This window comes from Balaenoptera musculus, chromosome 8 (assembly GCF_009873245.2).
Source record: "Balaenoptera musculus isolate JJ_BM4_2016_0621 chromosome 8, mBalMus1.pri.v3, whole genome shotgun sequence".
Classification (NCBI taxonomy): domain Eukaryota; kingdom Metazoa; phylum Chordata; class Mammalia; order Artiodactyla; family Balaenopteridae; genus Balaenoptera; species Balaenoptera musculus.
This window is the reverse complement of record NC_045792.1, coordinates 14,355,970-14,498,353: the sequence shown is the minus strand read 5'-3', so window position 1 is coordinate 14,498,353 and position 142,384 is coordinate 14,355,970. Positions and strand designations below refer to the sequence as shown.

Here is a 142,384-nt window from a genome sequence, read left to right as displayed (position 1 = left end):
GAAACAATATCCCAAAACTTAACAGCTGAGAATATCCAGAACTAATTAAAGGCAAGAATCCACAGATACAGTATATGCCACCATAGTGTATACCCATACAACCAAGGTGGAAACATTAAAGTAAATCTTCACCTAGGCATATTATAGTGAGTCTTCATAACACCAAAGATGAAAAGAAACACTTTAAAGCAGCTAGAGAGAAAACCCAGACCACTTACAATACCACAAATGTACCACTATCAGACTAACAGCAGATTTCCCCACAGCATAAAAAAGATAGAAGACAGTGGAATTGTATCTTCAGTGTGCCAAGAGGTAACAGTCAACCAAGAATTGTGAATACTACAAAACTATCTTTCAAGACAAAGAAAGGTATTTTTAGGAAAACAAAAACTGAGAGTTTATTACCAACAATGTTCCTTCTCTAAAGGAACATTTAAAGTATATACTTTAGGGAGAGGGAAAAAGATGCTAAAAAGAAAAACTGAGATGCAAGAAGGAATAGTAAAGAATGCAATTGGTAAAAATGTAGATAAATCTAAACAAATTTTGTCAACATAAAATAACAATAACATCTATTTTGTGGGTTAATTTTTAAAAGTCTAATCAAAATACAGAATAACAATAGTGTGTAAGTCAGGAGAGGCTAGTTGGAGTTAAAATACTCTGAAGTTCTTAACTTTTCTCAAGAGGGGGTTTTAAATACTGATTAAAGTTATGATACATAAAGTGTATGTATTATATTCTGTTGGGCTGCATCCTGCAGGCCTACAAGGCCTGTACTTGCCCTGTTTTAAGACCAAAGAAAGAGCCCAGAGTCAGTGACAGAGACATTAATGGTTTCATGGATGGGGGAGCTAACATGTCTGAAGCAAAGTTCTGGAGCAACACCCCACTGTGTGCAGCAGATGGCAGGCAGGACATGGCAGCAGGCTTTGCCCCCGGGGGGAGGGGAAATGGCCAGTTATAGGGGGAATTGAGGTCAGATTGGCACATTAGTTACCAGGGAAACCACCAGAGGGGCACAACCCGCACCACCCCTTTGGATAAGAACAATTACTAGCTGGGGTCTGGGGCAAGTATGTAGGAAGGTCAGTCATGTGAGCAGGGTATAAGTGAAGCAGGCACTGGTCGGGCAGGGGATGTATAGAGAGCAAGAGAACAGCCATCTTGAGTGGCTTGACCATACATATTCTAAATGGTCAAAAGAGTAACCACCAAAAGAATGGAAATAAAGTTTTTAACTTCAAAACAATCAAAACAAGAAATAGATTAAGGAAAAATAAACAAAATATCAAACAATCTCAAAAGAAGGAGGAGGAGAGCTAAAAGGAAGGAAAGCATAGAAAATGGAACAAATAAAATATACAAAATAGGATGCTAAAAACAAACATATCAATAATTACAATAAATGTTAAAGTCACCAACTGATACATAAAGATAGGCAAAATGGATAAAAATATAAAATCAAGCTACATGTTATTTATAAAAGACACACCCAAAATGTTAAGTTACAGATCATTAAAACCAAAAAGATGAAAAAAGACATAGAAAGCAAGCACATAACCAAATTTAAGCTGGGGAAGCTATATAGTATTTTTTTAAATAGGGATTTAGGACAAAAAGAAAAAACTATTTTTAGGATAAAGAGAGTCACTACATAGTCATAAAAGCTTCAATTTTCACCAGGAAGGTATAGTAAGTTAAAACTTGTAAACAATAAGAAAAAAGAAATGAAAAAAAACAACAACGCAATCCCTTTGTCACCACAGGAGTTACCTATCACACCAAGTCTTTATTCTGAAATAATATTTAAAGAGAAAAAAATTAAGCATTATTCTGCTTTGCCGTAGAAATCTACTTCCAGGTAACAAGATGGCTCAAGGTGGTGAGGGAAAGCTCTCTTTACAGAAAAATATAGCTAATTGATATAGATGAATGATAGAAAATCATTTTTTTGCATCTTCTAATGAAATAATTCACTCAAGCAAGGATCAATGGATGCTAAAACCATTAAGTGAAAGGTTGATGGATAACAGGATATTTGCATAATGCCCAAGTATCACCCTCGTGGATTCCTTGCTAATCTCAAGAGGAAAACTTAACTTTAAAATCAAGGGATCAGGCTGTCATCACCTACGCACTACGCTGGAATAACCAGATATTATGTGCCTACCAACGTGAAGATGAAGTACACCTCATGTTGCATCACTTAAAGGCAACTTATCAAACATGCTTAACCCAAAAGTTTACATCTAATTTCCAGTTTATAGGAAATATAAGAATTAGAGGAATAAGCTAAATGACACCATTTGGAAGCTAACAGACGAAACCAGAAGGTGGGACATTCTAAAGACTTAAGAGGGTAACAACCACATACAGGGTGTGGACCTTGATTGGATCCTGACTTGAACCAATTAGCAGAAAAAGACATTTGAGCTAAGGGCTAACTGGGGAAATACGATTTGGGTATTGGATGACAACAAGGAAATGTGAATTTCATTATAATACTATACTTAAGAAAAAATATCCTTAATTTTTAGAGATGCATGCAGAAGTATTTGGGGTAAAATAACACAAGTTATAGTTCAGGGGAAAAAAAACAGTTGAAGCTAAGATAGCAAAATGTCAAGAAGTACAAAATCTAGGTGATGGATATTTATTATTTTTCTACTTTTCTGTATATCTGAATTTTTTCTCAGTAAATAGGTTTTTTAAACTTATATAAACACAGTTTTAAAATAGCCTCAAAAACTGCTAGAACTACAAGGAGATATTGGTAAATCCACCATCATAGAGCAAACTTTTAGCACACTTCTCTCCATGATTGTTAGGGCAAACAGGTAAAATATTAGTATAGACAATTAAACAACATACTTCATATGCTTGATTAATAGACATGTGTAGAAACTTGCACACAATACTTAGAAAATAAGCATCCTTCTCAAGCACATTTATAAAAAAAATTAACTACATACTAGTCCATAAGTAAGTCTCAACCCATTTCAAAAGCAGTATGGATACACCCAGTTTTGTGCTCCCATCAATTTCTGATCAGCCTTGCCTGCATTCCCCATCCACTCACCCCCAGGATACAGTCCCTGGCCTGGCTTCCTGCACTGGGTGGCCCCAGTACTGGCCCCTTTCATTCCCCTGGTTCCAAAGTTCTGGTAACTGCCACCACCTCTTCTCCTAACACCACATCGGTCTCCATCTCCCCTGGGGCCAGGGCTGGGCTTTGGCTTGGCTGGTCTTCATTGTACCCACCAGCACCCAGAGCCAGCAGACTGTACCCACAAGGCTCTGCTTCCCCAGGGCTCCCTGAAAAGACTAACAAAACATGGAAATTATTGTCTTTGGGATAAATGTTGAATAATGGGAAACAGGAGACAGGAAGGAATCAGCAGATAAATTATTCTACCTTCTTCCCCAAAATGAAATTATTCAGAGAAGCCCTAGTTCCCCAGAGACAGTCCCTGTGATTCAGCAAACAGCTGCGTTTTGCTGAGCCAGCTGTGGTCAGCTCTGTATCACATCACCTTTCTCTCTTTCCCTGCCTCTCAGCCCTTTCCCCCTAACGCCTGCTTCCCTGGGATTGAACCCCATAATAAAGCGTTAAGATTAAGTTTAACTTAGACAACTTAAGTTTTCTAAGAAACCTGGTCTAAGACTATCAAACCGATTAAGCTCTCTGACTGCAATGCTATTAAGTTATGAGACAACAGCAAACAATAATTTTTTAAATGTAAAATGCATATGTGATGTTAACAGCACTTCTAAATAATTCATAGGTCAAAGCAGAAATTATAAGGAAAAAATTACTTAAAATAGAAGGATAATGAAAAATATATAATATATATGCACACAGACACATATACATACACATAGAATGTTTTAGGGTGACATTCAGCAGCTAACCTGAAAGTGCCTGTGATTTTACGACCTGGATTTTTTTTTTTTTTTGGCTGTGTTGGGTCTCCGTTTCTGTGCGAGGGCTTTCTCTAGTTGTGGCAAGCGGGGGCCACTCTTCATCGCGTGCGCGGGCCTCTCACTGTCGCGGCCTCTCTTGTTGCGGAGCACAGGCTCCAGACGCGCAGGCTCAATAGTTGTGGCTCACGGGCCCAGTTGCTCCGCGGCATGTGGGATCTTCCCAGACCAGGGCTCGAACCCGTGTCCCCTGCATTGGCAGGCAGATTCTCAACCACTGCGCCGCCAGGGAAGCCCCTACGACCTGGATTTGTGCGGAGATGGGCCGACCTTGGCACTCGACACTCAGAGTACAGGTGGTTCCACAGAAAGGGGGCGGAGGGATCAAAAGAGAACCAGGAAGTTGTAACGTGACTAACACGGAGACTCTCACAGCTGACCCTCACCATCTCCGGAAGGGAGGGCGTGGTGAGGGGGTTGGTGGGAGAAAAGACCCGCCTCCTTCCCACAAGGAAGGAAGGGAACTGAATCCCAGAAAGATGAGCCTGACGCAGGAGTACTGGTCTGGTGCTCCCAGATCCAGTCCAGAGCTGTCTCCACGAGAAGGTCCCCACCTAAAAGCAAGCCATTACAGGGACCACGATGGAGCGCTGAGTGCGAACGTGGGCCGGGAACTGGGAGAGGCACCCGGAGGCGGGTGAGACGCAGCCCAGCCCGGTAGCGTGGTGGGGGAGCTCAGGGGAGAATTTAAGGATGGAGTGGGAAGCGCTGTAATACAGGTGTGTGCAAATGCCAGGGACAGTGACGTCTGAAATAGAGCTGGAGACCAAATAGGCTGTACGCATTACAGGAGGCGAGCGTAGCTAGAGGGAACAGCAATTACAAAGGAAGGGACAGGAAGAAGCCCTGCGTTCAGAGAACAGAGTGAGAGAGAAGGACAGAATGGGAAGTTGAAAGGAGAGACGTGTGATGACGTTGTAGTGAGGAGAAAAGAATCTGGGCTTTAGAGGCCAGCACACCTTGACTCAAAACTGTGTGTGTGTGTGTTTATTACGAATGTATTACATAGTTATAAAAATTCCAACAACACTGAAGAGTTAAAGAGTTAAACAGACATAGAGAACAGATTTGCCGTTGCCAAGGTGGGGCGGAGGGGTGGAGGAGGAGGGATGGAGTGGGAGGTTTGGGATTAGCAGACGCAAAGTATTATAAATAGAATGGATAAACAACAAAGTCCTACTGTATAGCACAGGGAACTATATTCAGTACCCTGTGATAGGGACTTCCCTGGTGGTCCAGTGGGCAAGACTCTGTGCTACCGATGCAGGGGGCCCGGGTTTGATCCCTGGTGGGGGAACTAGATCCCGCATGCATGTCGCAACTAAGAGTCCACATGCCGCAACTAAGAAGTCTGCATGCCGCAACTAAAGATCCCACATGCCACAGCTAAGACCTGGTGCAGCCAAAATACGTAAATAAAAAAATTTTTTTTAATCCTGTGATAAACCATAATGGAAAAGAATATAAAAAAGAGTGCATGTTTATGTATAACTGAATCACTTTGCTGTACAGCAGAAATTAACATAACATTGTAAATCAACTATACTTCATTAAAAAAATAAATAAAAAAATTTTTTAAATAAATAATGGGGCTTCCCTGGTGGCACAGTGGTTAAGAATCCGCCTGCCAATGCAGGGGACACGGGTTCGAGCCCTGGTCTGTGAAGATCCCACATGCCGTGGAGTAACTAAGCCCATGCGCCACGACTACTGAGCCTGAGCTCTAGAGCCCGCGAGCCACAACTACTGAAGCCCGTGCGCCTAGAGCCCGTGCTCCACAACAAGAGATGCCACCGCAATGAGAAGCCTGCGCACTGCAACGAAGAATAGCCCCTGCTCGCCACAACTAGAGAAAGCCCGCACATAGCAACGAAGACCCAACGCAGCCATAAATAAATAAATAACGAGTTAAAGTTTCATCTTCAATTTCCAGCCCAATCCCCAATCCCCCTCATCAGAGGCAACCACTGATCTCAGTTGGATGTGTATCTTTCCAGACTCTCTTCTATACAAATACTTAATACCTCTGTGTCTCCATTTCCTCATCTGTAAAATGGGACTAATAATAATGGCTCTTCCCTCATAGGGTTGCTGTGAGGGTTAAATTGTTACCAACCTGGGTCCTTGGAAATTGGTAAGAGGCCATATGAGGAATTCAGGAAGGCTTTATTGGGGCTCATGCTGCAGCACAAGGGAGCAAAAACAAGTAACAGGTGGCCCTGCTCACTGCCGGGGGGTGGGGAGGGGTGGCAAGCTGGTTCCTTAAATGGGGTGAGCGTGGGGGGAGATTTGTGGGTTGGGCCAGAGGGGGGCTTAGGTGGTCTGCCCACACTGTGTAGTACCCTGCTTTTGCTCCTGGCACCTTGGAAGTGGCATTTGGTTTGTGGCCTTTTTGTATCTTATCGTTCATACTTTGCCCCAACTGCACATGCATGCAGTTATTTTTAGTCCCATACAGTTTCTTTGTATTCTGTTGCTCAAGGACCCCATTGTCCAGGTGCAAGCACCCCAGTAAAGAGTCCTAGGCCCGAGGACCCAGCCTGTCTCAAAATGACTTAGTACACACATGCAAAGTACTAAGAGACAGGCCTAGTCCAGCAAGCACTCAGTATATGTTAGTGATTATCATTATTATTATTACTACTTACGAACATCCATAAATGGTTGACTACTTGTTTGTTTTTCAAATTTTACTGGATTTAAATTCTGCTACTTAATAGTTACATGTCTGTGGGAAATTTTTTTAGCTTCTCGATGCTTTGGTTTTATCATTGGTGAAAGGGGGTTTTATACCTGCCTTCCAGGAGTGTAACAAGATGTGACTATGTTGTAGGAAGGTGACTAGCAACTCGGGAACCAGATCAGTACTTGCCTTAGTCATGATTACACAGGGCTGGGGTCTCCCTCGCATCCTCCCACAGGCCTCCACACTCACTGCTTAAGGCCCTTTGACACCCAAAAGAAGAGGAGATCAAGGGCAGGACAAACCCTGGCATTTCTCACCCTCCTGCAGACAGTGCCCAGGGAAAGGATGGGGTTTGGACTAGGACTCAAACTTGCACAGAAATCACCTGGGAAATGTGTCTCAGTGCAAATTCTGATTCAGTAGCTTGGAGGTAGAGCCTGAAATTCTGCATTTCTAACAAGCTCCCTGGCGATGCTTATGCTGCTTGTCTGCAGACCACATTTTAGTATCCAGGGCCCACAACTCCTGTCCTTCCTGTGGTCCAACTGAAAGGCATCTACAGATGCATTGCCTGGCGAAGTCAGGGACCCAGACAGCTGACCTCACAGTCCGTTCTGAACCCCATGGGGCTGCCCTGCCTCTGGGTACTCCCCGGCCTCTGAGGATCCCATTCCTTCAAGGAAAGAAGGGAAAGTCTAGATTTTCCCCAGAGAATAGACACAGCCTCTGCTCCCATGGAGTTTACATCCTAGTTAGAGAAGATATACAATAAACAAGTAAACAAATATATGTCTGCGCTTTGAAAAAAATAAAGCAGGATAAGGAGACAGTGTCTGAGCTGTGGAAGATGTTATTTTAGGTAAGATAGCCAGGGGAGTCTTCTCTGAGGAGATGGCATTTCAGCAGAGACCTGATTGAAATAGGAGAATGATGGGGAGTTCCCTGGCGGTCCAGTGGTTAGGACTCGGCGATCTCACTACTGGGGCCCCAGGTTCGATCCCTGGTCGGGTAACTAGGATCCTGCAAGCCAGCGCGTGGCCAGAAAAAAAGAAATAGGACAATGAAACCTGTGGATATCTGGGGGAAGAGCATTCTAGTGCAGGAACAGCATGTGCAAAGGTCCTGAGACAGGAGGAGGCCAGTGTTTGAGGAACAGCAAGAACAATGATGCTAGCACGGGATGAGTCAGCAGGAGAGTGTTAGGAAAAGAAGATATCAAAGAGGCAACAGGGATCAGAACAGTAAGGCCTTCTAGGCCATTGTGAGGAATGAGTAAGACAAATTGGGAGGTTCTGAGGAAAAGAGTGACATCATCTAATTTTTTTGTCATTTTTTAAGATGTCATTTACAGAAAGTAAACTTCACCATTTTTAGTGTAGAGTTCTGCCAATTTTGACAAATGTGTGCAAGCACGCAACCATAGCTCTGTCACCCCCCAAAAGTCTCCCTTGCCCTTTGTGGCCTTCCCCACACCCACCTATAGCCACTGGCAACCACTGATCTGTTTTCTGTCCCTATGGATTTGCTTCTTCCAGGCTGTCATTTAAATGGAACTATAGAGTAGGTGCCCTCTTAAGTCTGAATTGTTTCACTTAGCGTAATGCACTTGAGATTCATTCATCCAAAAGTATATGGAACTTTTGATTACTGAGGAGTATTCCACTGTATGGATGTGACAGTTTGTTCATCCATTCACCAGGTGAAGGACATTCAGACTGTTTCTTGTTTATGGCAATGACAAAATAAAATCTCTATAAACATCTTTGTACAGGTTTTTGTGTGATCATAAGCTTTCATGCATTTCTTCTGACAAGAGATGGAGTGGAAGGAAATGGATTTACTCTCCTAACTGAAACAACTAAAAATCTGGGGGAAAAAATACACAGAATGGTTTTCAGACATAAGACATCAGGCAGCACAGGACAGTGATCCCCGAGAGAGGAGAAACAAACGAAGTGAGCCCTACAACTGCCGAGCACAGGGAGGGGGGCTCAGGCAGCGGCTAGCAACCTCCTGAAATCCAGAAGATGAAGGTGGGAGCCGGGGGGGGCCAAAGCAGATGGGGCTCACCTTGCCAAGTCCTGGAGAAGAGAGAACTTTCCAGAGGGAAAGTTCCAGAGAGCTGTAGATGGCGCCCTCAGGTCTTTGGCATCTGACCAACCCATGTGTGTGAGGAAGCCACCTAAGGCCGAGGATGAACCACCAGAAAGGACTGGTTAGAACAATCCCTGGAGCTCTTAACAGGGCCAGGAAGAGGATCATGGCCACCAACTAGAGTGGAAAACTTCATGATTCCTGGCAGATAAGGAAGGAGGTTCAAAGGATATCACCTCAGTAGTGGGTGAGATCGGCCCTAGATTAAAGACTGCCTTGTGTCAGCTCCAGCAAGCGTTTCCCCTAATCCTTTCTGCTTGTTCTCTCCCTGGCCTCAGGTAGTTTCCTCACACACCCAACTATCAATACTCAGCTGAAGACTCAGGAAAACCCACAAATTCTAACCCACTTAGTTTTCCCAGATTCTCAGCTCCCCTCATCAACTCAGGGACAATGCTGGACTTAGCCTGGGTCCCCCTCCCGACACTGTGGCCCGGAAGTTCTCTCCAGGCAGTAAACTGGGCCAATAGAAGGGCTCATTTGTTTCTCCCTCTCGGGAACCTTCGTCCTCCACTCCCTTTTGTCCTATGATGAAAACCACCATATCATATATCTTCCCCAGTTTTTTAGTTGTTTGAAGTAGAAGGGTAAATGGTCCCTAAGACTCCGTCTTAGCTGGAAACAGAGATGACATCATCTAATTTTGTTTTAAAAGGATCGCTCTGGAGACTAGACTAAGGGCAAGGGCAACAGTAGGAAGACCAGGCGAGAGCCATCGGTGGCCTGTCCGTGACTGCAGGGATGACAGTGGTGAAAGGTCACGGAGTTCAGGATGTATTTTGAACACATGCGATGCGATTTACTGGTAAAATGGATTCAGGTGTGAGAGAAACTAAGGCGTCATGGTAGAGTCTACTGTTTGGGGCCCGAATGACTGGGTGAATCAGGAAGACTGGGAGGGGCAGTTTCGAGGTTGGAATGAGGCGAGATCAGGAATTTGGTTTTGCACAGTTAATATGATCCTGTCTGCCAGGAAGTCATTTCTCAACACACACCCCTCCCTTCCCAGGTCTGCCCCACTCCGCTGACAGCCTCTCCTTACCAGGAACACGAGGGTGTGCTCGGCAAGGCCACACCTGGGCTCGCCTTCCATCCCACTGGCGATGCATCCACGGGGCCTTGCCTTGGGCATCCCTTTCTAAGTATGGAGATGCTTGTGGAAGCTTTACCTGGCTTGGAAACTACTTACATTTATGGCCAGCACTTTGTAGTTTTTAAAGTATTTCACACCTACAGTCTCCTTCAATCCTCACAAGAATACCAGTGGTAGGTGTAAACATCCCCATTTGCAGGTTACGGAACCAAGGCTCAGAGAGGTGAGGTGGTGCCCAAGGCGATTACTGGTAAATGATAGAGTGAGAACTTGAACCCAGATCCCTGGATTCTAAATCCAGGATTGTTCTTCTCCATACTTGCACTCCGGCAGTGGAAGGGGACCCTCCATCTTACCTGTTAGCACGCTGGGGGCTTTGCTTAAGCCCTGGGCTGTGAGAGCACACCCTCCCTCCCTCCCTCCCACCATGTGTGCTGCTCCTGTTACAGTGTGTACAGGTACAAATAGAATGCGGGGAAGGGACTGGCCAGATGCCTGGGGCCCTGGATTGGGAGGGTCCAGAGCCGTCTCCGGCTTCAATCTCAAGTCTGCTCTGCGAATGACGTGACCCGGTAACTTAGTAGGAACCAGAGACCATGAGGCAAAGTCTCTCAATCTCTTGCCTCACCCCCACACCACCCCTCCACCGTCCCACGCACCAGTTTACCAGCCTTTATTTCCACCTGACCTCCTTTCCCTGTCATGGTGGCAGAGGGTTGACCCCCTGTCTAAAGCCAGTCATCCCATCTGGCCTCTGGGTCCCATCCCCTCAGGTCTACCCAAAAGGACTCTTGCTGCCTATCAGCTAAGGCAGGCTTTCCCTCTCCACCACCTCTTCCCCACTGGCATTTAACCCTGCTTTTATTTCTTCCATCTTAAGAAAACCATCCATCCTCCTTCCTACCTGGGCCAATGCCTTTTCTGTCCTTCAAAGCCAAGTTACCTGAAATTATAACCTCATGTGCCAGTGCCTCCCACTGACTCTTCCACACCCTGGAATCACGCTCCTGCCTCTGCCACCTGGCCCTCCCCTTCCACTGTGCTGGGCTCACTGGGGTCACCAATGACCTTCATAAGGACTGATCCTTAACTTAGCGATGGCCACTCTGTTCTTAACATTCCTTGCTACCTTGACCTCAAAGACATCACTTGGCCTTGCCCTCATTGCACCCATATGGCCTCCCCTTCCTTCAACCAGCCGCTGAGTGTCAGAGCCCAAGATTCCCTAGATGAGCCCACTTTCCCCATGGTCTGAACAGACCATTTACTCCTAAGTTCTAGACTCTGATTTACAACTGTCTACTATTCTGCTATCCTGGGGGCACACTCACCACTTCCATAAATGCACATTACGCCCAATACGCTGTTCCCCTCCACTCCCTTTCAGGGCAAACTTACCTCTAAGTACCCGCTCATCTGCAGGAGGAGCTTAGAAGCCATCCTTGGCACCATCTTCTCCTAGCCCCCTAAAATCAAGCTCTGTATATTCTACTCCCCTGATTATCACAACCCTCGCACTGTTCTCCATCCCTTTTCTGCCTCCATCTCTTGCCTGGGCAACCAAATCAGAAGCACAACGCTCACTGTCTCCTGTCTTGCCCTCTCAAACTCAGTCCTGTCTCTCCCCCGCTAAAATCTTCCAGTGGCTCCCCATGGCCTACAAAATACAATGCGAACCTTCTGGCATGGCCTGGAAGCCCCGCAGGATCGGGGCCTTTCTTACGCTGCCTGCTGCCCTGCTCCCCCGTCTCCGGTTCCCACCACACCATCGGGGCTGCAGCCGCAGCTGAACCTCCTGCAGCTACCTGAACCCCTGTCATCTCACCGGCTGCTCTGTGTTCCCCAAAACACATTTTGCTTTCTCCTGGGCACCCAGCAACTACATTTCCCAGCCTCCCTGTGGAGGAGCATGTGGGCAGAATGATGTGGTCCTCTTCCAGGCCTGGCCCGTAAACCTTCCAACACACCATCTTCATTCTCACCTTTCTCATCCACCACCTGCATGGAAAAGGCTCCAAGGACCCAGAGGAGAGCAGAGCCACAAAGTAAGATGCAACGCCTCCAAGTGAGATGTGGAAAGCAGCCTGGACAGGAGAGTCACAAGTGAGAAGCAAACTTGTATCGTGTTAAAAGTTTTCTATTTCAATCACAGGAGACTATAAGTTCCCTGAGCGTATGGTCAATATTTAGCCCATTTTAGTAATACCAGCATCTAACAGAGCATCTAGTTCAGAAGAGTCCATCTGGTCTCTGTGCCTGCTACCAGCTCAAATTAAGAACACTTAATTTATGTGTATTTTTGTCCTAGTTGAGTCAGTATGGCCTTAACAGGGTGACCGTATGTCCAGGTTTGCCCAGGACAGTCCCAGTTCCTAATTTGGTTTTGACACAATTGTTTATCTATCCATTATGATGACAGTTGAATGGGGAGAGGAAGTAGGGATGAAACAGCAATGATGGGAACCTATCATTGGGACTGATCCTTACATGGAGAACTGGGACTTGGGACTGATCCTTACATGGAGAACAGCATGTTCAATGAACAGCATTCCAAGAGTGTTATAAACTCAGACATGGACCAGGAAACTTCAATATCCAACAGGTCTATAGCTGATGAGAAGGTGGCAGGAGGTCCCAGGCCACAAGCAGTACCTGAAGACAGGTGAGTGGTGGCGTGGGGATCCAGGTGATGAGTCCATTCAGGGTGAGAGCACAGAGCAGGTACTTTAGCTGAGGGCTCGGAAAAGAGTGCTGTCAGGGACATCAGCTGAAACTGAGGACCTCACAGACTTCTGCATTGCTGGGGCCCTTGACTGAGGAAGAAGAGTCTTTTAACAAGATCTTTGAGGACTTAGTGTTTGAAACCCTTTGAGATGCAGTCTTAGGTGAATCCATTGAAAAGAAGGATATGGTATGGTGAGAAAGTGTGGTATGATAAAATCCATGAATATAAGCACACACTCACACACACACACGCATATAGTCCCAATTCCTTCCCAGCTTGGCCTTGTGCCCAGCAGCTGGAAAGAAGGCATGAATGCTTGGTTAATCTATGTTCAAATGATTTAAGATGGACAATACGAAATGTGCATGGGTAGAGTCATTCCCAGGATATAAGCCTAAACTTCCTCCCTCCTCCACCCCCCCCAGATAGCTTGTCCCCTAAAACAGCAAGCTGGAGGGACCAGCCAAGCAGGGCTCAGTGTGCCCACATACGCCAGTCAGTAAATTGTTTCGTGCTTTTCCTCTTTAAGGTTTACCATGTACATTTGAAACAGATTTCACCTGGGTATAAATGTTAACCTGGGGTGGAAGGGCCTGGGGAAGGGAGTGTGATGATATTTAGTGGTACCAGAATCATTGCCAAGGTCATCAGTACAGGGAGGGCCCTGGCAACGATTCCAGTATTAGAGGGCCATCTTTGCAGCTTCTCCAGAGAAGAAGTACTATTAGCACTAATACGACCTGAATGCCCGTGGATATGCCAGACATCCTTAGACTTTTTACATCTGTTATCTCACCAAGGCAGGGAACGTTTCAGACACAAGGAGACTGAGGCTTGCCTGGCAAGTAATAACACTGGGCCCCAACTTCCAGTCAGCCAAAAATAGAAACCCCAAACCGTTTCTATTAAACATAATTTTTATTTCATCCAAGGCAAAGCTAGATAAAACTCTACAATGCAAAACATGTTGTCAAGGCAAGACAGTCTGATCACATTCATTCTGTGCTTGAACACAAGTCAGTGCTGGGTGTGTGCACATCTGCGCCTCCCAGGAGGCACCTGCAGATCGGAGGCCCCCCGAGGCCCGTTTGTGCTGCATTGTTTTGATCTATGGTCACATAGGAAATTGACTATGAGTATCGTTGTCATCCAAGGCAGAGGAATAAACCATGCATAAGATAGTCAAAAGCACTGTGTATCAGGTGGGAGGGTAAGGACTCCCACCTGGGACAAAGTAAAGTGAAGCAAGCTGTAGGATTTTCCCCAGAGAAGTGCCCCCTCCTGGCACTCCCTCCCCCCAGCACTCTGATGGCAGCTGTCTGTGACAATGAGATGGAGTCATGGCCTTACGGAGCCCAGGAGCATGGCTGATCTCCCCCTCTGTCTCTTATCCTTTCTCAGCCTCCGGGTGCCCCAGCGGATATAGCTCTGGCCAGGGAAGATGGCTCCTGAAACGTGCAGAACCTCCCCCATCTCAGGCACACTCAGCCTTTACACACACCTCCATACACCCCGACGTCCATGCATGGCCCACCCACCCCAGAGTCACGCATTTCCACGCACGCACGCCGCCCAGGCACACCCTCAGCTGCCCCCATCTCAGGAGCTCGCTCTCACACCCCTCCCTGAGCTCTACCGGCCCCTCTCCCCGACCTCTCCAGCACCCCAGGTTCATTCTGGCTGCCTTCTACCCAATTCCTGCACCGGGAGAATCGCAAGGCCTGGAATGCTCAGGTCCCACTGCGGGGTCAAGGACGGCGAGCTGGGAAACACTTCGTCTATGGTCTCCTGACCTTACCGTCAGCACAGCTGCGCGTGTCCAGGGCTCCCAAGTTCAACTTTGTGAATGGCTCTCTCTAGCCCACAGGCCCTGAAAACACCCTCACCAGCCCCTGGAGACCTGCACTTGCTGAGGGTCTGCCTGGGAAGATGGCTTTGCCCATACATCTTCTACGGCAAATTCATGCCAGTGTTTCTCCATGGGTATAATCCCGGCCTTGGCGCAAGACGGTGTTTGTTGTGGGGACTAAGTTTAGCATTCTTAGCCATCACCTTCACTAAATGCCAGTAGAGCCCTCAGGCACTGGGGCAGCCCAAAGTGTCCCCGCTGCAGTCCCAATCACCTCTACTGAAAACCACCAAACAAAAGCCATGGGCAGGAAACTTTAAGCATCAGAGCCAGGGTTCTAACATTACAAAGACTAAAATAATTCCAAGGGGGAGGGGTGGGAAGAGAGAGACAGAAAAGAGAGAGGATGTGTGTACGTGTGCATGTGCGTGTGTGTGTGTGTGTGTGTGAGAACTATGGGGATGGGACACACAGATGAGGACAGGACAGACTTGGAACAATCCCTCCAATTATGATACCTGGACTCCTAGATCCCTTTCCAAGCCAAAAAAGATTTTTTCAACCAAAACTTGCCAAGCCTCACAACAGTCCTGTGAGGTAGGTATTATTACACCCATTTTATAGATAGGGAAAGATGAGCCCAGAGAATGTGCATGACCCGCCTATGATGCTCTTCCTCTCCCCGCCCCTCTGTACGCCTTGGCTTCCTCTCAAAGGAGTAAGAGGAGCCCAAGACACTCTGCCCGTCCAAATGCTAACGCTGGGAAAGGAGAAGAAAGCAGTTTTGCGTGAAGGCAGCCTACGAAGTTTCCCAAATGACCGGTGGCTCTTGTCTGTCTGATCCCAAAGCCAGGAAAATCTGAACCTGAGCCCAGGATGGGTGGAGGAGCCCGCAAGGGACAGAGGCAGATCTCAGTGGGACCCTGCAAGCCCCTCAGGCTGGGCGAGGGTCACAGGCCACAGCCATGGCTGCCCTGCAGGCACTCCTGTTCCTCCTCTCCCAACCTGCACCCTTGGGGACGCTCGCTGCTGCTTTTTGGCAGGGAGAGTCCTCAGGCAGTCCCCATACACTTTGGAAAAGGGGGCTACTCCCTTCTCATCCCTCCCAGGGCCCCAGAGGACAGAGTGTCAGAAATTCAACAAGAGAGCGAGGGGGTGGGAGCAGATAGCAGATTCCTCCATGATCACAGCCCCGGCCCCCCCTCACTTCCCCAACCCCACAGGGACAATACCACGACATGGCCTGTAAGGGGCCCACGGGAGCACTTGGCAGACGCCTCCAAGACTCAGTCGCTGGCCAGTGGGCTATTAACGACACAACTCCAGCTCCCTGGTCCCCGGCCTGACCTTGGGTGAGGGCAGCGGGACCCCTCACCAGGGCCCACCAGAGCTGGCTGTTCCATAGGGGCTGAAGCGGGGAGGGACCGCATGAGCCAGGACTCAGGAGCTAAGGCACAGACTAGCCCCACACGCAAGGCGTGTGCAAACCAGTGCGTGGAAAAGCAAAGGAAAACCGTGGGCACTCTCTCCCTGCACCTCCCCAACCCCGGGGTGAGAGCGGGGCACAGCTGAGCAGGAAGCAACCAGAAAACCCAAGGGCCCTCTCATCCAAAGCAACAGAGTCCCCGAGGTGAAGGCAAGCCTTGACGCAGGGATGGAGATGAACACCCCTGGGCAGGGAGAAGCTGGAGGAACCCAGGGGCAACTCCTCAAGCAAGATGGCGCCACCTGCTGCTTCAGGGGAAGAGGAGCAGGGCGGAGCTGGCTGGGAGTTCCCAGCAGCGGCCATGGTCCCGCCATGCCGAGGAGAAGGGGCAGCCGGCGTTGGCAGGGCTGGGGTGAGCATTCCGTGGCCAAGAGGCCCACCTCTGCAGCCCTGATCCCCCAAGGAGAAATACTAGGAAAGGTGTAGGTGGCGCCCCAGTGCTCTGGGAAGGCCTGAGGGATCCCTGCATGAGCCCTCAGGGCCCAGAGATCAGAGGAGCAGACTAGGTGGGCTAGGACCCCCCAAAGACCAAGGTGGCAGCCCGGGAGGGTTCAGAGACTCTGAGCAGCATGGGGTCTGGGGGTGGGGGGAGAACCAAGACAGGCAGGCAGGCACCCAGGGGTGGGGGGAAAGGGGAGTTCCTCTCTAGAGGGACATGGGGCAACAGGAATCCATCAAAGCCTCTCACTGTAGGACGCCTCCAGCAGCCTCCCACCCTCGGATCCTGTACAGAGTCCTCTGGCCACTCCCACCGTATAAGGGTTAGCCCTCCACACTCAGGGTCCAGCTACTGGGGCAGCCCTCACCGACCCCCCAAGTCTCTCACAAAGAGACATCAGGAGGAAAACCAAGGCGTTCCCTGTCCAGGGTGGGGACACTGAAGGAGACCATCTAACCAGGTGTCAGGGGACGGGCTCTCCACACCGCTCCAGCCCCTCCTTTCCTTTCCTGAACCTTCCACAGGGCCCCTCCCCTGGCCAGCCCTTGTCCCTGGGGAGCCCTGGCGGGGGAGGGGGTGGGGCAGGCTGGACAGGACCCCAGTTTCTCCCCGCCCGGAAAGACTACAGTTTGAGCCAAGCAGCAGATGTCTCAGGCACGTGGGTTCACGGACACGGCTCAGGCATCAGTTTCATCATTAGAAAGCGAGGCTCCCGGCAGCTGCTTGGCCCCGAGCAGGGCTCACACTTTTGTTGGTGCTTTCTCTTCCGCCTTGGAGCCAGGTAACCCATTCTCTGTATTATCGTTCCCTGACGAACTCACGAGGCACTCCTTCCTGAGAGGAGAGAGGAGAGATGGGGGTGCTGGTGAGAGGAGGAACCCAAGTGATGGGTAAATTGTGGAGGAGGAGCCATGGTGCCCTGGGCCAGCGCTGGACCCTCTCCCTGGCCTTCTGTAGAGCTATGGTAGCCAGAGGCCAGGTTGCCTAACCTCTCTGCCTCCATATCCTCACCTATAGAATGGGTATAACGATGGCCCCTTCTTCATGGCGTTGCTGGGAGGAGTCAGTGAGCCCTTGGAACAGTGCCTGACCCACAGGAAGGTCTCAGTAAGGCTACCATCACCAAGTCACCTCAACGTGGCAGAAGGCAAGGGTACCAGGCGCTGTTCCTAGGGGTCAGTGCTGAGGGGCAATTGTCCGGCTGTGCCAACCCAGGGGAAGGGTACAGGCCAGCGGGCAGTGTGCCAAGGGCAAAGTGCTCCTCACTCAGGGCCCCGCAGGCCCTTCCTCCTGAAGCTCACTGTGACCAGAGGTAGAAGAACGAGACGGAAGGGGCACAGCAGGAGTGAGCAGGGGGTGGTGGGACAGGGCAGAAGGCAGTAGGAAGGAGGGATGGTTGATGGAAGACACCCCCCAGGAGCAACACCACCCTGGCCACTCTGTGCTGGACATGCTCCAGTTTGAGTATAACGCCCCCCAACAGCAGTGCCCAGGCTGCACAGGGCTCTCCAGGGAAGACCTGACTGCTACATCACTCCCACCTTTCAGCTCATGAAAACCTCCAAGTCTTTTCCACCGCTGTTGTCGCTAAACTACATCTTAGCCTCACCCTGGGCTTCTATACCTGGGTTTGAGGCCTTCAGGAAAGACTTAACATTTTGTCCTCATCAATTTCATCTTGCAGGATTTAGTCCATAGCTCCAGCCTCTTAAGATCCTCCTAGATCCAGAAAAGGGAACCCTCCTACACTGCTGGTGGGAATGTAAATTGGTGCAGTCATTATGGAAAACAGTACGTAGGTTTAGTTTTTTTAAACTAAAAATAGAGTTGCCATATCATCCAGCAATCCTACTCCTGGGCATATATCTGGAGAAAACTCTAGTTCAAAAAGATACATGCACCCCAATGTTCATAGCAGCACTGTTTACAATAGCCAAGACATGGAAGCAACCTAAATGTCCATCCACAGATGAATGGATAAAGAAGATGTGGTACATGTATACAATGGAATATTACTCAGCCATAAAAAAGAATGAAATAATGCCATTTGCAGCAACATGGATGGACCTAGAGATTATCATACTAAGTGAAGTAAGTCAGAAAGAGAAAGACAAATACCATAGGATATCACTTATATGTGGAATCTAAAATATGATACAAATGAACTTATTTACAAAACAGAAACAGACTCACAGGCATAGAAAAAAAAAACTTACGGTTACCAAAGGGGGAGAGATAAATTAGGAGTTTGAGATTAGCAGATACAAACTACTATATATAAAATAGATAAACCGCAAGGTCCTACTGTATAGCACAGGGAACTACATTCAATATCTTGTGATAAACCATAATAGAAAAGAATCTGAAAAAGAATATATATGTATGTATGTATAACCGAATCACTTTGCTATACACCAGAAACTAACACAACATTGTAAATCAACTATACTTCAATCGAAAAAAAAAAAAAACAAGATCCTCCTAGATCTCAATTTTGTTCTCCATCCAATATAGTTGCTAGGTTTCTTATATCAGTCCTAGTGTAGTTCAAGTCTTAATAATAACAATGAACAAACAGAGCCCTGTGACATACCACTAAAGACCTCTATTCAGATGGGTCTATCTATCATCTATCTATCTATCTATCTCTATACCTAAGGTATAGTCAACCTGGCCAATTCCTATCCACCTAACCATCCATATTTCTTTACTAAGACCCTACTGGCCACCAGGCACCGTGTCAGGCTAGAAGGGTGTCCAACTGACATGGTGCCTGCTCTCCAAAAACTTGCAGTCTTCCAGGGGACATGCTATTAAACAAGTAACTGCAATACAATGTGGTAAATGATAGGATGGGGGGCATAGCAGGGAGGGACTCAACCCAGGAAGGCCCCTTCTAGGGTCAGGGAAGGCTCTTTGGAAGTGTCCTTTAAGCTGAGACCAAGAAAGATGAGCAGGAAAAGAGGGAGGAGACACTCCAGGCAGAGGGAACTGCACCCACATGTGAAAGCCCAGAACTGATCATGAGATGCTGCCCCACACCTCCCTTCTTCTTGGGAAGAAGCCACATCTCTGCTGTTATGCAGGCTTTCCTCGCTGCTCAGAGAACCTCCTCGGGCTTCCCCGTGGCCTGTCTCCCACCTCCCCACCCAGTCCCTGTGCCCACCAAGGCCAGACCCTTTCTTCCGGGTCCTCTGATGGAGCCAAACCCTGCAAGCCCTTCCCAGCTCCCCTGCAGTCAGAGGAAAGCCAGTCTCAGCCTGGACTCCCAGGTCCTCAATGGTCTGTCCCAACCCCCCTCGCAGGTTTTTCCTCCCCTTCCTCCCTATCACACCCCCCCACCCACTCTCTCAACAACAACAATAAATGCCTTGTTCTCCAGAACATGCTCGTTTCCCAGACTCTCTGTCTTTGCTCTCAGTGTTCCCCACCCGGAACACCCTTCTCTTCACCCTCCCCAGGGCTTAAATCATATCCATCTTGCAAGGCTGACCACAAATGTCTCTTTGGCCAGAAATCCTTCCCTAGTATTCCACCCTCTACTGAACCCCTGCGGCATTCTCTCACACCTCTACACCGGCCCTAATCCCTCTGTCTCATGTTACAATGATTTGTGTACATGTCTTCTTTACTTAAGGGCAGAATCTCATTCCTTCCAGAATTTCCTGCAGCACCTGGCACAGTACCTTGCACACAGCACCTCAAAAAGAGCCACCGAATGAAAGAACGACTGACTGAACTCTAGATCCACCCCATGAATCAGTAGGGTATGGTGGCAATGGTTGAAGCTTCAAAGCAAACAAGTCAGGATTCAAATCCCAACTCTATCACTTATTAGCCTTAGGCAAGTCACTAAACCATGCTGAACCTCACTTTGCTCAACTTCAAAATAAAACTGTACATATTTTATTAAAAAAATGCCTGGTGGAGTACCTAATACATGGTAGGCATGCGATGAATGACAGGAAGTATTACTACCTATAGCGTTCTCCTGATCCAGCTGTGTGCTAACAAGAAAATGTTAGCCTGTCTTGTTTTTGATGAACTTGTGGTGGCTCCCAAGGATCACTGTTTTCTTTTCTAAGTGCTTTTAAACCATATGTTGAATAACGTGTTCTCCAAATTTGCTCGCCATCAATAGTAAGACTGATTGTTAAAAACAGAATTTGGTCCAGCTCCATGCTCCTGGCCCCTCTCAAGATCTCCAAAACCCTCCCAGCCTCTGGCCACGATACAGGCAGACAACCCAAGAGTTCATCATCTCAACCAGTGCCTCCCTGCTCCCCCTCCCCCTCTGCCGTTCTCTAAAGTCCCTCCCTGCCTTCAGCTGCCTTCCCTTCTTACCAGTGGAATTTCTGCCCTTTCAAGCCTAATTCCTTCTTCTCAACAGAGCAGAATGAAGCCAACACCAACAGAGCATCTCCCCCTTCTCTCTTCCTCTCCTTGTTACTCTCACCCTCTCTGCTCCAATGGCAGGCCTGCCTCATCTCATCTTTCTTGCCAAGAACACAACTTTCACATGCCTTTTGCCTGCTCTGGTTTTGCAACATTCAATTTTGGAGCCTGCCTGTTCTGGCAATTCTGGGCCTGGGTCGCACTCTTTGTACCTCCCCATCTTTCCTCCCCTTCCTCTTACAGATATCTGATTTATACCTGAATTTATCCTAGGGCTTCCTAGGCGGCCATATCAGCCTTTTCAGACTGTTTTTATCTCCCTCATTAGGATTTTCAGAATTTCACAATAAGATACTCCCATCACCCTAGAAGGATCTTCCCATTTTAGAAATTCTGTACATGGAATCTTATATTTTCCCTGATCTGAAAAAAAAAAAAAAAAAGGCATCTTAAAGCCTTTGGTAGGACTTTAGATTGAGGTGGTACAAATAGAGAGAGGTTAACGGGATGGGCAGGAAGACAGGGGAATGAGGAAGAGCAAGTGGGTTGTATTTATGTTCTCAGTGAAGTCAGTATATTCAACAAACACCTACTGGGAGGATGGGGAAAAGGAAGTGAGATTAGGAATGGGGCTGGAAGATGGGAGGAGGGTGGCAGGGATAGGAAAGAGAGTGGGAGACTTAGAAAGAGAGGATGGGATTAGGAGACAGACGGAAGGATGAAGGCAGATAGGGGTAGATGACGGTGGATGAGAAGATGCTGGGAACACCCATAATATGAGAGTGGGTGGTGGGCTGGTGGGAGGACAGGAGTCAACTCACTTCTTCTCCTGAGTCTTCTTGATAATGAAGGCGATGAACTTCTTAACCAGCAGGATGAAGATGAGGAGCCCAATGACCCCGCCCACAACGGCCAGGATGATGAGTGTCACTGTGTTGTCCACTTCTTCCACTTCATGGCCAGAGCAGGGAGAGAAGGGGTGTGGAAAAGGGGAGCAGGAGTCACCTGGAGCACCATGGCAGCCCAACAGCTCCAGAGCCTCCAACCTGGGCATCTGGGACACGCCCACCTCAGACAGGAAGCAGGAGAAGCTAGAATATGGCATCCATCAGGCTAAGGCATAACAGGAAGACGGCCCTCTCCCCTGACACTCTGCACATATGCCCTCCCTCAGACACCCACACAAGTTCTGGAATAACTCAGACTCAGGGACCACAGCACCCAGGTTTGACTTGACCCTCAAACATGAGACTTTCATTGCCTCTTTCTAGGTCTCCTTTGCCCATGCAGAAAAAATTGAGAATCTCCCTGTGACATCTCTTATGTGATCAGAAGACACTGGAGCCAGGTAGTCTGGACTTCCATGGTCACTTACTAGGTGGTAACCTAGAACTGGTCACTTAACTCTTCTAGCCTCAGTTCCCTCAACTGAAAACTGAACCCCTGACTTCCCAAACCTTCTCCACCCACGGTCTCCCCCATCTCTGCTGAGAAAACTCCATCCTTCTAATTGCTCAGGCCCAAATCCTTGGAGTCATCCTTGACTCCTCACTTTTTTCCAAACCCCCGTATCCAATCCACCTGAGAATCCTAATGGCCCTAACTTCATAAATTCCAGAATCATGAGCATCTCCTCTGTAGAAATTCCACACCATCTAGGGAGCAGTGGACCCCCAGGCACACAAGAAACACAGCACGATCAGGATCCTTAAGCAGGTTTCCTTCCTTTTTCTCTGCCTCTGCACCTCCCTAGCCTTCCAGGCTCCCCCCTCGAAGATGCCCACCCAGCCTAACTCCTCCAGCCCTTTCCCTAAACACCTCCAGTGTCTGGGATCATGTGACACCCTCATCACATGCATCCTCGTTGTCTGTTTCACCTGTGTCGGACTGAAACCCCACCAACTGGGACTTAAGCTCCAGAGGGAGAGATCATTCTTATCAAGCTGTTACCTGTGCCTCTACATGCTTTGCCCCTGTTTCAATTATGTGTTTAACTGTCTTCTGTCCTACCCTGACCTGTCAATTCCTCGAGAAAGAACACTGTGTATCATTCATAGCACTTTTTGGTTTGATGCCTGGCATCCAATCGGCTGTCGCTAACAGAATACACAAGAGTAGTAATAATCAGCACATACGGAGAACTTTACAAAACGCTTCCATGTAGCTTCTGTAACTCTCACAACAATCCTAAGCGAATGCAGATTTTACAGATGAGGAAAACAAGGCTCAGAAGGCCTAAGTGTATATCACAAGCTATTCAGGGGCAGAATAAGTATTCAAGCTAAGTTATTCAAGCTTCCAGATGTAACTCCAGTAGCTCTTGAAAGCATAAAGCGAAAGAAAACACCAACGTGGTGCATTTCATCATTACACTGAATTGGGTACCCACCCCCACCCCCGTCCTTCCAACTTTACTGCCCTTGTCCCAGCCCTTACTGCATACGTTTATCAACAACTTGGAGGAAGATGGTGGCCTGGTGCTGAAGATAATTCTCCTTGGGGTTCTTCACGTGGCAGGTGTATTTGCCTGTGTCGCTGAACTCCAGGTTCCTCAACAGAATGGAAATATTGTTCACTTTCTCCTTCACAGAGCCCTCCAGAGTGATGCGGCCATCATCTTTCAACTTCACCTTGGGGTCTGACTTCTCATTCTTCACAATCCCATCTATGAGCTGTGGGCGGAAGAGGGGAGCAAGGAGGTGGCCAAGAAAGAATCAAGGTCCTTTCTAGAGTCATGACATCACTCCAGCCCACTCCTTGGGTATCTCCCTGCCCAGGTCCAGGAAGAGCCCTCCCCCGGTGGTTTCCTTCCAGTATCGATAGCTCTGCCTGTCTAACCTGGATTTTACTGGCTTCAGGCTAAACCCACTTTCTGTTATTAAGGTCTCCCTAGAATGTAGCATGCTTTTACTGTTCTCTTCATAAAAGCCTTTTAAGTAACGAATCCTGCAAATACCACACTCGTTTCCCTCTGTCACTCCCCCCAGCCTCTGCTGATGCCACATCCCATCTGCCTGAATTCTGACCCTCCATCAGGACGTGGATCAATCCCACAGCACTGTGCATCGGTACCCTCTGAGTTCAGGATACATCCAGAGTTAGTCTCTTGTGACTTCTGATCCCCTACTAGATTGCAGAGTGAGTACTCAATAAACACCTGCTGACTGCTCCATCCCCACCCGTGGCCACAGCCCTGGCCCCTTCTCTTCTCCAGCTTGCCCTCCCATCCTTCCAAGGCCTGTTCCCCGGCCCTCCTCCGATTTGGACTCTTCTCATTCCCCCTCTCCAAGTCTTCCAAAGGTCTTGTCTCTCCTGTTTTTTACATTAAAGTATTAATTTTTGCACAAGCGAACCAAGTTTCAGGTATTTCTTCAGACCAGACAGAAGACTCTAGCCAAGAATTCCAACAGACCCCAAATTCTGGCAACACAATCTAAGCATCCTTCCCACTTAGATCCTTCTAGACAGGCTCTGAAAAGAATACTGGGAGAAAAGGTGACAAAAGGTCCTGGGGACCATCACCGTGGGGTCAGTCCAGAAATGACCAGAGCCTGGGATGGAAGGCAGGGGTGAGGCGACAAGGAAGGGAGGAGGATCTGAGCTGTCCTGTCCCTTCCCCGCCTACTTACAATCTTGAATGTATCACTGCTGTTGTAGGACCACCAGAAGCGCAGGTTCTGGAAGCCAAAGCAGCTGGTGAAGGTGCAGGGCAGCAGGATCTCCGTGCCGTTGACAGCGTAGATGGTAGTGGCCTTTCCCACAGATACCTCCAGCGACAGGGACACAGGGAGCAGGAAGAGACCTGTGTGAGGGGCACCACCTCCCTTAAAACCCCATCGGAACCTCCAGGCTGGAGCCCTGGAAGGGACCTCCCGGATAGGGTGGAGTGGCTTGGTCAGGCAGGGAGGTCTTTATCACCCTTGGTGTCAATATCAGGAAGATGGTTCTGTTTACTTCAACGTACGCTGCCTGGGCCACCGCCGTGATTCCTTCTCCCGCTTGGCCTGAGCTGGATGGACTTCCGAGCCAGTTAGCAGCCCTTGTGGCATTCTAAGTGACCACCAGGAGTCACCCCAACCCAGGAAAACCAGGCCCCTGCCTCTGTGCCGCGAGTCCGCGCCCCCTAACCTGCGGATGCGGTCCCTGCATCGCCCGCAAGTGCAGGACCCGCGCCTCCCGTTCGCGCTGCGAATTTCCCCGAGGGCTGTGCGCGGCACCCCGTTACGTTTTCGGGATGGAGGTGGGGGTATTGGGAGGCTGAGGGGGTCCCGTGAGGTGAAGAAGAGGAAAACGGCCATCGCGGTCCCTGGACACGGCCCAGCAGCCACTCATCACCGACCCTGGCGGCTCCCACCGGCCCCAAGGGGCGGAGAGGCAGAGGGGCGCCTCCCGCTGGACCTTGCTGAACCACCGCGCGGGACCCCGAGAGGAGAAGGGAGACAGGGCGGACCGAGATGGCATCCGGCGGGGGGGCGGGGGGGGGGACGTGCAACAGAGCACGTCTGGGCATCGGTCGGCAGCAGCGAGAACCGAGCGGGTAAAGCAATAACGCAGAGAAAGTGAGGGCGGAAGACACTGTGTGGAGGTCGACTGCGGGCAACCGGGTGCACGCAAGCGGGGTGCCTGGAGAGGGCGCTGCACGCTCCGTCCCCTCCTGACCCGAAGTGGCCCATCCTCCCCCCAACTCTCCGCAGCCCCACTGCGGCCTCTTGTCCTGGGAACATCCCCCCGAGCCCCACACCCCCGCCCCTGCTTCTTTCCCACACCCTCGCATCAATACCACCCCTGCCACTTGAGCAGGTGGCAATCGTGAATTTCCACTCGTGGCCTCCAGGCCCTGCCTCATGAGTTCTTGTAAGGGAACCTGGTCCTCCTGTCCTACAAAGTCCTTGAGGATAGTCCACCGTACCTCAAGGTCATGGGGAAGAGGAGTGTCGGAATTATAGAGTAGCTCTCCTTGCCCCTAGCTGAAACTGGCACCCAGGGTCACCCTGGGTGAGGACTCAGAGGGAGTCCTTCTCAGGTTTCCAGTGACCCTGAGAATAATGACCTTTCCCTGGGCCGGGATACTTGCTAAGGCTCTATGTGAGTAATCTCATATCACCCTCACCTCACACCTGTAAGGTGGTCTTATTAATCACATTTTACAGGTGGGAAAAATGAGGCTCAGAAGAGCAAAATGCCTTGTGCCTTGGCCAAAGTCAAAAAACTTCTAGAGGCAGTTGAAATCTGAACTGGGGTCTGACCCCAGGGCTAGTGGGCAGTTGAGAGCATCCATCTGGCTGAACCAACTCCTACGCCAAAGTTTCCCCGGCATCTCTCCCCAGACTGTAATTTCTCTCAACTACTTGGACCTCCAGCCTAGGGCTCCCAGAGTGTAAGAGCTAAAGGATCCAGACTGATCCATGTTACAGACACTCGTTGCCACTGCCTGATTTTAGAGACAGGACAACCAAGACCCCAAAATGGGAGGAAACTTGTCTGAACTGACTGGGTTTAGTGGCTGAGCCACTTGAGAACCCTTCTCGGGCCAGGTCAGCTCCCAGCTCGAAAGGCAATTCCCAGAACTGCTCTGGTTCCCAAGACAGCCAGGGTCAGTCTTTGTTTTAAAGGCCACCAACCTTGCTCTTTCTGCCATCCTCACTCTCAGGGAAGGACCTCTTTTGTCAAACTTAATTCCCTCATGCTACATCATAAACCAGCTTCCTCTTGTTTTGCCCACATGAGATAACGATGCCTGGTGCCACCTGGGCAATGCTTTTTAAATAGGGGAGGGGGAGTTCCCCCGGCGGTGGGGAGCTAAGATCACACATGCTGCGCGAAGCCAAATAAATAAATAAATAAGAGGAGCTCCAAGGAGAGCTGGCAGCCCAACTCTGCCCTCAGGGCCCCCCTCAGCTTCTTCACGTCCACTTCACTTCTGAAGGCAAAATGGACTGCTCGTACCACGAAGCTCAGAAATAACACCCCGTGCCCAGGATCCCGTGCCCAGGATCCCCTGCCACTGTCAACTGCTGATATTTACTCAGCAATTACTATGTGCCAGGCACATTTAACCTTCACATCCATGCTATGAGTGGTGTACTGTAATACCTCCCTATTACAGACATGGCGACTGAGCATAGAGAGTTTAGGTGACTTACCTAAGGTCAAAAAGAGACATTTCTAGCATCCCAAAGCCCCAAAGCAAGAAAGTCCTTCCTTACATCCTAAAACAGCAGGGTTTGCCCACCTGCTGGGTTCCAATTAGTGCTGAGAGGTCATTTCAATTAGCCTTCATTCTTTGATCAGCTCCTCTGTGCCAGGAATTGTTCTAGAGCAGTGGCTTTCAAATTCACAGAGCGTCAGAATCACCTGGAGGGCAATTACAGCTAGCTCTGCCGGCCCCACCCCGGGAGTTTCTGATCTAGCACGTAGAATGGAGCCTGGAAATGTGCATTTCTAAGAAGGCCCCAGGGAATGCTGTGGTCAGGGATGACACTTTGAGAAGCGCTGTGCAAGAGGATTTCTACCTGTTAACTCCAAGTTTTATTAGAATGCCAAAAGGTAGGTATCATTTTTCTCATTTTACAGGCAATGAAACTGAGGCTCAGAGAGGTTAAGTCACTTGCCCAGGGCCACATAATAAATGGTGAATCTGAATTGAGCACCTATTATAAAATAGGACAGGCATTTTACATGCACTGTCCCATTTAATCCTCATAATCATCCTATGAGGTAGTTAGTTATTATTTTTATCCCCAACATACAAAATGAAGAAAGAGGCTGAGAGAGATTAACCTGCTCAAGGCCACACAACTGGTGAGTGGAATAAGCAGTGTACAGACGGCACTCTGCTGTCCCCCCCTTTGTGACGGTGCCTCTCCAAGAGAACAGTGCTGTCAGGGCCAAGCTCTCCTTAGCACTCTTGGTTTTCTTTTTATCTCTCCCCTCCCCCAACCCCCTGCCCCAGAGGTCTAGGGACGGGAGCCAGACATGAGATTCTGCCCTCCAGCCTAGAAGATGGCCTTCTGATCGGAGACCCCAGCTTTGCTTCTCACCCCCTACCGCCCCCACAAACCAAGGAACAGAGTGCAGAGCCGTGACAAGGAAGCTCTCGGGAGAAGGCAGCTTCCTGATGGCCACAGTGCTCCCTCGGGGCCTGAGCACGTGCTCCAAGGATCACCACACCGCCAGCCTCCAGTGCTTGGGATCCTGGGGAAGGTGGCGGGGAATGCGAGTCAGGGGCCAAATCCCTCTCCCCAGCCTCAGCCAGAATGGGCTATCCAAGAGCACCAAAGATACACATCAAAAGTGAAATTATTTGACTGCTTTAAATAGAAGCAAAAAAAAAAAAAAAAAAAGTCCAGAACGGAGGAGAAAAGTATTTCTTTAAGGTCTGTCTGATGACAGTGCACATTTCTGCCTGATTAGTGTGTGCCTATGTGGATGACTTAACTCTAACACACTCGGGACTCCCCGACTCCCAGAGTGAAGCATTGCCATTTCCATCGTAGCCTGGAGGGGACAAAGGAAAGGCAGAGACGTTTCCACGGAGAAGTTCAGAGCCCTGCCCGAGTTAAGGCATCAGAGAGGCTGAGCAAGCCTGGCTTCTCCACAGCACGCCCTCCCAGCAGGCAAAAGTCCTGCCGGCTGTGTCTGGGAGACTCGTGCACAGGAAAGCCCAGGGGCTTGCCTCTTGTACCTTCTCCCCTGTGAGCCTGCGCTGGCGGGACAGGAGGGAGCAGGGGCAGGTATAAATCCACTAGAGGACCCCGAGAGGTACTTCAGCAGGATGACCGAGCCAGGGTGGATGGGTCAGCAGACACAAGGCAGGCCCCACTCTGCCTGCTGACCTTGAGAAAGTCAGAGGTGCCATAGCCCCAAACCAGGGATGGCTGTCTTTCCTACCTTCTGAGCTTGGTATAAAGCTAAAACATGAGCTTATAAAACACAAGAAGGGCTTCAGTGAGTCCATCCTCTGGCCTGGGCACTCTGCAGGTAGAGAAGGATAGTGTTTAAAGGGAGGGAGAGAGACAGAGCTGGCCCCCATCACAGGTCTAGATGTAATCAAGGCACCCCAACTTAATGACCAGTGTCAGTCAACAATATCTCCAGGCCATTCACACGCTGTTTTATACTTTCACCTTGTATTACTTCTTGGAGGTAATTATTTCCATGTGGTTATTTCCTTAGATAAAGAAGGACTTCCTTTGCTTTGTCCCAAACTAAACTCTTTAGAATTTCTTGTGTATTTTTCAGATTGAGGGCCTCTCTCTGGCATCGTGGGATTGATGAACAGGTCCTCCTACTCATGATCTTGTGGAATTCAATCCTAAGCCCCTAAGCCTTGCCTTTGCTCACTGAAAGACCCTAACCATTGAGCCACTCTCAGAGCAGCCATTTTCTTTGCTATTTACTGATCGGCCCCCTCCTATATCATCTGGGTGCTGCAGTTTTGTCTAAGGATTGACTCAGGCCTCCCATTTAAAGTAAAAATGTATTTGGTACATGCAAATGTTACCATTAAATACACCAGCAGGGATCTCAGGGCTACCATCAGACCTTCCAAGGCAAATGCCAAGGCGGAAACATTCTGCCACCTTTTCCCACATCCGGGGACAGTGACACCCACCTTGGGGTGGGGGCAGGAAAGAGGGGCAGCGTGGTGCCCTCTCTAAGTTTAGCTCCCAGGGCTCTCCTGGCAGGGCAGGCGGAATCACAGCTGACTTTAATAAGGAAGCTGATACACTCTGGACCCCGGGGGAGTCAGCCAGGCTCAAAGTTAGAGCTGGGAGGCAGAAAGTGGGCCGAGGTCAGCAGGATAAGACCCCTCCTGGGGTGCAGGCCCTGAGGGCCGTGGGGTGGGGGGTGGGGCAAGGCTGAGCCAGGAAGGCCCCTGGACCCAGAGACAGAGGAAAGATTTCAGCTCTCTCTCCCTAGGCAAGCTGCCTCCTTCCAGCCCACACCCAGGGGCTTTGCCGGGATAGAAACATGCCCCTGAGACAACACTGGATGCTCAACAAAACCAGCTTTGCAAACAAGTCCAAGCAGAGTGCCCACCCCTCCTCTTGCAGGCCACGGAACGAGTGCGTTGGTTCAGCCAGCCCGTGGCTTATGCAGAGAGCCCTACACCCACAGCAACAGGGCAAAGTGGGAGGATCTGTACCTGGGGTCTACCTAGCATGCTGGTCCCACCAGCCACGGCAGGCATTAGGGCTTGGGAGACCCCACAGGCCTGCATCTCCAGAAGAAGAACAAATCCCCGGTTCCAGATTCAAACCTGGGGTCTTTCTCCATTTCCCCCCTTTCCCATCCTCTTCTCCATGAACTCCTTACTTACCCTTTCCTTTTCCTTCCTCTGAGTGGGACTCAGCACCCTCTCCTTAACTGCCTTCTCATTAAACAAGCCCTTAATAAATACATACCAAGGGAAAGAGGGTGGGGCAACACAGCACCCTCACAAGTGATAATTACACAGAGATCACAGTAATTAAGCAAATCAGGGAACAGGAAGGGGTGGGTAGGACACATACATTACCAGTTACATGCTTAGGAAGGGACTGGCACCCATTTTATCCTCAACTTTGCAGTTGAGGATAAAATGGCCATGGCCACAGTGGGAACTCGGGCTGATCAGGGACGGGGTGAAGGGCAGCTAGTGTAGAGTGGCACTGTGCCCAGCCCATGAAGAGGAGCCTCAATCCTCACAGAGGCCCACTTCCTAGGGTCACTGTGAAACCAGCATATCTGTGCCTAAGGTACAAGAGAGAACACCAGTGGCTTCTATCCAGCTGTGAGGATGTAATAAAATCAGTGGCTCCTGAGTGCAAGACATACTCTATCCCCCCCCTCCTCCACCAGGTGCCAACGTGACAGGTCTGCACACAGTTTACATTTGCAGAAGCAGCAGTGACCGCCCTTAAAGACTTCTGTCTCCCTGTTTTCAGCCCAAATGCCTACATGGTGTGCCTGACCCGATGAGGGGGCAGCTGCCAAAAGCCAAATCTGACAAATATAAACAGGAAGCGGTGCGGGTGCCGGAGATGGAGTCGGCTTACATTGAAATCCAGCTATGATTTATGAGGCGATTACATTCTGGACTAATAAATATCATCCCCCAATCTGTTGGAGTTTGACTCTCAAAACTATCGTGTGCATATTAATAGATAATAATCTGTTCCTTCTGTGTCCTCTGGATGTGCCCCCTCCATCTTCATACTCATCCCAAAAATGAAGAGCCAGGAGCAGGTTAAACAGGTTCCCCCCTCATGGAATCTTTACCTAAGAAGAGAGGTAAGATCCTTCCTAAAAGGGGACTTGGGGAATTCCCTGGTGGTCCAGTGGTTACCACTCCACGCTTTCTCTGCCGAGGGCGCGGGTTCAATCCCTGGCCGGGGAAATAGGATCCCGCAAGCAGGCGGCGCGGCCATAAATAAATAAATAAATAGGGGCTTGAACTGTCCTCCAAGTCCCTCCAACCCCATCCAGTCTGCAGGGAAGGCAATGGGCACTGGAGGAAGTAGAGAGCAGAGGAGTCAAACAGAAAAAGGACCAGGAGGAAGGGGAGCTCCCCCACCCCCAACTGGTGCACGCTACTGCCTGGGCAACAAGCATCCAAGTTGCAAACGGCTCTGGGCAGAGGTAGAAACCAGCATCCCAACAATCACACGTTGGGATGCAAACCCACCTGGCATCCCTTACGCCCAAGGCAGACACCCTCCCCCAGCACGCTTAAACCTCCGAACTCTGGGCCCCAAGATTCAGCTTTAGAAGCCCGGGGCTGAAGGCACCACAGACAGCAAAGAACTAATCTCGGGGCTGGCTGGCCGGATGGGGCAGGGGACGGCGCACGGTCCCCAGGGAGCTCAGCAGTCCGAGCCCCGCGTCCGGCAAGAAGCGGTAGCCGCGATGCTCATTCCGGGCCGCACTCCAAAGCCCACCCCGTCCAAGGCGCTGCTCTTCTAAGTGTCTCCTCCTCTGGGGGAAGGTGGGGGAAGGGTGGGGGGAAGAGGCAGAAGAAACCAAGCCAGGGCTGCCTTACCCAAAAGCCCAGTGCCCAGCCATCTCGCCCGGGCTGCGCCTCGGTGCCCAGCCCCGGGCATCGTGCTGTTCTCCGCGGAGCGCACCAGGGGCGCGGGGACAGGGTACCCAGGTCACAGCCGCGCTCGCAGCCCTCGGTCTGCAGTCGGCCCCGAGGCTGCCGGGGAGCTCTGCGCCGCCGGCCGGGGCTCGGGAAAGTTGGCGCGGAAAGGGCGAGGAGGGGGAGGGAGGGAGAGGAGGAGCCGGCTGCGGGAGCAAGGGGAGGAGAAGGAGGAGCCCGAGGAGGAGGACGGAGAGCAGGAGGACCTCCGAGCTAGTGCAGAGGCGAGCGGCGCTGCTCCTCTGCTCTGGAAGCGCTCCAGCCGCAGGAGGGGCGGTGGCCGCCGCGGAGCCCGGGGCCTCCCCGCCTCGTGGTCCCCGAGCCCCGGGAGCCTGCCGCACCGTCCCCCCTCCACCGCCACCACCACCCCTGCCTCCTCTCCGGCTCGGGCTGGGCGGCTGCGGCTTCGCACTGCAGGGCCGCCCTCAGCCGCGCGCATCACCCCGTGCGCTGAGCTGCCAATTAGGAGGATAGTTTGGGGAGGAGTAGAGATGGAGCTTTTCGGGTGTTGGAAGGCTGTGATGTTCTGCTTTGGGGAACACGAGTAGGGGAGCGGCTCCCTCTCCCGGGGCCGCGAAGGGACCGCTCGGATGCCCGCAGCCAACACTGCAGCAGCCGGCGGGCGTGTGCGGGCTTGCCCGCCGCGGCCGCCGACCCGCGTGTGTGCAGCCTCGCGGAGCCCCGCTGTGCAGGGTCCCGGGAACCCGGCTTCCAACCGTAAACTGCCCCCGCCACCGCCCACCATCCTCTCCCATGGCTTCATGGACTCCTCGAAAATCATGATGCTCCTGGTTACGGAATCGGCCAGACACCGCCGATTGGGTCCAAGCCCCGCTTCACCCTCCGGCGGCGCCCCTGCTTCTCATTTTTCCCACCTAGGCCACCCCCTCAGACCCTCCCCTTTTACCCCCCTCCAAGGGTGTCCTGAGTCCTTCAGAATCCTGGAAGACTCCCTTGGCCTCGCCTCCCTTTTGGGGTGGGGGTCGAGGAGCCCAGGGCAGACCTCTGGGCTTGGGGGTCACAGCCAGGTCCGAGGGCTTTTTCCCAGACCCTCTTGAGTTACAAGTGAGTAGTGCTATTTGGGGTGGTTTGGTAACTCATGTCTGATATCCTCCTCAGCAGCCCCTTCCCAACCATCCCAGCCCCCTCCCGCCACCACAGGTCCTGGCTGAGGTCCTGACCCTCCAACCTTTGCCTGTCTGGAGGCTGGTTCAGACCTGGAAACCTGCTCCCACTTCATGGCCTGACCTCTGCTACTGCCCCCGCACCGCCCACCTTCTTAACCTGGGGTCCCTGGTGGGCTTCAGAGATCACGGACCCCTTGAGGTTGTACTGGAAATGCTGAACGTCTCTCTCTTTTTCCAGGAGAGAGGCTTGCTCAGTATAGCTGTGAGAGTGGTATAGGGGCTCTGGAGTTAGGCACTGGGGAATCAAGTCCCAGCTCCAGCATTTATTGTCGTATGACCTTGAGCAAGTTATGCAATCTTCTGCAGAAGCTTCATCTGTGATACGGTGAAAGTGACGATATTCACCTCATGCAATTGTTAAGAGCGATGCCACCCTTAGACCTGGGCAAAGGGGCCTCAGCCCTGGGCTCCCGAGTTTGGAGGGCCTCACTCTGGCCCTCCTCTGGCCCTACGCCTCCTCACTGGAAAAGTGGTTCCTGGGACAGAAGGGAGGGTAGTCTATACACCTCCCCTTCTAGACCATGCTCCGAACATCCGGGACCCTGGAATTCCCTGTTCACATGACCCGATTCCGAGCAGGCCTCTTCCCCGGGTCAACCCTCTCAGGAGCTGCCCATGCCGGATGTGCACCCACAGGCCAAGGGAGTGGTCAAAGGGCAGCTGTTTACAGAGGGTGGGAAGTGGATGGCACTTGACATGCAGGTGGAAGGTTCCCAGGCATGCATGAGAGCCCCTGTCCCAGCAAGACCAGGGAAGAGTGGGCCAGGGAATGGCTTTTGGGCTTGGCCTTAAAATGAAGACTGAGGAAAATTCATCAAAGGTGGAGGATAATAGATGAGTTTTAACACTCTGTTATCTTGATTCATAACTTATATTTAGACATATATGTAATTATCATTTGTGCAGTTGCCCCGGGCCTCACAAACATCAGATGTGGACCTATGAAGACTGGATGAGATACTATCACACGTAAAAGTGCTAACAGAGTTCTAGGCATAGGGTCAGCCCACAGTACATTTTAGCTCTTGTTATCCTCAAAGAGGTCTGTGGCCCTAAAAAGCCTAAGATTCTTCCTGTCTCCAAGTTTGCACGTTTACCCCCTCCTTCTCCAGGAGGTCCCAGACACTAGATCCACAGGGCCAGACATCCACACTGCCTACTTTATTTTTACAGCAGGGGTCATGTTTCTCAGAGCCGGAGGTTGATTTGAGACAGGAGGTGAGCCAAAAGGAAGGAAAGTGACCCCTGCCCAGAGAAAGGGGAAGGGAGGGGACAGCACTCTCTGGATATCTTTAGACCCTGGTGACACGAAAAGGTGCCAGCTTCCTCCGTGCCCTCCATCTTCTCAGCTGCCTTGCTGCTCTCACCAATTCTTAGAGCCAGAAGGGTCCTTAGGAAACCCACACGCCTCCCAAATGAAGAAACAGGCCCAGAGAGGTAGAATGTGTGGCCCAAGGTCACAGAGAAAGTGATTCTTAAAGTCAGAATTAGAACTTCCCCCATTATTTGATTCCCTCCCTCCACACCCCCAGCTTTCCTCTAAAGAACATCAGGAGGGCTCCACAGCTGGGCAGAAAAAGTGCTTGAAAGATGCATTAGCGGCTAGAGGAATTCTACATTTAGAGAGCACTTTCCTCAAAAATTCTCAAAACCCTTGTCCATCGATCAGAAGGACGGGCACTTTGGCTCTTTCTCCTCCTCCTGCTGGAGGTCCCTAGAGGGCAGGATGGTGGTTTGGACACAGCCCCCCGCTGTGGCCAGCAGGCTGGATTCGTGGTGGTGGGGTCCTGTACACTCAGGTCTTGGGCAGCCTGGCTCAGAAATACCTTGAAGAGCAAGTTTTCAGGGATGCAGAGAGGGACTGGACCCTGAGCCAAGGAGCTGCCAGGAAGCTGTTCTCAGGTGGGAGGAGATAGGGCCTAGCTTTAAGGGGAAAGGAGATTTTTCCAGGGGGATGGGTGTGCGGGGGAGGGCTCAGGTTCTTTGAAGCAGTTAGTCCAACAGTCCTCTCTGAGACCAGGCAAGCCTCTCGGTTCCTGCCCTCCGCCTCCACCCCGGCCCTCAGGGGAGCAGGATGGGAGCTAGGAAGGAGCGCAGGTATGAGGTTCAGTGTGTGGTGGGGAAGTGGCACTGGCAGAAATGGGGGCAGAGCTCCAGCTCCCAGCCTCCGGGAGATGCTTTTACCCAGGAAGGTACTCAACCCTGGGGGCGGTCCCACCTTCCACCTCCACCGGGGGCGGGTAGATGGAGGATTCCATCCCCTGTCAATTCTCGGAAAGCTAGGCAAGACCCCGGCAGGGGAGGAAGGGAGAGCTCCGGTGAGGTCTCCAGAGCTATTCTGAGAGGAGTTCCTTCTAAGTAATAAGATCCTGGCAGGGAACCTCCTCCTCCTCTGGCTCCCCTATTGCCCTTGCCCTTGCCTGCCTTTCCGCCTCCCCCATAAGCCCTCGCGGCTCCTGTCGGGGCATTGCAGGTAATGGAGCTGGCCGACCACCGCGCTGACCCGGCTCAGAGAGGCGAGAAGAGGGGGCTCTGCAGGGATTCCCCCACCTCCCAGCCCCTCTCCCTCTGACCTCAGATCACTCAGATCGACACCAGGAGCTTATAACCCAGTTATAAACAGGGCCCCAACCTCAGGGCACTGGAACTGCAGGAGCCGAGATGCTCTGCATACAGTAACTTAAAGTTGAATGCTCCCAAATCCTTCTGCCTCTGGGGTTGGGGTTGGGTGGATGCTACCTGGCCAGGCGTTTGGGAGCCTCCTTCTAATGCACCTGTTCCCCGCCCATCCCGACTCACCGTTCCTGCCCTCCAGCTCGGTGCTCACTTGCCTCAGCCACAGTCTCAGCAGCCACTGAAGTCTGGCAGGTGCTGAGGGGGTTAACAGGGCAGCATGCACCCAACCAACCCGCAGGCACGTGGCTCAGCAGCCCAGCAAGGAACCAGTACTGGCCACCTTGCCCGCTGCTCCCCAGCCCACCTCGCATGCGCCTTGGAGTAGCGATGAACTCTTCCTGAACCCTCCTCGCCCATCTCCACTTTCCCTGAGGGCTCTGGGCGCAGGCAGGTAGGCAGTCACCTCCTCCACCCCTCCCTTCCTCTTTTTCTGTTTTCTGCCAGGTTCTTTCCAAACATCCTTTCAGGCAAAAGGGGGTGGGGAGCCCCAGACAGATGAGCTCATTGGGAGGAGGAGGGCAGAGGGAGGAGGGAGCTAAAACGTTCTGACCAGGGAGATGCTCACTGGACAGTCCCAAGCTGGAGAGGGGCATGTGCCCCCTTCCAGGAGCAGGCGTCTGCTTCCCTCACTGCAGCTCAGAGATGGGGTGAGTCCTGGGCATCCATTTATTCTGGGCCACTTTGGGGTAGGGCGTGAAGCCCCATGGCAGGGTCTCAGACACCCTACCCAGCACCCCAGAGCTGTGTTTACCTCTGTGTTTCATGGATTACCATGCCCCACTGCTTGTCCATCATGGGAGGATGGGGGCTCAGGAGGGCTGGGGGTCGGAGGCATTGGGAAGGTTTGTCATTCATTGTAGGGGGACTGCCTAGTCAGCTGAATGGCTAGATGTCCTCCTGGAACCGTAGACCTGGTCCTGCCGCTGAACTGGGCACTGGGACAGACTGACCAAACCAGAAGCAGTAAAATGGTGCAGAGCGCCAGGCAGGGCTCCCCGAGTGTTCTGGTCCCATCCGCTGTGAACATTTTAGTGTGAGAGCAGTGGATCTTGCAAAGTGAGAGGAGAGGGAGGATGTGGAGTAGAAGAGGAGATATGGCAGGGGCAGAAGGTCAGGAGAGATGACCAAGAGGAAGGGAGGAAGCGTGGGAGCAGGGGAGAGTCTGCCTGGAATGAAGGGGAACCTGGGGAAGCTGGAGTGAGACACAGGCCGAGGAGGAGGGGTAGGGATGGAGACAACTGGTCAGCAGGTGAAGAAGAGGTTTTATAGGTTTTCAGAAACCAGGAGAGGAGAGGGTGGCCAGCGGGAGGCCAGAGCTGTTTGCACAGAGCTGTGGGGTCAGAGGCCAGGCCAGGCAGGAGGTGGATGTTAGAGACCCACTGGGAAACCTTTGCCTCTGCTTCCAAACACTTTTGCCCATCTCTGGCTGTCCACGGTCATTTTGAGATTGGCTCCCAGTCACCCTTCCCCCACCCACTCCTAGGTCTCTGGGCCGCAAGAGGCCAGTCCACTGCCCTTTCCCATTCACTGCCTGATGTGACTGATGGCTTTGGCATCACTCCACCCTGGGTTTGAATTCTCTGCTATTTTCTAACAGTGTCACCTTGAGTGTACACATAACTTAGTATAACAGGTCTCCTCATCTGTAAAAAGTGAGAAAAGAATGCATATTTGGGGAGTTGTCCTGAGTACTGTCAGCTGATACACATTGAATACTGAGCTCAGGGCCAGGCAGAGTAGCTACTCAGTAAATGGTGGTCATCCTGATTAGTCTAGCCGACTGTCACTCACCCTGCCACCACCCCGACCCCACCCTCCAAACCCTTTAAGGCTGGATATGAGCCCGCCCATCCCACAGCCCTTCCCAAGAGAAGGGAAGAGCCCACAGGGTGTGAGCGTGCTATGGGGCAAGGATGGGAAGGCTGAAGACTTTGACAAAGCTGGGAGGGTGAAGGGAGGAGAAGGCTGAAAAGATTGTCACCATTTTCTACGGTCTTGATTGAAGGACAGGGGAAGCTTTGCCCCAGCTGGAGGGCCAAAGATACAAGTTAGACTTGGCCTGATCTTTGGAAAGAAGTTCCTGAGGGTTCCTAACTCCAAATTTCCACCCTCTTCTGGCCTATTTCTCACTGTGAATAGGGGCTCCCCACCACGATTGCTAAGTCGGGTAAAGATGAATAGGGCAAGCAGGTAGAAGAGTGCAGAGGCAGCCTGGGGTAGAGCGTGACTGAGTAACAAGGCAGAGGGACAGGAGTTTGCCCATTCATGTGTTCTGTTTATCTTCAGGCAAGCAAGAGTTAATCCTACTTCTATCATTTGAATCCTAAAATGAGGGCTGCAGAGGGCCATTGTCAGTAAATTTAGACAGCATCTAAAAGTATGCCCTGACATATGAATCTTCTCGACAACACCCCCAAGCTATGCTTGAATACCTTCCGGGATGGGGAGCTCATTACCTCAGAGAATCTCAACCCTCTGCACAGCTCTGACTTCCATTGGATCAATATCTGCCTCTGTCCGCCAGCCCTAATATTTCACTCTGGGGCAGAATGGGTCAAGACGAATCCCTCTCCTTGTGGCCACAGCCCCACCCGCTGTATTAGCCATCAGCTGTGACACACACTTCCCCTCCAGGAGGAACACACCCCCTTCTTTTGCCCATTTGCCCACAGGAGGGTCTCAGTCTGTTGAGGCAAACAGTTCTAGTCCTTATGCCACCTGTTTACAGGGAATTTGTCGCAGTTGAGAAGCAGAGGCAGCTGCAGTTGGGATAAAAGTGACTTGGCCAAGGCTGTAAGGGACAGCCCCTCTCATGGACTCCAAAGTAGCCAAGCTGAGCACCCAGTGTCCACTTGCCCCCCCTTCCCAGCACCTTGTGGACTCTCAAAGTCATTATTGCCAGAGAAAAGGAGAAGCTGCTTTATAGGCTACCTACTCCCAACTCATCTACTCCCACCACCTCCCTCCCACTGTCTTTCTCCCTTTTCCAGACAGAGGCCTCCTCAGCCCTGCAGAGGAGTGGGGTCCTAGGCTAATCTGTTTTAGGACCAAATTTATGGGCCATGTCATGATGCCAGGATATAGTTCTAAGATGAGCTTCCTTCCCCATGGCCCTCTGGACTCTCAACATCTGGGTGGCCGGAGCCTGTCCTAAAAGGTGGTTGGCGCCCTGCACATCAGCATGGTAGCAGGCAGCCAGGAGTGATTAGAACCTGGCAGGCTTCAGGGTCAATTTGACCACGGCCATCCGAGAAGAGTGCCTGCAGAGTCCTGCCAGCATGGACCTTCTGAGCCCCTGAAGTGCCAAAGGAGGAGGGCAGGAGACCTCAGTGGGGACCCACGCTCCTGTGCACCCAGCTGCCCAACCCATATCCCACCAGGCACTGTCCCAGCTTCCTCTCACCTGAAGTTTTTTAGACACAACACCTGCAAGATGGGAGGGGGACAAGTGGCCTAAGACGGACCATATACAAACCAGCATGAGGAAAGGCACTCTACTGAGGTGTGGAATGGGACTTGGAATGGCGACTAAAACCAAGCTCTGTCATTAGCCTACTGTGTGACTTTGGGAGAATTTCTTTCCCTCTCTGAACCTCAGCTTTCAAAACTGTGCCCTTACAAGAAGCATGGGGGCCTCTTTTTGTTCAACTCAAGCCCACTGGGGAGGGGCAGGCAGGAGCCTGGGCTGGTGTGGGCTTCTGTGCCGAGCTATGCCGAGCGCTAGGCTCAGACTGGGTGTGGACTGTGGGAGGAACAGGCGGCCTGGATCCAGCCGGGAGATCCTGGATTGTCCTTGACTCATCATGTGGCCTTAAGCAAATCACTTCCCCGATCTGGTCCTCAGTTTCCCCTTCAGGATAATCAGGAGACTTGGCCAAGTAGTCTCCGGGATCCCTCCCGTCTCTGATGTTGTAAAGATCTACTCTTCCCCCTCCCCCGCTCCTTTTGGGCCTCAAAACCTGTCCTAGGGACTCTGAGAGGCTTCGCGTACAGACTACTATTCGGGGCAGCCGGCCATGGGCAGGCCGATGGCTGTGCCTGAGCCCTGCAGGGGCTCCGGCGGGAAGCAAAAGAGCGGTGGGAATGGAGAGGCACCAGCACCTCAGGTGGGGGACACAGGAAGCCGGTGAGCAATTCTGAGTTGCAGCGTGGGAGCTAGCCCTTCCCGCACACGGCAGCTCCTTCCTCAACCAGAACTACCTCACCAGGCCCCAAGCAGGCTGGGCCCCAAAACATCAGTTTAGGGGAGACACCTGAGCCAAACCCAGTCCTCCCAGAAGCCAGGCCCAGCTCCCAAGTATCCTCCAAGTGTTCTGGGGGAAAAGCCTTGGACTGAGTTAGATGCTGTGTCCACCCGGAAGGAACCAGTCAGAATCCCCAGCACCTGAGTCCACATCCCCTGCCTCAGTTTCCTATCTGTTAAGTAGGGAAGCATCCTCTCTGACATTCCATCCTTGGAAGGACTCAGGGGCTCCAAGGGCAGACATCCTTTTAAACCAAGGTACCTTTGGTTCTGTCAAATACCAGCCACCTCTGTTCAACGCTGCCACCTTCTATCTGGCTTCTTTCTCGGGTAGCAGCTGCCGGCATTAGGACTACGCATGTTAGGCTACTCCTAGAATATTCTAAAATGCATCTGACCACTAAACCACTGGCGAAGGTCTCTGGGTTACCAGGGAGCAGGCAGAAATGACAAAGAAACCATGAGAAAAGTAGAAACCAAGCACTTCAGCATTTCCTTGCATTCAGAAAGCTGAGGATTTTCTTATAGGGTGAGCCTCCTAGGCAAGGGTGTGTGGGTGTGTGTGTAAGAAAGAGAAAAATGCAAAGAGATGCAAAAACAGAAGGCAAGAGAGAAAAAGACTGGGCTGTCTGGGAGAGCAGAGCCCCTGGGCCAGGTGGTTGCCTTTGGTCCTGAATTGAGGGCCGGCCAATTCAGCAGCACGTAACTAGGATAGAGCAGTTCACAGATGCGACATGAGCGACCTGATTCTTCCCTGCAGCCACCCTCATCCGTGAAGTTGCATGAGGGCAGACTCTGCACCAGCTGTCAGCTATTTCTCTTGAGCCCAGAGCAGATGAAACAGATGTCTGCCTAGTCAGACACAGCTTAGAAACAGGGGGCAGGAAGGATGGCCCATCCAACCACGGAAAGAATAGACAACATCGGCATGACGGTTAGCCTTGGGGGCATAAAGGGTTGTCATCTTCCAGAAATAACCAAGAGCCCTCCAAGAAGTGGGTGTTTAGCCCCAGGGTGCTTTCAAGGTGGATGGAGTCCGCCAGGATTCTGGGAAGGCAATGAGGGAAAAAGAGGAAACATCTAACAAGAGGGGAGCAGAACGATCTCATCCTTGAAGGGGACCCAGCAGTGTCAATGGCATCACCAGGAAAGGAACAACAGGACTCCCTGTGACAATCCTGGCACCGCCTCAACTTGCCCCACTCTGCACCCCTGAAAAAAGTCACACTCAAGGGATGTTCAGGGGAGACCATCTGTTTATTGCAGCCAATAAATCCAAGCAATGAGACAAACTGCAACAGAAACTGTCTGCTCCCCAAAGCAGACACATCACAGCAGTTGGGTCACAGAGGACCATTTCAGTTTCTCTCCCCACCACCTCTTCCATTACCACATAGCACATAAATCCTAGAAAGTGCATAAGTAGTTGTGTTTTCCCCTCCAAGTGCACAAAGAGCAACAAGAACATTCCATAATTTGCCTTTGGTGAATCAACTCAAAACACTGAGAAATGATTGTTTCCCCCTCAACGTAACTTTCGGGGTGGATGTAGTGAGATGTTTTATATTTGTATATATAATATATCTCTACCTATATATAGACTATGTACAAACGCATCAGCAAGCTTCAATAAAGGAAGACATCAGCAAGAGGCACAGCAAGAGACACAGGCTGTCTATCCTTAAGACGTGTGTAGGAAGAAAAATTTCTCCATTCATCACCCGTTCTAATTGCACCAAGCCATTCCTATGGCCTGGGACTGTCTTTTGGACCTGGCCAGTATTTTCAATTGTCCATCTGCTTAACCTGACCTTGCAAATACTTACCAGCCCAACCTCACCAAGGAGACTCACAGGGAGAAATGTGGATCCAGCTTTTCCTTTTTATAAATTGGGAATAACTGTGATTAGTCCAGAGCTAGGGGGCAGATAGCTATTTCCAAAGCCAGTTCCAAGGCACCTCAAGGCATTTCAGTCCTGAAAAAATGTGCTTTGTTCTTATAAGCTAAATCCCATGGGTTGGCCAGCCCATCTCTCTTTACAGGGGCCCTTAATTAGGAGAAAGGGACAGATAGGGGGTTCCAAGAGAACAGGAGAGGCAGAGGCAGTTGAGAAAACCAGCAGACTGAACCCAGCAGAGCGCAGTGATGGGAACATGCAGCCAGAAGTAGGGCTTGAGCCCCACGGTGCAGGAAGAGGTATACACTAGAAAGCAGGGTGCTGTGGAAACATCTCACCAGTCTCCCACCTCTACTCACAGAAGCCCCATTTTGTTCCCAGCCTCATTGCCCTGGGGGAGGCAGCTCTATGAGGCCTCTGGAAGAGACTCTAAGAGGCTCGGGCAGAAAGTGCATATGAGGATGGGTACCTGAGACAAAGGTGGCTCCTGGCCCATCCCCATCTGCTTGGGCGCCTGAGGCCCCTGGAGAGGCGTTGCTCTCCCTAGGACCCTCTAGGTCAGGGCAGAGAAAGGAAGGAACCCAGAAGTCTTGGGCTTCTTTATAGAGAGTCAGGACTTCTTGGAATAAACCTAGGGAATCTTGCAAACAATTTCCCTAAATGTTATGAGTCCTGGAAAAAGAAAAGTTCCCAGCATCCACACAGATCCTCACTCATCCTGGAAGAGGAGAGCACTTAAGAAGTTGCCAAAAAGTGAAATCTGCAAGCTGCAGACATGTTATTACAACCACTCTTGGTCTCAGCTGGAACGAGGGTGCCCACTACCCATCTCTCCCCTCTCAGCTGGTTGGCTCCAAGGATGGGCAATGTCCACTCACCCCAGGCATCCTGGGGGCTTAGCCCACCCCCATTGGCAGTGTGTTGATTGGCAGTTAGGTACTGATGAGTTAGAATTTCCAGGTGAGCTGGACTCCTCCCACCCAGGAGCTCTCAGGCTGGTTGCCCACCCTCCACTCTGTGCCCACTCTTTCTGGCCTCTCACCCTCTTCCCTATTGTATCTTCCCTCTTTCCTTCCTTTCCTCCCTTCCCAGGGCCCAGATTCTGGAATCTCTTCCTTTTTCTCCTACTCCAGCCCTGGAAGCAGTGGCTGCAGAGGTGGAATTAGATGCACCAAAAAAAAATTCATCTTGGTCCCCACAGTGCTGATCTAGCAGTTCCCAGCTCTGTTATGGCTTTGTGTGCATCCCCAGTACCTGGCCCAGTGCCTGGCACATAGGAGATGCTCAATAAATGGATGTTGAATTGAAGGGAATTAAACTGAATCGCCCGTATGCTATTGCTCTCTCCCCAGAAAGGCCATGTGCTGGGCAGAGGCAGAGAGGGGTCCCAGAAGCTGTCAGAGTCCCATCTCTACCCCCTTTCCCCAGACTCCTGCCCTGGGCTCTGACCCCCTGAGCCCGGGGAAGGGCCTGAGCTCTGAGAAAGGCTGGGAAGTGCTGCAGAGGGTCAGCCTGGGGTGGGCGTGGGGCATTCCAGCAGCTCTGCCCTCCCACTCCCATCACTCCATCCCTGCCTCAGTCACAGCCTGGAGGGGCTGGGCTCCGGGGAGGTGAGCAGGGCTGGAGGAGCTCACCTCCCTCTCCTCATCTCCTTCATCTCTCTGTCTGCAGAGGCCCCTCCCACCAGGCAAAGTGTGGCTCTGTTCATCCAAACTGGAGACTGAGGAACCAGAGGAGAAGCAGGCCCCTCGGTTGTGAGTTTGAACCTCAGTCTCCCGGTCTGTAGTATGGGTGACTTGGCTAGCTGATCTCTGAGGATCTTCCAAGGCAGTGTCTCTCTGTCTCTCTCCCGCTCCTGAGGCTTGAGCAATTCCCTCTTCATGTGAGTAAAATGGCAGTGAAAGTTGGCTCCCCACAAATGCTACTTTCCTCCCCCCCAGAGAGAGCTGTCGGGGCAGGGGAGGGTGTGACATGGCTCCAGATGTGACATGGCCACAGGATCTCAGAGGCTACAAGGCTCCCCTCATGCTTCCCTCAGGGCCAGAAGCCAGATGAAACCCTGCTGAGGGTAACGGGGAAAGTCTGAACAGAAGCCCCAGCGAGGCCCCCGCTCTGCACACCTACTCCTCCGACGTGGCTCCCTCCCCCTCCCTCCTTACCTCCGCACCTCAGCTGCTCCTGGCCCAGGTGATGGTGGCCACCCTGGGGGAGAAGGCAGTCAACCTTGAACTCCATTTTACAACGGAGCCCCCAGCCCCTCGTCCCTCAGCTAACTTTGCAATTGTCTCCTGTTAGTGGGTAACTGCGGTGAAAAATGACCACCACCTGGAGAAACACGGCTCCCCGCCCCCCATGGCCTAGCTCAGCAGCCCTTTGGTACTTTTCTTGCCAAAAATCCCAAGGGCTTTGCAAGCCAACAGAAACCCAGAGGCTTCTGTGGTAGCAGCTATCGAAGGAGAAAGGTGAGAGCAGAGCTCCCTGGGCCAAGGCTTGTCTCCAGCTGCCTCCAGCTTCCTTCCCTTCAAGGCCCAGGGAACGCACGGTCATCCTTTCAACACACCCCCAAGTTATAGGAACCCATCACCACCCCCATGACAAGGCTGCCCAGGGCCAGGAGCAGCGCGGGGAGCAGAGGCATGCCACGCCCCAGGCCTTCTAGAGACAGCCAGCAGAGCCCCGTCCCACCTGCAGGTCCCCTCTGAAGCCGCCACCAGACCAGTCCACGCACTGGGCAGGCTGGACAGCTGGCCTCCTCCTCCTCCACTGCCCACCCTCCCCCTCTCTCTCTATGCCCCTCCCACAGGCCTCCTGCCTCTTCTCAGAGGCTGGCAGTTTTGGGCCCGCTTCTCCCTCCCCCCAGGGCCCACACATCCCAGACGCCAGGGCAGGTTTCTCGAATCAAAGAGAGGTGAGTCTCTCTTGGTGCAGGGTGGCAGATACGAAGGGAGGGGTTCAGGAGGTCCCAGGTCAGCCCTGGGGTCCTGGTTCCAGAGAAGCACACCAAGAGAGGGCAGGCGGGGGCACACTGTGCAGGGCAGAGAGTGGGAGGGAGACAGGACGCAAGGGAGGGGCTGCAGGGCCGGCCGCCCGCCCATTACTTGGTGCCATCATCCGCGTTGCCCTCTCCATCCGTCTTGCCCTCCTCCTCCGTCTTCAGGTCATCCGTGCTCAGTTTCTGCTCTTTTTTCCTCCTCACACACTTTACTACCATCAGCACCAAGATGACCACAGCCAGAAAGCCCCCGACGGAGGCGCCCACGATCACAGCCACAGTGGAATCCCGCTCAGGGGGCTCTGGAGAAGGAGAGGAAACAGACCCGCTGAGCCCTAGGGCTGGAAAAGGGAGCCTCGTCCACTGGCCCCTGCTCCCTGCAGTAGGTGTGGGGTGGTCCTGACTTTACTCTCCACTGTGGAAAGCACTCTAGTCAAAGCCAGAAATCAACACAGGCCATGGACCTCTAAGCGCCCCACCCACCCCATAATCCCAGGGCACCTAAAAGCCCCAGGGGAGGGCAATATAATGCAGTATCCAAGAGGATGGACTTTGAGGTCAAATGGACCCAATTTGAGTCCTGATTGTACTATTTATTAATTGTGTGACCTTAGGTACCTTACATAGCCTCAGTTTCCTCATCTGTAAAATGGGAATAATCATAGTACCTCCCTCATAGGGTTGTATGAGGATGAAGTGAGCTATTGCATCTGGAGAGTTTAGCCCTAGCTATAACTGAGACATAGCAAGTGTCCAATAAATGAAAGCTGCTCTTGGGATTCTTAGGATCGTGATCATGCTGGATAGCATCATCAGGACTCTCTGAGACATAGTCCTCAAGGACTGGAAGGAGTAAAACAGATGCCTTCCACCCAGCACATGCTGTTGCTCCCACCCCTCAGGAGGGCACAGCCTCTCCCAAGGAGCCCCAGCTAGTCCTGCTGGAGAGTAGCTGGGTGGGAACGGGCAGGGCCCCCCAGCAGCCCCTCACCTTCCATGAGGACTTGCAGATAGATCTTGCCGTGGCCGCGGTGGCGGTCGGGTGGGTTCATGATGTAGCAGTTGTAGGTGCCCTCATCCTCCAGCTGCACGTTTCTCAGTGTGACTGACACGTCATACTTGCTGGGGTTCCCTGAGAACTCCACGCGGTCTCGGAACCGCTCCAGCTTCAGGTTAATGATCTTCATGCGGAACTGGAGAAACTGGGGGGGCAGGAGGCGAGGGACAGGATAGGGGGCTGGATGAGCAAGGAGCTACAAGGACAGCAGGATGCCCCTCCTCCCATGCCCCCTTTCACCTGGAAGAGAGGCAGTCACCTCTAGATCTCTGCCACCCTCCCAGGGCCACCCAGGCACGACAGCACACCTCTGCCAATGCCCTCAGGAGCAGATAGCCCACCAGGGTATGCTAGGGTCCTGGTACAGTGCAGGGGCAGGTGGTGGGAAAGGGGAGCTTCACGCTGTGGGGCTCCTGCCTCCCCCACACCTGCCTCCATCTGAGAACTCACCATCTCCTCGGAGCAGTTACTACACTCCTGGTAAGTCCAGTTCAGGGAGAACTGTTTGTGGTTCACGGTGTAGCAGGAGTTGAAGGTGCAGGACAGGCGGGCATCAGAGCCATTGAGGACGTTGAGGGTGGTAGGTACTGTGACTTCCATGCTCCTCCCTGGTGGCACTGTGGACAAAGCCACAAGCTGGTGAGGATTCTGGCAGACAAGGCCAGGGAGGGGGCAAAAGCCTCTGCACCTGGTGGGGAGCGGAGCAGAGCTAGGACAGCAGGCTGGGTCCCTTATGGCTGAAATTAGGGGGCAGGGTGGAGTGGGGTGGGCAAAGCTCCTAAGCGGTAACTGATGTGGCCCTTGGGGTGGAGAGAGACCACATCGTCTGTCAAGCCAGGGACAGACAGATGGCCTCAAGCCTTCCCTCCACCTGGCTGTCCTGCCACAGGACATGTCCTGTGTGTCATGGCCACCTGATGGCTTGGACAAGGGGCTGCACAGTGCTGGCCTCAGTTTCCCCTTCTTCCCACCACTTTCAACCATCTCGGCTGAGCCAAAGCCCTTCCAGCTGAAGCTGCAGTGTCCCCTGGGGGCAGGCAGCCTTGAGGACAGATGCAGATTCAGAAGGCCTCGCTCTCTATACCGCAGGGCAGAGTCAAGCCGTATGCCCAGTCCGCCCGGCCCAGCCCCCTTCTCTTCCTCAGGCTCCTGGCAGGGACAGAAGATGAGCTACGGGAAGGAAGAGATGCCCCAGAAGAATAGGCACAATTCGAAGGGATCAACTGATGGGTCTACAAGGACAGGAGTCCCTTTTGGAAATGCCAGGCCTGGACACACCACGGCAAGGAGCTGACACAGGCTGCAGGGACAGCAGGGTGCAGAATCCTCTGGGGAGCACTGGACCTGGTCCAGGAGCCCTGGGTGTGTGGCCTGAGAAGGCCCAGCCCACTCTGACATTCCAAGCAGGGCAGAGGCTAGGGTGAGGGGAGTGAGCCAAAGCCCTCCCAGCTGAAGCTGCAGTGCCCATCCCACACCCCGCCCACAGAGGGGCAGAAAGCCTTGGGCACGAGATTTAAGGGGGTGCCCACCCTCAGGGTCGTGCAAACACCTCCTTAAATTTTGCACCCTGGGCACTGCACTCACCTCACCCTAGCCCTGGGCTGAATTCTAAACTTCTCTGCCAATATGGTCAAAGCCTCATCCCAAGAGATGAATATTCTTTATAAAGGAGAAGCAATAATGCTCAGTATCAATCATTCACTCATTTACCAAATATTTATAAATCACCTCCTGTGCCCCAGGCACTCAGTCTAGGCCCCAGGGATTATTGCTATGATGGAGGCAGGCAGAGGTACTGTAACATGGAGCTTATATTCTAGGGAGGGGGACAGACATTAACAGGGAAAAGAAATGATGTAACTTTAGGTATTGATTCACAGGCAAGGGCTGTAAAAAATAAAGCAAGGTGCAGGGTGTGTTTGACATCGGGTGCTCAGGGAAAGCTGCTCCGAGCGGTGCCCTGTAGGTGGCCCCCCCACTAAAGTGAAGGAGTGAGCCATTTGAAATTTTGAAGGAATCCAAGGCAGCAGAACATCAAGAGGAAAGTTCCAGCGGTTGGAATGAGCATCACACATCGGAACACAATCAGCAGAGTGATCAAGGGGGCAACTGGAGAGAGCTGAGGCCCCAGCGTTAGGCCAGGACCAGGACACTATTCTTCTGAGTGAAAGAAGCCACTAGGGGGCGGCAGGGGGGCAGCTAGGAGGCACGGAGACCCCATTAGACGTGGTTCAATCCCAGCTCTGCCTTCTATCGGCTGGGAGAACATGGGCAAGTTCCTCCATCTTCTGAGCCTCAGGCCCGTCCTCTGTAAAACATAGCTGATGATACCTACCTCCTGGGGTTATGGTAATAATTAAATAAGATAAAATATGTAAAGCAAAGGGTAGGGGAATTCCCTGGCGGTCCAGTGGTTAGGACTCGACACTTCCACTGCGGTGGCCCAGGGTTCAGTCCCTGATCGGGGAACTAAGATCCCGCAAGCTTCAAGGCACAGCCAAGAAAAAAAAAATACAAAATAAAAATAAGGCAAAGGGTAGCCTAAATTGTCCTCAGGTTCCGCCCCCTAAGCAGGAAGGGCTTCTGGGGCAGTCTCCCGGCAGGGGCACCTTGGAGCCTGACCCCTCAGGGCAACCCCTTGGAATTCCCCCGGATTGCACAGGGCTCGCGTTTTGCAAAAGATTTCGTTGTGCAAAGCTGCCCGGCCCCACCCCAGGGGCAGCAGCACTGCAGCCTGGAAGCAGGGATAGCGAAGTCCTTCCACTCAGCTCATCCCTTGGGATGAGTGGCCAGGGCCAGTAGGCAGGACTTAAGAACAGGAGATACTCTGAACTGCTGGCCAGGGAGGTCAGGACCCAGCCCTAGACAGAGGGACAAGCACACGGCCCCACCTGCAAGGCCAGGCTTCCAGGTGTGCTCAAGTGCTCAGCAGGGAAATAGGAACTGGAGAGGCTGAGCGGCACCCCCAGGGGAACAAAGCCCAGTTCCTATCTCCTCACTCTCACAGCGTTATGAAAGCACTGAGCACAGCGCCAGGCTAGGAGGAGGTGTGCTGAAAATGCCATCTCCGCCCCCGCTCTGCAGAGGCGGAGGTATCTTCAGGGAAGGAGCCCGGCAGGGCCGTGTCCTGAGCTTACCTCACATCCCAGGAACACCTTGCTTCCCTAGCACCTTCCCTGGGAAGGTTCGGCGACCTTCCCAGGGCACCTGAGCAAAAGGAGCCTCCAAGTGGCATTAGGAAGTAAGTCCCACACATCTGGCTGACCCACCCCTGCCTCTGTCCCGCCCCAGGCCACAACATCACTCCAGAGACAGAACTTGAACCCTACCAGGAGCTCCCTCCATCTTGAAGGAGCTAGCACGCTGCTGTGCGGGAGGGCAGGGCCCTGGGGAGTGAGGGGCCTTTTCTGGCCAGCAGGAGGGGGGCACACTGAGACGTGCAATCCGGGTCCTTCCCCGCATCCCTATGGCGCGGCCTGCAGGAGGCACCAGGCGGACACGTGTGCCCTCTAGCGGTCAGAGAGGTCAACCGTCAAGTCCCAACTGCAGAGAGAGGAACAGGAGCCACCAAAGCAGGGGGAACCTCGGGAATTGTAGATCCAGCTCCATCATCGTACCAACGAGGAAAGTGAGGCCTGAGAGAGACACACAGCAGGTAGGGACAAGCCGGGTCCCGAATCACGGTTCCTGGCTCCCAGTACGGCGCCCACTTCCGCCTGAGGTCTCCCAGGGTCCCAGCTCAGGGCAAGGGCCTTAGGCCTTTCACCAATCCAGGTCCTCATTAAAGATGAGGAAATCATCATGCAACGAGGACAGAGTTGTGAGCAAAATCCTGGGCTCCTGATGAACTCTGCTGCTTCAGGAAATTAGCCGAATCCACAGCTAGGGCCACAAAAGGGCTTCATAGTAACAACAAGGTGCTTACTGTGTGCCAGGCGCTGTTTACATACCCTACAGATATCACCTCATTTAATACAACAACCCTATTATCACCTCCACTTTCCAGGTGAGGAAATGGAGCACAAAGAAGTTAAATGAATAGCCCAGGTTCACAGCTGGTAAGTGACAAAGCTAGATTGGAACCCAGGCTGCCAGGCTGCCAGGCTCTAGACAGCAGCTTGAGGGGTGGAGGCTGGGTGAGGGGGTGATTTTTGTTCCAAGGGGTCGCAGGACTCAGTCCTCCTGCTGTCTACATGGCAGGTCCGGCCCCCATGTCAGCCCCTAGCCAGTCAGGCTGGCCAGAGGGGAATGGTCTTCTTTAAAGGAACCTCCATACAAGGGGGGCTCACAGTCTTCCTGGTTGTCCCATTTGGGACCAGGTCTGGAGCCTGAGTCTCTGATCTCCAACTCACAGAAAGGAAATGATTCAACAAGGGTACCGTAAGGATGTGGCTTTTGAGCTCAGTTCCAAAACTTTACCGGTGCCCAGGCCCCCTCACTCTCTCTAAGGCGTATCTGGGCACCTCAGGCCCCATGTCATATACTTTTCTAACTGGCCCGTCTTGCAGAGATCACAAAAATTTGCTCATCTCCTGTCAAACACTATTTCCTACAGAGACTAGAAGTTAATTCTCTTCACGCCTCTTTCCAACCCTACAGCAACCTATGAGGTAGGTTAATTTTCTTCTTGGTTAAAAAAAAAAAAACAGAGTTTGTCTAAGCAGAGAAATTAGTCCCCAACCTTCTGGAGCACACTGTGTCCCAGGGCAGCCCCTGCCTCCCAGGTGACTGTGACACGCAGCCCAACTCCTGGGCTGCCTTACCATTCAGACCCACCGCCTCAGGTCTCCCTCCCAGGCCAGGCCACCCCCATGCAGCCAGGAGAGCACCTGTCCTTGTCACCCCTCACCCCCAATCGCCATTGGCTCCCTGCTGCTTTCAGGATCTCGTCCAGGCTCCTGGGCTTCTGAGCCCTTTGCCATCTGGGACCATCCAGCACCCCAGCCTCATTTCCTGTCCTGCTCCCAACCCTTAACGCTTCCTCCACTCCAGTGACCCTGGAGTTCTTACTTTTCTGAAAACGCCGCCTTCTCCCACTCCTCCATGCCTTTGCAAGTGTTTTTGCTGCAGGTTGGGAAGCTCATTCACCCTGCTGCCCCTGAGCCCTCTTGCTTACCCCGCAGATCCCAGCTAACAAGGCATCGCCCCCGTGGCAGCTTCTCCAGTGCCCGTGCCCTCTCCCCAGACCGGGAGGTTTCTGTCACTTCCAGACCGGGAGGCAGAATGGCATAGTGGCCAAAACCAGCGCTCTAGCACCGTGGTCTGATCTTACGAAAGATGGTTCACCTCCCAGCACCTCAGTTTCCTCATCTGTAAAATGGGAGACAACAATAGGCCCTACCTCCTGGGGCTGTTGTGAGGATTGAATACTAAAACATAAAGCTCACAGCAGTGCCTGGCACATGGTCAGCCCCCACCAAAGGTTAGCTGCTAACATGGGATGCTGCATTACTATTTTTTGTTTATGTTCCCTAGTCCCTCGGGAGACTCTGGGGAGCTGATTCTTATTTATCTTGGCATCCCTGGACCCAGAACAGCATGTGACACACAGTGGGCACTCGATAAAAGTCTATAGAGGGAAGGGAAGGCGTTTTCCCCTGTGTGTCCGTGGGCAGTGGGCCTGAGTGGGGACCAGACTCCACTTTCTAAGCCTCGCCTAACATAACCCAGACTTTGGTAACCAGGCCAGTGACCGTGGAGCCAAGAGTTTTGAGAAAAACTCTAAGGAAAACCAATCATTTGGATTGCTTCTAACTGAAAACTAGTCTCATGTGCTTCTGTCGTGTGTACAGCAGGTTGGCCAGCTGTCCCCTGTCCCTTTGTCAGCTCTGTAGTCATCCTCACAAACCCAGGCCCTGTCTCAGCCCCCTCCCTTGTCACTTGTGACATCCATCCATCTTGGGGACTGATGCTGCTACAACCACCAAGGTTCCATTGTCCACTTGAGCCCTCGGCCTTGGAGTACCAGGGCATGCCTCATCACAGCACCAATCAAGTTCAAGTTCAAGGTCCCTACTCCTGCACCCTCCCCCCATCCAGGTTTGCAGAGGCTTTAGCTTCCTCCCACCACTGCCTCACAGCCCCCATGCCCTAGATTCCATCTTCCTCTAAGCAACACCCTTGTCCTGGTCCCCGAGCCCCCTTGCTTTCTTCACTTAGATAAGGCTCTCCCTCCTGCAGGAAGCTCTCCCTAACTCCCCAAAGAGGTTGTCTGTCCTCCATCCTCATTTCCTTGCACACTGGTCACTCACCCAACTCCCCTCTTTTTGCCTCTACTTAAGATTCTTTGATCCAAATTATTGTTACTATAGCAGCATCATTTCTTAAATATTGGGGGCAGTAGAATTCAGTGGTTAAGAATGGAGTGAAGCAAAAATAAACTCAAAATGGATTAAAGACCTAAATGTAAAGCCAGACACTATAAAACTCTTAGAGCAAAACATAGGCAGAACACTCTATGACATAAATCACAGCAAGATCCTTTTTGACCCACCTCCTAGAGAAATGGAAATAAAAACAAAAATAAACAAATGGGACCTAATGAAACTTCAAAGCTTTTGCACAGCAAAGGAAAACATAAACAAGAAGAAAAGACAACCCTCAGAGTGGGAGAAAATATTTGCAAATGAAGCAACTGACAAAGGATTATCTCCAAAATATACAAGCAGCTCATGCAGCTCAATAGCAAAAAAACAAACAACCCAATCCAAAAATGGGCAGAAGACCTAAATAGACATTTCTCCAAAGAAGATATACAGATTGCCAACAAACACATGAAAGAATGCTCAACATCACTAATCATTAGAGAAATGCAAATCAAAGCTACAATGAGGTATCACCTCACACCAGTCAGAATGGCCATCACCAAAAAATCTGCAAATAATAAATGCTGGAGAGGGTGTGGAGAAAAGAGAACTCTCTTGCACTGTTGGTGGGAATGTAAATTGATACAGCCACTATGGAGAACAGTATGGAGGTTCCTTAAAAAACTAAAAATAGAACTACCATACGACCCAGCAATCCCATTACTGGGCATATACCCTGAGAAAACCATAATTCAAAAAGAGTCATGTACCACAATGTTCATTGTAGCTCTATTTACAATAGCCAGGACATGGAAGCAACCTAAGGGTCCATCGACAGATGAATGGATAAAGAAGATGTGGCACATATATACAATGGAATATTACTCAGCCATAAAAAGAAAAGAAATAGTTATTTGTAGTGAGGTGGATGGACCTAGAGTTTGTCTTACAGAGTGAAGTAAGTCAGAAAGAGAAAATCAAATACCGTATGCTAACACATATATATGGAATCTAAAAAAAAAAAAAAAAATGGTTCTGAAGAACCTAGGGCCAGGACAGGAATAAAGATGCAGACATAGGGAATGGACTTGAGGACACGGAGCAGGGGAAGGGTAAGCTGGGACAAAGTGAGAGAGTGGCATGGACATATATACACTACCAAATGTACAATAGATAGCTAGTGGGAAGCAGCCACATGGAACAGGGAGGTCAGCTCGGTGCTTTGTGACCACCTAGAGGGGTGGGATAGGGAGGATGAGAGGGAGAAGCAAGAGGGAGGGGATATGGGGATATATGTATATGTATAGCTGATTCACTTTGTAATACAGCAGAAACTAACACAGCATTGTAAAGCAATTATACTCCAATAAAGATGTTAAAAAAAAAAAAAGAATGGGGTGAAGTCAGACAACCAGGGGTTCAAATCTCAGCTCCCCTTAAACTACTGTGACCTTATTGGGCAAGTTACTTAACGTCTCTGTGCCTGTTTCCTCATCTGTAACTTGAGGATCATAACGTATCTGCCCCATACGGTTACCAATTGCCGTGAGGACTAAACAAGATACACAGCGCGTGGGCACGTGAAAAGAGTTCATAAAGGCTAGCTATTATTGAGCACTTGCTATGTGCCAGACTCACAAAAAACCCAGACAGTAGGTATTCTCCAGTTCACCCAGGAAAGAACTGAAGCTCAGAGGGGAGTAACTTGCCGATAGTATGAAGTAAATGACAAAGGTGGCTTTAAACCCAGATCGAGTCCAAGGCTCATGCTGTCTCTACTGCCTGTGCTTCCCTAATGCTCCTGCTCTGTTGTTAATATGTTCAGTAACTCAGCAAAGCTCATAGGCCTTATCGTGTTAGCTGTCAGGGGCCCTGGGCTGTCTCTAGCACTCCTGCCCAATATCCAGCACAGCATGCCAGAGAAGGAGAGAAAAAGAGGGAGAGAAGGAGTGAGAGAGAGACTTTGGGATGGGGAGTATTCCCACTGACAGCCGTTGGACTGGATTCTCAATTGCTATGCCAGCAATAAGTAAGTTTAAGAGCAAGAAGGAAACTACCTATAAAGCAGGCTTGCAAGTGACTCCCTAGCCCACCTACCCACCAGGAAGTCCATGAGTGGCCATGTATGAAATTAGCATTTGGATCTCTTGACAGTCTGCAAGGTGGAGCTGGACAGTTCAGAGACATGATCCAAAGGGCCACAACCACACTCATGTGTTCCTTTTCTTTCTTTTTTTTTTTTCTGATCCCTTCACCTGACCCCTCCTCCACTCCATCTGGCCCAAGCCAGAGAGCTTCTCCATCAGTGCCTGCTTCAGCCGTTCTCTTCCCAATGCAGAGATCATTCCTCAAGCCTGCTTCCCACCTACGCCTCCACACACTGCAACAAATCGGTGGTACAGATTTCCAGGAAGCCAGACCCAGACTCAACTTTCTGCCCCCATACTCCCCCATACACTCTTTTCTGATATCCTAAATCCACCAGATTCCAAAGATCAACGTTCACAGAAGAAGCCCCTTAAGGGAGCATTAAGTCCCAGGAGATTTGTAGCAGCTAAAAGAAAAAATCCATGAAGAGGCTCTGCACATCAGCCTACCCTCCGCCCCCAGCCCCCCCACATACGTCCATTTCAGGGAAATCCAAAGAAAAATCACCTCCCTTGACAACTGACACCTCTAAGGAACACTCAGATCCCCTGACCCAACATTTCTGCGACCAAGCCGTCCCAGCGTTATGCAGTCCCCAGCCACGTCTCCCCCCATCCCCGTGCCTCCCTTCCCAAGGACAACGCCGAAGGGAGGCTCAAGCGATGTCTTCTTTCCTGCCCCCGGCCCCCATCCTCCTCCTGTTGCGGCTGCACTTCTGGACCCTCAGGAGCATGCAGATGTGCAGTCTAACTTACCCAAAGAGAAAAAGAGACTGAGCCCCGTGAGACTGAAGGCAGGGCGAGGTAGCCAGGCATCTTTGTGCATTTTCAGAGACTGAGATGTTAGTCGGGTGGGATAGGGGAGAGGGTGATTTGAGGGGCCGAGGGCTACAGGGGAGGAATGGTTAGATGCTAAAAGAAAAATGCACGGATGTACTTCAAAGACACATACAACATTAAGGAAGCTTTATTTCCATCTCTCTAATATGGCCGGCTTGTATGTTGCTGCTAAAAAGAGAGAGGGAGTGTGGAAGGGAGAGAGAGAAAAGTGGATGGAGTAAATTTTGTGGTTGGTGGATTTCGAAAAGCAGGTGGGAGGGCATAAAAAATCTGTCTGCAAAGAGCAAAGTTCCTCGGAAATTTTTACCCTCCAAAACCAGTACTAAAACGTGGCCTGCCTTTCTTCTTCACTTGGTTGATTGTTGGAGTTGGAAAGTTGTTTGAGGAACCCATTTATTTCAAAGCTGCTGTGAGGGGTGAATTCTTTTTGTCATTTAAAAACACCCAAAAAAGGAGATGCTAATTTTTGTTTCGTTTGAAAAGGGTTCAGGGAAGTGAGTTGGGAGACTTTCAGGAAGTAAGAACTTCCTCATTTTTCTAGCATTTCCACTGAAAACAGAACAGCAGGTTGGTGTAAAAATACCTAAGAGCTCTTAAAATCATTTGTAACATGAACTTTTGGGGAATCCTGATTCAATCAAATCAACAGTAAAAAGACATTGTTGAGATAATTGGGAAGAAAATAAATATGGACTGGGTGTTAGATTATATTAATGAATAATTCTTGATTGGGGGGGGCGTTAAAAATTTTTTGTGGTTGGGACTTCCCTGGCCATCCAGTGGTTAAGACTCCGTGCTTCCACTGAGGGGGGCGCGAGTTCGATCCCTGGTCGGGGAACTATTATCCCGCATGCCCCATGGTATGGCCAAAAAAAAAAAAAAAAAAAATTTGTGGTTATGTTCTTTAACATCTTTATCTATTATACACACTGGAGTGCTTATAGGTGAAATGATACGATGGTTGAAATTTGCTTTAAAATATTCCAAGAAAAATAGTGGGGGGGAGGTAGGTGACACAAGACCAGATGTTGAAACTAGTTGTTTCAACAGATGTTGAAAAAGGGAGAAAACAATAGGCTAGTATCACAAGTAGGAGAACTTGGGGTGGAGTACCCACGTGGCCCTAAGCAGATAAGGTGACCCCCACTCCTCTGGGGAGACATTTGAGGAGAACACAGGTTCTCACGCAGCCACTACACACGCTTGCGATGGGCCACTGATGCACCAAGGAGAGAGCCACCCACATCTTAGAGCATTAACTCTGTGCCAAGTCTTTAAAAGTCTGTACTTAATTGTAAGCCTGGAAGAGGTGATTTCTTCTCTTTTTCTTTTTAATTGCAATGAGGAAACAGAGGCCGACAGGACCTAACCCACTCAAGTTACCTAGGATAGTTAAGGGCAGGGCAGAGTCAGAGCCAGGACTCAAGCTGAGGTCTGTGTGAGACACTGGCTATGTCCAGTATTCCACATCGCCTGTTGCCAAGGGGAGGAGACACGACACCTTCCCTTGGGTTGTTTAGAGACACAGGGAAGAGAAGACTGGACTAGACGAAGCAAGGGCCTCTGCGTGTGTGTGTGTGTGTGTGTGTGTGTGTGTGTATAAAAGAAGGTGCTAAGAGGCAGGGCATGGAGGAACCAAATGAGAGGCCAGCACAGTGCTTGGTTCAAAGCAGACACTCAATAAACAGGTGCTGCATAGCTGCACGGGGACACCCTGAATGAATGAATGAATGAATGAATGAATTTGGAGAGGAGTGGGACATCGTCCACATCATCGTGAAGGCAGTAAAATCTAGCTGAGGCCGCTGAAGCTGTCCTAGGCTGGAGAGGAGTGGAGTGGGCCAAATTTGGGTGGCAGTTGCTAAAGGCAGAAAGGCGGAGAGAAGGCATCTGTGCTCCTCCACACCAGAGGTGGTTGTCCATGCCTGGATCTTGCGCAGACTCCGTCGCCAAAGTTCCTCTGTCGCTCCACCAGAGTCTGGCTGCAGCTGGCTCATGCATTCACAGAGCTCACAGCCCAAGGGAAGGAAAATCAGAGGAGAAGAGATGGGGCAGCCTAGGGAGAAAAGTTTCGTCCGGTGGCCACAACCCTCAGGCCCCAGGCCTCCTCCGCTGTCAGCAGTGGCCTGGCTCACAGGTGTGCCTGGAGAGATAGATTGGCAGCAGCCCGTGCCCTGGCTCCCGCACAGCCCCTCGGCCAGGTCTGCAGCACCATGTCAGCCCGAGAGTTTTGGTTTGACATAGCCGGCCTCCTCCTTTTTCTTAATGCAGCTGAGCATGCCTGTGAGGCCCAGGGAAGCTGATTACCGGGCTCACTTGGTCTCACACTGGATCCAGACGCTTCTATTTTGGGGACATCTGAGACAAGAAGGGGATCCAGAAGTTCCTTTGCCTCTATCCAGAATTTGGCTAAGAGAAACCAAGTATATGACTCTATAGCCTTTGTCCAACTCAGCCCTCCAGGACCAAGGGTCAGAAGGCACCAGATCAGGGGAGAGACACGCTGGCAGGGTGAGTCGGGAGGAGAGCTACCCCAGAACCTCCCCTCAACTCACGTGGGCCTCCAGATGCCCATCTGCTCCCAAAGAATACGCTTTCCCCAGGAGCCAATAAAAGCCTGGGAAGCAGAAACTTGAAGAGGTATTTTGCAGAATGAAGACACCACTGTTGAAGACTGGCCATTTGGGAAATGAAGCCCTATTTCTACCCAGTGCCATTTATAGGTGAAGATTTTATTAGACAACACTCAATTACCTACCCCGCTGGGGAAGACTGTTACAAATAACCTAAAGGAAGGTAGTTTCCTTTTGCCTTTGGAATTCGTGGTTGAAGCTACAAAGAGCCTCCCTAGGTACCACTGCCTTACTGGACCAGCATCACCTGGGATCTCCTTAGAAATGTACAGTCACAGGCCCCACCTCAGACCCAAAGCATCAGAATCTGCATTTTTAACAAGATCTTTAGGTGTTTCTTGAGCACAGTAAAGTTTGAGAAGTAACACCTTCAGCTAATATTAAAAGGTTTGCATCCCAGGAGCAAGGGGCAATGCAGAGGCCAGGTTTGAGGGGTTGCGGAGAAGGCACTGGCAAGCAGGAACAAACTTAAGGTTAAATGGGCAGAGCAACCGGCAGCCTGCTCAGGGATAACAATCTCACTCACCTCTCTTCTCTGCCCGGGCCCTTCCCAAGCCATTCCACACCAGGCAAGCTTTCTCTTACCCCACATAGGACTTCGCATCATGGTGTCTCTGCCTTTGCAGTTTCCTCTTCTAGGAACGCCCTTCCTCCCTCGTCTGCTCAGCCAGCTCCTCGTCCTTCTTCAAAAATCTGCTACAAAGTAACCCCTTCTTTGGCCTACCTACATACCTCTCCTCTCTCTGCTGCTGTGACCCTGGGTCCATTCACTCATTTACCAGTTCCCTCAGTCAACAAACTCAAATATCTATTTAATGTCCCCTATGTGCCAGACACTAGGCTAAAAGCCAGAGACCCAGAAACGAGGGATATACAGCTCACCCTTTGAGAGCTTACCTTCTAACTAGGGAGACAAATGTATCAACTCCCATCTACAGTACACCTGGGTTGCCTGAGTCAGGGAGTATTGTCATTTTTTGTTTATACATCTTATCTCCCCAACTAGACTATAGCTGCTTTTTTTTAATATATATAAATTTATATATTTATTTATTTATTTTTGGCTGTGTTTGGTCTTCGTTTCTGTGCGAGGCCTTTCTCTAGTTGTGGCGAGCGGGGGCCACTCTTCATCGCGGTGCGCGTGCCTCTCACTGTCGCGGCCTCTCTTGTTGCGGAGCACAGGCTCCAGACGTGCAGGCTCAGTAGTTGTGGCTCACGGGCCCAGTTGCTCCGCGGCATGTGGGATCCTCCCAGACCAGGGCTCGAACCCGTGTCCCCTGCATTGGCAGGCGGATTCTCAACCACTGCGCCACCAGGGAGGCCCAAGACTGTAGCTTCTTAAAGACAGGGGTTGTGTCTTATTCTTTTTTTTTTTTTTAATTATTTATTTTATTTTATTTATTTATTTATGGCTGTGCTGGGTCTTCGTTTCTGTGCGAGGGCTTTCTCTCTAGTTGCGGCAAGTGGGGGCCACTCTTCATCGCGGTGCGCGGGCCTCTCACTGTCGCGGCCTCTCTTGTTGCGGAGCACAGGCTCCAGACGCTCAGGCTCAGTAATTGTGGCTCACGGGCCTAGTTGCTCCGCGGCATGTGGGATCCTCCCAGACCAGGGCTCGAACCCGTGTCCCCTGCATTGGCAGACGGATTCTCAACCACTGCGCCACCAGGGAAGCCTGTGTCTTATTCTTTTTAGTTTGTGCTGGGCCACTACTGGTCCCTGAGCAGATGAAAATGAATGAATGAATGAATGTCTATTTTACATCTGGGGAAAGAGCAGAAACTCCATCGGCCTGACCTTCCACAGCCAAAGTGTGGTAGAACCAGGACTGGGAGCCAGATCGAGCCACTCCACACCCTAGGAATTCCATTCAACAAGGGATTGTTCCACATGGGGTCAGATGCTGCAAAGCTCACAGAAAAGACCTAAACAGGATCTCTAAGAGTTTAAGATCTCTCACAGAAAATAAAGCCTCACACCCATGAAACAATTAGAGAACATCAGAAGATAAAATCTGGTAAGTGTAGAGACATCTAGGAAGATGTGAGAAATAGGAGATCACCCAGGTGAGACTCGAGCAGGGCCTTGAAGGAATATTGATTTGGGCAGGCAAGAAGGAAAAGGGAATTCCAGGCAGGGGAACACCAAGAGCAAAGGCTCAGAAGCACAAAAGACAAAGGTATATGGAGCAGAGGGTTCCTGTCATGGAAAAAAAAAAAATGAGAGATGTGGATGGGTAGACAAGATGGCACCCAATCTCAGAAGGCCATGAACATATGATGTGGAGTTCAGACAAGGGCTTTGAAAGTTCTGGGACAAGTAAATCACTATTGCTCTCACCATCTATGAAATAAGAAGGGGTTTAGCTTTCTGTGAAAACTCCAAGTTCCCTTATTTTTTGATAAAGAAGGGGTGTTTCGAAAGTTGGGCTTTATAGAAGTGGTAATGGATCGCCTGATCTCCCTTGAGGAAGACCAAACCACATTTGCAAACCAGCTGGCCAGGACAGAAGGTCAGGAGTCTTGAGAAACTTTGTTTATTCTTAGTGAGAAGATAACTGGTCTGTGTTGGGATAAAACTTGCAACCTAAGGTTCTTTGGGTCTAAGCAACTGAGCCAAATCAGTGGCAGTGTGACCCCTTCCACACACACACGCACACACACAGAGCTAGTGTTTTATAAAAGAAAATTGCCAGTATAGACATGCAAGCATATGGACTAGCCAAAAGGAGAAAGAGTGGGGCGGCAAAGAGAAACAAAAGACCAAAGGGCTGCTGGACGGCTGCAGCCTTTAATAGGAGACACATCTTCTGCAGGTCCGCAGTGGACAAACAGGCTGAACTGTTTTCAATTCCAATAGCCAAACTGTGACGGTGCCAGATTATCCATTATTCTTGGGTGGCCCCACCCCCTCTACCCTTATGCTGCTTTCTGTTGGCAAAAGCCTGCTTGCTTCTGGAAGCCTTTGAATATGGGAGCATCTGGTGTCCTAGACACTTAAAATACTACAAATTTGAGTAACAAAACTGCTTGGATCTACCAGGAGATCCAGTTTGCTCCATCTCCAGCAGGTTTCATACCCGTCAGAATGTCACCCCTTGGAGCTATGCAAAGCCCTTCCCTGAGCTCAGCTTCCTAACTCTTTCTTTGAATGGGAAGAGGAGCTTAGGTATTTAGGGTTGCAAGGGCTTCCTGCCCATAGAAATAAAAATTAATGGGAGATGGGGACAGAATCATCAGAAGACAAATCCACTGGGGGAAACACACTGGAAGAGGCTGGAGGGCCCAGACCAGGCTCTAGCCCCTAACTGACCTCATTTAGTCCCCACAATATATTTTATATCTGGGAAATAGCCTCAAAGAATTGACATAAACTTTGCAATATTGAAGAGCGAGCAAGAGGCAGAGCCAAGATTTAAACCAGGCCTATTTGACCTTGAAGCCATTCCCTACGCCATATGCCTTCATGGCCCTGGATTTAGTAGACGGCCACCCCTAGGCGAAGGGCATGAGGGAGCAAGCAGTTCTTTTCCATGGTCCCCTGCAGGGCTATTTTGGTTTGGGGCAAAATTATATTTGACAGCTGTGGACTTGCACTCTCAACTTTGACTCCATGCCTGTGTATAAGAGGAAGATTTGTGGAGAGGTAAGCTTGTGGGAGAGAGGTGGGCTTCCTCTTCCTCCTCCTTAGAATGGAAGTCGAACCTTGGATGAATCAAATTCAGATTTGATGTGGGCAAGTCAAACTCTGGAGAGGCATGCCCACACTTCCCGGGGGAACGCACCCTCTGCAGGAAGGAACGTATGGAGAAGCTGCCCAGCCCACCCTCCAGCTCTTATCCCAAGTATCCCCTTCCACCCAGAACAACAGATGTACAATCACCATCCATCCATCTCACTAGGTATCCTGAAGGTCGTCATCCTATGAAAACAATAATTGAGGAAATGGAAAAGGACCCCTTAGCCCAGGAGAGCATGTTACCTTATAGCCCAGAAATGAAACCACTTCCTCCCCATGAACTCTTAGTATATGAAAGACTCCTCCTCCCCCCTCTCCTTATCATGTCAACACGTGTCCCCTCTCTGGTATGTCTTGGACAGGATATTGCCTTCAATCCACATACTGTAAATTATTGACATACTCCTTATTGAGAGCTGACAGGTGAGAAGGAAACATTTAATGACTCTTAGCCATGGCTGAACAACAAGAGGCTTCAGGCCTCCAAGTGGAGACCTGAGAGCCGTTGGTAAAAGAGAAAGTGAAGGATGAGTGTGGTATAGAGGGTTCTTGATATTTGCAGAGTTCAGGAAACCCTTCAAAAATGTAGCTCCACTTACAGCTGCATGGAAAAGAATGAAATGAGAACACTCTCTAATACCATACACAAAAATCAACTCAAAATGGATTAGAGGCCTAAATGTAAGGCCAGACACTATCAAACTCTCAGAGGAAAACATAGGCAGAACACTCTATGACATAAATCACAGCAAGATCCTTTTTGACCCACCTCCTAGAGAAATGGAAATAAAAACAAAACTAAACAAATGGGACCTAATGAAACTTAAAAGCTTTTGCACAGCAAAGGAAACCATAAACAAGACGAAAAGACAACCCTCAGAAAGGGAGAAAATGTTTGCAAATGAAGCAACTGACAAAGGATTAATCTCCAAAATTTACAAGCAGCTCACACAGCTCAATAGCAAAAAACCAAACAATCCATTCCAAAAATGGGCAGAAGACCTAAATAGACATTTCTCCACAGAAGATATACGGATGACCAACAAACACATGAAAGAATGCTCAACATCACTAATCATTAGGGAAATGCAAATCAAAACTACAATGAGGTATCACCTCACACCCGTCAGAATGGCCATCATCAAAAAATCTGCAAACAATAAATGCTGGAGAGGGTGTGAGAAAAGGGAACTCTCTTGCACTGTTGGTGGGAATGTAAATTGATACAGCCATTATGGAGAACAGTATGGAGGTTCCTTAAAAAACTAAAAATAGAACTACCATATGACCCAGCATTCCCACTATTGGGCATATACCCTGAGAAAACCATAATTCAAAAAGAGTCACGTACCACAATGTTCATTGCAGCTCTATTTACAATAGCCAGGACATGGAAACAACCTAAGTGTCCATCGACAGATGAATGGATAAAGAAGATGTGGCACATATATGCAATGGAATATTACTCAGCCATACAAAGAAACGAAATTGAGTTATTTGTAGTGAGGTGGATGGACATAGAGTCTGTCATACAGAGTGAAGTAAGTCAGAAAGAGAAAATCAAATACCGTATGCTAACTCATATATATGGAATCTAAAAAAAAAAAAAAAAAAATGGTCAAGAAGAACCTAGGGGCAGGACAGGAATAAAGATGCAGACATAGAGAATGGACTTGAGGACACGGGGAGGGGGAAGGGTAAGCTGGGACAAAGTGAGAGAGTGGCATGGACATATATACACTACCAAATGTAAAACTGATAGCTAGTGGGAAGCAGCCGCATAGCACAGGGACATCAGCTTGGTGCTTTGTGACCACCTAGAGGGGTGGGATAGGGAGGGTGGGAGGGAGGGAGATGCAAGAGGGAAGAGATATGGGAATATATGTATATGTATAGCTGATCCACTTTGTTATACAGCAGAAACTAACACACCACTGTAAAGCAATTATACTCCAATAAAGATGTTAAAAAAAACCCTAAATTTAGAAACCCCATTATAAAAAATAAATAAATAAATAAACAAACAACCTCAAAATGGATTAAAGACCTAAAGCTAAGGCCTGACACTATAAATCCCTTAGAGGAAAACACAGGCAGAACACCCTTTGACATAAATCGCAGCAAGATCTTTTTTGACCCACCTCCTAGGGTAATGAAAATAAAAACAAAAATAAACAAATGGGACCTAATGAAACTTAAAAGCTTTTGCACAGCAAAGGAAACCATAAACAAGACGAAAAGACAACCCTCAGAAAGGGAGAAAATATTTTCAAATGAATCAACTGGACAAGGGATTAATCTCCAAAATATAACAGCTCATGCAGCTCAATATCGAAAAAACAAACAACCTAATAAAAAAATGGGCAGAAGACCTAAATAGACATTGTTCCAAAGAAGACATACAGATGGGCAACAAACACGTGAAAAGATGCTCAACATCACTAATTATTAGAGAAATGCAAATCAAAACTACAATGAGGTATCACCTCACACCGGTCAGAATGGCCATCATCAAAGAATCTGCAAACAATAAATGCTGGAGAGGGTGTGGAGAAAAGGGAACCCTCTTACACTGTTGGTGGGAATATAAATTGATACAGCCACTATGGAGAACAGTATGGAGGTTCCTTAAAAAACTAAAAATAGAACTACCATATGACCCAACAATCCCACTCCTGGGCATATATCCAGAGAAAACCATAATTCAAAAAGATACGTGCACCCCAATGTTAATTGCAGCACTATTTACAATAGCCAGGACGTGGAAACAACCTAAATGTCCATCACCAGAGGAATGGATAAAGAAGATGTGGTACATATATACAATGGAATACTACTCAGACATAAAATGGAACGAAACTGGGTCACTTGTAGAGACGTGTATGGACCTAGAGACTGTCATACAGGGTGAAGTAAGTCAGAAAGAGAAAAACAAATATTATGTATTAATGCATGTATGTGGAGTCTAGAAAAATGGTATAGATGAACTTATTTGCAAAGCAGAAATAGAGATACACATGTAGAGAATAAACGTATGGATACCAAGGCGGGAAATGAGGGTGGGATGGATTGGGAGAGTGGGATTGACATATATACACTACTATGTGTAAAATAGATAACTAATGAGAACAGAATGTATAGCACAGGGAGCTCTACTCAATGCTCTGTGGTGACCTAAATGGGAAGGAAATCCAGGGAAGAGGGGATATACGTATACATGTGGCTTATTCACTTTGCTGTACAGCAGAAACTAACACAACATTGTAAAGCAACTATACTCCAATTCTAAAACATGTAGCTCACTTAAGAATGGATCAGAAATCAGAGACCCACATAAGACCTGCTCTTTATCCAGGCCCTAAATGGCTAAGAGGGAAAAGTGGGATGCAGAGAAGGAGGAAGTCCCTGTGGGAATAAAGACGAGGAGATCCGAGCTGGGCCCAGACTAGAAATAAGAGTTCAGAACCAAAGGATTTTAAAAACTAACCTTATTAAATCTTACAATAGTAACCCAAAGGTAAGGGAGCCTCACATTTCAGACCAAGAGTTAAATCAGTGGCTGTCCTCTTTGGCGACACATGAGTGTCACTTTTGAAAAAGGCAAGTGCCCCAGCTCCACCCATGAAGTCCAAACCAGAACAACTCTGGTGGAGCCCAGCAAAGAACCACCAGCCACTCTGATACCCAGCCAGAATCAAGAAGCACTGCGTTAAATCAAAGAGCTGTATTCATACCCCACTTCCAACCCCATTCACCTCCTCAAAACTTTCCCAGGCCTCAAACCAGTCCCCAGTGTGTAAGTCACAGCAGGGCTTTCCTCCAGTCACTTCAATTGTTTCAGGAGTTCCACACCATAGGTTCCTCACCAGGACTCCACTTGCCCCTCAGCCAGGGTAGAAACACAGGATGATTTCCACACACTGCATTTATTTAGGGATAATTGGCCAAAGAAATCATTTGGGTTGGTTTTTATCTCTGTGATTCTTCCCTGTAACCATCCACAAAGAGCACCACCCAAGCAGAGGGTCTGACCTGATGGGATGCTTGAGGCCACTGTGGCAGCTCAGTCAGGGTCCCCAGGGCCAGTGTCCCACTCCAGAGGGACCAAGTCCATGCTCCCCCTAATCAGGGCCTGTTCCTCCAGAGCTGTCCCATCTCTCTGCCAAGCTTCAAGCCCTCCATCTTCAGCCCTTTGCCTAAGCAATGAGGCCAGAGGAGGACTGGGAGGGCAGGGGGTCTGACATAACTGGTATATGGACTCAGGACACAAGGAAAAGAGAGTCTCTACCACGGCCAAGGGCAAAGGGAACTCCCCCTTCTTTTCAAAAGGCTTGCTCTCTTCTTGGCATTCCCCCATCTGACTTTTTGTCAGATGGGCTAGTTGGTGCTGACCTCAGAGAAGGCCAAACTGGGTGCTGTGGGGAGAGAGAAACAAAGCACATTTGTCAGAAGCATTTCAATCATAATAGTTACCATTTATTGAGCTCTTTCCATCTGTCTGGCCCATTCTGAATTTCACATGCACTGTCTCATTTGACCCTCACCACCCAAGAGATAGGTTTTATTATTCCCATTAAGGATTAGGAAACTGAGGTTCAGAGAAGCTAAATTACCTGCCTAAGACTGAGCTAGCTTCTAAGTCAGGGTAAAGATTTGGACCCTGGTGTGTCCAACTCCAAAGCTTGTGATCTTAACCATTGTGCTATACAGCCTCAGAAAGGGGACACGGCGTGGTGCCCCCTTCATTTAAGTAAATTTAATCAAGAAGCAAAGGTTCTTTATTACCCTGCTCTCTTTCAGATAACACCTCCCTACCTGAGGTCTCAAACAAGTGGTACGCAGGCCAGAATTCACCCACGGGCTTGTTTAATTTGGTACATAGTGCTTTAAAATAATTTGACAACCCCTGAAGGGCTTTGAGTTTGTGGCCTTGGCCTCGCATCACACTCGCTTTATTGAAACCGTTTCAAGGGGACAGGGGTGCCGTTTTCTGCAAAGTTTAAATCACAAGCACCTGGCAGTGAACATGGGGAAGCTGGCTTTGAAGCTGGCTTTCCCTCCTCCATCATCTCTGCCCCACAGACTATCTGCAAACAGTACCACCCAGGCGGCTGACACACTCAGCAGCAGCCACTGTGCAGCTGTATCAGCAGGTCTCTAAGGTGAGGTTCTGGCAGTCACTGTAGCATCACATGGCAATAACAGGAGAAGGATGGGGGGGGAGCGGAATGACTATATTCAACTTCAGAGGGGAGCTTATGTTTCCCTTGGTGGAGCCAGGCCAGGGCTCTGATCTCACACTCCCCTGGCAGAACCTTTCTCTGCTGTAATCATCTGGAAGTCATGTGTCCTTAGCGCTGGTGTGACAGGAACAAACACAAGCCATCATCCTATAAACAGAGGAGGCCAGCCTTCCTGAACCCAGCAGAACACTGCTCCCTCCATGGCTGGGGTGCCTATCATTCGTCTACAAATAGCATCATATCCCTCGCCAGCTCAGTCCTTTTGTCCTTACCCCTACTCACTACACAGCCAGTGTCTTTTCTAGGTGCTGGACTTCCCTGGAGAGTTGAGCAAAGAGAAAGTAGGAATCAGACTCTGTATTATTACATGAAATTCAGCATGCAGCCTTGCTGGCAATTAGATTATGTCAAGGTATAATAAGTCACAGAATTTAAAAATCTAAGAGTTGGAAGGGACATTTTGAAAGGAAGGAAAACAATCCCTTGTGACACGATCCCATGCTTGTGCAAGGATCTTACAGCCCCCTCTTTACTATGCTGTGTTAAACCAGTATTGTACTGATGAGGCAGAGATCTTGCCTACCTTCATGAAGGCACTTCCTTTTACCTCTAAGATCAATCCTCTCCAGCCCTAGAGATACTCATAATACTCGAAATTGGGTATAAGGACAAGTTTGATATTACTTTTCTATCCAGCAGAGCTTCAGCTTCTCACCCTTTCCTACTACCTAGAAAAATCTCTGCCCTCAGCAGAGTGGCCTCCCCAGGGGACCTAGCAATGTGCATTCCCCATGAGTTTGCCATATCCTTCCCAGCTCCTTTTCCTGCCTCCAGATACCTGGCTTGGCTGGACCCAGAATATTTCTCACCATGGTCATGTAGGTGGCCTCTGACTTCCCACTTGGTTCTTCTTCATCAATCACCTCTTGCATGGTTATTGAGGAGTAGATATGTTTCTAGAGGGGAGAAAATCATGTAAATATCCCTAAAACTCAACAAGTCTTACATGCCAGAGAAAAGGCTATCTACCACTCTTCAAGGGGACAGGGGTTCTCCAGGGCATCAACCACCAAAATCAGTAGGTCAGAGGGTTACTAAGAGCTAGAGAATTATCATAGGTCACGATAATCCAGTCCTCAGACTTCCTGGAAATTAAGAAAATTAGCTCATCAGCAAAGAACACTATCTTAAGAACAAATTCTTTGGTTCAAAAGTCAAACATCTGGGACTTCACTGGCAGTCCAGTGGTTAAGACTCCACGCTTCTGGGCTTCCCTGGTGGCGCAGTGGTTGAGAATCTGCCTGCCAATGCAGGGGACACAGGTTCGAGCCCTGGTCTGGGAAGACCCCACATGCCGGGGAGCAACTGGGCCCGTGAGCCACGACTACTGAGCCTGCGCGTCTGGAGCCTGTGCTCCGCAACAAGAGAGGCCCGCGCACCGCGATGAAGAGTGACCCCTGCTTGCCGCAACTAGAGAAAGCCCTCGCACAGAAATGAAGACCCAACACAGCTAAAATAAATAAATAAATTTATTTAAAAAAAAAAAAAAAAAAAGACTCCACGCTTCTAATGCAGGGGGCATGGGTTTGCTCCCTGGTCAGGGAACTAAGATCCCACGTGCTGCATGGCGTGGCCAAAAAAAAAAAAAAAATCAAACATCTTTGTTTGGATGGGCATTGAGGTAGCAGCAGAAAATTCTTATCTTGCCAAATTATTTGTACTTTGTGATTATTTCCTCCTAATTAGAGTCATGGCAAGACGGCATTCATCAGCAGCTAATTGTCATCGTCTCTTCCAGAGGGTTTATATGCCAGGAACAGCCCTCACTGAACTTCACATCTGTGAGGTCAGAGGTACTTTGTGATTCCCATTCCTGTCACTATTTGGAGAAGTGATAGCATCCATTGACAAAGTCTTGGACTTCTGGAGTCCCCTGCACTATGTTGTGAGAAAATCCTACTCTTGGGTCACAAACAGCCCAAAAGATGGAAAGGCAAATATTATAAGAGGAGTTTTTCAAAGGAAAGAAAGAGAGAGAGAGAGAGAGGGAGGGAGGGAGGGAAGAAGGAAGGAAGGGGGAAAGAAAGGAGAGAGGGAGGGGGAAGAAGGGAAGGAGGAGGGAAGAAAAGAAAGAACAAAAGGGGAAAAAAAGAGTTCAAGGAAACTAATCCATTTCTCAGTCCCTAGTAGCAATTATTTATCACAAACTAATATGGTAGAAAAATTTCTTGATCCTCTCTTTCCAAAGGTCCCCGAATATTTAATCTGAACAACTAACTCCTTCACTTAACTCTGGAATGGATCATAATCATCCTTTATATTGATACAGTGCCTCATAGATTACAAAGCACTTGCCTATCATCATATTATTTGAACCTTACAACGGGGCAAATATGTTTGTCCTTAAACTCATTTTACTGATGAGAAAACTGAGGCTCAGGGAGGTGGCAGAGCTGGGCTTGAACTGGGACTTTCCCAGGGCCCTCCAAGGATGTACTGGGCTGCTGGACTGGCCCTGTCCGCCCCACGCCACTCACTCTCCCAGGGACTCATTGCAGTGATGGAGATTTCCTGAGCCGCTGCTCTGCGCCAGGCAGTGGATGCGCCGAGACATAACGAGGACTGAGACACAGTTCACAGGGGAATGATAATGACACCACCTGGATCCTGGAGCAGTCTCCACCTTGCCCTCACTGAGCACAGCAGCAAAATGGCAGAGTTCTTCTCTTACCTCTGGATTTGCCTTCTTTGTGTTCTCCAGGCTTTTGACCAAGGTCGTGGAAGTTACTGTACTGCAAAGGCATGAAAAGCATGTGCAATTACCCAGCCAGCACCGTATATTCAAGGGTGACAACATGAGACCACACAGAGTTTTATGAAGAGAGAGACCCCAGGTTAGGAACTACTCCCAGACACCTACAGCCCACGCTACCCAGCTCCGCTTGAAATCTGAGAGATGCATCTCTTTCACGGAGAGCAGAAAGGCATCTGGAGATAGTTTAGGCTGAACGACAGCTTCAACCTCTCTATTGTCACCCTAACAATTTTCTGTCCATAACAATTTTAAGTGAATTAATAGAGAGGGGCCATGGGATTCGATTTTATCATTCCCAAGGACTAGGGAGATGGAGCTGAACCAGCAGGGAGCAGTAGAAGCTCAGCGAGACACCACTTCAAAGGCTCCCGGCTTCTTTCTTCCAGGGAGGAGGCCAAGCAGAATTATTCCCTCAGACACCCAGGGCTGGGAGCTCTGGCCCCTCCTCTGCCCTTGGCCTTTGATCGCTTGACAATCTGCCTTCTGCATTTGTCACTAAATAGGCTTCCTTTTTTTCCTATTTTGGCCTAAGGTGGAGCTAAAAAAGAAAAATAACAACAACAACAACCAGGGTTAAAGCTAGAAAGGAATGTATATTTTTTTGTCTGAGAGTAGAAATATTTTAATCGCATTTTCTGATTATAAAGTTGTATGCTCTGATTGTAAAATAACTCAAATAATACAGAAATGTAGACAGTCTGAAGTTGAATTCCAGTAAACCCCCTACCCTCCTAGGACCCACCTTTTTTTTTATCCCAAATAGCACTATTAATATTTTAGAATTATCCTTCCAAACCTCTCTCAATGCAAGTGTAAGTATACTCACACAAAATATATTTAGTATATATGCTGCTGAAGAGAGAATTACATAATATGCTTTTTTATTAAAATGAGATCATACTATATATTGTATAATACTACTCCTCGGACATCTTTCTGCATGATTACATACAGAGCCATGTGGTATTTCATTGAATGGAATACCGATTCATTGAATCATTACCTTTCTGACAGGCACTGAGAATGATTTCAGTTTTTAATTGTAATCTTTGCTACAGCAACCATGTTTATGCACAAGTCTCAGCACATCCGTCTGACTATTTCTTTAGAATAAACTAGTAGACAGACATGGGGGTGCTGCTTTTCACTTTGAGGGAAACTGAGGCCCAGAGCGGGGAAGTGAGCTGACAGGGGAGCCAGGTTGTCTAACTCTCAGTTCAGTGCTGTCCACATGCCCAAAGCAAAGACCTTCAAGTTCAAAACCAAGTCAGAGAGCCCCTGGGGAGTCAAGTGCAAACCTAGCAGGCAGCAGCAGTTTCTGTACAATACACGTCCCATGCGGAAAGGAGTCCCAAAAGTCAGCACTACTCAGTCTTAATGGGGGTTCTTGCCCATTGACACTATTTCAAAAAGAGAGTCAATTTGCCCTAGCAACATAGTTCATCAATAGTTGGATAAACGGAAGGATATGAACCTGCGAACAGCCAGTGAAACACTAGTGCCTGTGCCAGAGCATCGGTGTATTTCTGAGGTACTGGGAGAATTTCAAGCCTTTAAAAACGCATTTCAACAATAAATAATTTAGGACCTGAGGCCATTCATTCAAAAGTAGCTTCTCATAATTAAAATGTGGTCCTTTAGATAAAGCCACTGACAACCTTCAAAATCTGAGCTTCTCTACGAAGTGTATACATACTGTGGATAATTCAAAAATCGTTTCTCTCAGGCATTGAATAACACCATTATGGCTCTGGCATAAGATTTATACTCTTAATTGTGCTCTACTTGGACCAACATCTGTAAGTCTTTGTAACCTTTGTAAAATGAGGATGGTGTGGGAATGTGCAAGGCCTTTCAGGATAACAGTGAGCAAAGGGGGTGGGGTCGCTATACGATGACGTCTAATGTGGTAACCACAGATGATTCTGGTTTAAAACACCCCCTTCTGTGAAAATGGCACGCTTAGAGCCTTATCACTCTCTTCCACTTCAGGCTAGAGGCATCTCCAGCCCCCCAGCCCAAGAGATGGGAGCAGCCCTGTACCTCTTATTCCCATAGGTCCTCTTCACAATCAATATCAGAACAGGAAGCAGTAGGATAGTGGCACAGATGATCCCCACAATGATCACCAGCTGATTACCGCCCAGGATCTCAGGTCTGAGGGTTACTGGGGTCACCAATGCTTGGGAAAAGGAGAAAAGTAATGACAGGGCCTCAGTATTCCAGAAAAGAGCTGGGATCCTCACCAGTTCTAGACCAAGTAGCAACAGCCACGTCAGAAGTGGGAGGAGAAGGTCAGACTCCACTCCATGTTGAAACACTAGGACTCCAGCTGTCCCCATTAGATTGAGGACCAAAGTCCGCTGACCCTCCCCTTGCTTACCCTTAAAATGTAGATTAAGGTCGGTGGGAAAAGAGAATATCACCTCACCTACAGTAGAGTTTCCTTTCACATTAATAATTCTATCTTAAAATGTGGTTTACCAAATGACAGAAATAACAGACGTGTTAGAGCCTGCTCTAGGCTACAACACTCAACCCCATAGTCATGATACAAAGTAAAGCACTTCCACCCTTATGGCACCCTTCACTCATCTCCTCAGTTCACTCTGAACATACACATCAAACACCTCCTGGGTGCCAGATATCACTAGGCACAGTAGATACAAAGACAAATAGTGCATGGTCCCTGCCTTCAAGGAGAGAAACGATGTAAACAGAAAACCACAGACTGCTTATAGATGCTTTGAGAGCAGTCCATATAGAGTACAGAGCAGCATAGAGAAAAGGGTACCCAATTCTATGGGGAGCAGAACCTGAGAATTTGTCAGCAAACGTTTTAAAGTTTAAGCTGAGTCTTAAAGGAAACATCAAGGTATTTTTGGCAAACAATATGGGGAAGGATGATAGGGACCTTATACCAAAGGTCTGGAGCTCTTAGGTGCTTTTAGGTGACAGGATGGTGTTTTTAGAAACTAGCAAGAGTTCCATGGGTCTGGTTCAAAGGTTGTGTTTGTCAGGTGTGGTGGGGAATGAGGCTGGATAAATAATAGGATCTAAGTCATGAAGGACCTTGATTATCTCAATGAGGAGTTTGGCTTTTTTTCCCTAGGCAATGGAGAAGACATTGAGAGATTATAAGCAGTTGAGATTTGTGACTGAGAAAGACGGCACTCAGAGCTGCATGAAGAATGAGGGGTAGTGACTGAGAATGAAAGCAGAGACTTTTTAGAGGCCTACAGTCCAAGACAGAGATGCGACAGCCAGAATAAGGTGGTGGTGACAGATGGGAAAGAAGGCAGATCCAGTCAGTAGTAGACAGCCATAAAAAGGAACAAAACTGAATTATCTGTAATGAGGTGGATGGACCTAGAGTCTGTCATACAGAGTGAAGTAAGTCAGAAGGAGAAAAGCAAATATGGGTTGCTAATGCACATATATGGAATCTAAAAAAAACGGTATGATGAACCTAGCAGCAGGGCAGAAATAAAGACGCAGACGTAGGGAACAGATTTGAAGACACAGCAGAGGAAGGGGAAGCTGGGATGAAGTGAGGGAGTAGCATCGACATATATACACTACCAAATGTAAAATGGATGGCTAGTGGGAAGCAGCTGCATAGCACAGGGAGATCAGCTCGGTGCTTTGTGACCACCTAGAGGGGTGGGATAGGGAGGGTGGGAGGGAGGGAGATGCAAGAGGGAGGGTATATGCGGATATATGTATACACATAGCTGATTCAAGTTGTTGTACAGCAGAAACTAACACAACATTGTAAAGCAATTATACTCCAATAAAGATTTTTTTTTTTTAAGTCAGTAGTAGAAATGACAGGACCTGTTGATTTTAGATTGGGGGTCATGGGAAAGGGAAGAATCAAGTACAACTCCCAGGCATCCAGTTGGATAACTGTGTAGATGGTGGTGGCATTAACTGAGGTTGAAGAGATGGGCTGGGGAGAGGTGAGAGGGGTAGGTTTGGATATGTTGTATTTGAGTATTTGTGGAATATTTGGGTGGAGCTCATATAATACATAGACATATAGATAGATAGATAGATAGATAGATAGATAGATAGATAGATAGATAGATAGATAGATAGATAGATAGATAGATAGATAAATAGATAGATAGATAAATAGATAGATAGATAGATGATAGATAGGCAGACAGATAAAGTTGTATCTAACATAGAATATATTGAATGTATATACAACATGGTGTTCAATACTACTGAGGTAGAGAAGGTCGAGGATGTGCCATTAGAGTACCATCGGTGATCTACGCTAGAGTAGAGGTAGAAGCAGAAGCCTGAATGCAGTGTGCTATCAGTTAATGGGAGATGAGACAGGAGACACCATGTCCAGCCCTTTAGCAAGCTCTCTGGCTGTGTAAAGAAAGAAATACATAATGTATTGTGGGGAAGGTTGCACAACTCGGAATATATTAAAACCATCAAGGTGTACACTTTAAACGGGTAAATTGTAAGGTATGTGAGTTGTATCTCAATAAAGCTGTTTCAAGAAAAATAAAGATATAGGATGAGAGCTAAAGGAGACAAGGACACAGGTAAGAGGAAGAGTGGAGTGTATGTTTGTGCTGAGTGGTAGAAGCCCTTGGAAAGTACAAGCTTAAAGAGCCATGTTGTGAGGATGTTGAGAAGGAAGAGAGAGCACCACCTGAGCACAGGGGCTCAGATAAGCCCTGGGTGGAAGGGAGCTCAGGATGGCAGGGCAGGGATGAGGATGGGAGCAGATGTAGGTCCGTTTGTGGGTGGGGAGGGCTCCAAATTTGAATGAGCTCCCGCTAATGGCTTCTATTTTCTCTGTGAAGTGGAGCTAAGACTTCTGAGAATGAAGAAAGCCATCTGTCTTGCTTCCCTCTCCAGCTGGGATTCTTTGCTATTGGCAAGAAGGTGCCTCCATAGACTTAAGTCTCTGGCCAGAGGTACTGGGTGTGTTGCACCCTCACCTCTATCCCTGCCCCCAACCAACCACAGCCAACCCCTGGGGCCCTAGCAAAAGGCAAAGTCCACAGGCCACATCCTGACTGCTAACTGGGTTATGGTTTAACTTTAACTCCTCACTTATCAACCTCTATCAGTCAACACAATTGAGTCTTTACTCTCCTACTCACCAGTGGCCTTAATACACAGTGTTTCGCCAGACTACAGAATCTTTGATCAGAAAACCCCTCTATTTTTGGTTCTGGCCCCTTCCTGTTTTCTCTCTGTTCTTTGCTGTCTCTCACCAGCTCGGGATCATCTTCCTCTCCACTACAGAGCATAGAGCATCTCCCTTGAAGTCAAGTCAAAACAACTCCAATCCATCTCTGAGCTCCTGTACATTTAACTTAGTATATTACACTAATGATGAGTGAGGTCTGGCAGAGGGGTGGTGTTCACTCAATATTAGCTTTTTTTTCCCTTGACCTACCAGCAGGGAAGAACTAGGGTGAGGCAAGTAAGGTGCATAGGGCACCAAATTTAAGGACGTATCACTCTCAAGGTCATGCAAGTACAGGGTACAAGTGCTTGATAAGTGCTGGGCTTATCAGGGTCAGGCAAGTACAGCACCTGAGAGTGATGCCTCCTTAAATTTTGCGCCCTAGAAGCCTCTCTAGCCTCACCCTAGTCCTGGCCCTGCCTACCAGCTATGAGGTCCCTCCTCCCTCTCCAGCCAAATGTTAGATACTTCGAGGCTCTTTCAGGATCACGTGCAGCACAGTGGTTTTCCTGACTGTCAGGTTCCCCAGGTGGATACTGCAGGTGTAGCTTCCTCCATCAGACTCCTTCACTCTGTGGAGCATAATGGAGCCATCGTTGCGGGAAGTGTCCCCCACCAGGTTTACACGGTTCTGGAAGCGGCCCCAGTTCTGAGGGTATCCCATGGGTGCCTTGAGTTTGGGGTAATAGCGCAACACAATCTCCTCCTAGAAGGGAAAGGCAAAACGTATGAGATTGAAGGACTGGGGTAGAGGGGCGCCGGGAAGGTTGAGAGGGGAGCTCTCAGGACTCACAGGCTCTGTGTGTGGAAACAGTAAAGGTACTATCAGAAGGTATTAGTAACACAAATCCATGGACACACGTGTCTGCGGGCACATAGTTGTGCAGGACGCCACCAAACCACAAACAACTCTTCCATCTCAAGAGAGGGATGAGGAAAGTGGGAATGAGGGACTTTCAGTTTTTTGCACTTCTCCAGTAAAAAAAGTAAAAGTACACCTTTACTTTTTATGACATATCCAGTTGGATTTCCAATAGGCACCTGAAACATGTCTAAAACTGAACTCCAAAATTCTCCCCCAAACCAGTTCCTTCTTATCCATCCCATTTTGGTAAATGGCAACGTCTTCTTCCTTAAGCTCTGGTTAAGAATCTTGGAGTCATCCTTAACTCCACTATTTCTTGAACAACTCACATCTAATCCCACAACAAATCCTCTACCCTCGAAATACATCCCAAATCTAGCCACTTCTCACCTCTTCCACAGTCTGGTCCAAGCCACCATCTCTAACCTGGATTCCTACAAGAGCTTCTCAACTTGTATCCCTCTATACTCCCCACTACAGCCTATTCTCAGCAGATGAACCTTTAGAAATATAAGTTAAATCATATGACTCCTCTGCTCAAAACCCTCTAATAGCCCTCCATTTCTCCTAAAAGTACAAAGTCCTCCATGAGCTGCCCCACCCCCATCTCCTCTCTGATTTCATCTTCTACTGGCTTTTTCCTCACCTACTTGGGTCACTTCACTCCAACCACACCAGTCTCCTTGCTGCTCCTTGAGTACTGGCCTCAGGGCCTTTGCACTTGCTGCTCCCGTTGCCTGGAACACTCTTTCCCCCTAGACAGATGCACGGTTGCCTCCTTCACTTCCTTGAGACCTCTGCTCAAATGTTACCTTTTTGATGAGGTCTCCCTGACCACCTACATAAAATAACAACCACAAAATCCTGCTTTCTTGTTCTCCATAGCTCTTACTATTACCTGACATATTGTGTATTTATTTCTTCATTGTTTTACTATGTATATCCTCCATCTTTTTTTTTTAACATCTTTATTGGATCATAATTGCTTTACAATGGTGTGTTAGTTTCTGCTTCACAACAAAGTGAATCAGCTATACATATACATATATCCCCATGTCTCCTCCCTCTTGTGTCTCCCTCCTACCCTCCCTATCCCACCCCTCTAGGTGGTCACAAAGCACCAAGCTGATCTCCCTGTGTTATGTGGCTGCTTCCCACTAGCTATCTATTTTACATTTGGTAGTGTATATATGTCCATGCCACTCTCTCACTTTGTCCCAGCTTATCCTTCCCCCTCCCCGTGTCCTCAAGTCCATTCTCTATGTCTGCATCTTTATTCCTGTCTTGCCCCTAGGTTCTATCCCTCCATCTTGATTGTAAGTTCCCCATCAGGGCAGGAGCTTTGAGTATTCACTGCATAGCAGATGCTTTTAAAATACTTGTTAAATAAATGTGTTGGAATTTTTTATAAAGTTATATAAATATTATTTTTTAAAAGCTTTTAAGAAAAGGAAATGGGAATACAGACAGAAACATGAATGAAAAAACCTGGTTTGTCTCTTGTGATTCAAATTCACAACCCCAAATGTCAACTCTCATCCTATTTTCTGCAGTGTCTCAATTGGTGGATGACATATAAATGCATGACGAGTTCCCAGAGGTGAATCTGGAACTACATGTAATTCCCCAGATCCCACCATGATGCCACCATTTCTTTTTTCTTTCTTTTTTATTTTTTTGAATTTTTGAATTTTATTTTATTTATTTTTTTATACGGCAGGTTCTTATTAGTTATGTATTTTATACATATTAGTGTATACATGTCAATTCCAATCTCCCAATTCATCCCCCCACCACTTTCCCCCCTTGGTGTCCATACGTTTGTTCTCTACATCTGGATGCCACCATTTCTGACCCACTCAGACAGCATATAGGAATCAAGTGAGTATAAATGACTTTTTGTAGGGATGACCTGGAATATGTCTTCATTTATAAAAGTTAAATCTTTTTCTAAACTTTGTACCTTAACTTTTATTAACAATAAGTTACCTGAGATGTCTCTTACAATACACCTTGACCCATCAGGACATCACCATGCCATAGTTGACATCTACTGGTCTAATGAACTAACTTGCTGTTTACTACTTCAGAGTTCCCATGAAGTACTCCTCACCCTGGCCCCCAGGACCTACTAACCCCAACATTCAAAGCATCCATGAAGACAAAGATAATTCCCTCCATCACATAAATGGGGCAATGGGGCACAGAAGAAAACTCATAAAAATAACCCAAATAAGAATAAGAGGGCTTCCCTGGTAGTGCAGTGGTTAAGAATCCGCCTGCCATTGCAGAGGACACGGGTTCGAGCCCTGGTCTGGGAAGATCCCACATGCCACGGAGCAACTAAGCTCGTGCACCACAACTACTGAGCCTGTGCTCTAGAGCCCGTGAGCCACAACTACTGAGCCCACGAGCCACAACTACTGAAGCCCATGCGCCTAGAGCCCATGCTCGGCAACAAGAGAAGCCACCGTAATGAGAAGCCTGTGCACCACAACAAAGAGAGTAGCCCCCACTCGCTGCAACTAGAGAAAGCCCGCGCACAGCAACGAAGACCCAGCACAGCCAAATATAAATAAATAATTTTTTTTAAAAAAAGAATAAGAATGCAAAATGGTATAGATGATCTTATTTGCAAAGCAGAAATAGAGACACAGATGTAGAGAACAAACACATGGATACCAAGGGGGAAGGGGGGATGGGATGAACTGGGAGATTGGGATTGACATATATACACTATTGATACTATGCATAAAATAGATAACTAATGAGAACCTACTGTATAGCACGGGAACTCTACTCAATGCTCTGTAGTGACCTAAATGGGAAGGAAATCCCAAAAAAGGGGATATATGTATACATATAGCTGATTCACTTTGCTGTACAGTAGAAACTAACACAACATTGTAAAGCAACTATACTCCAATAAAAATTAATTAAAAATAAAAATTAAAAACATTGTTTTTAATTTTAAAAAAAGAATAAGAATGCAATTGTGCTTATGCCTAGCCCATTGCTTTCCTGGCTAGGCCACCAAAATCATCCCCCTTGCTATCCCATGGACTCTACAAAAAGGGGAAGGGAGAAGAGGAAGTGAACTAAAATGCAGTGGCCAAGTCATGTACAAATGCTTTACACCAGCTGTCTCCTGTATGCGTCTTGACAACCTGGAAAGCTGAGCAGTAGCAGCATCTACTTCTTCTTCTTCATCATCTTCATTAGAGTCATTTTTCCCAACTGGAATCTGAAATTGCCCAGCCAAGTGGCTGAGCTGAGAGGCCCAGCTTTGCCAAGCTCCAAAGCCCAAGCCCTCACGACACCACCACATGGCACCTGGTGCCTGGATTCTTGATCTCCCCGCTCTGTCCTGACAGCATCGGCCAGGGGCTTCTTATACACAGTGAGGGTTTCTCCTCCTTACCTTGGCGTGCTCTCCTGATGAGAACATCCAGTCTACCCTGGTCATGTGTTTCTCTTCTGTGCTGTGGAAAACACATCCCATCTGAGTCGAATCACCCACATGAGCCATGAGCTCTGGGGATAAAATGGTAAATCAAGTCAAACTCAAGGTATAATCTATAGAAGCCAAAGAACTTCTAGAAGAGATAATATTTAGCCAAAGATCCTCAACAGTAAAATCAATGTCACCACCAAATACTGCACGCTTTCCCTCCACAGATGATCCAGATTATTCTGTGTGGTCAAAGTACTCAGAGGCCTCTCACTCAAATCAACACAGTACCCCAAGGATAAGACAATACCCTCTAGCTACTGACATACATCAAGTCTGAAGGGTCCCACTGACTTCAGTAAACACTTTCTGGTTCTCTTTCATTCCTTTCTCCTTCTCCTTTTGTAGAACTTCTCCCACAAGCCCCAACTCCACTTCAAGCTTGTAATAAAGAAAGTACAGAAAACCTTGAAGCCCCCCACTTTCTGTTCACCAACTTAGATACCCACATCTGCTTAACATAAACAGGAAGTGGAAAGTTATATAACTCTCATTCTTATAAATAACCCACTGGCTCTCCTAGATGAAAAACTGAATCATGGGTAACTCTCTTCAACTTCTTTTATTCTTCTACAAGTTGTCTTAGGACTTGCTTAGGACAATTCTGGCTAGAGTACAGGTCACAGGACTGCTTGCTAATTAGGCCAAGACAACAGACAGTTTTCCTCTTGGCTTTTCTTTCTGTTTTAATCCCTGCCCCCACTTCCCCATCTGCTCCCCCTTCCCCTGCTCCTGGCTTTCCAACACATAGTCTCTGCCTCCTGCTTATTTGTATAAGCAGCTGACCCCATCATATGTGTACTGCTTTAGTCATTTCAAGAAGTCCCTGAAAAAGAAAACAATTAGAAAGATGCTTCTGATTTTTCAATAGTGCTCTATATAAATCGACCACAAAGTCAATTAAGAAAAGAAAGGCAGGATGATATTTAAGGGAGACACAAGCCTACGTCTTAACTGGACAGAGTTCCTTCAAAAGAGCATTAAGCAGAGCTCATAAAGGAACACAGTACATCAGCTAACCTCTTCATCCAAATTGTGTCCCTGGAGAACGTTAACTTCCCACCCAGGATGAAAGACGCACAATGGGAGGAAAGTAAAAGAAAATATTATGAACTCAAAACTCTATGGAGGGAATTATTTTGGAAGTAATAAAAATTCACTCCAAAGAATACCAGTAGGGAAGGAAACACCCTCTAAATCTATGAGTATATTAAGAATTGAACTCTATTTTTTAAATGCAATAATAAGAACTGAACATTCTGAGTTCCTTCAACACACCAGGCATGTGCTAGACACCTAGGATATCACCTAGTCATTACAATATTTTGAGATATGCACTATTACTCTCCCATTTCACAGAGGAAGGAAGTGAAAGAGCCCAGAGCTTCATGGCCAGTAAAAGGCAGAGCCAGCACTCAAACCCAGGACTGAGTGAAAACAAAGCCCACGCTTTCTCACTCCCTTTACTGTTACCACCTCACATTAAGTGGAAGGATGGCTGATTCTAGAGCAAAAGTACGGGAAGTTAATATTATTTTTATTTGTAAGAAAATTGTCTATACCACTGAAATTTTGTTTTCCAAATATTAGGAAGTTTCTCTAAATTAGGATTTAAAGCACTGTTAGGTGTGATTCCAAAACATGGGCTTTTAATTATTTCATTATATTCCCTCCCTTCTAGAATCATAGACCCTTATAAATTGAGAAGAGATTAGAATAGAATAAAAATAATAGAGTAATGAAGTTAGGCATCCAGAAGCCACCTAAAGCTCACATACTATACTACCTACCATGTGCACGAATCCCTTCAATAAGAATATTTTCTCTCCTTGAACAACATATTTTCCAAAATGTTAAACCAAACTCAAAACATTGTTCAAGCAATTCATCTGATATGAAAACTTTAGTTCAATTTTGAATCTTAAAAATGAAGATCATCTGACTGAAATTATATGCACAAGTTTGAATAAAAATTACTTTTTGTTGTCTTTATACTTTTCATTAACTATTATATAATATATCTATACAGTATAATTATATAATCTGTGAACACACACATTCAGATGCCTTAAAATCCTTTCACAGAATAAAATGGAAGCAAATTCCTAAGAAAGAAAGAAAGAAAGAAAGAAAGAAAGAAAGAAAGAAAGAAAGAAAGAAAGAAAGAAAGAAAGAAAGAAAGAAAGAAAGAAAAAAGAAAATTGTCTATAGTGTTTAAAATAAGAACTATGAATAAAAGAGTTGAAGTAGTAGAAACACAGAAAAATTACAAACTGAAGGGTAAACTTTGTGGAGGAAATCTAGATGAGTTTTCACTTGGAAGGAGATAGCCACCAGGCAAATGGTCAGGAGTTAGAGCTATTCCCACGCTGGCTGGAAAGGAGAAGTAAATACAAGTTGCTCCAGTGGCTACTGGGAAATATCTGACTACCCCTAAAATTGCTCTAGCCTGCTCCCATGGACTCAGTTCTTAAAACTGCCTCCTTTGGGCTCCTTCCCTCTGTGTCTCTTCTAAGCAGGAATAGGCACTCATTTTGTAGGACATGCTTGTAGTCCTCAGGCCCAGCATCAGAGAACAAAGTAGAAAGGGGGAACTCAAAGATAATCCTTGTGGGACACAGGCAGTTGGTTCATTTCTTCTTCCTGGAGAGCCATAGATTTAAAATCAAAAGAAAAATGCAATTGAAAAAAAGTAGGGAAAATTAGGAGAGAGGCCAGAGGCCACCTTCTACAATTCCTTCTACCATTCCATTTTTTAGAAGTCAGATTCAAGTGAGGGATGCTAATTTAAGAATTTCCTTCATTTGACAAATGTTTACTGAATGCTTACTCTATGCCAGGCATTGTGTCTAGGGCTGGTCATGGGACCAAGAATACAGATCCAGGTGAGCAGGGGAGACACAACTGAACAGGTGTGTTGAATATCACCAGAGAGGAGGACAGGGTGCTCCAAAGGAGCTCATTGAAAGAATGGACCTAAACTAGCTGGCAGGGAGAGGGGCGTCCAGATTCTAGTTCACTCACTAAACAGCAAGCTCTCCTGAGGCCAAAGACTGTTCCTTCTATCTCACACTTTTAAAGAATGTATCTAATTCTGTGGTTTTCAAACTTTTTAAAGCAGCAGAATTCTTTCTTCAAACAAAATCTTATCTGGCAGCCCAATGAATACAACAGGAAAAAGGAAAAGGACTTTGGTTGTAGTGGAGATGGAAGCCTGAGATCCTGCCCAACTAGATCCTCTATCAATCCCCTGCCCTGTTCTCACCCTTTGTGTGGCCCACCAGGTTCCTTGGACCTTGAGTGTTCTATAGAACATGTTTTTTAAAACCAACAATCTACTGCAGCCAGTTATAAATGGGAACATGAGGTCCTAGGAAGTTAGAGAGATCTGCTCATTTCTTTAATATCCCCCAGAACACCTAACATAGTTACCTACAAAATATGGACACAACATCAACGTGGATAACTGATGGGAAGCATCAGGGTATAGTGAAAAAAACATGGACTTTGTTGACAGAGGTACCAGGGTCCAAGTACTGGATATGCCATTTAATAAATATATGTCCTTAGGCAAGTCACTTAATCTCTCTAAGCCTCAGTTAACTCATCTGTAAAATGAAAAGGAGAATACAGTACTTCCTTCACAGCATTTTCATGAGGTTGAAACATGTTAAAGTAATAATAAAATAATGATCATCATTATTTTTATTTTATTGAGGACTCACTCCGTGGTAAGTACATAGCACAATGGCTGGCATTTGCTCAACAAAATCAGTTCGCTTCCCTCACTGCACACCAAATCTCTTGCCCCTTCGCCCTTCTCTGAGTAAGCATTTATGTACCTTTGGGTTCCTCTGGTAGTACATGCAGGACCACTGCTTTTTTGAACACCAGGCTCTCCATTTTGAAGCGGATTTCACAGGTATAGTTTCCCTGGTCAGCCTCTTCCACATTTTGCAGCAGGAGAGAACCGTCATGGTGTAAGATGTCCCCCACCAAGCGCACACGATTCTGGAAACGCCCCACAGGCACACTGATGTTGGCATAATAGAAGAGCACGTAATCATCCTGGAGGGCAATACAACGTCAGAGAAAATCTAAAGTCCATGGCACCAGACCCAGGAGTCTGGATTCAAAAGCCCCTGTTCTGTGGAGGCAGCGTAGTCATCATCACCACTGTGATCAAAAAGTGCTTGGTACCCAATTCATCATCATCATCATCATCATCATCACCATCATCACCATCATCATCATCACCATCACCATCATCACCATCATCATCATCATCACCATCATCATCATCACCATCATCATCATCATCATCATCACCATCATCACCATCATCACCATCATCACCATCATCATCATCATCATCATCATCACCATCATCACCATCATCATCATCATCACCATCATCATCACCATCATCATCACCATCATCATCATCATCAACATCATCAGCATCATCATCATCATCAACATCATCATCATCATCATCATCATCACCATCATCATGTGCCAGGCAATACGTTAACTTGCACAAGGCTCTGTGGCTCATTTTATACAAAGACAATTGGAGAAACAGGGTCAACACATTTCCATTTCTTACAGTTTAAGGTAAAATGTAACATCCACTCTGAAGATCACTCTGGGGATTCAAACTCACAACTTTTGAAAAGCATCTCCCATCTTCACCCTGTGTTCTGCCATGGCCCCCACAGTCGATGGCATCCAAATGTAATCCCACAGACTGGCTGTTGTGAGAATCCCCAGCATGTTGGCTGTTACCACTGTCCTTTCTGCCCTCCTCCAGGCAGCTTATCATAAGGCATGAGAAGGAGTCCTCAACAGAGAATTGTTTACAGACTGGGAGGGGGAGCCATGGGGAATTCTTATTTTCACTTAGACCATGGGTATTTCCCTCTTATAACGAAAAATAGTAATAAAAATTTGAGTGACAGTAGCATTATGGGGATAACATGCTCTGAGCTACAAAAGCAATATTTCATTTGCAAACACTGGGACTTTATTGTTCACAATATATTACTTAGGACATATTTCACAAATGATCCTGACATACAAGTATCTCCACAGAATCTCAGATGAGGCTTAATACACTGTTTCCTAATCCAAAGAACTCCCATGAAAGGCCTTCACTCAGCCATGCTGAATCTGCTAATGCCAACACTTTAAGCAGCCATGAAGGAGAAAGAGATGATTCCCCAGCCCATAAATGTGTCAGTGGAGTGCTGAAAGAATCTGCCTCCTCCCCAAAGAAAATATTACTGTGACACCGTTCCTGTGCCTAGGCCGTAACTCTTCTTGTCTAGACCAATGCGTTTTCACTCTTCCCACCCTCCCACCCACCTATGCTACTCTACAAATGGGAGAAATAGAGGAAAGGAACTAAAGAACTTTATGTGCATGTCTCCCATTAGCTTCTCAAGGTCCTGAAAAGTAAGCATTACCATTATTATAATCACCTTCATCTTCACAGATGGGGAAGTTGAATGTCAGAGAGTTTGAGTAATTTACCCAGCTGATTACACAGCCAAGAGGCCAGACTAGGAGGAGGCTCAGTTCTGGCAAGCTCCAGAGCCCAAGCTCCTGCAGCCCCATCTCATGGCACTGGATGACCTGATTCTCCCTCTCCCCACATTCTGACACCATTGGCCAGGGGCTTTTAATACACAGCAGTGTTTCCTCCTTCTTACCTTGAAGTGCTCTCCTGATGAGAATATCCAGTCTACCTTGGTCACAAGTTTCTCTTCTGTGCTCTGGAAAATACATCCCAACAGGGCTGAATCACCCACGTGGACTGTTAGCTCCACGGAGGAAACAATCAAGTCATTCAGGCCCAAGGAGTAACCTACAGAAGTCAAAAAGGCAAGAGGAGGCATCATTAAGACAAATACACTCAACAATAAAAATTAGTATTAATCTCCAAGTATATGCACCTTTCCACCCCAGATGACCCAACGTGGACAAAGTATTCAGAGGCCCTTCATTCAAACCAGCATGGCATTCCCAAGGGTAAGAGAAATACCCTGTAGTTCCCCCCACGTAGCTCAAGTCAGAGGGGTTCTACAATCTTCATGTTGTATAGATGCTAACTGGTCCTGTGCTCCTAGCCAGTCCCTTCCCCTTTTCTAGAATTCATCCCTGCAATCTCCTTTCTAAAGAAAGAAGAGAGGGAATTCCCTGGTGGTCCAGTGGTTAGGACTCTGCACTTTCACTGCCGAGGGAGCAGGTTCAATCCCTGGTCAGGGAACTAAGATCCTGCAAGCCGTGTGGCGTGGCCAGAAAAACAAAACAAAACAAAAACAAAAACAAAACAAGAAGAAAAAAGAAGAGAGACCCTGAAGTCTCTCCTTTCAGGTCATGAATTTAGACACCCATAAACAGGAAATGGGATGTCTCTGGCTCCTAGTTTCCCACCCATTCCCTAACTGAAAAGCCAGTTCACAGGTATTTTTGCTTCCCTCTGCTTTTCTCCTTCTTTAGTTCCTTTACAAAAGCTTATCTCTGAATGTGCTGGCTGACTCTGGCTGTAGTGTAGGTCCTTGTAATTAGGCCAGTACAGAGCACAGCTCTTCCCTTGAATTTCCTTTGTGTTTGCCTTCTCCACACCTCCCTCCTCCAGCTCTGCCCTCAGCCCTGGCTTTCCAGTCTCTAGGGTTAGCCCATGCGGTACCCCTCCACTATCTGTCCATTGCTCAAGTAATTTCTCTTTTCCCTTAAAGAAAAAACCATTCCTAAAGAGAAAACCATTACATGGATATTTCTGTTTTCAAAAGACATGCTCTATGCAAAGAGATAACCATAGCAAGAAAGACACGTTTAGATGCTGGCCAGTTCCTATCAAAGAAGAGCCAAGTGAACGAATTTGGGAATAAACAGAAAATGTGCCAACCTTTCCATCCAAGCTGTTGCCCCGAGTGAAGAGTGTTAACTTCCTGCCCACAGCAGGCAACACGCAGTGGGGAAGACGTGAAAGAAAACATGAACTCTCCACCCTCTGGAGGGAATTATTTTTTGAAAGAAATCAAAAGTACCCACAAAAGTGACCTGGAATTTTCCTGTAAGGAAGAACTGAGCAACTTTAAGTGTGGTTAAAGGTGTAAGAAGCTTATTTAATGTAATATGAAGAGCACTGTCTGTAGAATTAAATGAGTTTGCTAGAAAGCAAGAGCAGCAACCAAAGCAAAGAGAAACTTATACCTGATGGGTAACCTTTGTACAGAAATGGCTGAAGAAATTGAGACTTTCTACAGAGGAGGAAAACCTCTCCACCAAGAAGTACAATACCACCTGATGTCACCAGGCCACTCCACATGGGGTTGGATTGTTAAGTCTATGGATGGAAGGGCAAAAACCTGCAGGCTGCTTCACCCAGGAAATGTCTAAATAGCCTCTGAGATTTTTATAACCCTGATTCCATGGGGGAAAAAATTCTCTAATACATACCAGTTTCATGTGTGTGTGTCTGTCTGACTGCATGTTTGTGCACATGCTATGTTGCCTGGAATTAGAGCAAAGACAATTCTTTTGTGCACTTTGCTGAGTCACTGTGTAGGTCACCATGCAAAGTTTAAAAAACTAATAGTAAAGAGAAAAATAGAATAGATAAACAACAAGGTCCTACTGCATATTACAGGGAACTGTAGTCAATATCCTGTGATAAACCATAATGGAATATAAAAAAGAATGTATGTATATGTATAACTGAATCTCTTTGCTGTACAGCAGAAATTAACACAACATTGTAAATCAACCATACTTAACCATACTTTAAAAAGACAAAAAAATAGGGACTTCCCTGGTGGCACAGTGGTTAGGACTCCACGCTCCCAATGCAGGGGGCCCGGGTTCAATCCCTGGTCAGGGAACTAGATCCCACATGCATGCCACAACTAAGAGTTCACATGCCACAACTAAGGAGCCCGCCTGCCGCAACTAAGACCCAGAGCAACCAAATAATTTTTTTAAGTTTTATTTAAAAGAGAAAAAAATAAAAAGCTGTGAGAGCAAAGCATCTAATTAATTTATTCTTCCAACAGAGCTATACCCATGGGATAAAGAGAAGACAAGGGGACAAAAGGATGAAAAATGTAGAAAGAGATGGGATTAGCAAGAAGCAGCAGCCCTGAGCACTGTAGGAGCAGGAGACTCCAACCTGGTCTGATGACTCAGCCAGAGCAGGCTTTTTAAAAGTGGAGCTTAAGGAGAAACCGGAAGGATAAGGAAGGCTTAGGCAGGCTTGCTAGGGTGACGTGGGGAGAGAAGGTTCCAGGCAAAAGAAACCATCCAAAATTGGGAAAGAGCTCAGTGCATTTGAGGAACTGCAAGAAGACTAGCGTAGCTAAAGCATGAAAACAATTACAGGGATTCTGGGACTCCCTTTGGTGATTTCATTTCCTAATCTGAGACTAGCTGTGGTTTTAAAGATAACAATTTAAAGTGCAGGAATACCAGCGAGAACTTTCTTCGTATCCCATAAGAAGGTCCTAAAACACCCAGTCAGGACCCAAAGGCATTCTGTTTCTAATAGCAACAGAGGAATATTCAGCTTTCCAAGAAAAAGTCTCCTACCTGGCTTCTAAAACAGCTGTTGCAGCAAAACGGCTGTTTCAACAAAACTATGAAGTTCCAGGTTGGGGTTTCCATTTTCAACAAAGCAAGGGGAAATGAAAATATATAAAACTGGCTTCTGAACATGCATGAGACTTACAAGAAATCAAATACCCTCCTTGGTCCCTTGGCTTCTACTTACTGAGTAACACTGGCATCAGGATGAGTTTCAGTGGGTAAAACATGCTGCTCTCAATTTTTCAACCTTAAAAGAAAAAAAAAAGTCAGAAAATAGTGTCAAGAGAAGTTCATTAATTTAACAAATCAATGGTGAGTTCTTCTGTGAGTCAGCCTCTGTCTGAGGCACTGGGCTGCAGCATGGAGCAAGGAAGACAAGGTCCCGGCTCATGAGCAGCTTGCACATGGAGGGGAGATGGAGAGGGGAAAAAGCAGCAAATGAAAGAATAAGAAACAGCGGATGCTGGTAACTGCTATGATGAAACAAAACAGAGTGGTGTTTGGAGAGTCACTTGCGGGCTGCCTCAGACTGGCTATAAGGGAAGATTAGATGAAAGTTGCTTTTAAAGAGAAAAAAAGCAAACAATTCCAGGATAGCCTTGAGATGACACCCCTAGACAATCTACAACCTGAGAGTTTCACATAAACAAAAGATTACAAGATACTCAGCCTGAAATTTTTACCTATCTCTCCAACTAAATTAAAATGACTGCCTTTAAATATATAAAGAATGTTCTCGACATGTAAGAAAAGAGATACACAAATACAAGGAAATTTTTTAAACTCAGTTAAGGCATTCACCAAGTTCTATGACACAAAGAAGCCACATGAAAGGTCCACAGTGAGATTTTTTTTTCTATTTTTTTACTTTTTTAGGCAGGATAGCATGGATAGAATGAGAATTGGGTTGTGCATGGGCAAAAGTACTTTTTTTTTTTTTTTTAGAGATAACATACATATTTAATTTAATTTATTTATTTATTTATTTATGGCTGTGTTGGGTCTTCATTTCTGTGCGAGGGCTTTCTCTAGTTGTGGCAAGCGGGGGCCACTCTTCATCGCGGTGCGCGGGCCTCTCACTATCGCGGCCTCTATTGTTGCGGAGCACAGGCTCCAGACGTGCAGGCTCAGTAATTGTGGCTCACGGGCCCAGTTGCTCCGTGGCATGTGGGATCTTCCCAGACCAGGGCTCGAACCCGTGTCCCCTGCATTGGCAGGCAGATTCTCAACCACTGCACCACCAGGGAAGCCCCCAAAAGTACTTTTAAAACATCTATATTATCTCTGTGGTACTAATTTCACTGCATCCACCAGCTCCTGGGAAAGAATTCACTGTCTGCACAATGCCCTGTAATTTTCTTAACAAAACAGAAGAACCTTAACTCCAAGGAGTTACAATTCAACAAGCCTTGGGTTCCTACCTACTACTGTGGCTGGTCTCAGTCACGATCCCTGCACCCCTAACTTCTTGGAGTAATTCCACCTCAGAATCTGCTAGGAGGAAAGGTCTTCTTTGTGTATTAACATCATAGTATGCTACCCGGCTCTCCTGGAAGTCCAGCACGTATGGTGGCCGTTTTAATGCATAAAAAATGATTACCTAAGAGACTTTTTTTTTAATAATTTGTCTGTTTGATGTTTGCTGTTTTGTCTTTCTTTCTTTCTTTCTGGCTGCATTGGGTATTCGTTGCTGGGCACGGGCTTTCTCTAGTTGTGGCGAGCAGGGGCTACTCTTCGTTGCGGTGCGCAGGCTTCTTATTGCAGTGGCTTCTCTTGTTGCGGAGCACGGGCTCTAGGTGTGCAGACTTCAGTAGTTGTGGCGCACAGGCTCAGTAGTTGTGGTTTGTGAGCTCTAGAGCCCAGTAAGAGATTTCTTACCTGTATTCTAATCAACAAAATCCTCCATCTGGAAAATCAGGATCAAACTGTTTAAGGTGGCCTTACCTAAGTCTCACTTATGCAGAAAGTCCATTGACCTTGCTGAACCTCAGTTTCCTCGCCTATAACATGGGGATAACAACACAAGGATCAAATGTGATAATGCAGATAACAGTGCTTTGAAAAATAGAAAGCATTACCACATAAGATCCTATCTTTATAGCCTAAAAGTCAGATAGGAAACAGAGTTTGTAGCTTTAGAGGAGATTTTGGGTTCTGAGAATCTACCTTTACAAGAATGGCAAATGATGAATCAGAATGAACTGGAAACTTTTTAAGTTTCAGTTCTTGAATTCCATCACAACAATGTAGATAACAATTATACTGACTCAGATATACCAAAAGTCACATTAAATTTCCCCAAATATGAGTACTTCTAATGAAAATACAAGCTCTCTCTCAGGATAGCCACAACTTTATTCCTGCTGCATGACACATACCTTACCCTACGCATACATGGGTGAGCATGATAAAGGGCTTCCTTTATATCATAACTTTAATTCATCATATCTCGGACATCTAAGATCCCTGTTGTGTTCTGGATGAATTCTTCTCCAGGAAGTTGGTTGTGCTCCCTTCACTGCCCAGCAAACAGCTCTCATATATTCCCCAAAGCAGTGCGCCATTTGCATGGAGGAGTAATCATTGATTACAGTGTAGACTTATCTACACTCTCAGGGGCAGGACCATATGCGTCTCATTTATGAGTGTCCCATGCCCGTGTTACAGTATCGGTGAAGTGCCTGGCATATACTGGACAAGTGCTGATAGCTGCCAATACAACCATCAAACTGAAATCAACTTAGACATCATGCAAATGCACCACTCTATTCTAAGAGGAAACCGGTGACCCCAAAAAGACTCTGAATCTAGTCACCAAGCTCAAGACACACAGAGCCACACCCAAACCATTTTCAAACAAATTCTAAGAAATGTGCAAAAATCTGATAACTAGAAGATACCCATTTTCAGTCTTAAGTACTCAAGTGCACCACTAGAACTCTGTGTGAATGAATAGAGAAGCAATGATTTAACATAAAAAGCATTAAGTTTTTTAAAAATTCTCTTCCCAGATCAGACATTCCAGTAACTAATTCTTTGATATTTGGGAAACCACTCAGTCTCCCCAGGCCTCATTCTTAACATTAAAGGGTCAGACTTTTTCTCCCTAGTTAATATAGCACCACACTAGAAATCAGTAGTGGATACTCAATAAACTAGAGAAGGTTATATGCCAGGCACTGTCTGAGCACTCTGCACATTAACCAGTTTAATTCTCACAACCCCCTATGAGGTTTTACAAATGCGGAAACTGAGGCATGGTTTGGTGAAGTGACTTGCCTAATAACACAGAGCAAGTGGTGGGCCAGGATTCAAACCCAGGCATTCTGGATCAGAGCCTGTCTCCTTACTAGCCTGTACTGCTCTTCCATGTGTGTGAAAGTAATCAATGTTTTACAGCAAAGCTTCCCTGAACTTCATTTACCAAAACAAGATTAATCTGCTCCCCCTGACTGAATGCTCTTCCCACCCCCTTCCCCTAGTTAACTCCTGTTCATCTTTCAGATCTCAAATTAAATGTAATTTCCTCAGGGAAACCTCTCCTGAACCACCCTTCCCAGGGCAGACCCTAGCGACATGTTTTAATAGTACCATTTCTCTTTCCTTTAGGGCATTTGTCACAACTTCTAATTATCTATTTACTTATGTGCTTGTTTGATTAAAGTCTTGCTCTCCACCCTCACCCCCATGAGGCCAAGAGCTGTGGCTATGGGCCAGTGCATCTCCAACACCAGCGCAGAGTAAGACCCAGAGTGGGAGCCCAGGGACCACTCATCAGATGAATTAATAACACCTAACCAGGCCAAGAACACTAGTCAAATTTCAAGTTTCCTAGTTAGTTGGCAAATATTCAGAAATTCCTACCATATAATACAGATAGATATTACACACATATATATATAGTTCAGAATTTTATTATTCAGATATATAATTCAGAATATATATATATGAATCTCAGTCTCTAAAAATCTAACCAAAGCATTCAGATGCACCTTCAGCACCTTGATAGACTCCAATTGAATCCTCAACTTAGCCTGCTTCCTTTCCCAGATCCTGACTTATTTCTTCACCAGCATGTTCTTGAGATAATTCTGCATAGTAAGTTATCTCACATGTTGGCCAAATGTTTGAACCTGAGCTTATGGCTCTTTCACAATATAACTCTTGGCAAATACCTTCTATCACTCCTGGGGAGTTGTAAGTATCAGGACCCCCTTTCCTATTATTAACAGTGTAGGGGAATTGTTGTCCTTGGCACAATTATAACAGAAAAAAAAATCTTCAGAAAAGAGACTCATGACAATGAGGCTACAACACAGGATGTGGAAATGACCCCCAAATATTACAAGACAAAATAAGGGAGAGGCACTCTCTCTCAGTCAAAGCGTTTGCCCCTAGTGAGAACAAGCAACCACTGAGCACACAGACAACCTCACTGCCCTCCCTCACTCAGGCAGCTGCTCTACCTGCAATGTTAAGTCCCCTCAATTTACACATCACTGTGTACCTCCAGGCTTTTGGATGTTTTTAGGTATAGAGTCCACATAACCACTCTGAGGCATGAACCTCTTAAAATGCATCCTCGTTTTTCCTTCCAAGACCATTTAATACAGACTGGTAGGTTACATGGCTTCTTATAATACAGTCTCAGTTACATCGGTCAACCCTGTACTTGAAGGGGACCTTGAGAGTCATTACTCCTGCTCTCTCCTTTAGAATGGGTTCTATCTAAACCATCCTACTTCATCTTTCCTGAGATCAGGGCTATGCAGAGGGTGTGGTAAGTATGGACAACAGCCTAGCTCTCTAGGGAGGTTTAAATTCCTGACTTCTTGAGGTTAAATATTGGCCTGTCTAGGACTGGGAGAAGAGAAACAGTGCAGGAAGAGTTCTGCCATGAGTCCAAGGACAGCTAGTCACAGCTCTACCCAAAGCCACAGGCAACTTAAAAGCTAAAGCCTTGAAGAAGGAGTAGGAACCATTTAAAGATGCGTAGAGCAGGTGATAAACTAAGATGTGATGTGAGAAAACATGGAAGAAGGAGGAAGCACCACAGTTGAGTCTGAGAGTGTTCTGCTGACTAAGGACAAAGCTGATGTGAGTTCATTTTGAGATTTGAGTGAAGATCGTAGTGTAAGGTGGTTGCTGAACTCAAGCTGTGTTAACCTGCCTGACTGCCCTGCTTTATTGTTTGTAACTAGAGCCGTGTGGCTGACAGAGTCTTTGTGCTCTAATCGGGTGTCAGGCCTGTGCCTCTGAGGTGAGAGAGCCGAGTTCAGGACATTGGTCCACCAGAGACCTCCCGGCTCCACGTAATATCAAACGGCGAAAGCTCCCCCAGAGATCTCCATCTCAACTCTAAGACCCAGCTCCACTCAACGACCAGCAAGCTATAGTGCTGGACACCCTATGCCAAACAACTAGCAAGACAGGAACACAACCCCACCCATTATCAGAGAGGCTGCCTAAAATCATAATAAGGTCACAGACACCCCAAAAGACACCACCGGATGCAGTCTTGCCCACCAGAAAGACAAGATCCTGCCTCATCCACCAGAACACAGGCACCAGTCCCCTCCACCAGGAGGCCTACACAACCCACTGAACCAACCTTACCCACTGGGGGAAGACAACAAAAACAACAGGAACTACGAACCTGCAGCCTGGGAAAAGGAGACCCCAAACACAGTAAGCTAAGCAAATTGAGAAGACAGAGGAACACACAGCAGATGAAGGAGCAAGGTAAAAACCCACCAGACCAAACAAATGAAGAGGAAAGAGGCAGTCTACCTGAAAAAGAATTCAGAGTAATGATAATAAAGATGATCCAAAATCTTGGAAATAGGATGGAGAAAATATAAGAAACAGTTAATAAGGACCTAGAAGAACTAAAGAGCAAACAAACAATGATGAACAACACAAGAAATGAAATTAAAAATTTTCTAGAAGGAATCAATAGCAGAATAACTGAGGCAGAAGAACGGATAAGTGACCTGGAAGATAAAATAGTGGAAATAACTACTGCAGAGCAGAATAAAGAAAAAAGAATGAAAAGAATTGAGGACAGTTTCAGAGACCTCTGGGACAACATTAAATGCACCAACATTCAAATTATAGGAGTCCCAGAAGAAGAAGAGAAAAAGAAAGGGACTGAGAAAATATTTGAAGAGATTATAGTTGAAAACTTCCCTAATATGGGAAAGGAAATAGTCAACCAAGTCCAGGAAGTGCAGAGAGTCCCATACAGGATAAATCCAAGGAGAAACATGACAAGACACATATTAATCAAACTATCAAAAATTAAATACAAAGAAAAAATATTAAAAGCAGCAAGGGAAAAACAACAAATAACAAACAAGGGAATCCCCATAAGGTTAACAGCTGATCTTTCAGCAGAAACTCTGCAAGCCAGAAGGGAGTGGCAGGACATATTTAAAGTGATAAAAGGGAAAAACCTACACCCAAGAGTACTCTAACCAGCAAGGATCTCATTCAGATTCGATGGAGAAATTAAAATCTTTACAGACAAGCAAAAGCTAAGAGAATTCAGCACCACCAAACCAGCTCCACAACAAATGCTAAAGGAACTACTCTAGGCAGGAAACACAAGATAAGGAAAAGACCTACAATAACAAACCCAAAACAATTAAGAAAATGGTAATAGGAACATACATATCGATAATTACCTTAAATGTAAATGGATTAAATGCTCCAACCAAAAGACATAGACTGGCTGAATGGATACAAAAACAAGACCCGTATATATGCTGTCTACAAGAGACCCACTTCAGACCTAGGGACACATACAGACTGAAAGTGAGGGGATGGAAAAAGATATTCCATGCAAATGGAAGTCAAAAGAAAGCTGGAGTAGCAATTCTCATATGAGACAAAATAGTCTTTAAAATAAAGACTATTACAAGGGACAAAGAAGGACACTACATAATGATCAAGGGATCAATCCAAGAAGAAGATATAACAATTATAAATATTTATGCACCTAACATAGGAGCACCTCAATACTTAAGGCAAATGCTAACAGCCATAAAAGGGGAAATTGACAGTAACACAATCATAGGAGGGGACTTTAACACCCCACTTTCACCAATGGACAGATCATCCAAAATGAAAATAAATAAGGAAACACAAGCTTTAAATGATACATTAAACAAGATGGACTTAATTGATATTTATAGGCCATTCCATCCAAAAACAACAGAATACACTTTCTTCTCAAGTGCTCATGGAACATTCTCCAGGATAGATCATATCTTGGGTCACAAATCAAGCCTTGGTAAATTTAAGAAAATTGAAATTGTATCAAGTATCTTTTCTGACCACAATGTTATGAGACTAGATATCAATTACAGGAAAAAATCTGTAAAAAATACAAACGCATGGAGGCTAAGCAATACACTACTAAATAACCAAGAGATCACTGAAGAAATCAAAGGGGAAATCAAAAAATACCTAGAAACAAATGACAATGAAAACACAATAACCCAAAACCTTTGGGATGCGAAAAAGCAGTTCTAAGAGGAAAGTTTATAGCAATACAATCCTACCTCAAGAAACAAGAAACATCTCAAATAAACAACCTAGCCTTACACCTAAAGCAATTAGAGAAAGAACAAAAAAACCCAAAGTTAGCAGAAGGAAAGAAATCATAAAGATCAGATCAGAAATAAATGAAAAAGAAATGAAGGAAACAATAGCTAAGATCAATAAAACTAAAAGCTGGTTCTTTGAGAAGGTAAACAAAATTGATAAACACTAGCCAGATTCATCAAGAAAAAAAGGAAGAAGACTCAAATCAATAGAATTAGAAATGAAAAAGGAGAACTAACAACTGACACTGCAGAAATACAAAGGATCATGAGAGATTACTACAAGCAACTATATGCCAATAAAATCGACAACCTGGAAGAAATGGACAAATTCGTAGAGAGGTACAACCTTCTGAGACTGAACCAGGAAGAAATAGAAAATATAAACAGACCAATCACAAGTAATGAAATTGAAACTTTGATTAAATATCTTCCAACAAACTAAAGCCCAGGACCAGATGGCTTCACAGGCGAATTCTATCAAACATTTAGAGAAGAGCTAACACCTATCCTTCTCAAACTCTTCCAAAATATAGCAGAGGGAGGAACACTCCTAAACTCATTCTACGAGGCCACCATCACCCTGATACCAAAGCCAGACAAAGACGTCACAAAGAAAGAAAACTACAGGCCAATATCACTGATGAACATAGATGCAAAAATCCTCAACAAAATACTAGCAAACAGAATCCAACAGTACATTAAAAGGATCATACACCATGATCAAGTGGGGTTTATCCCAGGAATGCAAGGATTCTTCAATATATGCAAATCAATCATGTGATAAGCCATATTAACAAACTGAAGGAGAAAAACCATATGATCATCTCAATAAATGCAGAAAAAGCTTTTGACAAAATTCAACACCCATTTATGATAAAAACCTGCCAGAAAGTAGGCATAGAGGTAACTTACCTCAACATAATAAAGGCCATATATGACAAACCCACAGCCAACATCGTTCTCAATGGTGAAAAACTGAAACCATTTCCTCTAAGATCAGGAACAAGACAAGGATGTCCACTCTCACCACTATTATTCAACATAGTTTTGGAAGTTTTAGCCACAGCGATCAGAGAAGTAAAAGAAATAAAAGGAATCCAAATCAGAAAAGAAGAAGTAAACCTGCCACTGTTTGCAGATGACATGATACTATATATAGAGAATCCTAAAGATGCCACCAGAAAACTACTAGAGCTAATCAATGAATTTGGTGACGTAGCAGGATACAAAATTAATGCACAGAAATCTCTTGCATCCCTATACACTAATGACAAAAAATCTGAAAGAGAAATTAAGGAAACACTACCATTTACCACTGCAACAAAAAGAATAAAATACCTAGGAATAAACCTACCTAAGGAGACAAAACACCTGTATGCAGAAAACTATAAGACACTGCTGAAAGAAATTAAAGATGATACCAACAGATGGAGAGATATACCACGCTCTTGGATTGGAAGAATCAACATTGTGAAAACGACTGTACTACCCAAAGCAATCTACAGATTCAGTGCAATCCCTATCAAACTACCACTGGCTTTTTTCACAGAACTAGAACAAAAAATTTCACAATTTGTATGGAAACACAAAAGACCCCGAATAGCTAAAGCAATCTTGAGAAAGAAAAATGGAGCTGGAGGAATCAGGCTCCCAGACTTCAGACTATACTACAAAGCTACAGTAATCAAGACAGTACGGTACTGGCACAAAAAACAGAAATATAGATCAATGGAACAGGATAGAAAGCCCAGAGATAAACCCACACACATATGGTCACCTTATTTTTGATAAAGGAGGCAAGAATATACAATGGAGAAAAGACAGCCTCTTCAATAAGTGGTGCTGGGAAAACTGGACAGCTACATGTAAAAGAATGAAATTAGAACACTCCCTAACACCATACACAAAAATAAACTCAAAATGGACTAAAGACCTAAATGTAAGACCAGACACTATAAAACTCTTAGAGAAAAACATAGGCAGAACACTCTATGACATAAATCACAGCAAGATCCTTTTTGATCTACCTACTAGAGAATGGAAATAAAAACAAAAATAAACAAATGGGACCTGATGAAACTTAAAAGCTTTTTCACAGCAAAACCATAAACAAGACAAAAAGACAACTGTCAGAATGGGAGAAAATATTTGCAAATGAAGCAACTGACAAAGGATTAATCTCCAAAATTTACAAGCAGCTCATGCAGCTCAATAGCAAAAAAACAAACAACCCAATCCAAAAATGGGCAGAAGACCTAAATAGACATTTCTCCAAAGAATATATACAGATTGCCAACAGACACATGAAAGAATGCTCAACATCATTAATCATTAGAGAAATGCAAATCAAAACTACAATGAGGTATCACCTCACACCCGTCAGAATGGCCATCATCAAAAAATCTGCAAACAATAAATGCTGGAGAGGGTGTGGAGAAAAGAGAGCCCTCTTGCACTGTTGGTGGGAATGTAAACTGATACAGCCACTATGGAGAACAGTATGGAGGGTCCTTAAAAAACTAAAAATAGAACTACCATATGACCCAGCAATCCCACTCCTGGGCATATATCCTGAGAAAACCAAAATTCAAAAAGAGACATGTACCACAATGTTCACTGCAACTCTATTTACAATAGCCAGGACATGGAAGCCACCTAAGTGTCCATCGACAGATGAATGGATAAAGATGTGGCACATATATACAATGGAATATTACTCAGCCATAAAAAGAAATGAAATTGAGTTATTTGTAGTGAGGTGGATGGACCTAGAGTCTGTCATACAGACTGAAGTAAGTCAGAAAGAGAAAAACAAATACTGTATGCTAACACATATATATGGAATCTAAAAAAAAAAAAAATTGTTCTGAAGAACCTAGGACCAGGACAGGAATAAAGACGCAGATGTAGAGAATGGACTTGAGGACACGGGGAGGGGGAAGGGTAAGCTGGGACAAAGTGAGAGAGTGGCATGGACATATATACACTACCAAATGTGAAACAGATAGCTAGTGGGAAGCAGTCGCATAGCACAGGGAGATCAGCTCGGTGCTTTGTGACCACCTAGAGGGGTGGGATAGGGAGGATGGGAGGGAGACACAAGAGGGAGGAGATATGGGGATATATGTATATGTATAGCTGATTCACTTTGTTATAAAGCAGAAACTAATGCACCATTGTAAAGCAATTATACTCCAATAAAGATATTAAAAAAAAAAAAGCTAAAGCCTTATCACCATCATCATCATTATCATTATCATTTACTCTTTTATTAAGAGCAAACCTTACTCCTTTTTTCTCTGAGCGTCTTAACACAAGTTACTCTACATTACAGAAAGGAAACGTGTCCCCATTAGACTACCTTATGGCAGTCCTCCTGCAGAAATTGACAGCTCTGCGATTGTGGCCTCACAATCCAAAAGGATTGCCATTAAATGAATACTTTTAGAACCAGCCTTCTTCCGAGTGAGAAAGTTCAAGTCACTGTTTAAGAAATACAAAGAAACTGCTTACCCAAGATGAGGAATGCCAGGAGAAGCAATGCACTGAGCTCTCCCACCACTGCAGTTGCCAAGTCCGACTGAAGACACTTCTGCCTTCACAGAAGGTCAGGCTCAGAGCAAACCAAATGCGTGCATTCTGAGTTGGCTGCAGAGACACAAACAGGAACCTTTAAATCAAGGTTCTTGTTTCAGTCATCTGGCCTATTACCCACTTTTTATTTACACTTTCATTCTAAGATGAGGTAATAAACTCACCTTACTGAGGAGAGCCTCATGTTCCAGACCTCTGCAGGTGTCATCTCCCCTTCTAGATTACAAACTCTCCGAGGGTGGGATCTCAAATGGTCCCAGGCAAACATGCTGAGAAAGAAATCAGCCTCTTGCAAACAAAATAAATTTAAGATTAACACAAAACATTCTGCTCTGTATCTAAAATATAGCAACCTTTCATTATTTTTCTCTCAACACAGAGGGGCAATATAGCCAATCACTCAATCCCTGCTTCCAAAGATATGCCTGTCCAGTCCTCCAACTCACCACCTAGGCATGTCAGTTTCCCCTGACCATGTGATATCAGCATTTCTAGAATACAAGAAGCATTTTATCCCCCCCAGAGAATCCCGTGGGTGACTAGATAAAAACTCAAAGCTTCTTCACGTTGAGGTATCTTTTGCTTTTAAGTTGCCACTTCAAAATAAGTGTTCTCAGTGTACACGCCTTCAACCTTGCCTGCACTGGCTTGACTTAAACATGGGCATACTTGTTTTTTGGACCTTGTCCTGTATCATTTGAAAAGTTGTTGAATGCTTGCTCTTCACCAGGGCTATGCTGCATGGTTCTTGAGAACTGGTGTGCTGATAAGTCAGCAATTGAGTAAATACCCCCACCATGGCCTATTTCAAGCTACCAACACTTTAACAATTGGCCTGCAAAATTCCTAAAAATTTAACAATCAGCTCTTATGGTGTGAGCTGGCTCCAGCACCCCTCGGAATCTATGCAGATTCTTGCTGGGGTACAGCTCAGAGATGAATGGTTACTTGATGCTGAAAATCACAAACCACCCCCCTTCTCTTTCACAGGACAGCTCTCATCTAATATGTAGATATACACCAAAAAGTAGCCAGAAAGTGCAAAGAAGTTTATTAACTATGACGTGGTAAAGATCTCAAGAGTTACACGTCTGTGTGCATGACCCAATAGTGCATACCCTCCTACAAAAACAAACAAACAAAAAACACAGTGAAATGTAGCAGTTAACAGTCCAACATTGGAGTCAAAGGGTTGGAGCTGCCTCGTCTTGCAGCAAAGTTGTAAATTGTGCAATTAAATGAGAGTCTTGGTCCATGTCTTCTTACAGGTCCCCTTTGGAAACATAACTGAGTGACACACAAGAATATTCAGATTCAGAATTTGGCCGCCAGAATTTTTTCTAAACAAGGACATGCAACATCCCCTCATGAAGCACCAGAGTCCAGTTTGAGAGCTGTAGAGAATGTGCCCCCAAGCCCCCAAGCTTGAGGTAACAGGCCACATGGGAAACACAAAGCATTTTATAAGTTCACATTTGGTAACAGAATTAAGAGCTCAATGGACAAAACTCATAAGGTAATGTAACCACAAGTAAAGACTTCAGCAGGCAAAGAAAAATTCTGAAAGGCTTTTAAGCACCTCTGAAGCTTTCAGAATTCAATTCCCTTTCTAGACAAGGCTGGTCTCCATACAATGTGATAAGAACTCATGGAGCAGCAAAAAGAAAAACAGAGAGAATAGCACCTTAGAAGATATTAAAACAGTAAGTTAAAAAAAGAAAAAACTTAATCTTCCTTCCATCCTTAAAAGGCATGTGTCCCAACACTGCTTTGTGCTCCTTTGAAGAAAAAAAGCTGTAACCCAGACCTCAATATAAGGACTGAAGAAGGAAACTGATAGCAGCCCTAAGACTGTGATAAACATATCCCACTGGATTAATCCTCATAACATGCCTGAAAAGAAATTACAAGATAACTCAGCCAAAACTGTTTCTTTATTCAATGGGATGTGATTTTACCTGGGTTCCTATAACATCATCTCCTTCTCAAAGAAATGAGGACCCACAAAAACTCTACCTCACAGCTATATCTCTATCTTCAAATGTCCTAGAGCCCAAATTATTTACTTTCATTGCTCAAATTGTTTTCCTCTCTGTGTTGAGGTGTCAGATTGTCTCACTAGGTTGGCCCTAGACATCCACATACTTAACAAGTAGCCCAAGACTGTGAGATTTAACCACTGGAAATGTAGACTGCCAATCTTACCTTTGCCTCTTCTTCTTTATATGACCAGAGGTAAATCATAACATCTATAAACTAATCAGACTCTCTGATTGATGGACTAGACTAACAAAAGAGGCCAGGCCAAATCTATGAGAACTAATAACCCAAATTTTTAAAAACAGATCTTAGCAAAAAAATATAAAAGTGATTTTTGTACAGCATACAGTGTATTATGCTATAATATGGAAACCTCCTGAGCCACCGAGCAAAATATCATGGAAACGGGCTAATCTGTTAAAAAATCAAAGATGGGAAGAGAGGATAATTTTTGTCTCTCATAATTAAGAAGTGAACTCTATCCCTCTATTACAGAGGACTGCACAGTCAACCCTTCCTGATATGTCATACATATTTTTTTTTATTTATTTTTATTTTTGGCTGCATCGGGTCTTCGTTGCTGCGCGCAGGCTTTCTCTAGTTCCGGCGAGCAGGGGCCACTCTTCATTGCAGTGCACGGGCTTCTCAATGCGGTGGCTTCTCTTGTTGTGGAGCACGGGATCTAGGCACGTGGGCTCAGTAGTTGTGGCGCACAGGCTCAGTAGTTGTTGCTCATACATATTTCTTAATGGCTTACAGAAAATCCCATGTAAATTAAAATTTGAAATATGTTGCTGCAGTAGAATGGAGGAAGCTAATAGAAGGTATCAAGAGAACAAAAGGAGGAAGTATAGGTTATTCACACCCTCACTTCCTTATCTCAAATATTATGCAAAAACAGTTTGTAAATACATTAGTTTGCTCATATTTTCCGCATTTTAGAAATCAAACAACTTTTGAAGAACAGCATAGGTTAAAAGATGATTTCATTGCAAATTACTGGTAAAATAGTCTACTTAGCCCCACTAAAAACCTTTTGAAGGGTTTTTCTTGCCTCTGATCTGAAAAGTCAAGAAGGAAATCATAAATCAGTCAGCTGTAAGAAAGTAAAATAACAAATTGCACCTAGTAAGACAAAAGAAAGAAATCCCTCTATCTCATCATTTATTTCCTTAATTGTAAACTGAAGGCTCTTGAACACTTTAAAAACCCAAAGTAAACCACTGACTCCCGAGCCTACCAACTCTAAAAAAAAACTGGGGTTATGCACTCCAAGCCTCCCAAACACAATTGATGATGAGATAATTAAACCAACGAGTATATGCTGTATGCTAACTCACAGCTGAAAATGTTCATGGAGCAAAAAACAAAGAATAGCTATCCCAGACAAACATTTTGCCTGGGAGCACATCAGGAAGCTCCAAGCTCCATTTCATTAAATATATGTACATATTTTGGCATCAGCAGTGTGGCCAACATCTAGGATTCTCCCTCAAAAAATTGGAAGAAAACATGTAATACATTCAAGACCAAAGGCAAAACAAAAAGTATCTTTCTACTTAGGAAAAGAATTCCTTCATTCAATTAGAGTATAAGTTATTAAAAGGGGTAGTTACGAGTTTCTTCTGAGAGTTTTTGAAGTTTATAAATACAAAAAGAACATTTCTTCAATAAATAAATGGCTCCTAAAGTCTTCACTGATGGCTTCCAGAATTCTCCATCACTACTGTCCAAGCCAGCTCCACTTGTCTGGGAGGCTTTAGCTGCCAGTGGAATGGGATATTTTCTGTTATTAGGTGACTCTTCTTCTATCATGCAGACTTTCATCAGTATGTCTCTTCATAGTCCGAATCCTGGAGGGGAAAGAACAGTAGTTGTGGTGGGTATATGAAGTAAAATGCCACAGTCAGAATTCAGGCAAAGACCACACGTTAGGGTCCCCCAAATGGAACTTGGCCAGGGGAAACATCAACAGTGAAATGGCACTGATTCAACCCACCTAAATTCCCAAGAAGCATCACAGGACCTCATTATAATTGGTATCTATTGGGCTAATTTCTGCTTTGAAACCCTAAGGGTTCCCTTTTCTTTGGTGACTATTTTTTAAAACCTCAACACACATGAAAAGATGCCTGTCTGTAGCAAAATGTGCAAGACTGTAGCTAGGAGTTTAGGCTAGGAGTCAGTCTACCTCTGGGTTCCAATCCCAGCTCCACCCCTTGCTGGCTATGTGACCTTGAGTAAAGTTATTTAACTTCTTTAAACCTCAGTTTCCATCACTGTGCCTGGCAATTTGTAAGCACTCATTCATGATGAACTACTATCACTATTATTCTTATTCTTATCTTTATTGTTCAAACTTGTATTCATTACTTCTAAGCTCGAGTAGGCCATTAGTACTACCTGGCACACCCCATTTCTCTAGTCCACTCATTCTTCTATTCACCTAGATGACTATTTTCATATCTTTCCCTCTTTCTCCAAACCTCCAACACCTTCAGCTCACTTCATTCTCAGCTGATGACCTTATTTTCTCCCATCATTGGGAACAGAGAAGCAGTCAGTAGGGAACTTCCACAAGCTCCCATCATATTTACCCACCCACCTGCATCTGGGCCCACCTACTTGGCCTTCCTTACTCTTCGTATGGATACATTCTCGCTGCTTTTATCTAAGGCCAACATCTCCACTGGTGCACTAGATCCTGAAGTCACTCCAGCAATCCTCCCCCCTCTCCTGTAACATCAAATTTTCCTTTTCTACTGGTTTATTCCCATCAGCATACAAATGTACTGTAATTTCTCCCATCGTAAAAAGAAGAGCAACTCTTGACACACACCTCTCTCTACCTATTGCCCTATTTCTCTGCATCCCTCCACAGCAAAACTCCTTGAAAGTGTCATTTATACCCACTCTCACCAATACATCTCTTTGTATTCTTTCTTGACCCTACTTTGGTCAGGCTTTCATCCCCACTATTCCACTGAAGCTGCTTTTGCCAAGGCCACCAATGACTTCCACGTTACCAGATCATCCAGTAATCAAGTCTCAGTTCTCATTTTACTTGACCTGACTCAGGAACAATTGACACAGTTAATCACTTTCTTTTCCTTGAAACGGTTTTTTCATTTGGTTCCCAGGATACAGAGCTCTCCAGGTTTTCCTCCCACTTCACTGGACATTCCTTCTCAGCCTCCTTTGCTAATTTCTCCTCATCTTCCCCATCTATAAACCTTGGAGAGCTCCAGAGCTCAGTCCTTTGAGTTCCTCTCTATCTAATCTCATTTCCCTGGTGGAAATATCTCTACCAGTCTCTATATACTAATAAATCCTAAATTTATATCTCCATTCTAGACCTCTCTTCTGAACTCCACACCCATAAAACCAATTGCTTACTCCACATCTCCACTTGAATGTTTAACAAGTATTTCAAACTTACATATCCAAACTCAGCTCCCCTAAAGCTTGTTCTACCCACAGGCTTGTACATATTAGAAAATGGCAACTCTGTTCTACTAGTTGCTCAAGTCAAGAACCTTGGATTTATCCTTAACTCCTCTCATTCTTTCACACACACATGCAACTCGTCAAGAAGTCCTTCTGGCTTTACCTACAAACTATAACCAGAAAACAACTACTCACCACCTCCACCACCACCACCTTGGTCCAAATCATCACCCTCTTCCTTTACTTGCATCATTGCTAAAGTCTCTTAATTGTACTCTGTTTCTGTCATGGCCCCTCACCACCTATTTTCAACAGAGAAGCCAGAATTATCCTTTTAAAACATACATCGGTTCAAAGTGTTCTCTTCTCAAAAACTTCCAGTGGATTCTGTTTCATTAAGAATAAAATTCTAGGGCTTCCCTGGTGGCACAACAGTTAAGAATCCGCCTGCCAAGGCAGGGGACACGGGTTCGAGCCCTGGTCCAGGAAGTTCCCACATGCCGCGGAGCAACTAAGCCCGTGTGCCACAACTACTGAGCCTGCGCTCTAGAGCTCGTGAGCCACAACTAGTGAACCCGTGTGCCACAACTACTGAAGCCCGCGCGCCTAGAGCTGTGCTCCACAACAAGAGAAGCCACCGCAATGAGAAGCCTGCGTACCGCAACGAAGAGTAGCCCCCGCTCACCGCAACCAGAGAAAGCCCATGCACAGCAACAAAGACCCAACGCAGCCAAAAATAAAATAAATTAAATAAAATAAATTTATTTTTAAAAAAGAATAAAATTCTAGGTGATTACAATCACTATAATGTTCTATAAGATACGACATTATCTCTCTGAAGAAGTACTAGTCTTTGCCTTGCTCACTTCATTCCTGCCACACTGGCCTCTGTGCTGCTCCTAGAACATGCCAATCATGGCCCCTCCCCAAAGTCTTTGCACCAACCACTTACTCTGCCTGAAATGTTCCTCCATGATAGCCATGTCGCTTGCTTCTACTTTTAGGTGTTTGTTCGAATATCATTTCAGTGAGGGTGTCCCCAACCATCCTATTTATTTATTTATTTAGGTCACACCTTGCGGCTTGTGGGATCTTACTTCCCGGACCAGGGATTGAACCCGGGCTCCGGCAGTAAAAGCACAGAGTCCTAACCACTGGACCGCCAGGGAACTCCCCCAACCATCCTATTTGGTATCATACCCCCTTATCCAGCCATTCCATCTCCCTTTCCTATTTTATTTTTTCTCTACAGCATTAAGCACAATCTGACATACTATATATTTTACTAATTTTTAAAATTTTTTTAGTTTGTTATTGTTTGTACCCCAATTTAAGAGAAGGTAACATTTCAACTGTGTCTCAGATGATGAGAGTTTTCCAGGAATGGAAAGAATGTAATTTCTTCTGAGGGCAGGGATTTTTATCAGTTTTGTTCACTGTTGTTTCCTAAGTACCTAAAAATCACAGCTGGGGCATGTCAGATACATGCTCGAAGAATAACTGTTGAACAAATCAATATCTGAAATGTGGACAATAATCTTATGAACATTAGCTTATTTAGTTTTTTTATTTACTTTTTTAAATTTTTATTTTATATTGGAGTATAGTTGATTAACAATGTTGTGTTAGTTTCAGGTGTGCAGCAAAGTGATTCTTCTTTCTTTGTTTTTTAATTTTTACTTTATATCGGAGTATAGTTGATTAATAATGTTGTATTAGTTTCAGGACATTAGCTTATTTTTTGTTATCAAAATATTCAAATCCCAAAGGGTTGGAATTAGATCCTATCCACTGGCACTATCAACCTTTCTCTCATCTTACCTATGATACTCAAGTACGTAAGAGAAAGAGAAAAAGGAACACTGCGGTGAGTAATTGGGCTGCGGTCATCCAGCCAAGTGCTGAATTTGGCAGTAAGTACAAAGAAGGCTCAAGTTTAAACCCTGAAATGACAGGTATGCTTTGTACTAGATCATGAGTTGCTTTTGACCTGTTTCCAACAATACCACATCAGAGAGTCTCTCTCCCTCCTAGGAGCCTGGAACAGCTACACAAGCCTACCAGTCACAGCAAGCACCCAAAGGGGGCGGGATGACAGTTTTCTGAAATGTAAATCAAAACTCAAGCCTTCCAACACGGGTATTTCTTATTGACAAACGCCATCAAGTCACCTAAAAGTTTATATCACTCTAAATTCCCTGGGGAAAACTGAGGTGCAGAAGAAAAGTTCAATTCAGGGTTTTAGGTTCAGCCAGTCCAGCCAGGTCTCCTAGTATGACCTCAGCAGCATAGGACACTCCTCTTTCAGGATGTTCCCTGTCAGTCAGCAGAGGCTGCCTACGCAATCCCCTTCCCTAACCTAAGGACACCACTCTCTGCCCGTAAGACAGAAAATAAAATAATGGTTAGAATTGGTGGGGGTTCCCTGAGACCAAAATGCTTTGGGGAAAGACCTTGGTTCATACTTTGCTTTAGACCTATCTGCATATCCTCTGCTGCCTCTGAGGGTGAAGGATTCCGTTAATTAAGCAGGAAAATGAAGCATGAACAGTGAACAGAAGAAATGGCATGGACTTACCAGGCACTCGGCACAACAGACACAAAGCTTTGCCATGCAGTCATCCTTCTCCTGGTCAGTGCTGTAGAAAGAGGACAAACCAAATGTGAACAATCACTATCCTCAGTATGGTAGAGCAGTTAAGAGGACAAGCGTTGAAGTCAGACAGGTCTGTTTTTAAATTTCAGTTCTGCCACTTACTAGCAGGGTGACTGGGCAAATTACTTAAGCTCCAGGAACCTATTTCCTCATCTACAAAATGCAGGTATTACCAGCTACACTTAAAGGGTAGTGGTTAGGAGTAAATGCAAAATAAGTACATGTAAAACAGGTACCACAGTGTTTGGCACATAGTAAGTGCTCAATAAATAGGAGCCAGTCACAATCGTTCATTTAGAAATGCACCCAGCACCAACCATGACAGAGGCATTGTGCTGGGCTGGGGATAAAGACATAAATAAAACATGGTCCCTTGAGCTCATTTTGTTAGAATACAATGTGGTAAATGTTTTCATAGAGTTAAAGTCAAACCGCTGTGGCAGCAAAAAGGAGGGAGTGATCAGTTTTCCCTGAAAGAGTCAGGGAAACTCTTGAGAAGCGGACATTTCATCAGGGTCTTAGAAGATAAGGAAGAGTTTTCCAGGCAAACAAGGGAAGGAGGGAGGGGATTCTAGGTAAGAGGAAAGCATGTTGAAAAATTTTTTAAAGGTCTAAATGAGTATAGTATGTTTGGAGAAGGAAATGGCTCACTGTAGTTGGAATGTGGAGCAAATGAGAAGAAATGGCAAGAAACAATGTGACTTAGGGTTAGATCATAAAGGATCTTGTTAGACCATGCTTCGAAATAGACGTTTTAGTATTTTTACCAAGAGTTCTTTGCCTTTTTGTGGGGCCACAGATTCCTTGTAAAGGGCACTCTTACTCCCATTAAATAAATGTGCACACGCACACACATGCACACACACACACACACACACACACTGAAAGAAGATTTTAGACTTTCTCAAAGTAAGGCTTCTCTCCCCAGGTTAAGAGCCCCTGATATAGATAATGGAGAATCAACAGGGTTTTATGTAGACTTTTGTTACCTTTTTTTTAGTGGATTTGTTCTTAGGGAAAATACTGGATCACACCTGCTCACTGGCAAATGCTTTTGATAACCACAATCCAATTAGCCCCTTCCGAGCATCTGCTGACCAAGAACAGTTCTCACTTATTTAAACTGTTTTGCTCTCCCTGGCTGTTCTAAAGCCTCTCTCACTGCTCAGGCACTTCTGTCAGGAGACATCAGCTCAGTGCCAAAACAAGGAAAAGGGGAAAATAACTGACTTGTTGGAATTTCCTGTCCATTTTGAAGGAATGAGAGATTCACTTCAGAATTTATATTCAGAACCACAGCACTACACAATCTCATTTCAAAAAAAAAAAGAGACTAGGACTATGCTATCAATTCCTCCATCTCTCTCTCCAAATTAACATCCACGCATTTCCCTTTCAGCAGAACTAAATTCATCCTGGAAGAAAGGAAGGCATGACGCAGAAGCCTGGGTACTGTCCACAAACCAGGTCTCTGAAGAGGGTTGATTGCTCAGGACTGCAGCTGGACTTACTCAGCTGAAACCTCAATAGATGACTTCTTAGAGCCAGGCTTGCTCCTCTTCTTCAGGCCTGCAGACTTCCTCCCCATTCTCACCAGCAGCAGCACACCCACCACAGCTGAGGGAATGAAGACAAGAATGGAAAGAAGGGCCACGGAGGAGAGCATCGTGCCAAAACCTGGAGGAGGAAAAAGAGGTCAAAGAGAGGGACATGCAAAGTGTTTCCTTTGACATGAGATAGTCTTACTTTTGCTCTTGTATTTCTTCTGGTTACAAAGGGCATAAATTCATTGTAGAAACAGTAGAAAATACACAAAAGGACAAAGAAGAATTAAAATTTACCCATAATCCCACTCCCTAGGATCAATATGTCAATATCTACCCGTTCAATCTTCTTTCTAGGAGTATGTGGGTATGAGTCTGAATATAGGGAGGAGAGTACATATTCAGAAGTATTGATCATAGTTTACATACTATTTGTAGCCTCTTTTTTATATACTATATTATAAATATTTTCCATAAGTATTCCTTCCAGGTGTGATTTTTTTTAATGGCTGCATAGTATTCTACCATATTAAATAATATATTGAATCAATCTTCTATTGCTGGATATTCAAATTATTTCCAATTCTTTGAATCTATGAGTTATATAATGATGATCATCCTTGTATATAAATATTTAGCTCTATTTTTTAAAATAAATTTTAAAATGGAATTACTGGATCAAAGGGTATATAATTTTAAGGCATCTGATTTATACTAACAAACTGTCTTCCAGAAAAACTATACCAGTTTCTACTTCTACCAGCAGTATGAATGTTCCTATGTCTTTGAAACCTATGAGTTGCCTTAAAAAAATAAAGAAAAAAGAAAGAGGAAGGGGAGGGAGAGAGAGAGAGACATACAGAAAGATTTCAGAAATGACAAGGTATCTATAATGAACCATAGATACTTTGTCATTTCTGAATCTCTACATCTTTGGTTCAAATTCAAATAAGGACTAGAATGACCACTCATCAGTCACCAGGGAATAGTGTAGAACAAAAGGTCAACCCTTAACCCACTCTCCTCATGTTTCACACTAAAAGGAAACAGTGGCTCTTTGCAACATGAAAGAAATGTGCTGCCTCCATCTTTAGAGGAGGTACCCTTTCAAGAAACAGGCAAGGGCTTCCCTGGTGGCGCAGTGGTTGAGAATCTGCCTGCCAATGCAGGGGACACGGGTTCGAGCCCTGGTCTGGGAAGATCCCACATGCCACGGAGCAACTGGGCCCGTGTGCCACAACTACTGAGCCTGCGCGTCTGGAGCCTGTGCTCCACAACAAGAGAGGCCGCGATAGTGAGAGGCCCGCGCACCGTGATGAAGAGTGGCCCCCGCTTGCCGCAACTAGAGAAAGCCCTCGCACAGAAACGAAGACCCAACACAGCCATAAATTAAATAAATAAATAAATAAATAAACAAAAATTAAAAAAAAAAAAAAAAAAAAAAAAAAAAAAAAAAAAAAAAAAAAAAAAAAAAAAAGAAACAGGCAAGAACACAGTCTCATAACTGAGGGTATGAACATATTAGGGAAACCAGAATGACTTCTATTTCACACAGACAGCAACTCTCCATTTATTCAGGGGTTTGCCATACATTCCACAAGACCTCTGGTCACCTGAAATTAAAATTTTAAAAGGATAATGGAGAAACTATGACGATATTTGAAAAAAAAAGTCAGTTTGAAAAATAAAGATAAAAAAACTCATCCTCAGACAATTCAAAATGGCAGAATGTCCCAATGACCAACCGGCTTACGAAGATAGGTAGTTTTGCTTCTCACTGATCTCCCCACAAACCACCACAGTAGTCAGAGAGCACTCACTACAGAAGAAGGTTGGTGGCAGTTAGCTTACCCCTTTCTGTGACTGTTAGCTCTGTCCCTGGAATATTATGGTACACATCCGGGGGATTCTTCACAGCACAGCTGAATGTCCCATTGTCCTTTATGGTAGGGTTGATTATGCTTATGGACGCATCCCCTTTGTATACATCTCCAACCCAGGAAATTCGATCCCGAAACGTGCCCACTGTGGTTGGGTACTGGAAAGACTGATAATGAAAAATCTAAGAAAGCAACACCATGAGAAAAAAAGTTAATTTGGAAAATGCAATGAAAACGTAAAGCTAAGTAGGTCCAAAATAAAATACAAATGTGTAGTGGGTTTTCCCAGTTGGACAATTATTTTCTATGTTTTGTTCACTTCCATCCTATAGATTAAAAGACAGGTTAATAAAACTTGTCCAAAAAAAGGCCTGATGAAAGAACCCAGGGATCCTAATTCTTGAACCCCTTTTAAATTCTCCCCAAAGTCCTAAAGTAGCAGTTCTCAACCAGGGGCAATTTTGCCCTCAAGACACTTGGCAATATCTGGAGATAATTTTGGTTGTCTCAACTGGAAGGAGTGCTACTGGCTTCTAGTGGGTAGAGGCCAGGGATATTGCTGAAAATCCTACAAAGCAGAGGACAGCCCCCACAAAAAAGAATTATCTGTATCAAAATGCCAGCAGTCGGGCTTCCCTGGTGGCGCAGTGGTTGAGAATCTGCCTGCCAATGCAGGGGACACGGGTTCGAGCCCTGGTCTGGGAAGATCCCACATGCCACGGAGCAACTGGGCCTGTGAGCCACAATTACTGAGCCTGCGCGTCTGGAGCCTGTGCTCCGCAACAAGAGAGGCCACGATGGTGAGAGGCCCGTGCACCGCGATGAAAAGTGGTCCCCACTTGCCACAACTAGAGAAAGCCCTCGCACAGAAACGAAGATCCAACACAGTCATAAATAAATAAAAGAACGTGAATTTCTTTAAAAAAAAAAAAAAAAAGTAATTAAAAAAAAAAAAAAAATGCCAGCAGTGCCAAAGCTGAGAAACCCTATGCTAAAGCAGCATCTAATTCATATGGTACTTTATAGTGTGCAAACTATTTCTATACATTTACTCATTTGAGCTTCACAACAACACTGAACTATACATGGAGCAGGCAGAAAGGGAAACAAGGACAAAAACAAGAAATTAAATGAGTTACTCGAAGGCACACAGCTAATAAGTGGGAAAGGGGAGATTTTTGTTTATTCTCAAAATCACCAGGAGGCTGTAACATAAGCCTCTCTCAAATTATCTATCTTGGCAATTAATAAAAACCTCAAGTCAGATTCATGATTGGCATTCAATGAATATACATTGAATTAAAACAATGCTACTTCAGATTGGTAATCATATACTTCATCACCAGAAACACCTAATTATATTTGGTGGTAGGCTGGGCAAGCACTACAATACAATATGATCTTTCTCTCTCTCTTATGCAAGATTCAAGCCTTTCCTAGTTCTTTTCTTACTTGGTACCTCCCCACTTAAGAACCCAGACACTTACAAACACTGAATTGCCCAATTTTGAAAAGCAACTTCCCAGAGAAGATGCTGAATCACTTCTTGGTTCATTTGTTCATGCATTCATTCAACAAATATTTACTGCACACCTACTATGTGCCCTTAGGCACTGTATTAAGCAAAATGATACAGTGGGAGCCAATCAGGCACAGTCCCTGCTCTCATGGAACTTACCATCTAGTGGGAAATACAGATATTAGTAAATAATAAAATGTGTAGAATGTTCCAAAGAGGGAGGTAAAGAATACCTATGTCTGATTATCAGCATCAGTATAAAAGGGTTTGAAACTCCTTATTGACAAAACAAAGCCTGCTGTGAATCTTCAAGATTAATCCAACCTGTGAGTTTCAAGTTAAACTAGTGATACTCAAATCCTGCTAACTGATTAGTTTGACAGAATCCTGACTGATCATGTAACTGCAACATAGTGTTATACAACTTTAAGGGTCCACTAATTCCAACTTGGATGAGTTTGCTGATTTCTCGACTAGCCTCACGGAGAAGAGCGCCATACGAGAACTGCTGTTTGCATTTAAAGTTTCTGCCCCAGGAAGATCCCCACTGTTTGTTCTGTCCTACTTTTGGCCAAGGAGGAAGAGCCATATGAAGCCAGCCATAGTTTCCTGACCACTCAAAATAAAGGGACCTATTTTAAGTCTAAAGAAAAAAGGACCAGAAACTAACACAACATTGTTAATCAACTATGCTTCAATATAAAATTTTTTTTAAAGTTGAAAGAAAGAAAGGAAGAGCGGGAGGGAGGGAGGGAGGGAGAGCGTCGCAGGTGGTGGGGCAGGGAATGGCGTGCTGTGCGGCGCAGGGTGGTTGGCACAAACGGCTGCGCGGCACCGGGGCCGGAGGAAAAACCTCGCCACCGTGACAGGTCCCTTCCCAAGCCCCTAGGGACAGCAGAGGACTTGGGGACCAGCAAGCACCCCCAGGGCACGAGAAAGGCCTCTGCCACCTGCCCTGCCTCATCCTGCCCCACGCCAGGCCCAGCCGCCCCGGCCCCCGGCTGCATCAAGTGGAGGAGGAGGAGGGGGAGGGGGGTGGCACCCCGGGCCTGGGCCGCGCCCTCCACGCCCGGGGAATGAAGACACTGCTGCCGTGGACAGCCCGCGCCAGCCGCAGCCCCTGAGTCAGGCTCTCCCTCAGTTGCCGGGTTCCATGTCAGAGCCCTTGGGGCCTAGTAGGGCCAGGATGGGGGTGGAGAGTCACCTGCCCTGTCCCCCACTGTCCTCCTACCACCGTCCGGGAGCGCCTGGTGAGGCCTCGGTGGGGAGTGGGACCCCCAGAGCCACAGCTACTTCCACCACAGCCAGCCCCCTGCGGGAGGGCTTCGGCGGGCAGGACGGCGGCGAGCTGCGGCCGCTGCAGAGTGACGGTGCTGCGGCGATGGTCACCAAGGGGTGCCAGCGACTGGCAGCCCAGGGCACCCAGCCCGAGGCCCCCAAACGGAAATGGGCAGAGGATGGTGGGGATGCCCCCGCCCCCAGCAAGCGGCCCTGGGCCAGGCAGGAGAAGCAGGAGGCGGAGGCAGAGGGGGAGGCTGCAGCAGCGGCAGCGGTGAGGCCAGCGCCGGGCTGAGGGAGGAGGTGCTGCCCGCTGCGCCTGAGCGCCTGGCCCTGGGCTATACTGTGCCCTGCATGCGGTACTATGGCATCTGCGCCAAGGACAGCTTCCTGGGGGCGGCACTGGGTGGCCCAGTGCTGGCAGAGGTGGAGGCCCTGAAGCGGGGCAGGCGCCTGCGTGATGGGCCAGCGGGCTATCCTGCCACGCAGCATCCGTGGGGAGCAGATCGCCTGGGTGGAAGGCCATGAGCCAGGCGGCCGAAGCATCAGTGCCCTCATGGCCCACGTGGATGCTGTGATCCGCCACCGTGCTGGGAGGCTGGGCAGCTACGTCATCAATGGGCGCACCAAGGCCATGGTGGCGTGTTACCCAGGTAACGGGCTGGGGTAGGTGAGACACGTTGACTATCCACATGGCGATGGGTGCTGCATCACCTGCATCTATTACCTGAATCAAAACTGGGACGTCAAGGTGCATGGCGGCCTGCTGCAGATATTCCCCGAGGGCCGTCCTGTGGTAGCCAACATTGAGCCACTCTTTGACCGGCTGCTCACTTTCTGGTCTGATCGGCGGAACCCCCATGAGGTGAAACCAGCCTAGGCCACCAGGTACGCCATCACTGTCTGGTATTTTGATGCCAAGGAGCGAGCAGCAGCCAAAGACAAGTATCAGCTAGCATCAGGACGGAAAGGTGTCCAAGTACCCGTAACACAGCCGACTACGCCCACGTAGCGTCTAGCCCCAGAGCTGCCTGGACAGACAGCTTGCCCTGACTTCGGGAGAGCCCTGGGCCCCAGAGCCACCAGTCACGGTGCCTGCTCCTTCCCTGCCACTGCCGCTGCTTCTGACTTTGCCTCTGTTCTGCCTGGTGTGGAGGGCTCCATCCATCGCTGAGGACCAAGGAGGAGGAGAGACCACTGCTGCCCTGGGATGGGGGCTGGGGTTGTGACCTGGGCAGAGGCTGGTGTTGGGGACTGCCATTACTGGGGCTGGGGGTCTGTGTCCTGCCCTGTGTGGTCATGCATGCCCCTCTCAGGTTTGGAGAGCTGGAAGGAGGCACTGCCACCTCCTACCAGAATGCAGGATTTGGGGTTGGGGTGACTCATGGCCTCTTGCTGGCAAAGGTTTGTGGGGGAGTATCCCCAAGCCCCCCACTCCTCCAGCCTGGAATGTGAAGTGACTCCCCAACCCCTTTGGCCATGGCACCTTTTGGACTAGGCTGCCGCTGCTTGGGCAGGATAAAAGGTGCTGGGAGGAGCATGGGTCTGCAAGTCCTGTCAGCCAAGAAATAAAAGTTTACCTCAGAAAAAAAAGAAAGAAAGAAAGAGAGAGAGAGAGAAAGAAAGGAAGGAAGGAAGGAAGGAAGGAAGGGAGGGAGGAAGAAAGGAAGGAAGAGAGAGAGAGAAAGAGAGAGAAAGAAAGAGAAAGAGGGAGGGAGGAAGGAAGGAAGGAAGGGAGAAAAAGGGACCACAAATACAGCCTAGCTCACTGGACCCACCTTCACTAGGACAACTGGAGCACCTACTGTAGTTACTGAGAGATGCTACATGGCATTCAATAATGGTTCCTAAAACAAAATCCAAAGTTTATACATTAAAATCAAAGAGAAAGTACTTCTAATGAAGGAAACAGGATAAACAAATCAAGGATACTTTCAAAAATACAATCTTACATACCGCTCTGACATTCACATTCTTGATAAAAAGTATCCTGACCTAGGATATTGCTGGAAGCATATAGAAAAAGGGTTTTTTAATAGCATTGCAATCTTCAATTAGACATCCACAATGGGATTTGAGCCATAAATGTGTTTTATCTGTGTGATTAAAATATATTGCTTCTAATATTGCAAGACCATCTGTCATCAACAGCATCTGTCATCAGCATAAGGTGCCCTATAATTTCTTTCAAAGGGAGCTGTATAAATCAGTGCAGATGTTTATACACTGGGAGAAGATGCCAAGATAAATCTACAAGTACCGATATACAAACAGAAACACCCACTGAGACAACTTCACATGACAGGAAATGAGCAGCTTTGAGCAAAAGGATGTCTAAGACTGGGACCTATAGAATTTCTCTGTTCAACAGCCTGGAGGTACCCTTTTTAGTTCAACAAATCTGAAACTCAAGCTATGAAGCCAAGCAAAAAGAAACAACAAAGGAGAAACAAAACTAAACCACATTTCCTCTGAGTTTCTGACTTTTTTTCCTATAGCTTATTTGCAAGATTCTCACACAGAAGAAGAAAAAGCCCTACATGACCAGATGAATGTCATATAGGGTAGCTCATCTCCTTCTATTTAATAGAAGCTCATCTTCTATTTTAAGATGAGAAGGCCTAAGGTGTACCTGTGACATAGAATAAAAGGATTCCAGAGCTGTTGACCACGGAAGGCTCAAAGAAATATCCTTAAAAGTATACACTTACTGATTCTGTGCGACTGCTGCTTGGAGGTCGATATGTCCAATCTATGGTGAGTTTGTCAGTGATAGATGAGGTTGACTTGAAGGTGCATTTCAACTTGATATTTTCTCCAACATAACCCCAGACGTGGGCATCTGCTTTAATCTCCAGGGAAAGGACGATGTAAACACCTAATCAAAGCAAGCCCAAACATTTAAAATGTGTACACTGGGTGGAATATATAGACGTGAGTGAACAATATAGAAACCCATTTTATTTATTTATTTATTTTATTTATTTATTTTTGGCTGCATTGGGTCTTCGTTTTTGTGCACAGGCTTTCTCTAGTTGCGGCGAGTAGGGGCAACTCTTCATTGAGGTGCATGGGCTTCTCATTGCGGTGGCTTCTCTTGTTGCGGAGCATGGGCTCTAGGCGCAAGGGCTTCAGTAGTTGTGGCGCATGGGCTTAGTTGCTCCACAGCATGTGGGATCTTCCCGGACCAGGGCTCGAACCCGTGTCCCCTGCACTGGCAGGTGGATTCTTAATCACTGTGCCACCAGGGAAGCCCTAGAAACACTATTTATCATTTTTAGGGCTCTCATCAGAAAGCCGTAGCAATAAATATCTTCTCAGGCAGGCCCAAAAGGATAAGGAGCAGATATCTGCATTAATCAAGGGTGGTATTTTTGTCATTTTACGATATTAAATCATAGAATGAATGTTTGGGTAAAAATTTAAAACCTGGTCACATCAGCACTTTTTCCAAATACAGAGTTGTGGTTAAATTAACTACAACCAAGCGGGTCAGCCCACAGAAGGTTAAAAGGCAACACCACCCACTCTCTTGACACACTTATACTCCAGGAATATGGCACTTGCTGTGGTCTGAGGGATTTACCCCAAGTACAGCACGACTGTAACCTGAAGCTATCACTGCCTCAACCACCAGCAAAATAAAAGTAGAAAACAAGAATAGGAATTTTTTTTCAAAGAAAAAAAAATGTTTATAAATCTACCCCAAGGTTCTATCTAGTTTTGTTTTGTTTTTCCCTTTCTTAAAGCTGGTTAATGAATCACTCATCCATGAAAAGTAAATCATGGGGAGGAAAAGGTTTATTAAATTTACAATTTAATGCATTTTAAAATGTAAAAATAAGATATCATTTATAAACTCTTTAGAGACTTCTTCTTTCCAAAACCACCTCATATATCCAACTTTTTTTTAAATTTATTTATTTTATTTATTTATTTTTGGCTGCATTGGGTCTTTGTTGCTGCACGTGGGCTTTCTCTAGTTGCGGTGAGTGGGGGCTACTCTTCGTTGCGGTGCGCGGGCTTCTCATTGCGGTGGCTTCTCTTGTTGTGGAGCACGGGCTCTAGGCACACAGCCTTCAGTAGTTGTAGCACGTGGGCTCAGTAGTTGTGGCTCGCAGGCTCTAGAGCGCAGGCTCAGTAGTTGTGGCTTGCGGGCTTAGTTGCTCCGTGGCATGTGGGATCTTCCCAGACCAGGGATCGAACCCGTATCCCCTGCATTGGCAGGCGGATTCTTAACTACTGTGCCACCAGGGAAGCCCCCTCGTATATCCAACTTTGACATCCCATCTCCCCCAAAAGAGTTGGCACTTTCTTCTGACCATTCCCTCTGCTTTCAGAGAACAGTGGTAGAAATTTCTCTTCCACTAGGGAGCCATTTTTTAGGAAAGTAAGCCACCAGCACTTTGTTTTTCCTGCTTCCTTCTCCACTACAATGAGCCATGATTCATCTGGCAGGCCAAAGGCAAACAGAGCAGCAAGGTTTCAGAAGAGAGCAAACCCACACACCATCCTAGAAAACAACAGTCCCTCTGGTTGAGAAAAGATGCAAATCCCAGCCCTATCACTTGCTGACTCTGTGGCCTTCGTAGGTTTACTTGATTTCTTCAGTTTCTCATCCTGGTAGGAATGATAATAATAACACTTACCTTAGAAGGTCACTGTGAAGAATAAATGAATTAAAACATGTACCACACTAAGAAGCCTACCTAACCCAGAGTAAATGCTCAATGCACGTTAGATAGCTTCATCATCGTTACTGACACCTCTTTAGTTCTGTCCTTAGTCTCTCAAACTTTCCTATCAGAGACATACTTATGAGTCATCATTTCCACTGCCTTTACCTCTGCTGCTTTGAATCATGTTTCTTGCTCCTCTCTAGACAATCCAGTCTGTTCACATTCCTCTTAAAAGCAGGAGACCAAGACTAAGCTCACAACTCTACTAAGAATCTGACCATCCCAAAGATGAGGACTACCTCTGGTTCATCCAAGACATCCTCTCTGACTTTGCCATGCTAAACTTGTTATTCCTCCTATGCCTCTGCAAATGCTGTTCCTCTGCCTGGAAAGCCTTCATCCCTCAATCCCTACTCTCTCCTAAGTCCTCACTCCTGACCCACCTTACTCATGACTTAAGATAAAGCTCTAAAAAATGAAAGGCAGAAATGAATGGTTAATCTACACACTCCCCATACCCTTTATATATCCTTTATATATAAAGGATATATATCCTTTATATATCCTTTATATACTCTTTATATATCCTAAAACATAAGTATAGCAAAGAGATTTTAAAGTTTAGATTTAGAATTAGACAGACCTGAACTTGAGTTCTAGCCCAGCTGCTTTCTGGCTGTGAGACCTTGATCATAGTTACCTAACCTGTTCAAGAGTCAATTTCCTCACTTGGTAAGTGTGAATAATGAAAAGACCTACTTCATTGTGTCACTGTGAGGATATAATAAGATTAAAGAAGGTAACACATAAAATGCTTAGCATAGCACCTGAAACTGAAACTTTCAATAAATGTTAACTATTGTCATTAAAATGAACACCACAAACATTCAAAAACCTTCAGTAATTCTCTATTGGGCTATAACATAAAATCTAAATAGTGCCAGTCTGGCCCCCAACTTCTGCTACTCTGCCCACCTACCCATCCCATCCCCTTCACTATGCCCAGAATGTCCTGCCATTTCTCAAATTTACTATGTCCTTCATGCCACTGTGACTTTCTTTGAATATGTCTTTATCTGGAAGTTTCTCCCCATCCCTACCAATCCTGCCTGGTAACCACATCCCCAATATTCACACCCTTCAAAACCCATCTCAAATATCACCCCCCTTGTGATGCCTTCCCAAATTCTCTGATGCAGTTTATTACTATTTTTTAATTTTCACATAACATTTAGTACATAATGCTACTCGAGCACATATACCATTGCTTGCACTCAATTTGTAAAGATGATTTCCTCCATTAAATTAAAGGAAGTACCTTAAGAGCAAAAGTCAGAGAGAAGGGAGAAGGCAGAGAGAGACCAAGAGAAAGAGGTGGACAGGTCACCAAAAGTTCTCATGTAGGAACAAAGTGTGCTTATTAGTCACCCACTCTCTTCCTATCCCCATTCTTAAAGTATTTTCAACATTCTTAAGTCCCCTAGACACCTACCTTTCCATTGCCCTGAATCAGGAAAAGCTCAGCCCTAGATGACCACTTCTAGACTATGGCTGGTGTGCGCTGAAGGAGAAAAATCACACCAATGCACCGACAGTTACCATAAGAAATTCATCAGTTCCATCCACAGCTAAGTCCTTAATGAGGCATGATGACTCTTTAACCAGCCTTGGTCATCTCCTCTTTCTGACTCCTCAAACTTTGCCATTCTCTTTTATCCTCTGTGCAACCTATAAACCCCTCATTCTCAGAAGAAAATGTCTCTCTTCTTCAAGAAACTTGAAGCCATACAAACTGCTTAGTCACATATCTTCCTGCATCTTCACCCATTCTTACCTCCAATCTGAAAGGATGTGGTGTCCCTTTTTCTAAGCAAGGTCAAGCCCTTCTTCTCTGCCTGGATCCCTCCCTTCCAAGCCTTGCTCCAGGAAGAAAGAAGAAAAAAAAAAAGCCCTCTCTACTGTCTTCAACATTTCCCTTTCAAGAGGGGCTTTCTCCCCTCAGCCTCTAAATACACAGAATTCTCTCCCATCTGTAAAAACAAATATATAACAATAAAACAAAACAATAACAAATTTTCCTTAACCCTGTAATCCTACTCATTACCAACTACTGCCCTCTCTATCCTAAGCCAAGTTTGTGAAAGAGTTGTTTATATCTGACGTTTCCCTTTCCTCCCTTCCCATCCACTTCTGGACCCCTACAGCACAATTTGGACTCCACTACCACTCCTAGTAAAAGGCATTATTGCTTAAAACAGCAAAATCCAAGGGACAAAAACTCCAATAGGCAGCTTTCTCTCCTGATTTTACTGGATCCCTCTGCAGCAGTAATTGTTTGCTCCTTGACCTTCTCTGTCTCAAGCCTTCCAGGATGATACACTCATTCATTCACTCATTCTTCAAACAAAGATTTATTGAGCGTCTGTTTTGTGCCACCCTCTAAGTTCAGGATTAAATGTGAGCAAAATATATACACTCCCTGTTTTGGAGCTTAAAATGCAGCAGAAGTTCAATACACTAATCAAACAATCATAAAGACAAATGTATAATTACAAACTCTGATAAGCACTGTGAAGAAAAGACAGAGTGGTTATGAGAACTGTACCAGTTATGATAGGGGAGCAGAGCAGGGAGTGGTTAATGAAAGCTTGCCTGAAAAAAGTTACTTTTGAGTTGAGTTCTGAAGCAAGGATAACAAGGTGAGGAGAGGGGGAGCATTCCGGGCAGAGGATACTGCGTATGCAAAGGTCCTGTGTCAGGAAGGAACTAGGAAGGAACTGTCCACAGTCAGTCAAAGAACTGAAAAAAAGGCAGAATGGCAGCAACACAAAGAGCGTGAGAGAGAAGACTGAGACATGGCTAGGAGGTAAGCAGAAACTAGATCAGGCAGGACCTTAGAGATTTGGGTCCTTATTCTTAGAGTAATGGGAAGCCATGGAAAATACTTAAGTATGGGACTGAGTGAGAAGGGGCATGAAGAAGTTTGCATTTTTAAAACCTCACTCTAGGGAAGACGATTAGGAGGCACTAAGAGTATATATAAAGAGATTACTTAGGAAGCTACTACAATAGTCAAGTGAGAAATAAGGGAAGATTGAACTAAGTTGGTGGCAGTGGACATGGAGAGAACTAGGAAGACAACAATACAAGGTAAAATCAGCAAGAACTGGTGTTAGATCATATGTGGAATGTTTGGGAAAGAGAGGCATTGAGGATGACTCCCATATTTCTGGCTTGGTGATACCATTCACTGACACAGGGAAGACTAGAAAAGTACCAGGCTTGGCAGGGAAGAACATGAGTTTGATTTTGGATAAGTTTAAGGTGCCTTTGAGATATCCAAGGGATAATGTCAAGGGGGCAGTTGGTTTAGGGCACAGATGGGCAAACTATGGACCATGGGCCAAATCTAGCCTACAACACCTTTTTATAAATAAAGTTTTATTAGAACACAGCCAACTTTATTCATTTATGTATCATCTAGGGCTCCTTTTGTGCTACTCCAGCAAAGTTGAATACTTGCAACAGAGATCATGTGGCCCACAAAGCCTAAAATATTATCTGGCCCTTTACAAAAGTTTGCCAACCCTGGTTTATAGCAAAAAAGAACTATGGATTAGAGTTATAAATCAGAATCTCATTAGTCTCCCTCCAACCAATTCTCCACTCTGATTGTGTTACATACACACACACGCACACACTCGACATCTCAGCTAGTTTCTATCAAATCTCTTTCTAAGGCTCCTCCTTTCCTACCCATCCCTTAAACACTGGTGTTCCTCAGAGTTCCACCCTGAGCCCATGGTCCTTCTTTCAACATGTTCTCTTTGGGCAATCCTACCCAGTTTTATAGATTTCACAACCACTAATAGGCTAATGATTCCCCAAACTATGTTGCTAGCCATGACCTGCCTCTGAGTGTCCAAATATTACTGGATATACCCACTTGACTATCACCACCACAGGAACCCAAACTGAAGGTAGTGAACTCTTGTTTGTTACCAGCTCAATATCCATTCCCCTCATCTCCTTTCCTAACAATGCCCAGATTTTCTTTAGATATCCACCCTTTCCTACATAGCCCATGAGCTTGGGGGTAGAGGCCTCTGTCAGGGTCCAGGCAGGAAACAGAAGGCAAAATCAGCTAAAACTTTGAAAAGTGTATGGGTCACTTTTCAAAGGGACTTTTCTCAGCATCAAGGAAGACAACAAAGGCACAAAGCCTTTACCACTCCACGCCTGAAGGGGCAGAGGGAGGAAATGGTGTTACTGAAGCCTGGTAAGAGGTGGATCTGTGGGCCATTTGACAGAAGCTGTAGCCACAGAGGAACATAACCACTATCAACCATGGCACCATGACAGGGAGGGAGCAGGGAAGAAAAATGTCTTTCTCCTCCTGCCCTCCAATCTCCTGCCAATGCCTACCACTGATCAAACCTAACTGGAACCCAGAGGATGGGAGCCTGGATGATGCGGTTTATAGGTCAGCTTTCCACGGAGTAGGCAAAACAGAGAAGAGAAGTGAATGGATCTGGTGGGAGGGGAGCAAACCAAGAATAACTAGACCCTACTCCCAGCTCTGGAAGGTGACTCAGATTGGCCTAAACTAATCATTACATCCAGAGGTGTGCTGGTGAACAGCTAAAAATAGAAAACCCAAATATGTAGGTTTGACAATTTCTGATTTCTGTGGTACAAATACTCCCACCATGGCTAATTTCAAGCTATGAAGGTAAAAGTTTCTGAATGCTGAGTTAGGAAGACATGTGCATGATTGGCTCTTGAGAGCCAGTAGGAGGTAGCTCCAGCACACCATCCTCCTGACCAGAGATATATTTGGGGTCAACACCGGATTTAAGTTAATCTAATCAAAGTAAGTTTCAGAAAATTTTCTTGGAAAGTTACCTCCATGCCTTGTTTACGTTCTTCTCTATGTCTGGAATTTTCCTCATTCCCTTTCTCTAACTCTTATCCTTCTTTCAGATTTAACTTTGGAGACACCTCCAGGAAGTCTTCCCTGTATCCTCTTGGCAGATTAAGGGCACTTCCTCTGTGATGCCATAGTTTCTAGTGCATTTCTCTCTTAGTACTAGATTTTAAAATTATCTGCTGACTTGTCTGTCTTCTTCGATAGACCCTAAGCTCATTGAAATGGAACCTAGCACACTATGGATGCTCAGTAATATTTATTCAACTGAACCAAACCAAGAGTTTCCTTTTATAAAGCAAAAATTGTTATAAAATAAGCATAAAAATTACAAGTTCTGAGCAAATTTTGGTTACTGAATTACAGCAAGTACACCTTTAATCAAACTACCTACTAGCAGCTTCTTCCTTCTTAATATATATAAACTCCATATTCATGAACATAATTTTGCCACAAAGTTATCAATATGTAAAGTCACTTCACTGAAATCTAAACACTGGATAAGCAGGTCTTAAATGTATAGTTACAGAAAAGTAACCATAACATCCATGGATGAACTAAACAAATCTACACTACTAATCTATACATCAGGATATCGGTTCCCCCTGGAGGAGAAGGAAGAATGCCTGAAAGGAGGCACAGGGAAAGTTTCTGGAATGCCAGTAACAATCTACATGCTGATTTGGGTGCTGGTTGCGCAGGTGTGTTCAGTTTCTGAAAATTCATTAAGCTGTACACTTATAAGCACTTTTCTCTGTTTTACTGAAATTAAAAGTATTCTAAAATCAATGGATATAAAATAATTTGCCTCCTCCACTCAAAAAATAAAATAAGAAGAAAAAAATATCAATCCAATGTTACATTCATTCAGAAACTTTCACCCTAGGCCTAATGTGCTAATGGATATTTATCTCTTCCCCAGAGGGAAAAAGCATTCTTGCCAGGTAAAAACAGCCAACTATAGAAATAATTATAATAATTTTAAAAAATTTTTAATCTGGGAGGAAAACAAGAAAATCACATTTAACCATAAGTAACTTTAAACATGGAAGAAATGGAAAAAATGACAAAAACTCCCAATTTTATACACCCAATTTTCCAAAATACAAATCTGTCAAACTGAGTCATAAAATTGCACACTCAAGTGGAAAAGAGAAAAGTGTAAGAGCCCTAGGCTTGTTAATCTACTGGTTTTACATACTTAGACAACTGATATAGCAGGACCATACTTATAACTTAGGAAGAATTCAAACAAGCTAATAATTTAATGGGTCCTAAATATGAAGAGGAAAGGCAATTAAACTGGTATGAAACCGAAGTCTATTACCTAAGAGACTCAAAACAAAAGACCCCCTCAAAATTGGATGAACCTTGAAAACATGCTAAGTGAAAAAAGCTAGTCACAAAAGAACACATATTGTACAATTCCATTTCTATGAAATGTGCAGAATTGGCAAATCCACAGCAATAGAAAGTAAATTGGTGTTTGCCAGGGGCAGTGGGGAGGGAAGAATGAGGAGTGACTGTTAATGACTATGGAGTTTCTTTGGGATGATGAAAATGTTCTAAAACTGATTGTCATAATAATTGCACAACTGTGAATATACTAAAAACTATTGAATGGTACGCCTTTTTTTTTTTTTTGGCCGTGTCATGCTGTGCATCATGAGGGATCTTAGTTCCCCAACCAGGGATCGAAACCACGACCCCCTGCAGTGGAAGCAAGGAGTCCTAACCACTGGACCACCAGGGAATTCCCTGAATGGTACACTTTAAATGGGTAAATTGTTCGGCATGTGAACTATATCTCAATAAAGCTGGGGTTTTTGGGTGGTTTTTTTAGGCAAAAGATAAATCAACAAATACATACAGATCATAGACTCAACTTATAACATTTGAATTATTTGGTTGCTGAACTGATGGACACTTTTCAATGTGAAATGACATCAAGTTTGTGAAACCACCCACCATTTCTAGAATTTTTTTTCAGTAGGACAATATTTGAACATTTCTCTGTGTGTGTGAGAGAGACAGGCAGACAGACAGAGAGAGGAAACTAGGATGATTTGGAGTGACAGTAGTTCAGCCTAAATAGTATATTGAAAAAGAATTTAGGATTATTTGGAGTGACAGTAGGTCTGCCTAAATAGTATATTGCAAAATAATTTAGCTGAAAAACTGGACACCTGTTATGACACAGGCAGCTGGGAGGGATCAGGGAGTATGCTGGCAGCATAAATACTAGTCATCAAATAAATTAAAACTCCCTAGCCCTACCTGCTGAGACTTAGCACACCTGAAGCCTTTATATCAAAGATCCCCTTCAGAAATTCCCATTACTCACAGGGAAATTTTATGAAGTTAACAATACACTCCTATGCTAGCTCTACTAACATATGATTTCCTGGGGAAGACACACACGCACACATACACACACACACACACACACACAAATCCAGGGGATAATTGCACCCTAAATGAAGGTAATTAGGTTGACTGAAATTTATGCAGCTTGAAAATTGCATGAAAGCAAAACTTATCCAAATTTTAAGATTATGTGATAGTGTGAATACTATACTTCTGATATCGGTTAATAGATTAAAATCTTAACAGAATTGATATTCCCTTCCTTGTATTAAAAAAAAAAAAACTGTTATTAAAATACCAAAGCAGTTGCTTTTCCTCAACACATGCATCTCTGTTACAATGAAATCAAAGCACATCCTTTCTGTGACTCATAAACGTTTTACTTCATAGGCCCTGACAATCACCTACAAAAGAAATTAGCAACAGTCATCATTTTCTTTCCCAAAATTACTGGAACTACTGAAGACTAGTATTGTCCTTTCCAAATCAGGATATACGGCCCACAAAACCACAGCCGAGTCAACCACTGATAACTCATCATAAGATAACACCGGGTGCCCCCAAACCCAGTGCCCTCCGTGATTCTATCTATCCGTGCCATCACCACAGTACAACGCACAGTCACGCAAGGTGATCGAGCTGCCAGGGGCTCATGAAAGTACGGACAAGCTACCGACACCCCTCAGTGGGTGGTGATTACCAGAAGAGAACATCCTCCCCACGCCCTCCCGCTTCCTTCCTTCCCAGAAGCGCAGTGGGGGCTTTCCTGAGACCCCCCACCGGAACCGGAAAAGCGACCATCTTCCCTAAGCCCCCGGCCGGAAGTGCGACCGAGCCCGCCGCCGACTCACTCACCCTGGAAGAATAGGACGCCCAGCAGTGGGCACAGAGCACAGCCACGGCCTCCAGCCGCCCCGCTCTGCAGCATCCCGACAGCTCTCCAGAAGTTTGCACACCTTGTTTACGGCTCTCTGTAACCACACAGGTGACACCGGAAGTGACGCGAGGGCGGGAGGCCGCGGGAAGACCTAAAATGGCGATTCGAAGTTGCCATAGTAACGTGGCTTCTTTCCAGAGCCGCACCTGGACTTGCTCACTTCAAGTCAGCGATTCTTAACTCTCAAGTAGGCGTTCATTATTCCCTTTTGCTCGAAAATGAAGTCGGACAGGCTTTGGAGAACTTATTATTTATTTTTACGGAATTCTGAAGGACTTAATCGTCTTGATCCCCTTGACTCTAAGCCAGAAGTCCTTTTTACTCCCTACAGATTATTTTATTTGAATGCTCTCAGAATAGATTTCTATAAATTTAGAGTTCAGAGGGGCCTAGGAGATCATACAGGATCAGTCAGTGAATAGATAAATATGTATTAGGCCTTCCTGTCAATTTGTGCCTCAAGACTGCTTGGTTCGTGTTCTTTTTGTGTGTGTGTGTAGCTATTACAGCATCCAGTTCAGTACTTACCTAAATTGGGTGTTTATTAAATTGCTGTTGACAGTGGCAATGATGAAATCATTACAAAAAGGAGCTGAGATTTGTGCCACTTTTGGTTGGAACAGTGAGGAAGTGCTTGAAGTGAAATGAAGAGATGGTGTCACATTCTTCTGAAAAAGAGATGGGATGGTACCCTGCTCTAATCATTAGTCAACCTATTCTCCTGGAATCTATGTATATTTAATGAAAGCAAGAGAGGAACGAAAATATGCTTCAGCTTTTGGGAAAGTTAATAACTTTCCGTTTTTCAACTCCCATTCCTTTACTAGACTTGAAAGCTGGTAGTTTTCTCTATTAAGAAGGTAATGCAAGAGTATCAGATGGAAGAGATGATACTGTTCCTTCAAAAGAGTCCCCAAACTAAGTAGTTGGTTGTGCCCAATTCTCGGTTATTTGAAGCAATGTGGAAATTCATACAGGTTTATTTATCCAGTAGAAACTAATTCTATCCATTATTGACTTCCAGGCTGCCTCTAAGAAAATTTTTCAATGAAGATAAAATGTATTCCCATCAGTTTTCTGTGACCTGCTATGTAAAAATTTTAGATTTGCATAAAAGCAAATTATATAATTGTAATGCTTTATTACTGAAGGTTATTTACATAGTGTTTAAGGCACAATAAAAAATAAGTTACAATACAAAAGTTCTCTTCAAGTAAAAGACACAGAACAGCCGGGCTATATGAACACTTGAATATTTAGCCAAGACACAAAAGCTACAATTTTGCTGGAAAAACCTTCCATGAGTTTTTAACTACCTCTTTACACTTATGAAACATCACCCAAGCCATCTGTTTGAAGAAATACCCAGTTACTATATTTTCAAAGGTTGAATTATGGAGAAAAATAGAAAATGTGAAAGGTAATATAGACTTTAAATCTAATTTTTACTTTCAAAACTGGGTACTGAAACTGTACTTTTTTAGACAGTATAAAAGGCAAAATGAGACAGGTATGGAATGCATTTCAGAATCAAGGTTCATATGTAAATTATACCAGGTTTTTTTTTAGTATTGGAAAAAATATCAAAGTTCATCATCTTTAAATACAGATAAACTATTTGGAAATTCCAGTTTTAAAAGAAATAACATCTTCAGCCTAGTTGGTGAAAACTGAAAATATCAAGCTGTAAACATGGGGGGCAGGGGGTAGAGGGAGAGGTTCCTAAACATTTAGATGTTTTCTCTTCTTTAAATAAGTGCTGCAGTAGCTTAAGTTTGGAAAGACACTGGGAGACTAGACACTTTTTCAAAAGCACTCTTCTTTCCATGACCCACTTATAAAGTTTGTTTTATCTACTAATATAAAAGAAAAAAAAAACAAAGTTGGTTTCATTCTGTTAGTTTTGGTATTTCTTTGCCCCCATACCAAATCCTCCCCCCAAATAAGCAACTGAATTAAAAAATAAATAAAAGAAAAAATTTTAATCTCTTCCAGTTCTCAGAGCTTTGTATAACACTATACAAAATTATTATCATTTAGGGTGATTTTTTTCACTAGCTCTAAATTTTTTAGTCGTAATATACTCCTTCAGAAACCTTCCATTTAACTGCTTAATGATTCCAGTCTACAAATGAGCATAGATTTTGCTCTGTTGTTATAAATAATTGAATTGGGGGAAAAACTATAGTAAGGTAAACAGTCATTCACTGCTCATGAAAGCTCTGAGCTGTTGATTGCTTGTCACAGCAGAGAAAAAAGGTGACAAGCAATTCATCTTGAGGTGGTGTTTGTCAATCTACTAGCATTTCTGTAACCTTCCCTAGTTACTCTGTGGTTTAGACTTGTACTACTGTAAACCTTGGATCAACTGACCAAAAACAAACAAAAACAAAAACCTGCCATCTAGGGTATTGAAAGAAATTCGATAAAATGTGTCCCATACTTAAGGAGAGCCATAAAAATCAAACTGTTCTTTAACAGGTTGAATTTAGGATTTTCTGTTAATCAATCAAAAACAGTTGGGAGAATTAGCTCACCTTTTAATCGAGAGTGTGAGAAGGAAAGAGTAAACATGTTAACTTTAGTAGCAAGAATGCTGCTCTAAGGAAGCTAATATATTAAAGGAAATGTTATGACACACAAGTTGACTTTTATCCCATTTGATGCCAATATATATGTATACAAGTCATAATCCACAAGGAGTGTTTAAGGGCAAAAATGTAGCTTCCTAGTATATAAAAGCTAATGAGCATTTGAAAAAAATACAATATTTGTACTCTGAAATTAAATAAAACCTTAGTAACAGGGCTGTGTGTGAGTCTGCTGGTATCTGCTCAAGAAGGGCCCTATGCTGGCACCAGAGGAACGTTGCTTGTCTAGGTGGTTATATACTGCAGAGCTGGTTGGAAGACAGGTCACAACTGGAAAAGCCAAAGAAAAGCTTCCATTAACTCCAACTTATCTCAGGGTTCTTGTTCTTGGAAATCTTCAGCTTCCTGAAATACGAAATAAAAGTTTAAATGGATAATGTATATGGCAAGAGTGCAATAGGAGTACCTGGCATTATGAATACATACATATATATATAATCTATTCTCCATCGTGAAGGAAAACATTCTTTTTTTTTTTTTAATTTATTTATTTATTTATTTATTTTTGGCTGTGTTGGGTCTTCGTTTCTGTGCGAGGGCTTTCTCTAGTTGCGGCAAGTGGGGGCCACTCTTCATCGCGGTGCGCGGGCCTCTCACTATCGTGGCCTCTCTTGTTGCGGAGCACAGGCTCCAGACGCGCAGGCTCAGTAGTTGTGGCTCACGGGCCCAGTTGCTCCGTGGCATGTGGGATCTTCCCGGACCAGGGCTCGAACCCGTGTCCCCTGCATCGGCAGGCAGATTCTCAACCACTGCACCACCAGGGAAGCCCGAAAACATTCTTAAGTATATTTGTCCTCTTCTAACTTAACTTTTAAAAGAAATTTCCTGATCCTTATTACATATTTCTGAGGGTCAGTGTCCTTAATTCATAGTCTCTGCCTTGCATGGACACTTGGATGATCCGTAGCTGCTCACTCACATGCATTCATTCTTCTCTCTCTCTCTCCCGCCCCCACCATCACTCCAACCCCTTTATTATAAACAAAATCAAATATACAGAAAAGTAAAGAAGGCAGTGTATGGAATTCACTATCACTTAATTTTAAAGGTTTTTTTTTTTTTTTTTTTTTGCCTTATTTGCTATAAATACATATATTGGTGGGGGCTAAAGTTTTTAAAACAAATTACTGACATTTTAACCCTAAATACTCCAATATGCGTTTTTAAAATAGGGACATCTTCCTATGTAACTACAATACCCTTATTATACCCAATAAAAGTTAACAATAATTCCCTATTGTCCAGATTGAAAATGTTCACATTAAGACTTTCCCATTGTTCCCCCAAATCTTTTTTTTTTTTTTTTTCCCCCAAATCTTTTTTACAACTAGTTTATTCAAATTAGTATCCATCCAGTCAGGGATCGTACACTGCACTTGATTGTGTTAATTCCTTATATATCTTTTTTTTTTTTTAATTGGGGTATAATTGCTTTACAATATTGTGTTAGTTTCTGCTGTACAGCAAAGTGAATCAGTTATATGTGCAAATATATCCCCTCTTTTTTGGAATCCTTAAATTTTTTTCAATCTTAGCCTCCATCTTTATTTTCCATGACTCTGGCTTATTAGAAAATCTGCTTGATTTTAAAAATAGCCCTTGGTAAAAATCTCTCTGACACCAAACTTTTTTTCTAGGTTTACAATAGAACCATTTTTCTCCATATTCTATTTTATAAATCCTTGAGAACTTTCACTGGAGCTTTAGGCTATAAAAATGTGGCTCCTGCGGGCTTCCCTGGTGGCGCAGTGGTTGAGAATCTGCTTGCCAATGCAGGGGATACGGGTTCGAGCCCTGGTCTGGGAAGATCCCACATGCCACGGAGTAACTAGGCCCGTGAGCCACAACCACTGAGCCTGCGCGTCTGGAGCCTGAGCTCCACAACAAGAGAGGCCGCGACAGTGAGAGGCCAGCCCACTGAGATGAAGACTGGCCCCCGCTCTCCACAACTAGAGAAAGCCCTCGCACAGAAACGAAGACCCAACACAACCAAAAATTAAAATTAATTAATTAACTTTTTTTAAAAAATGTGGCTCCTTTTGCAAATAATAATGGTGGACCTACTTCAGAGAATAGAAGAAATTGTGATCATATGAAAAATAAATCATCCTACCTTTTAAGCCTAATAAACCTAAAAACTGGAAAAACAAAACTACACACCACTAAAATTGGATTCATAGTCCCAATAACTAAATGAGAGGAGTAGAAATCAATTCCAAATAATACAAAAGTTCTCCTATCAAAATGTCAAGCATATCTATTGAGTCACTCTCTTAAATGCCATGATTAGTTTACAATAAAACAAAAGAAAAAAAGCAGATATTCTTTCATTTAAAAAAATTTATTTACATGTTGAAAGTTAATTTATTATTCTTTGTGGTGGTGAATATAACCCCAAAGCCTCAAATAATCATAGAATTATCTCAGCGTTACTGGTAGTAGGGTCTAGCTTCCTGTCCTTTGCACAAAACACGCTCAAAGGGGAAGCCATCGATAACACAAGAGAAGCCTTTCATCTCTCTGCCCAACTCCTGTAATTTCATACAGGAAACACCTATCATATAATCTGGGAGATCCACAGTAGAAATGAGCCATATAAGAAAGCTAAGGAGGGACTCCCCTGGTAGCACAGTGGTTAAGAATCCGCCTGCCAGTGCAGGGGACACGGGTTTGATTCCTGGTCCAGGAAGATCCCACATGCCGAGGAGCAACTAAGCCTGTGAGCCACAGCCACTGAGCCTGCGCTCCAGAGCCTGAGAGCCACAACTACTGAGCTCACGTGCTGCAACTTATGAAGCCCATGTGCTCTAGGGCCCATGTGCTGCAACTACTGAAGCCCTTGCCCTAGAGCCCGTGCTCCACAATAAGAGAAGCCACTGCAACGAGAAACCCGCGCACCGCGAGGAAGAGTAGGCCCTGCTCACCGCAACTAGAGAAAGCCCACGCACAGCAACGAAGACCCAATGCAGCCAAAAAAAGCTAAGGAAAGAAATGAACCCATTTGTGAACCTTACCATCTAATAATGTTAGTCTGTGTCTTCTAAATAAACAGAAACCTTTTTTTCTTGGTTGAGCTTTTCTTCTTCTTTTCTGTAACATAGAAGCAGAAACCAATGTCAGGGGAACAAGGCAAGAAGCAAGGGAGGCAAATCCTGCAAAGGTTCAGATGAGATATATTCCCCCAAATTTGGGGAAGAATTGTATGCACCTGGGAGTAGATCCAAGCTTACAGAGTGCTAAACCTATTAGCACTATCTAATAATACTCATACCTCCACATGACCCTGGGTATCTGAACTTAGACACTTTTCAGAATATTTCTAGAAGAGAATATCATTTGGGAACTCCAGGTTTAAAGCAGACACCTTAGTTTACCATTAGTATTCTACCTCTAATTCTACTTCCTATTCAAAAAAGAAAAGCATAAAATAAAAAATAAAACAAACAAAAACAAAAAAAGACTGACCTAGAAGTCATCTTTATTGATTGTATTCTATTCAAACCAACTCAGAGTTGGGTTCATTAGTCTCCTTAAAAATCAATTCTATTTACTATAGTAAATATTTCTTGAGGAAAAGAAACGAATGGTGCTGGGACAGCTGAAAAATTACAACTGCAAAAGAATAAATTTGAACTCCTACTTCACACCATATACAAGAATTGATTCAAAATGAATCAAAGACCTAAATGTAAGAACTAAACTGTAAAACTCTTAGAAGAAAACAGGCATAAATCTTTCTGACCTTGGATTAGACAGTGGTTTCTTAGATATGACACCAACAAAACAAGCAACAAAAGAAAAAAAGATAAATTGGACTTCTTCACAATTTAAAGGATGCTAATCAAGATAGTGTAAAGGCAACGCACAGAATGGGAGAAAATAATTGCAAATCCTATATCTAATAAGACGCTTTTGTATACTCCAAAATATATTTTTTAAAACTCTTAAAACTTAACAATAAAAAGACAAATAACCTAATTTTAAAGTGGGCAAAATATTTGAATAGATACATATCCAAATTAGATATTTAAATAGCCAATAAACACATGGAAAGATGCTCAGCGTCATTAGGAAAATGCAAATGAAAACCTCAATGAGATACCACTTCACACCCACTAGATGGCTATAATCAAAAGGACAGACAATACAAGTGCTGTTGAGGATGTAGACAAACTGGAACCCTCATACATTGCTGGTGGGAATATAAAATGGTGCGGCTGTTTTGGAAAACTGTCTAGCAATTCCTCAAGAAGGTAACACAGAGTTACTACATATCCCAGTAATTCCACTCCTAGTTATATACACGGGAGAATTGAAAACATATGCCCATGAAACTTGTAGATGAATGTTCATAGTAGCATTAATCGAAATAGCCAAAAAGTGGGAAAAACCTAAATGTCCATCAACTGAATGGATAAACAAAATGTGGTATATGCATACAATGGAATATTATGCAGCCACAGGAAGAATGAAGTACTATAACATGGATGAACTTTGAAAGCATTATACTAAGTCAAAGAAGCCAGACAGGGCTTCCCTGGTGGTAAAGTGGTTAAGCATCCGCCTGCCAATGCAGGGGACAAGGGTTCAAGCCCTGGTCCGGGAAGATCCCACATGCCACGGAGCAAATGAGCCCGTGCACCACAACTACTGAGCCTGTGCTCTAGAGCCTGTGAGCCACAACTACTGAAGCCTGTGCACCTAGAACCCCTGCTCTGCAACAAAGAGGAGCCACGGCAATGAGAAGCCCGCGCACCGCAACGAAGAGTAGCCCCCGCTCGCCGCAACTGGAGAAAGCCCGCACACAGCAACGAAGACCCAAGGCAGCCAAATAAATAAATAAATAAATAAATAAATAAATAAATAAATAAATAAAAAAGAAGCCAGACATAAAAGGTCACATATTGTATGATCCTCTTTATATGAAATGTCCGAACAGGCAAATCCATAGAGACAGAAAGCAGATTAGTAGTTGTCAGGGGCAGGTGAGAGAGGAAAATACGGAGTGATGGCTAAAGGGTATGGAGTTTCTTTTGTGGAGGTGATGAAAATATTCTGGAATTAGTGGTGATGGTTACGCAACTTTGTGAACATTAAATAATGAATTCTATTATATGTAAATTTTATCTCAATAAAAAAAATATTAAGCACCTTATATCAGCATGGCTGACTTTGCTAGGCACTGATTCATAGAGCCCCTGCTGACAGCCCAGTGGTTCTTAGAAATGTATGCTTTACATTAAAAGTGAGGAATATCCAGGACTTCCCTGGTGGCACAGTGGTTAAGAATCCAGCTGCCAGTGCAGGGGACACGGGTTCAAGCCCCGGTCCGGGAAGATCTCACATGCCGCAGAGCAACTAAGCCAGTGTGCCACAACTACTGAGCCTGCACTCTAGAGCCCGAGAGCCACAACTACTGAGCCCACCTGCCACAACTACTGAAGCCCGTGCGCCTAGAGCCCGTGCTCTGCAACAAAGAGGAGCCACCGCAATGAGAAGCCCTCGCACCGCAACAAAGAGTAGCCCCCGCTCACCGCAACTAGAGAAAGCCCGTGTGCAGCAATGAAGACACAACGCAGCCAAAAATTAATTAATTAATTATTTTTTTAAAGTGAGGAATATCCTAGAAAAGCTTTACATAAGTAAATTTTTATAATATCAAATCCTGCATAGTAAAGAAAGCTTATAATAAAATCTTCTGTAAAATTAAGAAACTAAAGTTACTAGACCCACAGACATAGAAAACAAACTTATGGTTTGTTTGAAAGAGTGGGGAGGGATAAATTAGGAGATTGGGGTTAACATATACACGCTATAATATATAAAATAGAGAACAAACAAGGACCTACTGTATAGCACAGAGAACTATATTCAATATTTTGTATTAACCTATAAGGGAAAAGAATCTGAAAAAGAATACATATATATATATATATAAATCACTTTACTGTACACCTTAAACTAACACAACATTGTAAATCAACTACACTTCAATTTAAAAAAAGCTAAAGTTACTAATTCACACCCTAATTTATCCATCCTGTGAATCTGAATTCTTTTATGTAAGATAAACTCAAGAGGAAGAACATCTGTTCAACAATTATTTAGCCCCACTATAAATTACCAAGTGTTGCCATAAAACAGTGTTAAAAGAAGACTTTCCCAGAACTGCCCAGCCTTACGATTTTATCTCCACCACTTTATGAGCTCTTTCAGCCCGTCGCTTTTTCCGGAAATGCTGGAAGAGGACCACCACAATTACTATTATGACCATCAGTGCACAGGCGGAGCCAATGGCCAGAGCCAGGAAGTGGATCTCAGAGAAGCGTACTGTAAGGAGAAAAGATCAAGTTGGGGTTCTGAAAAGAGGAAGACTATAATGAAATCTAAAGATATTCATCCTTTTTTTAAAAAATAAATTTATTTATTTTATTTATTTATTTTTGGCTGCATTGTGCCTTTGTTGCTGTGTGCGGGCTTTCTCTAGTTGCGGCGAGTGGGGCCTGTTCTTTGTTGCGGTGCACAGAGTTCTCATTGCGGTGGCTTCTCTTGTTGTGGAGCACGGGCTCTAGGTGCACGGGCTTCAGTAGTTGTGGCACGCAGGCTCAGTAGTTGTGGCTCACGGGCTCTAGAGCACAGGCTCAGTAGTTGTGGTGCACGGGCTCTAGAGCGCAGGCTCAGTAGTTGTGGCGCACGGGCTCTAGAGCACAGGCTCAGTAGTTGTGGTGCACGGGCTTAGTTGCTCCACGACATGTGGGATCTTCCTGGACCAGGGCTCAACCAGTGTCCCCTGCATTGGCAGGTGGATTCTTAAGCACTGCACCACCAGGGAAGTCCCAAGATATTCATCCTTAAATGGAATCATTTAAGGGGTGTATTTTCATCTTGAAATGTAATCTTCCTTTCTTCTACGATATTAATTTTGTAAAGTCTAGTAGCAGTAGAAAAGCCTTACAGGGATTTCCCTGGCGGTCCAGTGATTAAGACACCGTGTTTCCAATGCAGGGGGCACAGGTTCAATCCCTGGTTGGGTAACTAAGATTCCATATGCTGCGTGGTGTGGCAAAAAAAAAAAAAAAAGTAGGAAAAACATACAGACTACTTTAGTGGTTCTCAAACTTTGGTTTTAGGAGTAGCAGCTACAGAATTACTTGAAAACTTTGATATGCAAGTTCTATCAGGCCCCACCCCAGACCTACTGAATTACGGGGGGGGGCCCAGCAATCTGTTTTAATTTGTCCTCCAGATGATTCTGATGCATGCTAAAAGTTTGAGAACCACTTGGCCAATTGAGCTACCTAGTGGGGTAAGGTTATTGCTGACCTAATCGAATCCAGTGTCTAAACTATTTCTCCCCGAATCCTTTTCCCCTCTGTCATGCAGTCAGTCATTTATTCAGGCTTATTAAGGGCCTATTATGTTCCAGGGACTCTGATGGAAATACAAAGCCAAAAAAGACATTATCTTCAAGGAACTCATGCCCACTGGAAAGATAGACAAGTAAATCAGTAACTATAGTCTAGTGGATATATGATGCAAGAGAGAACCCAAAGGGAAGGGTCCCTAAACCAGGCTAGAGTCTGTGAAGCCTGGGTCTCTTAATTTTTACCTTGATTTCTGATTTAAATTTCAACGAACCCTCAGAGCCAGAAAAGACATTAGAGAATATCTAGCCCAGGGGTTCCCAGCCTGGAGTCTATGAAGGAAGATGGGGGGAGCAGGGCACAAGCCCACAAAAATCCATGTCATATTGTGTGTGTACATTGTTTGTGGTAAACAGGGGTTATGGCATTCATTAGGTTCTCAAAGAGTAGTGATCCCAATATGTTGAAGAACCATGTGTTCTTATCTACCTGTTCATTTTGCAGGATAAGAAACTGAGAGCCAAAGATATTACATTACTTCTTTCAATACTCAAATGACTTCTCCAAGATCATACAGCTCTCTATTGATAGGGCCTTGAAGGATGATAAGAGGAATGAAAGGAGGAAATGATACCACTTTATAGGCTTTTACGTTTTGGGTAGTAATGTTGTGTGTTGGTTAAGAGCATACAGCAGAGACAGCTAGGTTAAAGTACCAGGTCCTGTGTGATTTGGGGTAATTAACGTCTTTGTTTCTTCAATGTATAAAATAGAGATAAAATTATTCACTTCTTGAGTTCTTATAAAAACTAAAATTGCTTATGTAAATTGTTCCACGCTGTGCCTGCACATAATAAACTTTCAATATATGGTAACTATTATAATTTTCAGTACAATTCAAGAGTTTGGGGGGTTTTATTTTTATTACTTCATTTTATCCTCACCATAATCTTTGCTATATTATTCTCACTTTACAGGAGAAAAAGAAAAGTTATTTACAGCTGGTAAACTGTAGCAGTACTCAAACCCAGATTTACAACTTGTAAGTTTTATGGTCTTTGCTTTTTGTTGTCTGGCAGTTTTCCAGGTTGTCCTTTATAGAACTGCAGGCAATACAGTGCCTTAGTTTGGAGCACAATTTTGGAGACAGAGATGCTTGGGTTTGAGTTCTGAGTGACTCCATTTATGAGCTCCATGACTTTGGACAAGTGACTTAACCTCTATGAGCATCGATTTCCTCATTAGTAAAATGGGTGGGGGGGAGCACACTAAAAGCACAATAAATGGATATGATATGTAAAAATTAGATATGATACGTAAATCCCCTAGCACATGGGAAGTGTTCAATAAACAATAACTACCCTTATTGGTATCTGCCTCCAACAGTGGTTGTGAGAATTAAATGAGATAGTACATGTCAAGAACTTTGGACAGTGCTTGATGTAGAGTAGGTACTCAATAGTACCTTGTGAATAAGTGAGTGAATGAATGGACCTATTGTGTTAGCCTTTATCAGAGGGTTGCTTCCTCTCCCTTTCACGATCTCAATGCCATTTTTGTAACAGATTCCTTAGGTCCCTTTATTTTCTGTTTCTTTCCACAGCCAAACAAAGCCTTTCTCTTTTTTACCCCAGGACTCTTCACTCTCCCTCTGCAGTTTCCAGATCCAAAGGGTTGGTCCTTCTCTCTACTCTTTCAGCCATCACAAAAGTTTGCCCCTCTCTTTTCTACAAGCTCTCACGCTTTCCAAAACGATTTTTCTCTGCATCACCTACCAGTGTGCACAACGCTGAGCTGGATCTCCCCTATCAGCCCATCAACATCAGGTGGGTTCTTCACCTGGCAGGTGTATGTCCCATTGTCATCAAACTGTAGCTTCCAGAGGAGGATGGAGACATCATACCGCTCAGGGTTCCCATCCCAGACCACCCGGTCCTTGAAACGCCCACTCATGGGTCTGAAGGGATCCACATGGTAGTAGAAAACCTAGAGAGGAGAAATGGCCAAAGGTCTTATTTGGTACCTGGGCAGGGAGGCTGAGATGGCAGGACCAGAAGAGAAACGCAAGCAAGCCTGACTGTCCCATCTGCAGCTCTCCTGCAAGAACCTCTTGCTTTCCCCTTTGCCAGCCTCTCAGTTCTGTCTGTTGATTTGTTTCCCAGCTTTACCCTGTGCTTGTTGCTAAGAAAAATACAGGAAGGGCAAGGAGAAATGGACTGGCTTATTTTCCTAACCAAGGGACCCTTACTTACAAACTGCTCAGACCCCCCATCTCGAGGACGGAAATTCCAGGTCACTGTTAGAGTGTCACCCACAGGGGCAAAGCTGGAGAAAGTGCATTTTAACCGAACATCGGTCCCATTGACAGCCTCCAGCACACGAGGAGTGTAAATTTCCACAGCTGCTATTGGCCAAAGAGCTGCAATGAAAAAAAAGGGAAAGGAAGGGTTAACAGGAGATGTGTATTAAGAGAATTTCTGCTGACACTACCAAAATAAAGGTCTGAGTAGGGCATCAAACAGAACTGAGATGCCCCAGCTCTCACTCAAACTCACTTCACTCAGAGTCTACATACTCCTTCTACCTGCAACCTTGACCCTCCCATTCCTTAAACAACTAAAAATACCACACAGTGCTCTCACTTTCTCCAAAGCATGATACCCTAGCCTCATGGTACCCACTTCAAAACTGCTGTAACAAACTACAAACATCGGCAAATAAAATTGAAAGCAGAAACAAAACATCAGAACTAATCAGAACATGAATTAGACATGTATTCAGATTAAGCATTGTATGTTATGTGTCTGATGGTCCCCTAGCAGGTAAGTTTTCCAGAAAGTGTCCTTGTTATGTGAATTTCACACTGTTCCTAGTCTTCTGCAGAAACTGAGTTAATCAGTCCCAGACAGTTTAGCTTGCCTGCGCCGCTGGAACCTTTATACCACACGGCATTTTTTTAGCATGATATTTACATTTAGAATGTGCATGTTGGGGCAGTTACAAAGCCACAGTTGGTCTCTCTCCTTAACAATCTCAGCTTTCCCAGTGCTGCCGAGAGCCCCAGACAAGACCCACACACAGAAATCGAAGTGCCAGGTTCTGCCAGCAGTGGGAGTTTGAGAGTAGCCACAAAAAATGGTGTGTAACCTGAGATTAGAAAACCCTCTCTGTGTCTGAATCACTGGCACCTGAGAACACACCTAAATCTGTTTTTCCAAAAGCAACTCCCCCAAAACAACCCACCACTTCAGTTTCACTAAAGTCAAAACTAAAACGAAATGCAACTGTGGCTCAGGCTCCAAAAAAAGACTCTTGCAACTTCTTCGACAATTAGCTAACTTTATAGGGTAGGCAGTGAAGGAGGTAGGCTCAGAGAAGCCCGAGAGCTCTTACCTGTGAGCTGTATGCCGAGGAGAAAAAGCACAGCACACATAGGGCTCTTGCCATACATGAGGGAAACCCAGCCCTGGCCCCAGAGACCAGACCGGGCAGACCGAGCGCTCCAGCACCCTGCCAAGGCCACTCCAGGAGGAAAGCACACTGCGTTTTTCCGGAGAGGGGAGTCAGTCCCTCACCTATGGGAACCTGAGCACCCGTGCCTGTGAGTCATTCCTGCTCTGCCGGTGCTGGAATGAAAGGTGGGGCCTCAGCTCCCAACGCCCTCCTTCCCTCCTTCCTTTCCTCCCTCCCACCCTCTGTGCTACAAGCGCGTCTGCAGAAAGTCCCATGCAGTCCTGTCTTAACTTTTCAGTTTATCTGGACCCTGGCCTCTGGATGGCCTTGAAAACAGCCAGAGGAGGTGGTGCCCGTCTGAAATGTCCCAGGCTGCTTTGGTTCTGGCCCACACACACACGTTTTTTTTAAAAACAGGTTTCAGGCTCGCCTGAGAAGTGAATGCTGAACCTACCTGCAGTGATTCCACTTATCAAAGCACCTCCCTGGGGCCACAGCAGCGGAAACTGGGTTCCCAAATCCAAAGTAATCAGAATTCCTTAGGACCCTCTGTGTTCAAAAAGTCCTACAGTTTATACCCTCAATTTTAGCCAAATGTTACCACAAGGATTGCTGTACCTTTTCTAGCTGCTAGCTTTCCCCGAGACCCACCTAAAATAGACTGACCAAAACAAATCTCAGTGTTTAATGACCCTTTACATTTGAAGGATTTAAAAAAGGAATCAGGACGTCATCCCAGCTCTTTTTTTTTTTTTTTTTGGCCGCACGGCATGTGGGATCTTAGTTCCCCAACCAGGGATCCAACCCATGTCCCCTGCAATGGAAATGCAGAGTCTTAAATCCCCTTTTTTGACTCTTAAATCTAGTTCTCTTTCCACAAAATAATAGCTAATGTGAACAATCAGACAGAGGACTCTCAAGGAAAAGTTTTTCCTAATAACTTTTTTGTACCTCAGATTTTATCTGCCATTTTGGGGGCAGCCATCTGTCTGAGAAATCTAAAGATTTGAGGACTTTAAACGAGAAAAGGTGCCTCCTTGTCTGGAAGGACGATGGGTGATTGTTACAGATTAATGAAGCAGCGTGGAAAGAGCAGTAGGAGGGGGATGAAGATTACGCACACAGTTAAGAAGTAGGCTTGACCAGGAATCTAATCTAGAACAGAAGAAACAAATTGCCCTTATCCCTGGATTAGCAATCTAGAAGCTCTTTAGTGATTCATAAAATCTCCTAGTGAAACCCTGGAACAAAGAAGTTTCCAGGAGGGGGAGGAAGGGGCAAGCTACCTAGAAAAAATAAAACAGCATAAAGAGGGAAGCAAAGAGAAAATTCCACCAAGAGAGAGGCAGATTACGGAAGAAAAAGAAAAGCAAAGGAGGAGAGAAAAGCAGCAGGAGAAAGATGTCATCATGACGGAGCAAAAAAAGGTAAACAACAGCAAAAATCAGTCCCCATTAGAACTGAGAAAACAGGGGCTCCCCCAAATGAAGATCAGCGGTGTCCCAGCGTGAGTGTCCTGTGAAGAGTGTTTCTGAACACAGAATGTTTAGCTCCTTTGTCAGCTTCTAGGTCGGAAATGCTGGGGAAACATTTCAAACGGTGATAGGATAAAAGAGCTTTTCTGGTATGTAGGTCCAAAGAGTTCAGCTCCAGGAGCCTGAAAGAAAAGGAGTTAAGGAAACTTGAGCCTCTTTGTTGGCTTTCAGATTGCAGGGCAGTGCAGCTCTGGAGAGGTAAAGCCTGAGGTTTTGAAGTCTACCACAAATTGCAAACTTTGGTGAGAGGTAGGGTTACCAAAAGGCTCAGGGAGGGGCTTCCCTGGTGGCGCAGTGGTTGAGGGTCTGCCTGCCAATGCAGGGGACACGGGTTCGAGCCCTGGTCTGGGAGGATCCCACATGCTGCGGAGCAACTAGGCCCGTGAGCCACAATTACTGAGCCTGCGCGTCTGAAGCCTGTGCTCCGCAACAAGTGAGGCCGCGATAGTGAGAGGCCCGCGCACCGCGATGAAGAGTGGCCCCCACTTGCCACAACTAGAGAAAGCCCTCGCACAGAAACGAAGACCCAACACAGCCATAAATTAATTAATTTAAAAAAAAAACAAAACCAAAAAAAAAAAAAGGCTCAGGGATGCAGTGAACAGCAGCATGAGAGGAATCGGGGCGAGAAGGACTGAACAAGCTGCCCCTTTGTCAGGAGGAGAAGATTCCCCCCTGCCAGGTAGCCAGACGCCCTGTGAGCTGGCTGCCAGCATGGCTCTAGGGAGTCGGCCGCTGCCCAGGCGCCATTCCTCAGCAGAGTTCAAGTTCCTGGCTGTGTGACCGGCAACACCCAATTCCTTCCAGTTAGCAGGACAGTCACCCGGTTCTCCTCCCTGGGTGGGGAGGGGAGAGGCCAAGGGCTGGACTTGCTAAGTAGAGAAAACACTAAAGAAAAAGGACGTTTGTCCCTAAGAGTCCCCAGGATGCCAGTCAGCAGGAGTCTGATGAGAGCTGGAGGCATCTGGGTAAGGCCTACGTTACCGTTCAGTTCGTATCTGGGCAAA

General features: G+C 45.9%; 5 protein-coding genes and 1 pseudogene across 11 annotated transcripts; 1 reads left to right on the top strand and 5 right to left on the bottom strand.

Moving 5' to 3' along the window:
* Positions 1-13,544: 13,544 nt before the first annotated feature.
* SCN4B (sodium voltage-gated channel beta subunit 4) lies at positions 13,545-32,209 on the bottom strand. The gene is made up of 5 exons (XM_036861858.1): positions 31,838-32,209; positions 24,444-24,616; positions 23,258-23,486; positions 21,636-21,765; positions 13,545-17,253 (listed from the first exon to the last, which is right to left on the bottom strand). The coding sequence occupies exons 1-5, from the start codon at positions 31,896-31,898 to the stop codon at positions 17,160-17,162; spliced, it is 687 nt and encodes a 228-aa protein (XP_036717753.1). The 5' UTR covers positions 31,899-32,209; the 3' UTR covers positions 13,545-17,159.
* A 9,071-nt stretch (positions 32,210-41,280) lies between these two features.
* Positions 41,281-55,443, bottom strand: SCN2B (sodium voltage-gated channel beta subunit 2). The gene is made up of 4 exons (XM_036862639.1): positions 55,198-55,443; positions 46,440-46,606; positions 45,924-46,134; positions 41,281-45,234 (listed from the first exon to the last, which is right to left on the bottom strand). The coding sequence occupies exons 1-4, from the start codon at positions 55,265-55,267 to the stop codon at positions 45,035-45,037; spliced, it is 648 nt and encodes a 215-aa protein (XP_036718534.1). The 5' UTR covers positions 55,268-55,443; the 3' UTR covers positions 41,281-45,034.
* A 10,113-nt stretch (positions 55,444-65,556) lies between these two features.
* JAML (junction adhesion molecule like) lies at positions 65,557-99,122 on the bottom strand. 2 transcript variants are annotated; one of them, XM_036862418.1, is made up of 10 exons: positions 99,020-99,122; positions 88,081-88,143; positions 85,022-85,176; positions 83,150-83,375; positions 79,218-79,330; positions 75,400-75,637; positions 71,751-71,889; positions 69,624-69,684; positions 67,762-67,848; positions 65,557-66,064 (listed from the first exon to the last, which is right to left on the bottom strand). In XM_036862418.1, exons 2-10 carry the CDS (start codon positions 88,121-88,123, stop codon positions 65,972-65,974), a joined length of 1,155 nt encoding a protein of 384 aa, XP_036718313.1. In that variant the 5' UTR covers positions 88,124-88,143; positions 99,020-99,122; the 3' UTR covers positions 65,557-65,971. The 2 variants fall into 2 exon arrangements, with proteins under 2 accessions (XP_036718313.1, XP_036718314.1); XM_036862419.1 differs by lacking the exons at positions 88,081-88,143; positions 99,020-99,122 and adding an exon at positions 85,666-85,873 and having other exon boundaries at positions 85,022-85,508.
* Positions 99,123-100,131: 1,009 nt separating this feature from the next.
* On the bottom strand, positions 100,132-126,473 carry MPZL3 (myelin protein zero like 3). Of its 3 annotated transcripts, XR_005020929.1 has the most exons (7): positions 126,293-126,463; positions 116,176-116,342; positions 110,639-110,849; positions 108,755-108,920; positions 107,166-107,226; positions 102,757-102,993; positions 100,132-101,954 (listed from the first exon to the last, which is right to left on the bottom strand). XR_005020929.1 is itself a non-coding variant. In XM_036860842.1 (6 exons), the coding sequence occupies exons 1-6, from the start codon at positions 126,363-126,365 to the stop codon at positions 102,967-102,969; spliced, it is 705 nt and encodes a 234-aa protein (XP_036716737.1). In that variant the 5' UTR covers positions 126,366-126,463; the 3' UTR covers positions 100,132-102,966. The 3 variants fall into 3 exon arrangements, 2 of the variants coding, with proteins under 2 accessions (XP_036716737.1, XP_036716736.1); XM_036860842.1 differs by having other exon boundaries at positions 100,132-102,993; XM_036860841.1 differs by lacking the exons at positions 100,132-101,954; positions 102,757-102,993 and adding an exon at positions 104,805-104,889 and having other exon boundaries at positions 126,293-126,473.
* Positions 112,781-115,121, top strand: LOC118899311 (annotated as a pseudogene).
* A 1,027-nt stretch (positions 126,474-127,500) lies between the features above and the next one.
* Positions 127,501-140,029, bottom strand: MPZL2 (myelin protein zero like 2). 4 transcript variants are annotated; one of them, XM_036860844.1, is made up of 6 exons: positions 139,783-140,029; positions 138,642-138,808; positions 138,165-138,375; positions 135,208-135,355; positions 132,040-132,115; positions 127,501-129,295 (listed from the first exon to the last, which is right to left on the bottom strand). In XM_036860844.1, exons 1-5 carry the CDS (start codon positions 139,838-139,840, stop codon positions 132,052-132,054), a joined length of 648 nt encoding a protein of 215 aa, XP_036716739.1. In that variant the 5' UTR covers positions 139,841-140,029; the 3' UTR covers positions 127,501-129,295; positions 132,040-132,051. The 4 variants fall into 4 exon arrangements, with proteins under 4 accessions (XP_036716739.1, XP_036716738.1, XP_036716740.1 ...); XM_036860843.1 differs by having other exon boundaries at positions 127,501-129,370; positions 139,783-140,028; XM_036860845.1 differs by lacking the exon at positions 132,040-132,115 and having other exon boundaries at positions 127,501-129,370.
* Positions 140,030-142,384: the final 2,355 nt, after the last annotated feature.

What these genes read in the sequence shown, in the direction of transcription:
- SCN4B (XM_036861858.1), bottom strand. Translation starts at nt 31,898, where the DNA reads ATGCCCGGGGCTGGGCACCGAGGCGCAGCCCGGGCGAGATGGCTGGGC. An exon ending in GCAGTGATACATTCAAGATT is followed by an intron (nt 23,487 to 24,443) that starts GTAAGTAGGCGG and finishes TTCCGCCCACAG; the next exon opens with CTCATAGATGGGATTGTGAA. An exon ending in CCTCCAAGTTGTTGATAAAC is followed by an intron (nt 21,766 to 23,257) that starts GTATGCAGTAAG and finishes CTGGCCATGAAG; the next exon opens with TGGAAGAAGTGGACAACACA.
- SCN2B (XM_036862639.1), bottom strand. Translation starts at nt 55,267, where the DNA reads ATGCACAAAGATGCCTGGCTACCTCGCCCTGCCTTCAGTCTCACGGGG. An exon ending in CAGTCTCTTTTTCTCTTTGG is followed by an intron (nt 46,607 to 55,197) that starts GTAAGTTAGACT and finishes CTTTGTCCACAG; the next exon opens with TGCCACCAGGGAGGAGCATG. An exon ending in GTAACTGCTCCGAGGAGATG is followed by an intron (nt 46,135 to 46,439) that starts GTGAGTTCTCAG and finishes CTGCCCCCCCAG; the next exon opens with TTTCTCCAGTTCCGCATGAA.
- JAML (XM_036862418.1), bottom strand. Translation starts at nt 88,123, where the DNA reads ATGTTTTACCCACTGAAACTCATCCTGATGCCAGTGTTACTCA. An exon ending in ACTACCAGAGGAACCCAAAG is followed by an intron (nt 79,331 to 83,149) that starts GTACATAAATGC and finishes TTTTATCCCCAG; the next exon opens with AGCTCATGGCTCATGTGGGT. An exon ending in AGGACCTATGGGAATAAGAG is followed by an intron (nt 69,685 to 71,750) that starts GTACAGGGCTGC and finishes ATGCCTTTGCAG; the next exon opens with TACAGTAACTTCCACGACCT.
- MPZL3 (XM_036860841.1), bottom strand. Translation starts at nt 126,365, where the DNA reads ATGCTGCAGAGCGGGGCGGCTGGAGGCCGTGGCTGTGCTCTGTGCCCA. An exon ending in GGGCGTCCTATTCTTCCAGG is followed by an intron (nt 116,343 to 126,292) that starts GTGAGTGAGTCG and finishes TGCTTTGATTAG; the next exon opens with GTGTTTACATCGTCCTTTCC. An exon ending in TCTGTTGTGCCGAGTGCCTG is followed by an intron (nt 104,890 to 107,165) that starts GTAAGTCCATGC and finishes TGTTGAAAATAG; the next exon opens with GTGGTGAGGGGCCATGACAG.
- MPZL2 (XM_036860844.1), bottom strand. Translation starts at nt 139,840, where the DNA reads ATGTATGGCAAGAGCCCTATGTGTGCTGTGCTTTTTCTCCTCGGCATA. An exon ending in CCTCGGCATACAGCTCACAG is followed by an intron (nt 138,809 to 139,782) that starts GTAAGAGCTCTC and finishes TTTTCATTGCAG; the next exon opens with CTCTTTGGCCAATAGCAGCT. An exon ending in AAAGTGGTGGAGATAAAATC is followed by an intron (nt 132,116 to 135,207) that starts GTAAGGCTGGGC and finishes TCTATGTTACAG; the next exon opens with AAAAGAAGAAGAAAAGCTCA.